Source organism: Crassostrea angulata, chromosome 3 (genome assembly GCF_025612915.1).
Source record: "Crassostrea angulata isolate pt1a10 chromosome 3, ASM2561291v2, whole genome shotgun sequence".
Lineage (NCBI taxonomy): Eukaryota > Metazoa > Mollusca > Bivalvia > Ostreida > Ostreidae > Magallana > Magallana angulata.
Genome location: NC_069113.1, coordinates 35,189,351 through 35,309,915, shown reverse-complemented (window position 1 = coordinate 35,309,915; position 120,565 = coordinate 35,189,351). Strand labels below are relative to the sequence as shown.

The 120,565-nt window shown below is 34.2% G+C and overlaps 6 protein-coding genes and 1 pseudogene across 13 annotated transcripts; 3 read left to right on the top strand and 4 right to left on the bottom strand.

Annotated features, from left to right (window-relative positions):
- The first annotated feature begins 959 nt into the window (after positions 1-959).
- LOC128178505 (complement C1q tumor necrosis factor-related protein 6-like) lies at positions 960-13,092 on the top strand. Of its 2 annotated transcripts, none has more exons than XM_052845709.1 (3): positions 960-1,088; positions 9,946-11,209; positions 11,484-13,092. In XM_052845709.1, the coding sequence occupies exons 2-3, from the start codon at positions 11,044-11,046 to the stop codon at positions 11,873-11,875; spliced, it is 558 nt and encodes a 185-aa protein (XP_052701669.1). In that variant the 5' UTR covers positions 960-1,088; positions 9,946-11,043; the 3' UTR covers positions 11,876-13,092. The 2 variants fall into 2 exon arrangements, with proteins under 2 accessions (XP_052701669.1, XP_052701670.1); XM_052845710.1 differs by having other exon boundaries at positions 1,052-1,083; positions 11,037-11,209.
- LOC128178504 (cytoplasmic dynein 1 heavy chain 1-like) lies at positions 11,956-53,539 on the bottom strand. Of its 7 annotated transcripts, none has more exons than XM_052845701.1 (90): positions 53,195-53,539; positions 52,578-52,671; positions 52,102-52,275; positions 51,741-51,996; positions 51,210-51,396; positions 50,745-50,965; positions 50,321-50,541; positions 49,990-50,149; positions 49,791-49,882; positions 49,417-49,633; positions 49,199-49,285; positions 48,946-49,101; positions 48,569-48,703; positions 48,341-48,475; positions 48,168-48,239; positions 47,864-47,947; positions 47,469-47,648; positions 47,137-47,289; positions 46,881-47,027; positions 46,613-46,750; positions 46,417-46,520; positions 46,262-46,334; positions 46,020-46,130; positions 45,707-45,826; positions 45,233-45,472; positions 44,388-44,511; positions 43,855-44,000; positions 43,532-43,642; positions 43,202-43,411; positions 42,748-42,894; positions 42,362-42,528; positions 42,077-42,250; positions 41,786-41,951; positions 41,385-41,570; positions 40,878-41,081; positions 40,445-40,727; positions 39,727-39,827; positions 39,459-39,615; positions 38,951-39,188; positions 38,450-38,633; positions 38,097-38,309; positions 37,762-37,914; positions 37,452-37,537; positions 36,932-37,088; positions 36,587-36,805; positions 36,059-36,262; positions 31,307-31,474; positions 30,632-30,865; positions 30,228-30,402; positions 29,983-30,136; positions 29,580-29,745; positions 29,178-29,341; positions 28,699-28,885; positions 28,140-28,403; positions 27,610-27,914; positions 27,182-27,464; positions 26,753-26,932; positions 26,400-26,553; positions 25,573-25,768; positions 24,792-24,909; positions 24,367-24,582; positions 22,943-23,081; positions 22,696-22,796; positions 22,383-22,567; positions 21,783-21,852; positions 21,524-21,670; positions 21,306-21,395; positions 21,136-21,196; positions 20,783-21,036; positions 20,426-20,557; positions 20,208-20,302; positions 19,905-20,085; positions 19,730-19,805; positions 19,436-19,596; positions 19,126-19,237; positions 18,670-18,854; positions 18,388-18,501; positions 18,101-18,271; positions 17,874-17,975; positions 17,635-17,753; positions 17,311-17,417; positions 16,950-17,119; positions 16,810-16,833; positions 15,615-15,807; positions 15,212-15,354; positions 14,804-14,914; positions 14,478-14,535; positions 14,006-14,102; positions 13,853-13,864; positions 11,956-13,435 (listed from the first exon to the last, which is right to left on the bottom strand). In XM_052845701.1, the coding sequence occupies exons 1-90, from the start codon at positions 53,430-53,432 to the stop codon at positions 13,264-13,266; spliced, it is 13,971 nt and encodes a 4,656-aa protein (XP_052701661.1). In that variant the 5' UTR covers positions 53,433-53,539; the 3' UTR covers positions 11,956-13,263. The 7 variants fall into 7 exon arrangements, with proteins under 7 accessions (XP_052701661.1, XP_052701664.1, XP_052701662.1 ...); XM_052845704.1 differs by lacking the exon at positions 16,810-16,833 and adding an exon at positions 16,327-16,341; XM_052845702.1 differs by lacking the exon at positions 25,573-25,768 and adding an exon at positions 25,165-25,360.
- A 2,109-nt stretch (positions 53,540-55,648) lies between these two features.
- LOC128177263 (uncharacterized) lies at positions 55,649-58,582 on the bottom strand. Its single transcript, XM_052843917.1, has one exon. It carries the CDS (start codon positions 58,399-58,401, stop codon positions 56,392-56,394), a length of 2,010 nt encoding a protein of 669 aa, XP_052699877.1. The 5' UTR covers positions 58,402-58,582; the 3' UTR covers positions 55,649-56,391.
- A 1,852-nt stretch (positions 58,583-60,434) lies between these two features.
- Positions 60,435-61,951, bottom strand: LOC128175801 (uncharacterized; annotated as a pseudogene).
- Positions 61,952-67,078: 5,127 nt separating this feature from the next.
- On the bottom strand, positions 67,079-69,093 carry LOC128177534 (uncharacterized). Its single transcript, XM_052844265.1, has 2 exons — positions 68,776-69,093; positions 67,079-68,681 (listed from the first exon to the last, which is right to left on the bottom strand). Exons 1-2 carry the CDS (start codon positions 69,044-69,046, stop codon positions 68,257-68,259), a joined length of 696 nt encoding a protein of 231 aa, XP_052700225.1. The 5' UTR covers positions 69,047-69,093; the 3' UTR covers positions 67,079-68,256.
- A 4,674-nt stretch (positions 69,094-73,767) lies between these two features.
- Positions 73,768-77,528, top strand: LOC128175946 (prothrombin-like). The gene is made up of 5 exons (XM_052841870.1): positions 73,768-74,137; positions 75,060-75,159; positions 75,425-75,628; positions 75,838-75,965; positions 76,675-77,528. Exons 1-5 carry the CDS (start codon positions 73,859-73,861, stop codon positions 76,774-76,776), a joined length of 813 nt encoding a protein of 270 aa, XP_052697830.1. The 5' UTR covers positions 73,768-73,858; the 3' UTR covers positions 76,777-77,528.
- Positions 77,529-84,207: 6,679 nt separating this feature from the next.
- LOC128176853 (hyaluronan-binding protein 2-like) lies at positions 84,208-104,978 on the top strand. Its single transcript, XM_052843397.1, has 7 exons — positions 84,208-84,453; positions 85,567-85,666; positions 100,556-100,695; positions 101,252-101,351; positions 102,297-102,500; positions 103,750-103,877; positions 104,880-104,978. The coding sequence occupies exons 1-7, from the start codon at positions 84,208-84,210 to the stop codon at positions 104,976-104,978; spliced, it is 1,017 nt and encodes a 338-aa protein (XP_052699357.1).
- The last annotated feature ends 15,587 nt before the right edge of the window (positions 104,979-120,565 follow it).

Here is a 120,565-nt window from a genome sequence, read left to right as displayed (position 1 = left end):
CAGGTTTCAACAAAAATATATTATGTTGAGAGTCGAAGTACATGGCTATTCCGGTTATTAAAAAACTCACAAAGCTTTCAAAAATGGCAATGAGAGGTAAACCGATAACTAGTTGGAAATGTTAATGAAAACATATTTTAATGAAGTTATATTGTGTATATCCTAAAAAACTAGTAATAAGAAAAGAATTTTTTTATAGTGTTCATACAGCAGATCTAGAAATCAATAAAAACAAATTAAAATATACCGGTATATCATAATTCAACATCATGTTATAATAACAAACATTGAAAACAAAAAAGTTTATTTTTTTTAAAAAAGAACACCAGTTGGATTTGAACCCAAAACGCTGAATGTATGTATTCACTAAATCCATGACGAAACCACTGAGCCACGGAGACTTGTCAATTTATGCTCTATAAAGTACTGTTTGAAACAACACTGTCATATCAATGTACTTTGTTTTTTATCCTTCAAAAAATAATTTGAAAAAGTACATAATTAGTCATCTCTGGGTCATTTCTCCATCTTTTTTTAAAAAGCGACCTTTTAAATGTTGAAATATGTTACCTTTACACGTTTCAAATTTGTGGAGAGAAGACCCAGAGACAACAAAATCATTTAAAAACAGTTGTAAATAAGTAGGGTTTTGCATGAATTGCATCGTGTTGCTATATTTAGACCCATATTATAATAAAACCTTTTGCATTTCAAATATTTTTCCACTCATTCCACATTCAACAGAAACCAAATAACGGTTATAATTCGAAAAATATTCAAAATTAATTGATGAAATGTTCACTCTCCTTGTGCGCCCAGATTCCTGCCGAATCTACATCTTAAGCGCCCACATTCTTTTGTATTGTACTTCATAAAGCTGTTTTACCATAGCTATGATCATTATTGCTCATGTAAGTGATGTGGACCATGGGCCTTTTCTTTACATAGCAGTTCTAGTATTAAATTTCAGTTTAATATCCAGGCTGTTACATAATGTAACATTATATTTTCATTTAAAAGACCTATATATACGTTGGTTTATCAAATTAATTGAACATTAAAAAAATTCAGTTAGAAAGGTGAGTAATGTAAGCCTTCTGTCTTACAGGATCCTATTGAGGGTCAGCTCAAGCTTATGGATGACAAGTCCAGTATTTCTTTCTCAAGCGGTTTTATTAAGCGTGATCGTATAGTTACAATAACATCAGCTAATAGCAGCCCAAATCAGGAGTCTCAGCATCTCTATAAGCGGTATCTATCTAAATCTATCTGTTCAACATCATTTTACATGGGTATATATAACATTTTACTTATGATGGACAGTTCTGACTAGTTCGGCCCATTTACGACGATCATGAGTGAACATTTATTGTTCAAAATTAAGATTAATAGTTTATTCCTAAATAAAGTAACAAAACCGTCAAAACTGCCAATCAAAGAGTCTGGATGCAGGATTTGAGTCTCCGAGTCCTGGGTCTCGGAGTCCCCCACCTAGTATGAGGCATCACTTACTCACAATACGTTCATTCATACACGGCATAAAAGGTTACAAAGGTTAATATATAGAATACACAATACATGACTCAATATAGAGTACTAGAGCTATCGTTGCAGACACAGAATCGCCAAATATGTCACATGTTGTTAAACTCTCAATTTGGATATTATTATGCCCGTATTATGCACCTGGTTTCATAACATCATTTAGGAATACTACGCACTGCTACAAGAGTCACAGAGTTCATTCTGTCAATTATCATTAACAGCATTCAGTGCGCAGCATCTAGGTACACATAAATATCATAGTGACCATTATGTAATACTAGCAATTCAAGGTCATAGCATGGCTATCTGTTTACATACGTCCCCCAAACAAAAGAAATATCCCGAAGGGAGATTTCTCATGCCTGGCGCCCGGAATAGGAAAGCGTCCTTGATCTACCCTTGATCAGACGAACTTCCTAGTGACATACCAGTCAGAACATCTATGTTAAGAGATAGTAACAAGTGACATGTTTCCACCTCCGGCTTGGAACATCATTCATCTACAAAAACAAATCTATAACCAGGATGTATACATAAAATCATATATAGTTGTTTGATTATATCGCATTACGACCATGAAAACAATAATGAATAAAGTATGACAATAGTGATCAAGATGAAAATAATCGTAATTCATCATCAAAGTAATACTAAGTATGGTTAAGCTTGATGTCACATATATATACAAAGTGCATGCTTGTAAGTTCACAAAATATCTCTTCCTTCTTAGGGGTGAGGTTTGCGTCATAGGTTCGGAGTCCATCGGTTTCTTCCTGAAGTTCTCCAGAGTGAATCAACAAATACAAGATTTACATTAGCACAAGATAACGCACATTTCTACTTTAACACATTTCACATTTTTTTAATTTTCGCTAAATTTCACAATCCTTTCATAAGGAATACACAACTTCTTCGCGGCTGTAGCTTAATTATTCATCCATCATCGGCACCCGTGGATAGAGGGTCGGCGCGGATGGCGAGGCGACTTCTCGCGGAGCGTCTCCTGCGTTCCTCTGTTGCGTAGACATCGCGGCCTTCTCTTCCAGGTATTTACGTGCCAGCTCTGGGTCCGGTCGATAGTATTTGGTCCATGGATATTCTTCATTTTTCTCCTCTCCAAGAAATTGTTGTGCTAGTTTAGTCGAAATTGTCCCCGTGTTACTGGTCAATTTGTGAGTTGCGATTCTTCCGCCTCGTCGGGGTTTCTCTTGGATCCTAGTGACTTTCGGGATTGGTTCAAGTTCAATAATGTCACTAGAGGTCCATTTCTCTGGATTCACACAACAAAATACAGTGTCTTTGGAAGAACCTTTCTTATCTCCGTCACTACCCCTTTTTCGACAACCTGTCCAGCAACCACCACAACATACACCACCCCACTTTTTAATAGTTTTGCGTTTCTTAATACAAAGTCCTATCGTTATTGTTACTGCCAAAGTTAAACACACATAAAACCAGGAGCTTCCCACCCAAGACGAGGATTTCATGGGTTGCAAATTAATAACTGGCAATTCCGCCATAAGTGTATTCATAGGGAAAACTTTTAAATTAATATCTTTTGTCTTAAGACATTAAACCATGAAAACCTGATCAACCTTGTCCCATACTCAAGATGTTGATCGCCAATTTGATTGTTTTAACCAATATCTTAAATTACTTTAAAAAATTAGTCATACAGTTTCTTTACTTAGTCGCTGTTTCATGTATTTCGAGTATATGTTAAATCTCTTTAACTCCGCATATACATACAAATAACCGAGGTGCTGAGTCTGCGTTTGCTAGTCAACGTATCTCGTCATCTGTTTTTATGTCACAGGGGGTCATCCTGTCATATCTTTTTAAAAGCGTGCTATATATACAAAGCTAAGCTTATTCAAGATTATTTACATCTACATTCGGTTTCGAGTGACGCCCTCCCTCCTAACGCTCGCGGAGGTGATTTCTCCTCTAATGATTAGCATAACCATATCAGAGTATGGCTCTGTATCACTCAAATAATGGCTGTATATGTTCAAGGTTGCTGTCAATGTGACTCTTCCAAACTTGATTTTGATATAAAGTTCACTAGGGGGCGTCAATCTCAGTTCCAATAACTCAGATTCTGACATCTGAAAATAAAGGATACTTTATCTACCCTATTACTAACTGTTTTAAGACAACTAAACAATCCTCTTTAAATTTTTGTTTATTAGATTTACGGGGTTTAGGGATTTGTTTGAAGCCTAGACCTACTTTAGGGGCTATTTCATCTATTTCCATATTTTCGTCTAAGGGTACATTTGGGTTATCTAAGGGTATTTCATAGTCTTGACCACTATTTTCACCACATTGATTTGACTCATGGGTCTCATCCGATTCTGAATCTACGGTCTGATCGTTCTCGTGTTTATACTGCTGATCATCCATGATCTTCTTAGCTCTTATACGTCTTTGAAGTTCTGCTAGGGGAATATCCTCTTCGTCTGAAGATCCTTCTCTTTCCCATTGTTTGGACTGTATAGCTCTTTCCAATGGCTCTGGTTGTATGTCTTCATTTTCTGACGACGATTCATCTTCTGGTGGCACCACATAGTTAGTTTTTCTTAGAGTTCTTCCACCATCTTCAGTAGTTTGTGAAAGGGGCCAGTGCGAAATATCTGCCAGTCTTAATTGTCGTGCATGGCATTTGGTGGTTAATCCAGTCAATTGATCTCTCACCACGAAACTAACTGGTCCTTTCTGCTCTATGATTCGATAATACGGTAGCCACTTTTTATCTAACTTATTTTGTCTTCTGTTGTTCTTAAGGTAGACAGGGTCACCTACCTGAAAATTTTCGTCTTTGCTTTTCTTATCGGCCTGCGCTTTCTGTTTCTTCTTGGCTTCCTTCATATTACGATGTACTAGCAGGAAAGCTTTATGTTGTTCTTGAAGGGCGATCTTGTGTTGATCTTCTCCCGCATATCTCCTTCGAGGTTTCATTAACGTATCAAGAGGTAATACGACATCTCTGTTGTACATAAGGTAATATGGGGAAAACTTTGACGAATCGTTAGGATGGAAACGAATGGCTGCCAACGTCTGATTAAGATGAATATCCCATGTTTGAGCGTTGTCTGTTGTTTTCTTAGCCATCACGTCATGTAGAGTTCTATGAAATCGTTCTACTTTACCATTACCTTGAGGGCTGTAATAAGATGTTTTGATATGGTTGATATTCAATTCTTTTAAAGTTTCTTCCACTTTCTTATTCACATTTTCTGTTCCGTTGTCTGTGAGGATTTGAAGAGGACAGCCATATCTTGGATATATTTCTTCTAAGATAAGATGTACTATGTTGTCAGCTGACTTATCAGGAACGGGAAAAGCCTCTGGCCAACCAGAGTAGATGTCAATAAAAGAAACTATGTACTTGTTTCCCGACAAGGATGTTGGATATGGTCCTGATAGATCAAGTCCTACTTTAGCCATTGGAAAAGGTGGTATATCTGTCTCTTGAAGTGGAGGTTGATTTTTCTTATTGCTCCTCGTTTGGCATACTACACATCCTTCTATATAAGAGTATAACCTTTTGTACAAATTTGGTATGTAGTACTTTTGTCTGATTACGTCATATGTTTTGTCCACTCCCATATGTCCAAGTCCGTCATGATATTGCTGCACTACTAAAAGTTCTAACTCACGTGGTACATACAGGCGAAGTTTTGGGCCTTCTGAGTCCCCATCTGAAAGATAGTACATTAAACCATCAATTTCCAAAAACTTCTTTTCTTCGGTTGCCGTTGCTGTTCCTTTACTTAACCGATTCTTCAGTTTCTTGATCTGCTCGTCGTGTTGTTGACTTTCTTTGATGTTGATATCCTCTGGTAGATCAATAAAGGGTTTGACCAATTCGTCGTTTTGTTTAACTTCACATCTGGCTAATCTCTTAGGCGAAAAGGCATTGGAGTTAAGTACGTTCACTTCAAAGAAATTGTCCTTAACATCTGGTTCATCATGCTCTGATTGTTCTTCCTCTTCACACTCCAGGTTGATTGTCGGTAATCTGGATAAGAGATCTGCACAGCAGTTAAATCTTCCTTCTATGTACTCTACCTTACAGTTATATCCTGCAATACTTAATGCCCATAGTTGAATTTTCTTATTTTGCATTGGAGATTCTAAGATATACTTGAGCGGCTTATGGTCTGTTCTTATAGTAAACTGAGCACCGTGTAAATAATGGTCTAACTTCTGAAGGGCGTAATGGATTGCAAATGCCTCCTTTTCTATGGTTGACCACTTTTCTTGAGTTTTACTCAGCTTGTGGGATAAGTAATATATTGGCTTATCTTCTCCCTCATCTGTCTTTTGAGTAAGGCACGCTCCAATACAATTGTCGCTGGCATCGGTGTACAGGATGTAAGGCTTATTAGTATCTGGATATGCTAGTAAAGGCACTACCGTTAAACTTTCTTTAATAAAGTCAAACGCTTTTTGGCAACATGGCGTCCATTTGAACCTTGCATATTTTCTGGTTAAGTCAATCAATGGTTCCGCAATCTTAGAGAAGTTCGGTATAAATCTCCTGTAATAACTACACATACCTATAAAGCCACGAACTTCTCGGACTGTAGTGGGCGCTGGTAACTTTCTTATAGCTTCGACTTTCTTTGGATCAGGTGTAACGCCATGTTCATCAATGATGAAACCAAGATATTCTGTCTGTTCCTTGAAGAAACTACATTTCTTTAGCTTCATTTTAAGTCCATGCTTCCTTAGGCGGTTGAAAACGTCTTGAATATGCCGAAGATGATCTTCTGGTGTCTCTGAGAATATAAGAATGTCATCCAGGTATGCGATGGCAAACTCCTCTTGTCCTTGAAGAACTATGTTCATCAGCTCTTGAAAAACTGCCGGTGCATTACTCAACCCAAATGGCATCCGGTTGAATTGGAATAGTCCTTTGTGACATGCAAAGGCCGTTTTTTCTTTACTTGAATCTTCTAATTTCACTTGCCAATATCCACTCTTTAAGTCTAGTGCAGTGAAATATTTTGCCTTACCTAGTAAACATAGGATGTCATCAATCAACGGTAGCGGGAATGATACGGGTTTCACTATCTTATTCAAGCTTCTAAAGTCAACGCACATCCGGTCTGATCCGTCCTTTTTCTTCACCACTACTAAGGGAAATGACCAAGGTGATTGTGATCTCTCAATAATCTTTGCGTCCATCATTTCCAGTATGGCCTTGTCAATTATCTGTCTTTTATTTAAGGGTACACGGTAGGGTCTGTTCTTTATTGGGTGGTGATCTCCAGTTTCTATCTTCATTTTAACAGTATCAGTCACTCCAAGGTCACTGTTTTTCTTTGCAAATAAATCATTGTTTTTGCTCACAAGTCTTTTGATTGAGTGTTCAAATCTTTTAGGTACATCAATTTCTTCTTTTGTGTCTTGAGTAGTCTGTATTTCTGAGATTTCCTTCTGTTTTAATGCGGTAATTCGTCCTACTATGTAGCCTCTTGGAATTTTATAATTTTTGTTAGTTTGGTTAACGAAGATCATTGGAACTTTCTTATCCTTCCGAACTATACAAACGGCGTCTTTTAAATATAGTCCTGGGTCTTCCATAATGCAGTTATTGTCTATGCTGTTCACTTCAACCAAGTCATTTTTTTCCAGAGGAAAATTGTTATTTATTTTTCCATAGAATACAGTCACCGTGTTTGGTCTCATAATAAGTTTCTTAGGAGTTCTTACAATAGTTGAGATGTGTAAATCTTCTTTAAGTTCCGCGTATACTTTGCCATCAATACGCATGAGTCCAAGATCAAAGTATAAACGAACATTGTTTTTCTTGAGCCAATCCCGACCGAGAATCATGTTTCGGTTGAGTCCCTTAGTCACATAAAGTTTGTGGTCTAAAGTTAACCCTGAAATCTTAAAGGAAATATTTACATACCCTATCGCAATTAAAGAATTGCCATTTGCTGCTTGCAAAGAGGGGATGTCATTATTAAACAACCTGGGGCGGGGAAATAGATTATCATACATTTTCTTACTAATTAGAGATACGGCTGCACCTGTATCTACCAAAGCTCTAAATTTATTTTTTCCTACTTTTAATAAACAGCTACTGGGGTTGTTCGTAAAATTAATTTCATATGTAGGTCTTTGTTTAAAGTTCTTTCTTCGGGCTTCAACGAAGGAAGAACGTCTTAGTTTTCCTGTTTTTGTTTGTCAAAATAAGAGCGCGATTTGAAATTTTGAGACGATCCCCTATTTACTTGGTCGCTAGATTTATATGTTCGGCCTTGGCGATTTGATGGTCTGCCCCGATTTTGCTGCGCTCTTTGATACATATGCGAGCCCCAACAATCTGCACGCACATGACCTACTTTACCACAATTCCAACATTCCACAGGCGAACGGGGTTTCTGCTCTATATTATGGACGGGTTTGTTTTGACTGGGTCGTTTATTTATTTGTGGACTGGACCTGACTTGGGGTTTATTTTGAGTACAAAATCGAGCCCTATGACCCGTCTGTTTGCATTTAAAACACCTACTATTACGCGCATGGTCAATTTCCATTGGTTCTACATGCCTTGTTTCTACTGAGGTAAGATTATCTGCTCTATCCTTTAATAAGGGAAGAGTAGTATCAACATTTGAAAGAGTTCGTCTGTTGTCATTACTTTGTACAATTTCTGTCATATTTGACCCTCTTATCGCTAGCCTCTGTCTCAGATTTTGTTCTCGCATTGCTATTTGAATTGCGGATTCTAAATCTTTAGGGTTTTCTCGCAAAATTTTCATTCTGAGGTAGTCGAATGTCAACCCGTCACAAAAGATATCTACTAACTGTTGTTGTATCAAAGGGTCTTTTAGTCTGTCATTACTGTAGGCGTCTTCCGCGATTTGCAATAGTCTCTCGGCGAACAACTGAACACTTTCATTTGAATTTTGTCGAGTCTTACGCATTACTGCTAACGCGTGTTGGGGATCTGTTATTTCTGCAAATCTATTTTTAAGGGATTCCTTAAGATCGTCCCAAGATGGGATTTCTTCAGACGCATATGTTTCATCTAAATACCTTTTAATATAATCCCCAACTGAACCCTTACTCGTTATGTATGCAAGCATGGGGATCTCATGACCTTGTTTCCCAGACATAACACTGTACTTTTCAACTTCCTTTATCCACTGTTTAAATTTTTGAGCATCTCCCTCAAAAGGAGTTATCACAGAAGATAGGGGCACTGAGAGTGCGGCTGTGATAGCTTTAACTTGAGCAATAAAAAAATCTTTTTCATCATCCTGATCTGGGACTCGGTGTCGAGGTTCACGAGTTTCATACGGCCTAGCATCATGATATGTTTCAAAAGTATTTTGTTTAATCTGTTCTTTTTCTGAGGACTTTTGACCTGTTTCTTGCCCTTTATTTTCATTGTTCTGACCCAACCCCGCGAATTGTTTTTCTAATTGCTCCATTTGATTTTTAAATTCTTTTTTATCAAACCCATCACCTGTCGCCATATTGGTTGCTTAGACAAAGTTGTTTACTTCGAGATAGCTATAAGAGACATATAGAAATGGTTCTTACCTTACTCTGTATTGAACTTCGCTCAATCCTGGTCACGGCACCAAGAAAGTTCATGTAAGCCTTCTGTCTTACAGGATCCTATTGAGGGTCAGCTCAAGCTTATGGATGACAAGTCCAGTATTTCTTTCTCAAGCGGTTTTATTAAGCGTGATCGTATAGTTACAATAACATCAGCTAATAGCAGCCCAAATCAGGAGTCTCAGCATCTCTATAAGCGGTATCTATCTAAATCTATCTGTTCAACATCATTTTACATGGGTATATATAACATTTTACTTATGATGGACAGTTCTGACTAGTTCGGCCCATTTACGACGATCATGAGTGAACATTTATTGTTCAAAATTAAGATTAATAGTTTATTCCTAAATAAAGTAACAAAACCGTCAAAACTGCCAATCAAAGAGTCTGGATGCAGGATTTGAGTCTCCGAGTCCTGGGTCTCGGAGTCCCCCACCTAGTATGAGGCATCACTTACTCACAATACGTTCATTCATACACGGCATAAAAGGTTACAAAGGTTAATATATAGAATACACAATACATGACTCAATATAGAGTACTAGAGCTATCGTTGCAGACACAGAATCGCCAAATATGTCACATGTTGTTAAACTCTCAATTTGGATATTATTATGCCCGTATTATGCACCTGGTTTCATAACATCATTTAGGAATACTACGCACTGCTACAAGAGTCACAGAGTTCATTCTGTCAATTATCATTAACAGCATTCAGTGCGCAGCATCTAGGTACACATAAATATCATAGTGACCATTATGTAATACTAGCAATTCAAGGTCATAGCATGGCTATCTGTTTACAGTAAGTACTTATTAAATTATCATTTTTGTTTGAAGTTCAAGTAGTGAAATGGTTTGTTGTAAAACTAAAATACAGTAAATCATAAAAATAATTTGTTCTTGGGATATACCGTAATTTGTCATTGCTTTCAATTTGATCTGATCATAAATTATTTTAAATGTCTCAATTTATACACAGAGACCAAACGACGTATAATTGCATAAATATTTGCATTTAACCCAATAAATACACAGTAAGATATTATTAACATCTAAAATCATAACGTACAGCTTTCTGTTCAACAGGTGAAAGGTCGACTCTCTTTATTCTAAATTCTATTTACTAAAAATAAATGATACATACTTCTAACTAGTATTCAACAACGGTGGCAGATACATGTACTTGGCAAAACTCAGATTTTTAACCCTATAAGAACCATATACATGTAGTCGGGTCCATTCCATGACAGTCTGCGTTTTCGTGCTTATGTCTTGTCAATAAGAAGTATTTTCTAAAATGGTTGAATAAATAGCTGGAAATATTGCTTTCGGTTGATTTGAGAATTAAATGTTGTGAATAATGGGAATATGTGTTTTTCCTCATTATAATATCTTTCTTTTTTAAAAGGGACCTAGACACAATTTGAGCGCAAAATTTCTAATATTAATTTTCTGATTTTTACTGTCTAGAATGGTAAATATTGGTATTTTTAATGCTTCGTTTACATTTGAAGGCGAAATATCGAGCAACAAGCAAGGTATAGGTTGAAATTCTTTGTTTTGTAACAAAGCTTGATATTGTTTATTTATGTGTTGTATTGATTAGAACATTAAATCAGTTTATCTTGTTTGTCAAAAGTCATTTCAAAAATAGGATTTCTTTTTTTTCTTGGCATTATTTTTAAACAAAAATATTAAGACTCGAGCTTTGTTTACATAACAATGATCGATTTCTTACATGTACATACATGTATGTATCTTGCTTGTAACTTGTTTTCTACATTCAAATTTTGGTCAATCACTCAAAATGCACATTTTAAAAGTTTTATAAATAAAAAATAAAATTTTGATTTCAAATCATGCCTATGTCTCTTTAATTTGTGATCATATTTGATAAGTTTCAGAATGTTGTTGACATTTATCATACTGATGGTTACTACACAATGGGGATTGTGTGAGAAAGTGTCACCAAAACCATGTCTGAAATTATTTAGAGAGGATTACAAAAGCGTGGAAGAAACTTGTTTAGCTGTTGGATTTGTCAGAAACAACTGCAGAAATGATACCAATAGTATCTAAATACATTAATTTTTCTTTAAATGCGTGCATGCTTTGATAATGCCTTGTAATGCAACACATTTATTGCTGAATGAACACAATCACAAAAAAATGGATAATGGGAATTTGTCAAAGATTTATACATATATATCGTTAACTTTAAAAAACAAAATATTTGTTGTAATGTTTTGGAAAATAAAATTTTAAATTACTTTTCTAGCACATAAAACTGACCTACTTTCTTTGTTAGATATTGTTTTTATACATATATTCAACGTTACTTTCAGATCATCGAGTGGTTGCTTTTGATGTTTGGTTAAAATATCATAAAAGAAACCTTGCCAAAAATGCAAAAATCGTATTTGAAGAAGTTGGTCTGAACGAAGGACTGGGTTATGATGCCTCTACCGGAATCTTCACGGCCCCTAGCGGTGGGATCTACGTGTTCGACTGGACAATTCTTGCATGGGGAGGTCAATATGCCTACACCTCACTATTTGTTAATGACAAGTTTAAATCATGGAGCCACTGTCATGAGCTGAATTCTAAAACATTCCTTCCCTGTAGCAAAATGACGGTAGTGAAGTTAAACTGTGGAGATAGAGCTTGGATAGGAGTTTACAGTGGAACAGCTAATATAATGAATCAGTATACGTCATTCTCTGGTTATAAACTGTAATCAATAATACAGAATCGCAAGTCTTTTCTTGTTTACAGTTCTTACAAAGCAATGCTTCAAGTGTATGGAAAAACAAAAAACAAGCTAGATATATTTAATAAGCAAAAGATAGTCCTTACCAAAATTAATAAATTCTAATACATCAGATATAAAAAAAAATTCCAAAATTATAAGGGACTTGGACACGATTTGACTTAAAATTTTCAAATTTTATTTTTCCATTTTTAATGTTTATAATGATAAATATAGAAGTTCATAATGCTACGTCAAAATTGGTCAAATATCAAGTTATAAGCAAGATACAGAGTTCATAATTCTTTGTTTTGTAAACAGAGCTCGAATATTGTCTTCTTTTTTTTACATAATTATGTGTTGTATTGGTGTAAGTTTCAATCAAATGTTACTTTCTTTTGTTGATAATAGTATTTATGAAGATATTGAATTAGTTTAAATTGTTTTTTACATGTCATTTTGTCTAAAAATGGCAATTCTCTACTTTACATTTTTGTAAACAACTATAAGATTCGAGCTTCGTTTACACAACAATCAATTCTTACCTCTGTATCTCGCTTGTAACTTGACAGACTTTAACTTTCAATATTTTGGTCAATCATTTAAAATGCACCAGTAAACAATTTTATACATAATAAAAATAAAGAGGAACTTATAAGTTTTAGAACTTTTTTCTGATCCTTTTGTTTAGTCAATAAAATATATTCAAAACAAAACAAAAAAATAAAATATTTGATCTCAAATCGTGTCCAAGTCCCTTTAAGGTACATGTAGTATAGGACACCTCCATATTGTGACATTGTACTTCATATTGAAATGAACAATTAAATCAAATATAATTCTATAAATGTTTTCTTTCCCAGAGTGTTATCTAACAATCTGTAAGAGGCAAGTCTGAAGCTTTTATAATTCTAACCGTTCCAACAATTTTAAAAAAATACATGTATATTCTTTGGCCAAATATTTTAAAATTTGAAAAAACTAAACTGGTTAAAGTATTTTGCTTATGTACTATTACTAACAATAATATCGACAGGTGTCCTATACCACCTTGAGAAACACAAATCTGAACACTTGATCAAAATAAAATATATTTCAAGTTCAAAACCCACTGCCACAAAACTTAATATTTAAATTTATGATATTAATATCAAATCTAGCAACTAAAATAATGTACACTTTACATTTTCCTGTGCAAATGCAAATGCAAAAAATAGACAATAAATAATATTTTCATAAAGATCTTTCACAGTTATCAAAAATCCTTTTTTCAAATGCTATTTTACCATTAAATGTCTTAATATGCACATTCTCATATGCTAGACAAAACATTAGGTTACTGTCAGTCAGACAACACTAAAGTTTATTAGTCACATTTATCCCAGATCTGAGGAGATGATGGCCACTCCCCTCTCGTAGAAGCTGTGGTCCTTGCCCGACCCTTCTCCCTCCGTGTCAAAGTCCAGCGTGAACAGTAGGTGGGAGCGGGTGGCGTTCAGATAGACTGGGAGGGTCACCTTACCCGCCACCACTTTGTCTGCATCGGTCCTGGAAAACAACATAAGCTCCGTCAGAACCACAAACGATAAAATATAGATTTTTGCAAAAGCTTCATCACAAATCCTTGAAAAAGCACTAAATTTTTTTCTTGTGGTTTTAATGTAATTTTTTTTTTTTTTTGGCTCTGAAGCAACACAGCAAACAATTGAAGCTACACATAGAAACACGAAATCATTATAATAATTCTAAAATAATTTTATTTGTCAAAAAAATAATAATTTCAGGCTTGCTTAGCACAGTATTTATGCGGTTTTTTTTGTTCTGTACAAACATGGAAATTCCGTCCCACTTTCTCTTGATTATATAATAACAGAACAGGGACAAATTTGAAGGACACAATAGACAAACTGAGGCAGTATAGGGCAAGTGAACAACGAAACTACAAGGAAACTACAGTCACATTACCTGGTATAGACACTGAGAGAATGAAAGAAGAAAAAACACTACTGTACACATTGATAAACTTCATCATGTATCACTAAAAGGTGCACAATATAAAACAAATATGTATCTACAGAGATCAGAATCGGAGGAGTTTGGCAGAAATCTTGTACACACCTGATCCAGCGGAGCAGGGTGACTGGCAGCTCAGTGGAGATTGTGGTGCTGAGCTGTAGCTTGTTCTTCTTACAGGTAGCTCCCTGGAGCTTTAGACCTACAATATTAATAAACATTTCATCAAGAGTTTTGATATACTTAAGGATTTATAATGACAGCAACAGTTAATGTTTCCCTATTTTAGCTAAAGAGGTTCATATACACCTCCAACATGTTAATATCATTGATAGGTACAGTACATTAACATCAACCTGAATATTTCTTGCATGCATTTACATGTAATAATTGCGACTGGTTTTCTTTTTGGTTTTTTTCCTGCTTTGTTATTCTGCCCCAACTCACACATAAACAAAAAGTATGGTCATATACAATGGAATCAATTAAACATTGTAAACAGCTATTATAATGGCAGTAAGATTAAAAATTCTTCTAGGTAGAAAACATGATTCTGGTCATGAAAACCTATTCCTACCTTTAACACTGAAGCTGCAGGCATCCATCGACTCCCCAGCATTATCCAAGACTCTCACCTGTAAACAAAGGTACAAGCCACTGAATTCTCATTCAATGAATATGTACATGTATATCACAAAATACACCTTGCAGGATACATTTTTTAAAACTACGAATTCCTACTGCTTCAATCACTATGCATTGACATTTAAAGTACAAGTTGAATTAAAACTTAATTGCTCATTGACATTCATAAGTATGCCAGGTAAGAAGTTTGGTAACAATCATCCTTTCAAAACATTATATTTATTAATTAAGATACATTTAGTAAGTAGTATGACTTACATCCAGGTAGAGCTCCTCCAGAGACCAGCTGTTGGCCTGGGCCACGTATTGTCTGGTGGCGGTGATGTACGCCTCAGGAATAAACAGGCCTCCCAACCAGACATTGAAATTCTACAAACAGAAAACAAGATATACATGTAATTGCATTATCCTTAAAACAATGTACAAAAGCACTATTTGGTATGATGCGTTATAAATTTATCAAAACCTTATTACACTACAAAATGAGAATCCAACATTTCAGATAATAACATATGATCGACAGACTTGATTTTGCCCAGCTGTAATTACCATATGGATCACCTGATGCTGACCACATCTAATGACCCTATATGACCTGATGCTGACCCCTGTAATGAACCCCTATATGACCTGATGTTGACCCCCATTATGTACAGGGACCTGTACCTTGAGTTCCTTGGTGCCTCCCTGCTGGGTGGTCTGGACAATGGCCTGGAGCTGTTTGACTCTGAGGGAGAAGTCGGTGATCCACTGGATCACAGTGATACCCTGAGGTACTGTGTATCTTCTCCACGACTGAGGGATAATACCTACAAACAACATTGACATTATTTTGACACATTAGTTTTGTCAATCACTTCCAACAAGAGGGCAAGACCACCGATTTTATAAGGCACACTTGATTTTTGTAAGTTGTGTAAATTTTGATACAAATTAACTAACAAAATTATTTCCATTCATTCGACAGGAACATGTACTTTGTCCAACAGTTTAAGCTACAGCAAAACAGTTCAGTTTATGTTACTATTGAGCAAGATCAGACAACGAATAGAACAGACTGGGCCTGTACCTCTGGACAGGTCAGCCATCATGGAGCGGTGGTGGTTGGTGGGCTTCTTGTCAGCCTGACAGATCAACATCACGTCCTGTAGGTCCTGGCGTATGTCCTGTAACAGCCGTGCCCCAAGGTTGACCTCTCTCTCAAAGAAGCGGAACAGGGGGTCTTTGATGTTGTCAGCTGTCCTCTTCAGGGCTCCAACTGCCTGTAAAAATTTTTAAATTACAATGACATAGGAAAAATAACCCAGTATTATATGCATACTGGCTTTAATTTTATACTCAGGTTATGTATTAATTCAGTTATTATTAAAGTTAGTATTATTGCATCAACAGATGGAGAAATTTATCCCAGTCCACCAGAATTTATAATAAATAAATCAAAATTTATAATAAAAATTGAACAAAAAATCACCTCCAACAGAAATACCCTTTCTCTAATAAAGCCCATTGTCTTTGTAATAATGTGCAATGAATTTAATGCAAAGTGCTGAATGAATTGTAGAATTTGTAGAACATGTTTACATGTAATTATATGGTCTGAAGGATCAAATCTATATTTTCATTTTGTGGAATGGTTAAAAATTTGGTTCCTCTTTTATTATCATCTTAATTGAAAGCAGGTGCAGTACGTAGAATACTTGGGACTACAGGGGTATTTTCATGAGACATGTGGGGAAAATTCTTACATCAGGGTCCTTTGAAAGTAAATTTTACAAACTTACCAAATCCAATGAATCCTGTAGTGATATTAGTTGTTACAGTAGAAAGTTAATAAAGGAATCTATGAGCATGTACATGTACTTGTACTTGAATGGATAGAGAAATAGCGATGATTAACGTGATAAAAATCAAGTTCATCATGTAATGAAAATCATACAATGTAATTGATATTGAAAACTATAATGCATATTAAGATGATAGACGAAACATTCCAATTGCAGTAATATGTATAAATATGATACAGGGAACAAAAAATGAAAAAAAGAAAGATTGTAACTGATTTACAGCAAAGATTGCTATAATACTTTGCACTTGCTGCTGTTCAATCCAATGCAATATATGTAAGGCTGTTTGCAATATAAAGCTTCCAGAGACTGAATTAAAACTTATAAAAAAAAAGATAATACATGTATGAACAAGTGGAGTCCAATTTGCATAGTACATCATATAATTAAAAGGAAAAAAATTCAAGCCTGGAGTCTAACCTGTCCTTCTTTAAAAACAGAAATCTGCAAGATTGTTAAGATGCACATAAACACGTAAATTCTTACTTATCAACAACTATATATCTTAAATTTCTACAAGTGAACATGTAAGCAGTACTGAATGGCAGACAATCCTTTACCTTGGGGATCAGGGACATCCAGGTGGACACGGAGGTGTGGAGGGTCCTCATCCAGGCGGGCCGACCGTCGGCCATCACCTTGTCCTCGTCGTCGGGGGAAGCCCCATAGGCCAGGTCATCATCCTCCTCCATCAGCTGCATCTTCATCAACTTCGCTATCAGGTTGGATCCTGTAAGGGAATAACACATGTACATGTGCTATATCTCCTTTTGTTTTTTCTGTGATTATCTCATCAGCATACAATAGTTATTTATATTACGTTTTGTACATTGTAAATCAATTCTAGGACGAACCAAAGATTTTTTTTTTTCAATTACATCAGAATAAAAGCATGCTGTAGTCTACTTGGACCTAGCCTACCTAGGTTGGTTCTCAGCACCTTCTCGGCATTGTTGGGCAGACCCAGCCAGGCCGGAGTCTGACTGTCATTCTCCAGGATGTCGGCAAACTGTACAAACTGCTCTCTCCTGAAATTCAACACCCACCCATAAATAAGACCTCAAGGCAGCAATAATGACAGGACATAATGTGTATCAAAAATAGTGCAATGTCTAGCAATTTCAGCCAATCCAAATTTTGGATCAGATTTTCTTCTAAGTTAGCTCAAAAAAAAATTGATATGCCATTTTTAAAGATTACTTTTGTTCTAATACATGCAAGTTTTGATTATAAAAGTGGTCTTACTGGACTCCATCAGGCATGATGATCTTCTTTCCATGTCCATCTACATTACCCACCAGAGTGAATTCACCCTCAAAGCTCTTGGGTGTGAACAACTTCTCAATGAAAGTGGTCAACAGTCTCTGTAAAATATCAAATGCAATATTAATACTGTATAAGAAAAGCTTCAAAACTTAAACTTTGGGAAAGTACATTTATTTAATGGATCAAATATTCTGCAATACAGATACATGATTGCATACCTGATCAAACTCATTGTCGATTTTGCCTCCATAAATACACTGCGAAAGCAGAGTTTTAATGGCATCCCATGGAACTTTTTCTGGAGGAAGATTGGTTCGTCCCTGAAAATAATTGCAAATACATGTACTATATCTATGTATGATAATAAAACAACGATTAATTATAATATGTCATAGTTTATCTGTCGAAAAGCAGAATTGTTATTTCCCCCCCAAAAATAAATTACCATAGCAACAGAGTCAATCCAGGTATCAAGCATGTCACAGGCCACTTTCAGGTCAGACTCGGTAAACTCGTATTTCTTGGCCCATCCAAGGGGCGTGTATCTCATCCTCTCCTGTACAATAGCATGGAGCCAGGCCAACAGGAAGTAGAGACGGGATCTCTCATTGGGAGTCTGTCATAAGACACGGAACTAGCCAGTTACATTTGGCACAGAAACATATGATTGTAAATAATTCTATTTTACATGTACCGGTACTCTTTTATGGAATTATTAAGTTAGATTCCTACCCTGCACATGCGCGATGCTGGAACGGTGTTGAAAGTCCTGGACAAGTTAGCAGATACTCCTGGTGGGGGCTCAAACACAAAGATACGTCCAGCTCGCAATAGGTTGGAGGGAAGCTACAATCATATTTTCAAATCAACTCATAAACTGCTCTACATTCTGTTTTCAAAACATCAGAGAAAAACTGAAACCTACAAAACTTCTCTCCTTACAAAAACAACAATGTTGTTCACTATGTTTCATAAAATTTCATAAAACTCAGATCTATAAGCAATAGTGTTTACCCTGGGGTTGATCTCCATGGTCAGGAACAGCCTGAAGTTGGGGTGGGGGGTCAGGCTGTGGAGCTTCTTCTCCAGGGACACCAGCCAGTTGGGGGCCAGGTGGACATTCTTCAGCATGACCCAGCGACCTGATTTGCTGGAGGCATTGATGGCTTTGTCAGCCTGGGTAAATCCCTCAGCGGAACCTAACAATGGATCAAACATCAATTCTCATCAGTAATGAAACCTCAACTTTGAAACTTCTGCATCATCATTTAACCATATGTGTACATGTATTTCTATGTTGAAGTTCATTGTCTATGCATGTTAAAGTTCATGGCCTAATGCAGGTTTGTGTTGTTTTAAGTACCCAATGCACATCTAATTTGCATTAGATGTATTGTTTTTTCTTAAATTCAAAATTATGCACAAGAACATATGGATTGCATGTATTGACAGAGACAATAGGCATCATACCAATTGCGATAGACGTCAGCTGTTTTCCCAACTCTGCAGCCAGGTCATCGACCCATCCACTGGCATCGTATCCTGGCACGGAACACATCAAGACAGGGGTGTTGGCTTTTATCTGGTGAAATATTAACATTATTAGAAATTCTATTGCATAGGATGTAACCTTTATATGTTCATGAACTGGTGGTACACGTGTAATTATTTTAAAATATAAGAAAAACAATCTACTTTGAATTACTCGATATTTAAACAGATATTTTTGGTCTTTGGTTTTATTCTTCACAAATTAAAGCTAAAAATCATGATAAATCACCTCATTCTCAACAATGGAGGACAGCTGAAGCTCCTTTTCTGCAGTGTGTAAGAAGGTGTTTCCGAGGACCTTCTCCACGAACACACGAGCCATGGATGTGGTTCTGTCAGGTCTAAAGGCCTGGATGGTCAACAGTCCATGCACAGCCTTACAGACCGGGCCTACAAACAAATCAACACAGCAATGTAACTACGGTTTGTATCATCTTTTGGGCAAGGCTTGATTGAAAATGTACAAAACACTGACAAAGTGCAAAATTTCTCTTTCCTAAATAAATAGGTCTTGTTTTCTTACTGAATGATTTATCTTCATTCCATACTGGTACAACATCCAGTTCAGGAGTAGCACTATCCAACCATGACTGGAATTCCTGAAATACCAAATTCAGTGGGTAATGCAAAACTACATGCAATAAGAAATCAACATCAATAAAACCTAAGGTGGGAAAATCTTTAAACTTGGAACCTACTGGACTATCCTTGACCTTCTGTACAAGGTCTTTGAAAGCTCGATGTTTGGTGAGCCTCATCATGGCCGATTGTTGCTGTGGCGATAACCCCTTAATTTGGGGCGCAGATTTCTCCCCGAGTCCAAGCAGGGCCTCTTGACTCCTCATGAACATGATGAACTCGTCCTCATAGGTTGACTCACTGAAATTCATGGCAACACATTTATTTTTACAGTCGATTTTGTTTAGTAAATTCAATTCAAACGGTCCCTAACTAATCAAACTCTCTAAAATCTTTTTATTTCTGTGCAACATTTTTTGTACCTTGGCATTCCCTTCAGATAGATTCTAGCCAGCTGGATGGCAAAAGTGACTCTGTCTTCATACAACATGCCTCTTCCAACCCTGTTATATGTTTCCTGTAAATCACATCCAAATACAAAATGTCTAATATAGGATATACATCATGCACATGTACAGGTATGCACACTAAGGATTTAATCTCATTGTACATGATTGTATGTATAAAAACACGGACTGACCTGGAACAGTTCATTGGTGATGATGGAGAGACGGGCGGCATACTCCTTGACCCCGGTCAGTTTGTTACTCTGCAGCACTGAGTGGAAAATCTCCAGGAACAGTTGTAGCGAGTACTGGTACAGGAAGTGAACCTAGAAACAACAAAATCAACAAAATGATTGCATACTTAAGTCACAGTGAAAACTGTAAGCACATTTATAAGCATATCTTGCAAATATTTTATGGTAAATGAAAAGAAGTAACTGAACTTGGCGATTTTACTAACATTTTATTTAGTGGTCTTCATACAAAATAATTCACTGTAAAATAAATTGACATAAATGCCTTATAAAAGAGAGTGGACACTTTCTTGTTACCTGTTGGAGAGCCTCCATGGAGAAGTAGATGCTGCTACAGGAAGTGGCCAGGGAAACGTACTGCTGGGACGTGGTCTCTACCTCTGCCATTATCACATCCGTCTCCTCCACCTTACGGGCCACCTCTGACGCTTCCTTCTTCAGGGTCTCAAGGTGACTGATGATGCTGTCATCGTCCAGGATCTTACCCTTAGACGCGTTCAGGGCTTGGAGCAGGGACTTCTCCAAATGGCGGAGTTTCAACTGGAATTCACCTGAAAAACACAAATACAGTGTACATATACATGCACGTAATCATAAAATCATAATCAACACTGTTTTAATATAAATGCATAGAACAGATCACTGCCTACCTTGTAATTTCAAAAGGTCTGATCTCTTGGCATCAACATCTGGTCTCTCAGACTTCAACACCTTTTGAGGGAAAAACAATATACATGATTGTATACATATGTTCTCTTATAAAAAATGTTTAAAACCAACTGCATATGTCCTTCAGTGTGTGTGAGTTGATATAACATACCTGGTTCAAGCACTGGTCTTGTAAACTTCCTCTGGTTACTGTGAAGTTGACAAAAGTCACCCTAGAGCACAAATCTGGAGGGAAGTCAGCCTATTAACAAAACAAAATTAAAACTATTTCAAAATGGTCATGGTCCATAACATACAGCATACCAATTAAAAACAGAATATGTTTTCTAATGCTTACAGAATACAGACACTACATTGAAATTATCTTACATTAGGGTTCCTGGTTGAGAGGAAGATGGTGAATTTTGGGAAGAAATCAATCTCTTGATCTCCCAGGGTAATCAATATACGTCCTCCAGTCTTCCTCAACTCACGGTTCAACACAGGGTTCAGGATAGGGTCATAGCTCTCCACATCCTGTGATTCAAAGATTAAATGTACCAATGCATGAAAACTCTATTCAGTTAATGTTTCATAACATAATTGTTACAATATAAAAGCATATGAAAATGCTCTGGATTTTACAAACCTGCACAAGTAGAGGGTTTCCAAATCTGATTGCACTCTCAAGATTCTTTCTAAATGCATCATCCAGGAAACTGAATTCAAAGATACAAAGATATCATATTTATTTAGTGACATATACATACAGTTATATACATGTAAATTGCTAATATCTCTCTAATCAATACTGTTGATGCACATATTTTCATTGGGTCAAAATGTCATTATTTTTAAACCAAATAAAATTTCGTTGGCATTTAATATCGTCATATCGTAATCTCTGTAGAAGCAAAAATGTTCGTCATGGATTTAATTTCATTTATTTATACTGCCAACGAAAATAATGTAATTAAATCCTCAACGAACATTTTTGCTTCTACAGTATATATTTAATGTCCTTTCTACACAATATATACTTGGCAAGGTCATATATCTTAATTGTAGGTACAGTACTACATGACCGTACATTAATATATTTGGCTGAAAAACTAGATTTTACTATGTAGCGCATCATAATGCTATTTTTATGATTTCCCCATCTACTGCCAAAATAAACAGACTTAAATATCCTTATTAACAATATTAATTACATGTACACCAAACTAAGGGCTTTAAAGATTCTGACCTTGTCTTTTTGATGCTCTTCTCCTTGTACTCATTCATGAGGAACTCTGTGGCCTGTCCCGAAGGGTCGATGACCAGGGGGTACCTGTTGAACCTCTTCAACATGATGGCATTCTCTGTACACAAGTCATCAGCCGGCAAAGTATTGGCGGTCCATCTGGCCCTCTCATCTGCATTGGACAGGTACTAAAACACACACAGAGACCAATCAAAATGACAACATTCTCACAATGATACATGTACAAATGATGTAAATACAAACAATGCATAAGAAATGCTAAAGACTACTTTAATACTATTTTTCGTGTACATACTTCAACTCTGGCTAGGTCACTCCTGAACTGTAAACTGGCAGTCTGCAGATGTGATGTCCAAGATGTAAATAGGTTCCTCCTCATCTGCTGATCAAAGTACCCTAAAAAGTACAACACAAAACACTAAAATGACAGTTCTTACAATGATGGAATCTTACAACTAATAACTTCTGGTCAGGATGCATTTCCTTTTGCAATGTCATCAACATAGCGGTGTTATATACAGTCTATCAATACATAGACTTACCTGCATATGCCATGAATGCTGAGGAGAGGAGCACATCTCCCACAATGGTGGACATCTGGCTCTTGAATGTCTCGCTGCTGGACTCCCATCTCTGTTTCTCATCATCCAAACTCTTCAACAAGGCAATACTTCTCTCCACCTAAAAAGAAGCAAATCAATGTTACAGATACTTTTTTTCTACAAAATATAACGAATTCATCACTCACAACTTTATTATTTTTTTCGTATCCTTTTTGTGTAAGATATGCTGCCTTTACAAGCTTTTCAGATTATTTTATACCAAAACTACATACAAATATTTTGGCTACAATTTCATCAATTTCTTCATCAGGAACTTTCCTGTTTTTTCTATTTACCTTATTTTTGGGGAATTAGGTCGATACTTTTTTCCCCTGACATGTGGACCTCGCCCTATTCATCGCTTCGCCCAATTTATTATTTTTTTTTGGGGTTGGAAAATTTGATATGAAATTTATGCAACCCTCCAATAAAATCATGAGTGTTTACTATAATACTACTTGAATTTCTGTGTAAAAATCGTATGGATTTTAATCAATATACTGTAGAAATTTATCATTTAAACAAAATTAAATGTAAATAGATTTATCTTACTTAGATCACTGACTGAATCATTAAATGCTGTCATGCATTTTGATCGTGTGCTTACGATAAACAGGAAATTGATTTTGCGCGGTAAAAGTAAAATGAGAACCGTACAAAGGGTAATTACGGGGGGAAATATCGTCGGGTAGAAATAAAAAAAAAACAATTTGTTTTCATAATAGAATACATGAACAAGTTTTTTTCTGTATCTTCAACATAAAACTTTCGATGAAATTTTAGCCAGGTGTCTCTGAAATCAGTCCGAGTAGCGCTTACTTTGTTTATACACAGTTGAACTCTCGGCACGTGCTACTCATGCCTGCAGGCTTCAATAAGATCAGAGGTTGACTCGTGTGTATATACACAGTAAAAAGTCACACAGAGACACAGGGTAGCATGTGCTACCGTAGTCATGCCTCCAGGCTAGATAACTATCCCCCGGTTTACACCAGTTTGTACACATGGCAGGGAAGTAATAAAAAACGATCTTAAATTAAAACCGGCCGTACTGAATTATTTGGTTTGAAAATTTTGACGCAATTTCAGACATTTTCTTACGATGTTTTCAAGAAATACATTTTATTTCCCTTTTGTTTAAAACTGTGAAATAAGATTAAAGGCTATTATATGATAACGTTATTGGTTTAAACCATTTATTCATTAGAACTAGCGGTAATTTTTCGACCAATTCTTCGAAGTCGACCTCTTTATATTTTTTTTTATTTTATGGCTAAAAACGGCCTCCTTCGCCCAATAAACCGTATCGACCTAATTTCCCAAAAATACGGTATGTCTGTACATGTATTCAGATATAGCCCCACCTTTGCCTCCACGTTGGACAGGTCTGTCTTGATGGCCTGGGCCTGACTGATCAGCAAGGCGTACTCCTCCTTGTAGCGGGCTATGCTCTTCTCCAGGCCGGCTATGGTCTTGTTTACCTCCTCTGCCTTCTGCTGGTTCTCCTGGGCCTGTGTCTCTAGGTCCTTTAGTTCGTTCCTCAGTGGATCGATCCTCTTCAGCATGTCAGCGTAATTAATCTGTATGGGCAAAGTAACAAGTTATATTAAAACAATCTCCTACAAATCATTAAAAAAAGTAGAGATGTATATCACCCTGATCATTAAATTTTCACGCAAATTTTTTTTTTTTTTCAACTTATGTATTTTACAAGCATCTTATTCTCATGAAATAGAAATATTTTTCCATCATCTCATAGAGAATTATTTTAAACCTCCTCCTTACACACCTGTGCAATGGCCCATTTAACCATAGGACCACAGGCCAAGCTGGCTCTGTTCACCTTCTCGTAGTTGTAGTCTGGGTTAGAAAGGTACTTGTTCTTCATCTTTGAACGAATTTCATCCCTGAAAAAATTCAAAGAGCATGAACACTGTACCAAAATAATATTGATGGACATGGGTAGTGCATGATCCTCAAATCAACAAAATTACACGTCTCATGAAGAGAAATACAAATCATCCTTTCTTAATAGTCTTAGTAGTCAAGCATTGTAACAATCTTGCATTTACAGTGTATTTATGAAACATAAACAATTTCATAAACTCATTTGTTTAATTCTTCAATAAAAAATACACTTCATGTACTTCCATTACACTTACGTTATGTCTTGCGTTTGCATTTTTACAATGTTAGGAACAAAACTATCCTTCATTATGTTAGTTCGAATAGCTCTCCAGTCTTGTGCATTCTCCCCCAACAGCAAACAGATGGCCTCCACAGCCATCTTAACTGCTGGAGGCGGGTTGCTCATGGTACGAATCTCGACCAAGTCTTTTTTCTTTATACCCTTAACCGCTAGCATTAAGAGATGAAAAAAGAGAATAGTGCAATAACTTGCTTTAAAATTGGCAATAGTTTCCCTGCACATGAATTTCTACCTGTTAGCACACTACACAATGGTAGATTATGGTTAAACCTTTCCTTCTTGAATTGAACTCTCACTTGTTAGCTCTAGAATTCATGTGGAAGGAAAAGGTTGCCGTCAGGAGGATATAAACAGAACTTACGAGATGTCGTCGGTTGTGAAATGGACAATTGTGGAGATAAAGTTCTCACGCATGATGATACCGCGGAGTGACTTCCACTCTAAGTCGGTTTCTCCCAACAGGGTACATATAGATTCAATGGCAATTTTCACAACTGGTGGGGGGTTGGGCAAAGACTTGACCTCAACTAAGTGTTGTTTCTTGATGGACTTAACAGCTAGGTTAAAACAAGGACAAAATAAGATTGAAAACTTCATGCACAAAGTAAAAGATAATTACAATAAAAATAACTAAATGATAGTAAGCATATATGGAGGACAGTCATATGCAGGTTACATGTACAGGATATATTCACTGCATGCTGATCACTATAAAGTTATATTTCTAATATTAACAAAAAAATTTATGGAATATTTACATCGAGATATTTTTTGTGCATATACATGTATATTAATGTCGATATTGATAACACAATTTTTACTTTTCAATTGTATTACATGCAAAGCTAATGAAATACATGATTTACAAGAATAATTGAAATCATAAAAACAATATGCACGTTGTTTTTTTTGCTTTCTACGATTTATTAAAAAGTATTTTTCTTTTTCTGACAACAAGCAAGTCTAAAAGAACCAACACTTTTTAAATGGGCATCATGGTATTTATTAAATTAAGACAACAAAATGATGAAATTTTTCATAGAGAATACATCAGTTATGGTACTCAACATGTATGTTAACATTATCAGTGTATTCAATAATTCACAGACTACCTATATTTCATAAATAATTACAATATTATCACAATTGACCATTGCTCCCCTCCCTGGTTTCCCCACTGTAACTGACCTTGCTGGGCTTCAATGACAGCTGGCTCGACCTGCGCCAGGTCCGCCTTGACATCGTGTTGTTTCACATCTATGACCTTGGTCTGCTCCATCAGGGCCGTCTGGATGTCCTGGGACATTACTTTCTTGGCTTCAGCTTCTTGTTGGTCTTTGACCTACAATGAGACGCATAATATTATAAATTCATCTTCTCAGAGTCTACAATTGAAAACAAATTTCTATGCCAATGTCTGCTGTATGTTTCAAATTCCTAAAGTGAAAACAACTTTTAACTCTCTGCATTTACCAAATTCTTCCATTGTACATGCATATGTAATACACTAACTAGTTTATGGGGATAGCTGATGGACCTACCATTTGCTTGAGCTTGGCGTTTGCGGCCGAGTTCTTTTCCTCCAGCTCCAGCCGTTTTACAGAGAGCGACTTCTGTAGCTCCTCCACCTGTTCCACTGTCTCCTTGATCTTCTGAAGACCAATGTTCAGGTGAAGCTGTTGCTCCTCCAAGTCTGAGCGCTTCTCATTGTACAACTTGGCCTGTTGTGGTCAAATTCGAATATACAGTCATGTTTTATTTTACATATTAAGTGCTGCAGAATTAATCATATATATATATATATATATATATATATATGTGTGTGTGTTATACAGTTTTGCAAATGATGCAAAATACTTTTTTCGACTCCTCCGATTATGTATAAGAAAAGAAGAATTTTATTCATTTTAATTATCTACAAGTGTATTGTCCATGTAAATCTACAACCGTGTTTGAATTTACAAACTTACAAAGTGGTTGATGAAGTCCAGGTAGTGTCGGGGAGTTACTGAGGTGATTCTGCCTCCTCTCTTTAGGACCCTGGAGTTGGCCTGATGCAGGGAGAGATGGACAAAGACAAAGGCATTGATGACCACTTCTCTGTGTGAGGGGTTGACTGGCAGGTTATACATGACTGGGATGTTTTGGGGAGCCATATAGTTGCCTTTCTCCAGGTCAATCTTGTTGGTGAATTCTCTTCCAACTTGGTACAAGGCGCCATTAGACCAGTCACCAAACCAGTTCAAAACACATCTGTACATAGGGGAAAAGCATTTGATTAGTATACAAGTATTCAAAATATTATTGTGATTTCAACGTCAAGAACAAAATTCAGACATTTCTGAGGATGCAGGATATTTACAGGTGTATATACAATTAAAAAAAAATACCCTCTTACCTGTTGAACAAGGCAGGTGAGGTGGAGGCCCGGTCCTTCAGTCCCTCTGAGGAGGGGTTCATGGTGAACACAACATGCAGGTTCTTGATGACCTGTCCTGTGAACCACTTGTATAGCTCTTCCCCAGAGTCCAGCATCAGTCCCTCCCTCTGGGCTCCCTCCTTACATTGGGTCATCAGTGTGGTGTACTCGTCTCCCTCAAACAGGCCGGGCACCTCTCCGTTAGCCAGCAGGGTGTTCATTCTCTCCAGGAAGCCCGAGTCTAGGACGTTGGATTCATCCATGATGAAAGCTATTTTCTCATCCTGTTTCAATTAATAAATAATAATTTCAAACAAGTGTTCCACTGAATAAAATTAGAACGTCCTATTTAGGTCAGATTTGATTGGCCTACCAGTGTTAATGCCCTTTTCTGCTAATAGGTGTACAAATACCTAAAAATCTACTTTTCATACCATTGACAGATATATCAATTCCTTTGTCTCAATGTCATTTACCCCTAATGCAAAAACTGAAATTAAAATGTTCACCTTGCATCCTGATCTTCTCAGAACATTTCTCAAATCTTCATCAAAGTCGGCAGCTGAGTACTTGTTGTGGACCTTGATCTGATAAGTGCTCAGTCCGTTCATCCAGGCCACGAACCTGGACAGGGTGGTCTTCCCTGATCCGCTGACCCCTATCAACAGCACATGACCCTGGGGCTGTCGGAATATTCTGTCAATTCTCAACACATGGTCAAGGACCTCGTCAAACAACACTAAGGGTACATCCAGCTCCTCCTCATAGAAAACCTAGAAGTATAGGTACATGTAAAATAAGAAATCTTCTGCAAGTGATACTTAAATAAAAAAAAAATAAAATGTACCATTTAGGTGAAACTGGGTTTTTAATCAAAATTACCATCATGAAAAATTTTCTAATGGGAATACATGTATTTGTATTGACATTTGCATGACATTTCAGAATATAATTGATTTTGCAGAAGCTGTGTTCTGTTTAAAATGCAAAATGGGATACACATCCAGATTTAATAATAAGTGTACATAAATATCTAAATAAGTGGATTGACTTAAGAAAATATCCCACCTTTAGTCTGGCCTTGACGTATTCCCTCAGCCTCTCTCTCTCCACTGGGATGTAGTCCTTGGACAGCCAGTTACTGAATAGGATGGGTCGACACAGGGCGGCCTCCCGGTTAATGTTGGGGAAGTTCTTCTGCGCCACAGCATCCACATTCTCATCTGTCCACCGCCTCTCCTCGTCTTCAATCAGCCTTAAATTTTCCAAATCAAGAATAGAATTTAAGCACACTTTTTGTAATAATATGAGTTTATCATTATGTTGATTGATACATGTACGTAAAAGACAGATGAAACTTAAAATTACAATGAACAGAAATTCAAGCATCTTTCACAATTAAAATAAATGCATTGTCCAAGAAAATTGTTCAGGCAAATACATGTAAATCATTGGCACGGATACTTTTGCTAAATCATCCACTTACTTCAATCAAAAAAACATTGAAATTTGCAAACAGTGTCAATGAAGGGAATTTGAATTTTTACCTGTCTTGGAAAAGCCTTAGAGCTTCGTGAGCCCAGATTCTGACCAGCCCGTCAACATCTAGGTTGTCCAAGGGCCTGAGGGCCTCACAGATTCCGCGGACCCACCGTGTCATCTCACGGGGACTGTATACATAGTGGGGCTGCATGTCCTGGGTGAACCGCTCCTGCAAAACAAAGAATTCAGAATGTTAGTAGCACTGACAAGATAATTCATGCATTTTGAAATGTATTTATGTTGGATAAAAATCATCTGTTATCATAGAGTGCCCTACAGTACATACATTATCTGGATCACAGTGTATACACAAATATATATCATTTTGCATACCATAAGTACTTTGCTTGGTAATCAGCCATTTAAAGTTTAGCCAAGGATCTAATTGTTCCTTTATTAATTGTTACCTGTGACATCAGGTAGAACTCCACCATTGCATTGGTCAGGGGTTCAGCGTAGGGTTTCAGACTGGGCACCAGCCTGAGCATGGCCCTGTTGAATGTTCCGTAAATCTGGGTCAGTGAAATCTGTCCGGGATAATCCACATACACCACGGGGACGTGTCTCAGGAATCTACAACATCACAGCAGGACAGTTAGAAAGACAAGTAAATGTTGGAAGGAATGCATCCACAAGTGCATGTAACTCTCGTATGCATGTTATACCTGTAAAATGGTCCAGTGCCTATATAGGAAAACCCATATTCAGTTCTCCTTCATACAAATATTCCTCCCAAATACAAATACATGAATTTGATGCTCAACAACTATCAGTATCTTTATTATAAAATGTATGACAACTTCCTATTACCTGTGGGACAGGGGCTTCCTACCAGGGTCAGTGGGTGGGTTACAGGCCCCCACAAACTGCATGCGCTCAAACTTGACCCATGTGTGATCGGACGTCCTGTAGAACCCGCCATGCTCAAGCATCTGTCTCAGGAAAGAAATGACACGCTGGGTGTCTGGAAAAAAAAATATTTTAAAATCAAGCAATACTGTCACCCCTCTCAGACACCCTCAATTACACAGGACATTGTGGCTGCATTCACTTACTGTATTTATCCATGTTGGGCAGATTGATTTCATCACAGAACAGAACCAGCCACTTGTTCATCTGTATGGGAGACAGCACCACTCCATTTGGAGTACGTTTGTACTCACAGTACTGGTCAAATGTCTTCAGCAGCAGTTCTGGGGTGGTAGCACTGGAGAAGTTCAGGCCAACCACCTGTCAAGGAGAGAAAATAATCATTCAGAACATCCAACTCACTGTAGAAAGTTAAAACATGAAGATTAATGGCAATATTCATTCTTATACCTCATCACCAAAATGCACAATTATACAAGTAGAAAATCAAAATTCCTCTCTATACATTTTCAACAGCCTGTATCAAAACATTTCTCATAGCAAGTAGATTTTAATAAAATGTTCAAGTAATCTCTGCAAAGATATTCACCTCCATATCAGGCAGGGACCTAAGAGCACTGAACAAGGTCATAGTTTTGCCTGACCCTGGGGGACCACACAAGACTAGGGGCTTGTGTTCGGCCAGCCAGGTGTACAGCAGGGCCTCGTGCCTGACTGTGTCCACAGTGGGTATCACCACGTCAGGGGCAGCCACCTTGTGGGTCTCCACCTCCACCACTGGCACCTTGGAAGTCCATGGGATCCACTCCCCAGAAATTGACACCTGTTGACAGAAATATATTTCAAATTGTTTCAAATTTAATATTTACCAGTACCAAAATTTTAATAAGTTTCCTTAACAAAAAGCTTTGTAGAAGTATAGTTCACTTAAAACCAATTGTATACTGTATATCATTCCCTTTGTTTCTAATGGATAAAATTGGCATTTCTGGATTTTTTAGGACTGTTAATGTAGTTATTTACAATGGTTGTAAAGTTCACATTTTCTGGAGTTTAATAATAAGCATGGGTATGAAATACCAGCTATGTGATTTACCACAGGCAAGTTCTAATTTTTTTACAAAGTGTGCAGGGGTATTTTCAGCCGTTTTAAGCTTACTGCATAACTAATGTAAATTTCCCACATGCACAAAAAGCCAATTTTACAGAATACTGGTTTGTTGCATGTCTGCCTACTTGAAGAGTATATTCAAGAGCCAATTACCTCATAGTCAATGATGAGCATGTTAGCTGTAGGGGGTAGAGGGACATCTGTGATTCCCTTGATGAAGTCGCCGAGCTCCTGCCGACTCTTCAGACGTCCGTCCCCTGCCATCGACCACAGGATGGAGTAGATCAGGTACTTGGTCATGTACTTCTCCACCTGGTCTTGCTGCATATTGAAATTTAAATACTAAATCAAAGGCCGGAACGGCCACAAAGGCGTCAAACTGACATTTTGCTTTTATATAGAATGATATCAATAATTTGAATTTCTGTTAATTTAATAGTCGTATATATCAAATAATTTTAGACATAGAATAGAGAAGTATATGAATTATGTTTTGTGCTGCTTTAAAAACAAAAATAAGTTTAATTTCTTATAAAATAGGTATTGGTGATTTTACAATTCAATAACTCATTATGGTTACAAAATTCCAAGAAATTTCAAAGTTCAAAAATAAATTATTTTCTTTAAACAATTTTCACAGGTTCATGATTTGAATACATTAACAGTATGTCCCTAATTAGCCTATAATAATAAAACATACTTTTATTTATTTCAATTCCCGTTTGAAACAAGATCCCCTATAATACGGTTATTTACAAACAAATCCACAACACGTGCTATCTAAAATGCTCGACCACACCAACTGTATTATTGTGTTTATTTTTTGCAACAAAATCACTAGATACGTTTATCGCTTACATTTATTTTGGAGACCGTGCCTGATAACAAATAAATTTAGATCGCAAATTTTATTTCTATCGGGCACGCTCTCCAATTAAAATGTAAGCAATTAACTAAAATAACATTTAGTGAATTTTTACACCTGATTATATTCATCCGCCATTTCTTGATTTAGCAAATTTATACTTATGCAATGAGTTGTCAATAACCAGGTAGGCAAAGTTGGGTTTTTTGTACACAATTTAGTTTAATAAACAGAATAAAAATCTTGTAATACGTTTAATACAGACCCTGAAACGTGCTACTACACCTCTAAAACGAACCGTACCGTTCCGTGCAAGAAACGAACCGTACCGTTCACAAAACGAAACGTACTGTTCACAAAGCGTACCGTACCGTTCACAAAACGAACCGTACCGTTCACAAAGCGAACCGTACCGTTCACAAAGCGAACCGTACCGTGCAAAAAGCGTGCAACATAATTTATGCAAGACCCGCCTCCAGACGGACAAAAAAGCGTACCGTACCGTGCAATAAGCGTGCAACTTCCATATATGGCTTATTGACCTAATGTCTTTCGATGAATACGGACGGAGATTATCGCTGACCAGATAAGTTCAATATTTTGCTAGATTTATTATACGGGGTTAGATCACACATACTAAGATTTAAAACTGTTATTCTTATTAAAACAGTCACAAACATATTTCCTTTCTTAGACCGTAACCATTTTTTTGTTTTTCGACAAAACTTGCATCGCTGATTTCTTAAACATTGTAAACTATTAACGTTCACACAATCCGTGGTTATACTATTTTGATTATTTTTATGAAATGTTTGAAACATTGGGTACATACTGGACTTTACATAGCTTTAAGTGATTCTCGGGAGAGAGAGAGAGAGAGAGAGAGAGAGAGAGAGAGAGAGAGAGAGAGAGAGAGATCGTTACCCGAAACGTTAGAAAAGTAGCGTTTGTTTAGAAATATGTATATACACTATGGCTAAACAAGGTTGAAATATATCTAAATATAATTTGATATCCTTTTTAAATTAAAAAAAATGTCGACTTAAGTTACGCAGACCCAGAAAATGTAAATGACAACCACATATTACCGGTGACTCGAGTGATTTGTTCTTGAGCTATTTATGTACCAATAAATAAACAAAAAAATCACTCACACATGTATGATGAATTGTAAATAAATACATGTACAAAATCTTAATGCATTAAATGCAAGCATTGAACGGAAAAAAAGTACACGCATTCCATAAAATAACTTTCAACTTTATTTCCCGCATAGCTGGTAATGGCGTCGTGATTTCACATGAACAAAAATCACTCGTGCGAAACACGTGTACAGAAGCTGATCTTTGGTTCTATACACAACAGGTGTTATTGTCTTTCTTTGGTTTTTAGCAGTTATTGTACTTTACAACTAACTCTGTATATTTGGACGCTTAAATAGGTGTACACGAGATGCCGGTATTCACACCTTTCCACGGGCACCTGTCAGGTTACTCATCACAATCTGTCGTGTGTATAGTCTGAATATATCTTACTTCTACTTTGTTAGTTTCATGGCTTTTCTTAATCTCTAAAGAACAAAAGAACCGTCTGTAGAAATGGACACAAACAACTACACGAAAGACTATCGGCGCGTGGACCCGTGGAACAATTCAGCGACTCTATACATGCGGGATTTTCACATATTAACTTGCGATAAAAATATCATTTACCGGGTACATTAATGTACCAAAAAAAATGATTAATTAAATCATAAATAGTTGAATGAGATAACAAGTACATGTAAGCACAAACACAGCTCTTTTAAAAATTATTTTCAATCTTATATGTGTGATGTGAAATAGCGTCGAAATTTTAACCGTCGAGATCAATCTATATGTACATCGTCCGCTGTACAAACTTTTAGTCATTGTGTTGAAATCGTTATGAAAACCATGAGTCTTAAATAAATGAATTCAATTCATACAAATAAAAATCTAATAATTCCAAATGGTTTGCACACAATCACATACACCCTCAGAGAGAGAGAGAGAGAGAGAGAGAGAGAGAGAGAGAGAGAGAAACTTGTGTGTTGAATATAATACTTAAATTAAAATTTTATCACTGAACTTTATTATTTAAAATTTCGCTTTAGGTTTCTATAATTGGTCATTTGAGCGGGATTTTCTCTCAGGACTCCACGTGCTTCGCCTGTCAATCAGTTTAAGTATAACAGTACAGATCACGCCACGCGCCGCGTGCTACTTGGCTCCTCCTATATGGCTAGAAGAAAATTATCGAATGAAACGTTTTTGTTTTATGTTTTCTTATATCCCTATTGAAAAGAGTGTTTCTATTTTAAATTATTCAACAATAATTTCTCTCCGATTTCATGATTATAATTCATGTACTGGCGATCAGAGTCGTTTTCCCTCGCTGTTGTATTATTTTTGTTACTAGATAAATTCTTATATATTTATAACTTTTAACATTCATTTGTTGATTACCGGGTAATTTTTCGTGTCCTGTTTACAACAAGTATGTGTGTAAAAAGGTAAATAAAATATAAACAGGTTAGTCAGCATTTGTAAAACGTCAGCTAAATCGCATGCATACAGTGAAGAGCGGACACTTGTTCAACAGAATGATAAATATCGCTATTATATAAATAAAAGTTATTGACTTAATGTGTATATCCAGTTGTGTACATATCGTATGAAATATGTTACATGAACATGTATATAGTTTAACGGAAAAACAAAAACTAATAGTCATATTTTGACTATACACGCGATCTTAGTTCAGATAAGAGAGGCGATGACGGGTTAGATGTAGGTATGATCTATGTATACAAACAAGTGCAGAAAATCATAGAATTAATATTTAAATGAATAAAAATTCGTGTCAAAAAACTACATAACACTTGATTTCAAGATTTCTTATCTATCCAATAATTTTACATCGTCTATTCACTAAGGCAATCGGCGATCGGCAATAGTACTACAGTAGTACGCAATAAAGAATGATCATACGAATTATGAATAATAAAAACTAGCCGAAAATCAAGACAACGATAAAGGAAACTAAACTAACAAAATATCGGAATAAAGTCGGGGCAATTTGTTAGAGCAATTTTAAATGGATTAGAAGTATTTAATGACTTCGACTCAAGTACATGTATAGAAATAAAAACTCAAGATGCTTTGTAAAATTATCGAAGGCTCGCTAAATTAACAAATATATTGGATTAAAGTCAAACAGTTCTTTTAATCTATCTGAATGATTACATTAATCTAAATTAAATACTAATAATAACAGACTGATCAAAATTAAAATTACCCCCGCTTCCCAGTTGTCACTGAGTACACGGTTCACGCAACGTATCAAAAACGGGGGAACGGATGGACGCTCTGATTTTAAATAGATCGATTGAAATTCTTTTGTAATATATCATATAAAAAAAAGAAAAATTCTTGTCATAATTACCACCCTGCTGAAGTAGATCGGGCAAAAACTAAACAAAATTATATGGAGAAAAATCAAAGCGTTCAGGCCACGCCTACCTCATTAATAAAGCGCGCAAACCGTTCACAAAGCGTGCAGCTATTTTTAGCAAAGCGTACCGTGCAAGAAGCGAACCGTTCCGTTCACAAAGCGTACCGTACCGTTCACAAAGCGAACCGTACCGTTCACAAAACGAACCGTACCGTTCACAAAGCGAACCGTACCGTTCATAAAGCGTAACGAACCGAACCGTGCAACTGGTGTAGTAGCACGTTTCAGGGTCTGTACTTTAAGGAACTTATTTCTTATGCGCATTTAAAAGGCGGTGCAGAGCATGAATTTGGATGATTGCCAGTCCAGACGATCGCTAGAGGGCTGTTGAGCATTAGCTCGACGCCTTAAAAAGTTTAAAAAATTCATATCAGAAAGCTGGAAACTCACAATTAGTGACACTAGTACATTGAAGCTACATCTTCAGTTGGAAAAGAGAGTCATTATTTCAGGAGTTTTCAATACACGTATGAATAAGTTGATTCAATATTCTGTAATTTTGTTACCTGCATCGGGAAGTCGGAATGGGAGTTGTTGTAGGACAAGATGTTCCTGACTCCTTGGTTGATCATTGAGAACAGCGAGCTGAGGGCTCGAAGGCGAGTGAAGTCCATGATGTGGTCCAGGCTGACGGCGTACTCTAAAGCACGGTTCACCAGACCGTCCGAACTGAAGAACGCGGAAAGGATGGTGGCACAGTCTCTCTGAACCTGGACAAATGCAAAAACAAGGTTCAATTGTATGCAGAATGATAATTCCAACTTGATATACAAGTACATTGCATCTTTAACTCAAGTTATTCTACACTGTCAGTAGCTTTCTATAATTCTATGATTACACTGTTCCAAAAAAACACCTTCCAGTGGTGTGGGGTTTTTTTCATCTACATCATACATGTATATTTATGCACATAACAAAACCTATAAATTCAAATGTGCAGTAGAAGTTATAAACTTGTAAACAGAACTGCAATAGAAAAGTTCCTACATGTATCTATATTCTGCACATTAAGTAACAATGATATACTTGTATACCTGAATGGTTTTGGACAGAGTTTCCTCGTTCTCTCCCCCAAGTGTCTTGGGTGTCTCTTCCTCTCCCTCCTCCAATGATACATTCTTCAGTGTCTGGAGATAATTTTCGTAGATCATTTCGGGCGACAGGACGTCCTCACTGAACCAAACCATACCACATCTACTGACCGTGGCCAGGGTGGCAAACTTCAAATCCTGCACCTCAAACATGATTCTGACCTACAAAGCAAAATGAAAAAATACTAGTATTTCAAAAACTAACATTCACTTTTTTTCTAAAGCGTGAAAATGAACATATTGGGGTTGTTTTCATTAACATCAACTTCATCTCTATTAATTACTTACATTTGGAGGGATGCCCAGACGTTCTCCATTAGGCAAGGTCAGAAGTTTGTTTTCATCCAGCACAGAGTTCAGATTTTCTACCCACTCTGGATCTACATCACCGTCAAATATAATCCACTGCCTCTTCTGAAGTTCTCCTCTCACATTGTCAATGATCCTACATAACATTACAGGTATTTAGAATCATTTAACTATAAACACATCAACACAATCAATAATTAATTCACAATGAAAATTTAGCAGCAGTTATTCATACATCCTAGTACTGTAGATTCGTAATTAAACATGAGGAATTAATATCCGCGTAAAATCGCGAGAAGCATCTTTCGCTGATTTTAAAATCTCGCCATTATTTTCTGAGAGCTGAAAACTATAAGAAAAGAAGATAAAAGTTCCGCATTAGTGATTTTATATTCTTGTGATTTGACTCAAAACAGCGGAATCGCAGAAATAAGTGCTCACATAATATAAGAAATTAACAGTATTATAACATGATAGTAGTAGAACTTTGCAGACTTACTTTCTTAGTATATGTGTAAACAGACCATCAGTCCATTCTCTTGTATTTGGATCCAATGTTCCATAGAGAGCCTCTTTTGAAATTGACTGCAAATAGAAACATTACACATTTTAGCTAAATTTTATCATATACAAAATTATTACACAGTATGGTACAAAATACCATCTTGGAAATTTTAAAATGCTAAGTACCATACTTATAAAAAACACTCCTTTAGCTTCCTAAAAAATTAACAAACCCCCAGAAAGAGAGAGGAAAATGACTGAGGAAAATGACTTATTGTCAAATCATTTCTCATTAAATCTGTTACCTTTGGGTCGATGACATGAGCCACGCCCTCTGTTCCCTCCAATCTCTCCAGAGCTTTTAACAACACCTGCCATGCCTTGGATTTCCCACTACCACTAGGGCCCACCATCATCAGGCCATGGTGGAGATTTGTGATCTGGAATAGCTGCAGGACCTACAAGAGGAAAGATACAGGCTTTATGTTAAAATTAAGAAAATTAGAAATGCAAGAATGCATTTCCATAATACATGTTACAAATTACAATTAAATACCAAATTTACTTGCAATTCTTTTGATTTTTTTTTTAATACTTAATTTTTACAGTGAAGGTGGGAAAATTTAAAACAATGTGTTACCTTGGAAACCCACTGAGATCCTTGCTCCTCTTGTTCACCATAGGTGAGGTACCTCTCTTTACATACTTTCTTGATCTCCCGTCGGAGGGCAGTCATCTCTGCTGGTTGATACTCAATGCCAGGGAACACATCAGACAATAAACTGTACAGCAGTGGGATGTCTTCAGCCACCAGCTTTGGTACAACAGTCTCCATAACACTCTGTATTAGAATCTACAAAAAAAAGGGGGTTTTTTCTTCAAATTTTATCCCCATCATTTTTTAAAAGATTATTTTGGGAATCATTGAAACTAGGTTGACATGTAAAACAACCTGTTTGTATCGTCACTTATCAACTTAATTTGATAATTTACCTCTTGCTCAGGAAGATTTTCAGCGATGGATCTCTCGTCCACGTTTTCGCCTCTCTCCAGCATTCCCTCTCGAATCCTCTGTATCTTGTCTCTCTTCAGATTACCGGCACTGACCAGCACACTCTTTAGAGCTCTTAATCCAAAGTCATAGTGAGACTGAGGGGACAGCTGCTCATCACACAGTCTATAAAAGACAAAAAGAAGGAAAGAGTTACAATCTTTGAACTTTATCAAAATTTAATCTACAGTAGGAAAAGCGTACAATTAAGCGTGTTTCATCAAAATTTCATGTGAAAAGACTATTCACTGCTTCTCACAATTAAGTTCACAGAGTAATGTACATGTATTTCTTATGCAATAAAAATAAAACTGGCTTTAAAGTGAACTTCATGAATTTATTTTTTTCTCTTGTGATTCATGTAAGAGTTTAAATACCATGAATTTCAAATGAAATTCATGAAAGGTATATACATGCACATGTACAATTGTTGGAATCCTTACTTGAAGAAAGGAACAATTTTCTTGGCCAGTTTTTCAGCCATTCTGAATCCTTGAGAGTACAGCATGACTTCAGCAATGAGCTGTCTGTCGGGTTTGGTCATGGCCAAACTTCTGAACAACTTCTTCAGGTTATCTGGTAGATTGGATCGCCCAGCGTATCCAGGATTCATGGTGATGAATACGGCCATGTCTGGATTCACCCTCACCTGTTTTCCAATCAGTTCAACTGACATGGAACCTTTCAATCAAAAGTCAAAACGGTGAACATCTCTATTTCATACATATCTTTTGACTGGATTTTTCAGTGAAAGTAATTTTTGGGAAAATTGTGTGGTTTCATCTTTAAAAGCAAAACTTTGAGTGGCAAAAAGCTGTGTTTCCTTTGTTTTAATAACCATCAATTACTTAATAACTAAACCTGTTTTGGATATGCAAACATTCTTACTGTACTTGAAAGAAAACTACATATGAAAGCAAATATATGTACAAATCAAAGATTGAGTCATACTCTTTTCCTTTTTGCCAGCCATGTCTTTCAGGGCTTCCTGTATGGTCTGGATCTGCTGGGACACAGCGGACAGCATTCTCTCCTCCAACCTGTTGAACTCATCGAAGCAGCCCCAGGCTCCCACCTGACACAGCCCCACAAAGATACGACCCATGGCCTGGAAGAAAAATACAAAATCTAGTTGATAATGGAAATACAATGTACATGTAAGGACGCTGTTTAGTTAGAGTTTTGTATAACATACTTCATGTCATTTATAAAATGATACCTGGAAATCAAAGTTTTCATCACAGTTGAAGACCAACACAAATCTTCCGAGCTGATTTCCCAAAGCTTTCACAGACTCAGTTTTACCAGTACCAGCAGGACCTTGAAGGAAACAATCAGATTAAAGTACAAACCTACAATCATAATAGCTTACCATCCTTAATTAAACTTTTCAAAGTTGTTAACATTCATGACATTGTATACTTTTTGTTTAAATTGTAGGCAGGCCATACTCCCCTCTGTACATACTTGTTACAGAAAGACCTTTTCCTGCCTTTTTTTTACGTTAATCTTGCATACCGAGCAACACTGTAGCCTACGCCATGAGGCAACAATGAACCAATGGAACATCCCTGCTGGGAGCATGCAAAAGTGCTTAATAGTAACTCTTACACTGTATTTCTTTATTATTATATTGAAGTAAACAAAAATTGGATTTCTACTAAAAAATTGCATTAATACTTGATCTTCAACAAGCATGTATATTTATAAAGAAAAAAATTTGCAAGCAAGCTTGTATTTAAGAAAGAAACTTGAAGCTTTATAAACTTAATTAGCCTTATTTTAAATTTGTTCACTTTTAATGAAGGCAAATGTGACAAAATAAAATGAGAGTAAAAATTTTCCCTTTATACACAAATAAGTACATATATATGCACTTAAAGTACAATGTAGTTGTAGTTATGACAATTCCCCTTGGCAGAGCTACCCCGTCTTACCAAATGGAGATCCTCCCAGTCTGGCCTCTAGTGCCTGGGTCATGGTCAGATAACATCGGTCAGTGAGGGGGGTCTGGACCAGTTTGTCCTGTACTCCCAAGTACTCAAAGCCGTAGTTGAACTTAGCATTGGCCATCTGAATGGACAACTGCTGCAACACATCCGAATTCTTGGGGTCAAAGTAGAACCTCATCTGACACAACCAGTCAAAACACTTGGGATTGTTCACTTTGTTTTTCACTAGAGTTCTTGTCACATCTCTCTGATGTACCAGCTCTGTAATCTGTAATCAATGAATGGTGATGCATTTATACCTGTGCATAAGCAATCATTATGATATTGTTTCAAAGAACTCTAATATCTAAATCATCATGAATCATCATGGCAAGGTGTAAATATATGCTCAAATTCCAATTTCCATTAATTGCCATACCAGGTGCTCCATCTTCTTCCTCCTGACTGGGGGCTGGTCCAGTAGAACAGAGTCAGCCAGCACATTCAGTGTATTGTCCACCACCTGTAGGACATCGTTCAGAGCAGTCAGGTCCGAGGGGTTCTTGGACGAGGCGATACTGGTCAGGGCATTCTCCACACTCTCAGACCACGACACCTGAGATGCCAACACCACCAGCTGGGCCTACATAAATATATATCAAATGGTTAGATGCTTGTAAATGACAATCAGTGTTAAATGCATGGGAAAAAATTACATACCATAGATTTCATTTACAAGGATTTATTATCCGCCCAAAAATGCAAAAAATTATGGAATTATTACAAAACTCTGCCAATGCAAATTCATGTTCTTGTGCACACAGTAAATCTGGGAACTAAGAACTTGAATTAATAAAGGCATCTACAATTAGTTTTGACTCCTTGTGGCTTCTTACAAAACATTTACTGTTTGAACATACATGTTGGTTCAAATAGTGCCATTTACCTGAAACTTGTCTATCCATTGTAGGTATAGGTTGGCATCAATCTGGCCCGACTTGAAGACTGCAATGTCCTTGACTGCCTCCTGTAGAAGCTTGGCCAGAGTGACCCTCATCTCCTTCTCTGTCAGGGTCAGCCACTCGTTGATCTTAGGGTTGGCAGCAATGGACACGGGGGTAGCAAACACCACCTGAATGAGAAATAGAAAGAAGGTTAGCTATCAACCATTACTGGAACAACACTGAACATAAACACATTTTTGAAAACCTACATGTATATAATCTGTCATTTCGTATTCCTGCGATGTCCACCATTATGCTTTATTATTCATAACTCATGATAGATATTTCACATAAATTTATTTTCATTTATGCCAGGAAAAAGAATATAAGCAATCAACAAGACCTCTTCCCCTTCTTTGGATAAAAGTCCAGTCACTTGTGAGTTGTCCTCGTTCAGTGTGATGGTGGCAACACCAGCAAACATTTTCTTGAAGTGTTTTTGAAGCCTGGCAACATTTTTACTGTTTCCAATGATCTCCAGTAAATCTTCATCTCCGACAAAGTAGAATCTAGAAATTTAAAATAGCATAAAATTAATAAAAAGTTTTAAATTCATGCAACCTCCATGCAATTTTTATTTCAATGCATATACATGTTTGCAAAAACTACTTGATAAAGCACAATGTTCCTGTACCTTGGGAACGAGGCTCTTTCTCTCTCCAAATACTCTCCAAGAGCTTTCTGGATTTTCCCCAGGAGGTCAGACAAGCGCTCCAGCTGCTTCTGGACGTTAGCGATGTTGACCACGTCCATCACCAAAGGAGACCGTGTCACCTTCTTCATCAGAGCCAAGAACTCAGTGCTCACTCTAAATTCAAACAAGACTTCATTAATTCAAAACTAATTCAGAATAAAGGTTCTGCAATTGGAATCTGCAAAATAAGATCATAAATGAATCATTTTATCGACAATAATTTACCCCTGGAAGCGAGAAGTCTCGACAGGAAGCAGAGCCTTGATGTCGGCGCTCCCGGTGAATATGCCCTCCAGGTAGACCCATCTCCTCTGTACATCAATCCAGACATCAAACAAGGCGTTGATGCGATTCAGTTTGTCTTCCCAAGCCAAAGCATCCTCTTCAAATTGCTGCAGAACACATAACAGATACATGTACTTGCACTCCCACAGCTTCGATGCAAAAATCATGTTAGCATAATCAAATACTCAACATAAAATATAACATCATTTTTTTCAAATTAAATATTCAATTTTTTTTCATTTAAAATTTGGATAACTTGCATGAACATGTGAAATACAAATGAAAAATAAACTTTTCAACTGTCAGGGGACCACCATTTGGCTTACCTTGTAGTAAGGGGAGAGTTTCATGGCCGTCACGCTGTTGATGTGCTCCTTGACCTTGGTGAACAGATCGTCCCAGCCTCTGATCAGGCGACACTTGTTCTGGTAGTTGACCAGCTCCAGCTCATAGCTCCTCCATACCTCACTGACCTATCAAATCATTAAATAGATAGTATCAGCACCAAGCCCATCTTTACCTCAATGAATTTGTCGCTATAACCACTGTCACTTTATCACAAAATTTTATTTATTCACCAGACAAAATGTACTAATTTATAATAAATTAACTCTTGAAACGTGTAGGTAGCACTAAGAATGGGAGCAATCTTTATTAACAATTTGAATTTGTTTGCATGTAAGAATAACTTTAATTTTTGCTACGTGCAAATTCTGACTTGCATATGTAAATCAACGACAGCTTCAAAGGGGTCTGAAATCAGGAATGACAGTTACACACCTGTTTCAAGAATTCCTCGAGAGCCATTTCTCCCTGGGCAATGAGGATGATGTCTCTGACAATTGGCTCATGTCTAATTAGGTCAACATCCCACACGTGACCCAGGGTGAGGTCTGACAGCACCCATCGAACGTTCAGCTTCTTTGTCAGCTGTTTCCAGTGTCTCTCCTTCAGCGCCTCAGACTTCAACTCCACAACCAGCACATTGACCTGAAAAAAGTCCATTATGTATAATACTCTAATACCATATGAAAAAAAATAACAGTGGGTTTCGAGACAATTGGAAAACATGTTAATCAAGATTTTTTCTAATGAGTTAAGGTAAATTACCTTAGCAAATCCTTGCAAGGTTCTTTTGACATAGTCATATGAAGCATAACTTCGGAGTCGGGATGGCAGTTCCTTCAGTTGGTTCAGCAAGGCATCTATAGACTGCCTTATCTACAACAACATAAAATTCATTTCATACACTATATAAAACAATGCAAAAAAAAATATAGATTATACAATTCACGCAATTTTGAAAAAAATTTAGTTTCATAAAAATAAAGACTCAAATACACAGTGAGGCTTAACTTGATAGCACATGACTTTTTCAAGAACATGTTGAGGTTAAGCTGAGAAATTCTACACATGTGTCAGGTTGTACCCACCTTCCTTGGCTGTACAGACAGCCATGGTTTCTCCTTGAGTTCATCAATCTGCTCCCAGATTTTGGACAGCTCTGCCCACACTCCCTTCAGGTCCTGCAGTTCCTCATGGGCGACCTGCATTCTCTCCTCACTGGCACTCAACTGACCTAATAAATCAAGGAAAGGTGAATGGGAATGTTTATAGTCAGTGCATGAGGTACAGTATTTGTTTATGTACTCTTACAAATCTCTAGTACAGTATATAGAAAGTTAAATGCCCTCCATCCCCCTTATATGTATTGAGTATATGAACATGTACATGTATGTTCACAATTACAATGACCAACAATTTGAGTCCTTATAATTGTATTAAAGTTTCTAACTTTAATTACTGGGATAGAACTCATTATTTGAAGGTATTATTTTGCTTCTACTGATAAAACATTGTCCACTATTAATTCCTGACCCATCAAGGGCCAATGTAAGAAAAATAATCTTGCATACATCATATAACAACATCTTCAAACACCTTTTATTTTTTTTGACAAAATTACCTGGTTCAGAAAGTTCCAGAGCCTCCTTAGCTTTAGCCACATTTTCTCTCTCTTCCTTTAGTCGGCTGAACTTTCCCTCAAATATGGTCAAGGCCTTCATTGCCTCGTCTGGTTTCAGTTCACCCTTAATGTCAAAGGACAACTCAAAACTTACTAAGAATGCAAAACAAAGAGACAACCATCCACACTTGTATATATGATCATGTTCATGCAACAGGAAAAGAGAGTCAAAAGCCAACCCTAACCAAGAACAAAATTAAATTTACCATAGCCAGCTTAAAACAATTGGAGAAATAATAATAATCTTCCATAAACTGCATGGTAAATAGCAATTGGAATGTCAAAAAAGGATGATAAAACTTTGTTATAGAAAACCCCACTTAAATTAAAAGCAGATATTCTGAAATCAAAAATGGAATTGACATTCAAATTCAAATCAATAATCAATAATTACTCCTCAGCACTTCTCAAAAAGAAGCAAACTAAACAGGGTATGGTTATGTTGAGTAAAGCAAGTTCAGCAAGAGATTTACTTACATCTATTAACTGTTTGGTTTCCAATCAAGAAAATAATACACACTTATATGGTTATACTTTATAAGTTACAGGAAGTAAATTGGAATGATTGAAAAGAAAGGTTCAACATTCAGTATAGTTGTACATGTAAAAATATTTCACATTCAAGGTGAATGTTTTTCTGAGAATTCAAGTCAACAAATAACTTTGAAATATCAATAGTATAACAAGTATATATAAATGCCAAATGGAAGGTAAGATGACCAATACTTACAAGCTAACATAAGTGTTAGATTAACTAATACAGTCCCTCCTATAGATATACTTACAGCCACAGGCTTGTCTTTGTCCCAGTCGGCCAGAAGGTCGCCGGTCTTGCTTTCCACCACTTTATCCTCGGACACGATCTTCATCTGCAGGCTGGCCACCTGGGTTTGAATGGAAGAGTCCTTCCTCTTCATGATGTCATTGAATGCCCCCCACTCACCCTCGATGTTGTCACTGTACAACCAGTTGGTCGGGAACTGGAACCTCTGTCGCTCTAGGATACGCTGGCCTTCTTTGTACATCTGTAATCAGTGCTCGGAATGAGAATTTGTATCTTGTTCATTTCAAATAAGGTCAGGCATGCTGACCTATGACTCAGATTTACAAATTTTGCTTTATAGTGATAGAGTTGCTTGTCTCAGTAATCTTGCAGTTTTACAGGCAGCCTCTAAATAACTTTAAGATCAAAAAATGCTAATGCTTGAACAGTATGTAAAACCTTATTTTCAACAAAAAATCGTAATAAAATTCCTTACATTGACTTGCTTCTCCCAGTTCTTCATCCTACGTTTCAGAGCCTGGACTTGAGTGATCAGACCTACAGCTTCTGATGTGTTTGCTGTGTCAATGGACTGCTGCTCCAACTCGGACCGGGACTAAATGGCACAGAGACACAATTATAGTACATACAGTATAAATAAATGTAAGATCTTTTTCTTTATGACATACACGTAAAATGTTTATGGTTCTGTTATTGTAAACATATACATGTATATCCAGTTAATTATTTTTACATAAATGTAAATAATAAAAAGTAGTAAGGTGTAAAGAAAACTTGAATTGATTTACCTTGGAAATAGCAGAATGGAAGTCCACCATTTCGTTTCCAAGGAGACTACCAAACTTGCTGAGGACTTCCTTGTGCCATGAGTCATATTTCAAGCTCACTTTAGATTGTACCTGAAAAAGGAAACTATTTGTGAATACAAATTCTTTTGTTGATATTGCATGCGCAATATCCAGATCATAAAACTACATTAAAGTCCTAAGCACAATGAACATGTAGAAGTATAAACAAGCTTGAAGGATACCTTGCCAAACTGTACAATAATAGGTCCAATTTCTTTCTGGGTTTCTGATGTATCAAATGTCTTCCTTGAAGATCTACGATAACAAACAAAACAAAATTTACAAATGACTGCAGAAAAACAGGTATCTAATCTTCTAACTTCAGAAAAGTACCTACTTTATTTCTTCAAGGGTATTCATCCACAATTTGATTCTGAGTCCCAACCGACTGTATAAGACATCTGGGTTCAAATCCCACAGGGACTGGTATCTAAGCCAAACCTACAAGCATTAATAATAAGATGTCACATTGAATAATTGATACATATACTAAAACATTGTGTTTTGCCCAATCAGTATTGACCATTACCTACCTTGACGTAATTGTCAAACTCCTTCATCACTGACTGAATGGCAGAGTAGGCATCCTCTAGTATTAACTGACCACTAGGAAGTTTAGTCAGTACATTTCTATAGGTGCTCTCTGATTCTGACTCTACATCCAATCCAACCTACAAATCACCATTGTTATATGAAAACTCAAATACAATCATATGAAAATGTGCATATGTACAGTAGATACAAACAGAAAGTCGACATTTCATAAGGTGAAACACAGGATGCAATAGGAGTTCCGTCTACCTGATATCTGGAGTGTCGGATACGAGGCAGGCTCGTGATGACTGCTTCCCAACCAAACAGCTCCTGCATGATGTTAACTCGGGACTCCTCCACTGGTGGATTCACGTAGATCAACTGGTTGGTGATTCTTAGCTCATGCACCATTGGCTGGAATTGAGTGAAAGATTCTAATAAATTTCCTTAACACTAAAATTTAATGGAAAAGAAAAAGTACTGTTCATAAACCCTTAAACTTTGTGAAGTTTTTATGCAGTACCTTGATGTGTGGATCCCCACCAGGTTTGTGAGCTTGTTTTTGGGGTTCATCAGTGTCCATAGTATTGTCTGACCCAGACTGTCCCTGACCCAGTAAGGTCTGGGTCCAGGCCTTTAACCCAGCCTCTAATCGTCCTGCAAGAGCAGCCTCAACCTGAAATGTACATGCATAACCTTAAATACCATGCATTAACTGTTTTAAATTGTGGAGTTTACAACAAAATTTTTACATTTACCGTACGTGTAAATTCTGAAAGTTTTGCAGTTGAACATATTTGTAACAATAAATGAGAAAATTGTTTGTGGGTTTCACTAATGGATTTTGAGACGTACCCTCTGGTCGAGTTTGGCCACCCACTGGGGTAGATTGGAGTAGGAATGCAGACTCAGGTTGTCCACAGCCTTCTGGATTTTCCCCAGGATCTCTGTAAACACAGCATTACTGTAAGCACAGGTCTCCAGGGCCTTCACTTCTAACTCTATCTCCTCCTCAATGGCCACCAAATCATCTACCTGAAAGTTTAAAAGTATAAAAATGTCACTCCAATAACAGGTGCTGTAATGCTGTAAATTTAAACAAATATTTAGTTAAAGGTTACATTACTAAATTACACTTTCTTTTCTTACAATTGGGACAATATGTAAATAAAATCAAAATGAATTTATACTTCTTTGCAAAAACATTTACAAATTCATTTCAAAAATGTAATAATTGTCTTTTATTGTACCTTTTCTTGGAAGTTGTTTTCTGTATCAGCCAATCTCAGTACATATGGTTCTAGCTTGTAGGATTCCCATACCAGACCAACTCCCTACAACACAACAAATGATTTATCTTGATGGAAAAATATAGGATTAACTTCTCACTTACATGTACATGTAACAAGGATACATGACCAAGTATATTCCTATATCAAGCATCAGTTTATAAAAAGTTTTGTTGGGAAAAAACCCAGCCCTGAATAAACATGATTAGGTATTGAATGTATTTCATTTCAGAATTTAGAATAAAGTGAATATGTGTCTTCTTACCTCACCAATAAGATTTTGAACTTCCTTTCTCAGTCCAGCTACCAGCAAAACAATGGTTATTCTTGCTTCGATCTGAAATTTTAAGACAGCGTTCGAGAAAAATTCTTTAATCTTCAATTTTTTTAAAAAGCATTAAAATACCACTTTGTAAATACTGTGACTTTCATCCTTACCTTTTCTAAAGTTCTTTGGTAGGTCTTCACACTTTCTATCAAAGATATAGCAAATGGATAGAGCTGGTTAGCCTGGTGAGCTTTGTTGACAATGGCAAGGGGAACTCGGAATCCGAGCCATCGTAGATTCCTCACCTACAACAAATTGTGTGAAGTCTCAATAAAATACACTTCCATGTAACTACTTGTTTTACATAAAACCTGCCCAAACAGAACACATATACCTACCTCTTTAGATAAGGCGATGACTTCTGGCTGGAAATTCACACACAGCTTGAGGACATTTCCTTTCCCCATCACTTTGGATTTGAAGCTCTGGACACTGAAGATTCTTCCAGTTACAACTAACTGTCTGCCTTGGACCTGGAATCATACAATCAAAATCGGAATCGATAATCGGAAGTGTAATACTATGGTTTCATTAACATTCCTTCGCATCAATTTCTGTTGATTTAGTGAATATCACTGTTTGAATGATATCTAAATTCATGACCAATGACCTTATCAATACAATATGTTATAAGATATCCGATGAACATTTAATTTCGTGAATCAACTTAACAACAGAATCCATCAACCCTAAGCCATTTAAAGTGTTTTCCTACCCTTCTTTGCCAATCTTCAAACAGTTCCTGGGTATTAAGCTTCAGTCTGAAGCTTTCCCCATCATTCTTCAGTTGTTGACCTTCCACATGGTTTTCCCAGCCTTTTCCAAGGACCACTTCCACATGACTCAACAATGCATTAAGCTGGTGCTCAATCTAGAATACACAATTGAACAAACATTATTTTCTATATTTCTAAAACAGCAGAGTTTTTTCACTCTGCATGATGTGCAATATCATTGGTTAAACTCACCTGTCTTGACCAAACTATTCTCCCAGAGACAGTAGGCAAATCTCTGACTTTACTCATCTTGCAGGCAGTGCTGTGAATGTATTGAACCTACAAACAGACAGTAACATATCCCTGTTAAATGCATTTTTCAAATAACAATGCCACATCTACCAACTGCAATGTACAAGTAAGTGCTCACATTTTTCTTCATAAATATTCTGAACATTCAATAGGCTCACCTTGAATTTCTCATGTAGAGCTTCAATATCGTCCTTGACTCTCTGGATGAGCTGAGTTTGGTACTCTCGGATTGCTCCCCGAATGTGGGGTCTGACAAACAGTGCATTGAAGCGGGAAAAGATACGGAACATTTCATTGGCATTCTTTGCAGTTCCCAGCTGGTCCCTCAGCTTGGCCGTGATTCTGGTCTCCACACGATCAATTCTCTCATCATATCTATTAGGAAAAGATTGATTCTCCAAGTTTTGGAATACAAACTATTTTCATTGCTTAATATCCGAATCTTTCTAATTTCATACAAGTTTTTTTTTTAAGATTTAGGGATATGCACACTACAAGTGAACATGGACAGGCACAAGTATATAGTACATACCTTTTAATGGCTGCTTCCCAAGAATCGGAGCCTTCTTTGGACACATCTAGTCCATCCACTTCCTTTACATTCTCATATGCCAGATTGACCTCCTAAACAATGAAAATACATCATCAGTACTTTAAGTACAACTTGTGCAACTTTAACTTTAATAAATTCTTTCCTGACTTAAATTTCCCCATTGTGTGTATATACATACCTCAATGGCATTAGCATCAGCCACCTCGTCAACCAGGGGTTTGACGACCTTGACATCCGCCTCCTCCTGTCCCGGGGTTCCTGCCTGGGTAGGTTTAGTGGTGGTTGGCCTCAGCACTCGAACAATCACCTGTCTCAACTGCTCATGCTGACGCCGGAATCTGCAATAGCACCATACATATACATATGTATATACATTTACAATATCCAAATTTTAAAAACATTGCACACCTGTGCCCTTTATTTGAACAGTTCTTGTTAAAAAAGACAGGAATATTCTTGAGAAATTATTTTTTAAGCAATGAACTAGCAATGTTTATGTTTACACATACTTTTTCATTTGATCCAGGCGTCCTTGCAGGCGTTTGTGGGCGGGGTTAACTCTCCACACCATGCGTAGATGTTCCTCCCTCTTCTTTTTGACCAGGTCTCTCAGCAGACCCTGAAGCTTTTCATACTCATCATCCCAAGTCCCAAACACTTCAAAACATGCTGTCATCACCTTCTCAAACTCATCATATGGGATGTGCATCAAACGACGTGTTCCAAGCACCTACAAAAAAAGTAGAAAAATCCTTTATTAATTCAATGAAAAATTTGCTAAAAGATGAGAAAGATTAATGTACATGTACTCTCAAATGAGAGACAAACTCGAAACATATACACTTTATTTCATTAAATATGTATTTCTATTCAATAATGTTCAAAAGGAAAATATGTACACCAGTCATGCAAAAAATAAAACACATTTCACACCTTGAGTAATTGTGAGCTAAGATCCCTTGATATGGCCTCCACAAGCCTCAGACACCTCTGAATAGGGTACTTTGTCGGCCGAATTTTACGGAGGTGGATGAATATGGCAGACAGAGCTACACGAATTCTGTCCAGTTCTGTTGCAGACAGAAGATCATTCAGGGGAAAGTCCTTCATCAGCTGGTTATAATCATTTACCGTGGCCATTGCTTGCTTCAAGCCTAGTCAAAGAATGAAACAATTTATTACTTAATTATTTCAATCTCATTTTAATTTGAAAAATACACTGTGTAATAAAACTGTTTATATTGCTCTCTTTTTTATCATTGCCTGAATATCATTGTATCACTTTAATGGATGTATTCTCAACAAATTGAAAAATAAACTTGCTAACTGCTTTCCAGTACTTTCAGTACTTTGATTTTATCACTGCCTGAATGTCATAAGCATTTTGTTGTGTTGTACCTGTATCTGTGTCAAAACTGACAGTGGCATGGAAACGTTTGCCATGTTTCAGAATCTCCAATGTCAGGACTATCTCTGGACTTTCTCTTTTCTCCTGGATTCTCAGCAGGGCTCTTTCCAGGTTCAGCCAGAAACTGATTTCCTGTAAGGCTGTACCAGAGGCTGGGTCCCTGTCCAGTTTTGTAACCTTGAAAACATGATTTTCAAATTATTCACGTTTTTTATAAAATTGGTACATGAAAATATATTTATTTCAATGGACACACAAAGCAAAAGTCTACAATTTAAGATGCATGACAACTTTAAAGTTCTCCATTATTTTATATATTTCATCATGTTCATTTCAAAAAAAGGATGAATGCCCTCTCCTTTCTTCCCCAAACAAAGATTATCTTATGGTCAGTTCACTTTTACAATTATAGATTCATTGACTCAGTGTATTAACCATTTCTACTGTTAATAGAGACGATGCATAAGTTCTCGTATGCAACAATACATAAAAGGATTTTGTCAGCACTGTAGTACATGTACCTTCTGAATTTCCCTGATCCATCTGTTCACTCCACTCTGTAAAGCATTTAGAAACTGTGCATCTTCCACTTTGTCACCAAAATCCTCCACCTTGGGTTTCCTTCCCTCCTCTGAACATTTCTTGATGACAGCAGACACCACAGGATGGATGGGCAGGTTAATTTCTGGGATGTCAATGTTCTGCTGTAAATGCAACAGCCCCATTTCCAGCTCCGATATCTTTTTCTCCACTGTTGGTGCCATCTTGTCTCCATCTCTGCAAAAAAAATAGGACAAATTACAAATCCATAGACATCACAAAAAAAGAAGTATCAAAACTACACCCCCACCCCTTAAAAAAAAAAGTGGGACAAAAATTAACCTTTCGGCTTTCCCTGTTTCCTTGATGTAAGATTTGAAGAAGGGAGAAACTGCATTACTGACATAGGCATGTAGGGTTTCGTATGGTGACCCCTCACTGAAGTTCATGACCCTGATCTGTGATGGAAAACTTTTCTCTGCCTCCACAATTGCACCCCGCTTGATAAGCACCATGCTACAGTATACAGAAAAAAAAATTAAGTAATTCTTGTTAAAGTATATCCTGTTTCATACATAAAGAAAAAGATTGTAAAAATATTTGAATGTTTTGGGGATTTTATTCAAGTATTACTTAAACAACAATGGTTATACCAAACAAGGGCAATGCTCATTTTGCTGAATGCTAGATGAAAATCAATGAAAATTTTGTGGAACTATTAACTCTAAATTAATTCTTAGTTTTCAATATTCTAGATCTCAAAGAAAATCTTAGTAATTCATGCTCTTTGTTATGGTGTTGATCTTGAGGTTACGAACCTGGACACTTTCGAACTGGTGTAGTGAACATCCACAGAGAAAGTGTATACAGCAGGGGCCTCTCCATCGCCTTCACCAACCTCTTCTGACTCATCTGTTTACAAAAATTGTTTAAGTTTTAATAACTAAATAGCATGCGTGAAATAAAGCAGCAATTGTTTTACACTCCGGCGTATTTAATTAAATGAAGATAGGTAAAAGCAGACACAGAAAATGAAATAGAGATCAATACATCTGAATATATTATTTCAGATCCTTTGCAGTGAAATAAGATACATTTTAGCCATCAACACGTTTCTTTCAATCTCTGCACAACCGCCCCTCCTAATAAAATTACCAGACTACCAGTAGCTGGATCTGCTCGTTTGCCCCGTAGACTGCATTCCTTATTTATTTCATGCATATAATCAATGAATGCCAACAACAATAAAATATATATCTTGATAAGCTATCATAATATCTTCTGTATGAGCAGTCTATTTTCACTTATTTTTCAACCTAATCATATCTACCTCAGGTGATGTGGTCTGATATTGATTATGATAATAAGTCGTCGGCCAAAGTATGAGTCATTAAAAAAAAATAAGGAAAATTTAAGAAATAAAACACATATTTACCCTTCGTTGAAGATCTCTGAATCAACAGAACAGGAATCTGTGGATCCCCAAGGAATTTTTTGATGTTTTCAGATGTACTCTTCTCAAATATGGTTGTCTTTAGCTGAGGAGGAGATGAATCCTTGTCCTCCATCAAAGCTGGGACAATTCTTAGCAAATACTCAGCAAAGTCCGACAGTTCGGCTGTCGCCTGCACGGGCGCAGCCCGGACCTCTGGGTCCGCTGTCGTCTCCGCCATCTCTCTACCTTTAGGTTTACTGTCAACGCCCTTCTTCGAAATGAGCTACTCGCAATGTGAACAACTCAGTCGATAGTGTTCTTCCCCGAACTTTAATCCGGGCAACTGCGCTTGCAGAAGTTGAAGAGTTCCGTAAAGGGAGATAATTATGGCGGGAAGTTTGCTTTAATTTGTTGGAAAATCTTCATAAATTAATTTTTATTTGTTTGAAGTGTGTTTTGATTGGTACTTGGTCGATTGATGGTAGCAAGTAAATAGGTAAATCTACCATAGTATCATATGCACACAAAGCTTCGCGTGTCACTCCGAGAACAAACGAAATGCAAGCAAAAAAACAAAACAAAACGACCACCGTCGAAATTCGGACCCTGTTGATTTTAAAACCTCCCCTCCATACATTGCAACAAACAAACAAACGAAAATTTGTTTTAGTTTGATAAAAAATAAATATTTCACAGTCTTTCAAGACTTTTTTTAAATGTGATAATTTTTGCCAGACTTTCCTTTGATAAATTCTATATATTTTAATTACTCTGAGTGACTTTATAAACGTGCTGAGATTATTCTATACAATATGTCGGGCTAGGATTTTTATAGCCTAATTGTTGTTGTTTTTATTCGTTGTTTTTTAGGGGTCGGGCGGGGAAGAATTTTTGTTGATCGAATTATTTTTCAAGAAGTTTTTATTTATTTTTAATTATCTATTGGTTTTATTGAAGTCTTTGATTCTTTTGAAACCCTTTTTCATTATTTACACGTAGAACAAAACTTGCCTCCGACATTTCTGTAATTAATTTTTTTTTTTACAATTGCTAGTATGAGCAAATAAAATGTGCATGCTTATTTCATAGTTTGGTTGTTTTTAATTCCATGTATCATTTTTTCTCCAAAATGCATTTGATCTTTTTTTCCTATTTTGATTGCACATAATTTTGTTCGACGCAGCCCTACTGTCTCCGTTCAATCTAAACCGATATATGCACCCCACCAACAGTTAATACCAAAAATTGTGGTATATTTAATTTAGCAAATAACTTTATATTTTTCCATTCGTAATTCAAATTTTCACGATTTTTTTTAATGATTGAAATTTTTTAAGTTTTTTTTTTTTGGGGGGGGGGGGTATATATATGGGCTGCATCATGAATTTCAAGCTAAAATGCGCGGATAATAAAAAATCCAGCGTAACAATAGAATTTCTGATTCAATTCAGTTTTTATTAATTAACAGGGGCATTATACAATGTAGTTGATCGCCTGCTACATTTTCATTCCTATTACCAGATTCACATACGTACCTGCGTGGATGTCAGACACAGCGTCCGAACGAAAACCACACGCAATGATTGCTACCTTCATAGCCCAATCAAGAAAATTATCATTTAATTGTATATATTTGATTTATCTTTAAAAAAAGATATTGAATTAATCCAAAAAATATACGAGTACAAAGCAAACGTATCTGATTTTATTAAGTGTTTATTTATGTTCATCAGTATACTGATGAACATAAATAAAGTATAATTTTTAATATAGTACATTACGTTAGATAGAAAAAAATAGCCAATTACATAGGAATTTGAGTCTGACATCATCATGATTATTTCGCGCAGTCCGTGATTTTGTTAGGTTGCTCAAGCTTTCGACCGATCGATAAACTGGTTAGAACTGGATCGTGTAGATTTCAGCCTTGTCATGCAAAACTAAGCGATATTTTGTATGCATCATCCCGAATCATCATGTAACTATTACACAACTCCTCCTAAATTTTAGTTAAAAGAGTGATATCTCATGCTCTAAAAAACTAACTATCTAACTATCGAATATGTGACATTTGAACTATATCCGACAAACGGGATGACAAGTGTCGTTTTATGATTACGGACGAGTTACATTATGAAATATTAAGCGAACACACCAGGTTAACAACATTGACTTATAATGAGGGAAGCCAACTAAACTCTACCATTTTTTAGATTTTTTTTTTAAAGTTACATATGAGCACAACGATGTATGTACTTACTCCCTTCACATATAGATATATATTGACAAAATACATTGACCAGCTGAATGAGAAAAGTATATATAGAAGATTTAATTCATTGCAAAGTAAAACAAATTCTAAAATTTATATTTGGCAAAAAACTGTAAACCAACCTTTATTCACGACAACTTTATTTCGCGAATTACCTGAAATGAACTGGTTTATGGCGACAAACTTTCGCGACAAGGCCTTAACAACACAAGTGCTGTAATTAAAACAATTTACAATGACTGGTTTGTGGTGAGGACTCTTTGCAAAAAAGAGGCTTTCGCGAAATATTTCTCGCATGCGAATAAGAGTGGGTTAACAGTATTTTAGATTTTACTTTAGTATTTGTAACTTTGCAATAAACTGCAATATAGAATGCTTATGCCAGAATCAACAACATACTGCTAAAACTGATAATATACAACATATATAGCTGATGTCAGTTTATTCATCCTTTAGTCACATCGTTTCATTGCCAGTATTCACACTCTTAATATGTCTTGATTTTACTTTATTTTACAGCTGTACTTGGATTGTAGAGATGTAGTAAACAAGGGAGACACAACAACACTAGCCACGTTTTTACAAAGGTAAGTTAAACAATATCAAGGTTATCCTCAAAATAAAACAAAAATATGTGCATAATTAATCCATTGGTGTAATGTTCTCACCATCAACAGTGCACATATCATGTAAATTAACAACTGTGCAATATTTTACAGCTATTGTGCAGAAATGTTTAAGCTTAAAAGAACATGTATTATTTTGCAAAAATGTATTGCTATAAGAATTAAGGCAATTTGCATGCTAAGTAAATATAGAAGAATACATTAATTATATTTCAATTATTAAAACTGATAATATTCTAACAGTATTGTAACTTGCATTACATACTTCATCTAATACAGTATTTAAACTGAAATTGAATTTAGAATTGTAGATCATGGATTCTCTGTCTGGTGGCAGTTTGTATTTTATTTTGGGGTAATTGTTTGAGTGACTGTTGGTATGAGTACAAGGCAGACTGGAGGTTCCCTGCTATATGTTGACAGATCCCCAGGATCTCCCAGGAGATATCTCTAAGACAAATAGGTACATAGACTCCCTGATCATGGTGGACTAGGACCTGTAGATCATCTAAGGCTGCTTGTGCTCTCATTGCGTCAACATGTCTAAAGCTTATAAACTCTAGCATGTGTAACAGTACAGAGGGTGGTATATACAAATTAAGTTCACTCATTTGTTTACTAGACTGTTGTTCTGGTATCAGTTCATGAATATAACACTTTTTATTGTCAAGTATAACATTCTTTGCTACAGCCTGTCTCATCTTTGTAGACCAGGACTGTCCCCCTACAGCCTCAGTATACCTCTCTCTGTCTACCTGCCTCTCATACATCAGATATGGCTGTGCTAACTTGACCTTTGTAATCTCTATAACAGATAAAGCTTCCCTGTATCTGTGTGTCTTGTAATAATACATTGCAATGTAAAACATGTCAGAAACATACCCAAACTTAGCTGTTAATTTTAGCAAATGACAGGATATTTTGTCTGCAATATACATTTGTTTGTTGACATTCGTGTTTATGTACATGTTGTATTCGGATAATGTAAAAGCAATGTACTGAAAGAGGGTGGCTGTATATTTTTGTAAACTTACAACTTGATACTGTGTCAAGGGAGAACCTATCAGCTGTTCTACTGTTTGTAGGTACTGTATACAGTGCTGTAGGTCTGATGTATGTAATGAATCAGTAGTATTTATGTCATAAAATAATTCTATATCAAACTTGGCCTCAGAGACCAGAGTGTGTTCATCAGTACACACTGTGAGTCTGGGATTACAGAGGACACCGATGATACAGGACCTGATGGAGGGACTGTGTAGCAGCATTGTTATACCCTTCTCATACAACTCATACAGTCGCCTGAAAAAACTTCTTTGTGAGTGGCCATGGATTTTGCTTAGAAACATGTTGTTTTCTGGAATAAAAAAGTTTGGACAGATCCCGTTATAAACCCATTTAAGAAGAAGTTTAAAGCAGACCCAGAAACCGGCCAGGAGATTTCGTGGATACCATTGAGGTAGTGTGTTTTGCTGAATGGCCCAAAAAACAGCTGTTTTCATGTGATAAGAACACAGTAGTTTATCTTCATCTCTTAATTCATTGTTAATTATTTCCTTTAAAAACAATTTCAGCATTCCATAAGTTAAGAATTGTGTGTGATTCATTGAGTACACAAGTTTGTATTCAGCCTGAGAGAAAGAAATTCTCCATTCGATTTCTTCATGGTTTCCTAGTTTGTGTCCAATTGCTACAACGTGACATCCATTTTTCACAATGTCATTGACAACATGAGGTGAAGGCCATGAGTGACATCTGTCTATCCATGAGGAGGCGGAGGGGGGCCAAAAATCACTGATAAAACAATGAGCATTGTCATTTTCTAATTGACCATTTGTGTTACTAATACATGGACCATGTATAGTAGAACCAGGTGTACATGAGGAATAATTTATCTCCCTGTACATGGAACTTGATATATAGAGTCCCCCATTCATCTTCACACAAGACAACCACACTTTCCTTTCAGCTTGTAATTCCAATGGTAACCAAAGTAATGTAAATCCTGGTGGACTCTCAGAACTGTCACAGAGAATCAGTGTCTGTCTGTGTATGTTGTAAAACTCAGACTGAGAAAAGTCCCAGATCACTCGGTGGTTAGTTGGCCACAACATATAATCTACGTCTGATCCACGCAATCTGAATCCTTCTTTCATACTTCCACTCAAACTTAATATCACTAGCTCATATCGATTATCCAAAAACTCGATCATGTCCTTTATATCTCTCCTAGAGGTCACCTGTCGAGGAGTCCCTATCTTGTTACACATCCCCACATACACTGACTCGGACATATTCTGGACTGACATACCGCTTAAAAAATGTCTGAAGTCTGTGAATATATCAGTATTATAGATTTGTACAACATCTACAAGGCTGTATTTGACTCCATTTTATGAAGAACATTTTTAAGGTGCTAAAAAAAGAACATTGAATTCCCAAATTTTTTGTTTCATTTTAAAACACTGTGGAATTTAAATCCTATTGTAATCGATTTTATCAACCGCCAAGATAGCTACGTTGAGATCACTCATGTATTCAGGGGTCTTTGATAAAAATCCAGGTCTAAGTAGAGGACATCACTGACCCCCGTGTTTTATTATGTCAAAATGATACTGCATAATATCTCAGCAAACTGGATTAATCTCATAAAATTCTTGGTATTCAAATTGTTTTTATTCCAAATCCAATCGTAACTATTATAGAAATTGTCTATTTTAAATGCAAAAAGGTCACAATAAGTTAAAGCAGCTTCGTTCACAATATTTTTGTAATCCCTCTAGTATTCAGTGTGACCACTGTGCATAATTAAAAACAATTTTTGAAGAAATAGGTTTGCTTCATCAAAAATACTGACAACAAATCCTAATCAGGTTGAAATTGCATTTTAGATGCCAAAAGGTCAAATTAAATGGGCCATAATTCAGAGGAATGAATACAGACCCCCCCCCCCCCCCATTATCTTTGTATAATTTTTGTATGTTTTGTCTACAGAATCCAATGATACACTTGAAGTGTCTTCTCAAGAAATTCTTGATACAATGTACAACAACATTGAGGAATGGAATACCTTAACGACACCCTCCATTTTTACTTATTTAGATAATATTTATTTGAATCAAAAATATTTCGATATTTGATATCTGATACTGAATGCATTTTTTTATAAAAACGTTTTAATCTGGTATATATCTATATTATTCTTTTTATTTGTTTCACTCAAACTATTGAGTAGGATGTGAGCCCTCTGAAAGTGCAGTTTCAATTACTGTGATTCAATATAGCAATAATATATTTCCTTCAAAACCACATCTTTCACATCTACAAAATAAAATTACAAATTTTAGACAGTGCATACATCTATATATTATATAATACGATCGAATCAATGGGCGGGTGGGTTGGACTTATATGACTGCACGAAAAAGAGCCTCGAATGGTTTTACTAGTACACAATAACTTTCACGGTCATTCATAGCTCGGGCTATGAATATCAATGTCACCTGAGTAGGTGACAATAATAACAACCAATAGATGTAAAGAATAAACAAACACTACCACGTGTTTAAGTAACATTAATAAATACATTTATGTTCTTATTCGTTTCACTCAAGCGAACATTAAATATTTATAAAATAAACACAAACTCGTGATTAGGATATGAAGCGCTCTGAAAGTGCAGTTTTAATTAATTCGGAGATAAAGAAGATTAAAAAAAACTCGCTAAATGCCAAGATTTTTTTGTGACTGACAGTTTCTAAGATAAATTCTCTTTGACATGCATAAAGCCATCTTTTGCCCTATCCGACCGCCATCGCCCATGCTTTTTAAAGAGTCTATCACAAACCCCTGCAGATGCTGCAGAAGTAGCACCGCCCGATCTTAAACTATGTACACCAAAGTTGGACTTGTCTAAACCAATCTTTTATATTTTTTGAATTTTCAAAAATATTATATGTTATAACTTGTAAATGGTGCTTCATGCTACCAGAATGTACTATTTTCTCACAAACTTTGGTTATCAGTAAACCACTCCACTGTCGTTTCTTGTGATTCATTCTTAAAAGATGCCATGACTCTCTCCATGTCGAACTCATATTTTTCTCATCATCTTTCCACATCAGATGGAACACCTTATAATTAACTTTGACTGTATATGCACTTGATGCTGAAGTGCTTGCATCTGAATAAATGATAACATTTGTTTTTCTTAACAAACAGAACGTAGAAATCTTGTATTATTACAAGGAATACATTTTACCCAGAAATTCAATTCTTCAAAAATAACAATTTTGAATCCCATAATTCTTTTGTAGCTATTTCCATAGAAGAAAATCGTGTCATTATATTACACCCATTACTGGTGTCATGGAAATGATTTTTCCAACTACTTGTGCCAATTCTCTCGCTGTTATATCTGGGAAACGATCAATTACTTTCTTCAAACAACAAACATCGTCTTCTATTCGTCTCACCGGAACTGAAATGAAAATGAATTTGAATTCCATGTTAAATCTAACCATTCAATAATTTGCGTTGGAATAAACTGTGATATGTCTATATTGACCACCTGTCCAGTTTCTGACAATGTTCTCTGAATGAAATTAGAATCTAACATACATTGACCCTCAGTTGAAGCAAATGCTAACCCATCATCTAGACAAAATACAATCATTATACCACTTTTTCTCAAAAACTTCACCAGATGTCTTAAACAATTAGTAAAAATAAATGGAGCTGATGACAGACCAAATGGCAGAACTGTATATTAAGCAGTGATATTTATTATCCCACTGAAACCCTAGATAAGTCTGATATTCTTCATCTACTGTAGAAGCAGAAATATTCGTTGAGGATTTAATTTCGTTATTTTCGTTGATAGTATAAATCAGCGAAATTAAATCCATGACGAATTTTAAACCCAGGTATTAATGATAACAAAGAGATTACGATATGACGAAATTAAATGCTAACGAAATTGCATTTGGTTTAAAAACAACGAAATTTTGGCCCAACGAACATATGTGCTTTTACAGTATATCTATATGATGGTTTCCTGATTTCAGATCAAATTTAATGCAATAAAAACCCTCTTCGAAATAATCTAATGCCGTCTTACAGTCCTCAAACTTTATTTTTTCGTAATTTACGTCCTTCTTTAACATACTGAGATCAAGAATCAACCTCTTTTTTTTTGGGGGGGGGGTTCTGCGACACTCGGGGGACTGCACACAAATGGCTGAAAAGCAACTTCTAAAATACGTTTATTTTTCAGCAAGTCTGAAATTTCTGAAGAAACAAATTCAACATTGTGAATGGCAGATTTGTTTTTACGAAAAAACATTGTAGGTGGATTTGAAACAAAAGGAATTTCATAGCCAGATTCAATAACTTTCAAAATAAATGGATTTGTACCAATTTCTCTCCATTTACCAATTATATTTCTTTTCAAACATTACTGTGTTTTTTATAAACGAACTTTGCTTTAAATTATTTTTCTGAAAGCATTTGATCTGGCCAGCAATAGTAGAATTGCCATTATAACCTTTATACTTATCATTGACATAGTTGCTGGTTTTTGGGACAGTTGGTTTTCGAGTGTCCTGTGAAAAACAGCTGAAGCACACGTCTCTGGGCTGTGGTTGACGCGGTGCAGATTTGCCACGAAAGGGCCGTTGCTGGCATGTGAATGGCGGAAACGAAGTAGTAGAAGGCACAGAAGAACTAAGCTGGGCTGCCGAGCCTGTCGCTGCCGCTGGGGAGTCTTGCAGGTGCCATGTGGGTGAAAACGCCTGTTCTGCCATTGTTTTTGTTGTCGGAGGATGCGATTTTCCGCACTTCGAATTTTCTTCTCGTCATCTAGTGTAGCGGATAGTGGATGAAATATTTCACTTGTGGAGACAAGCACCAAATTTTGCATGAAGGTTCCTTGAACATTACTTGATCAAAAAATATCGTTGGCCATTCAAATTTTGGTCATTTTCAAGATGGCCGCCTCTTATTTTAAAATGGCGTTCTTTTTTCATAATGTTTTCAAGATATTTTAAATATTTCTGGGTAATGTTTCTATTTTCTGTGAAATTATGAAGAAGAATTTGTGGTATGATATAATGTGATGTTCATTTTATATATTAACACTCTGCGCATGCGTTAAAAAACATGCTGTAGCTCATTTTTGAATGTACATGATCTAATCGTCTAAGCAGTTGCACTGCAAAGAGCAGTGCAAAATAATTCGGATTTGAAAAATTTGCATTCCCCAGAACAACTTATATTACATCAACATTTCAGTAGTTCTTAACATGAAACCGCCATTGGTGGTAAAGATGTCCAGTGTGAAATCCGAAAACCGTAATCTTTATCCCATCCCCAGCTGGAAGGGGATGGCGAGTTTTGTCACTTGTATTAGTGACTGACCCAATGTATGTTTAGCTTGCAATACAGATCTCTTAATATGCTCTACAAGAGCAGCTCCTGAGGGATCAAGGGATGCCATTGTACGGACGCTTCTTACGAGCAAAGAGGTCAAGGTGCGTGTCATTACTCTATTGGCAGTCTGGACCGAACGTACATTATGTGTACAAATTGATTATATGTTCTGACACACTGTCACAAGGAGAACTTAAGAATCCGAATACCCCTCTGCAACGCTCTTAAACACATTTCAGCCTGCCTTGCTGTCATTTTACATGTCCCATCAAATACGGACTCTGTATCACAATCCGTGAATGCATGAAAGAATTAAAGTGCTTTTCATCTTGTACCCACTGATCAAACATCATGATCATGAACAACAATCTGTATCCGAACTTGAATTGATACTACCCAAGGCTGCATGTTTTGTATGTAGGAACATACAAGTGTCAGCTTCTTCATGGTTTCAAGATGATACAAAGTCTGTATCTATAGCTCTGTTACAGAGAACATTTTTTCCTTTGTTACAACTATAGTAGTTTCTGTCATTATAGTTGCAGATACGATTTTGTTTGCTAAATACCCAATAGTTCAGTTTTTTCTCGATACACCGAAGAGAAGAGTTCCAAGTCTAGTGTTTCCAGTTACCTACCCTCTAGATTCTTTGACAGTTAGCAATATCGCACCATAATCACCTTTAACAATGGCACTGTTCTGGTCATGGGCTTGTGCAATGGCTATGCTTGAAAAATTCAGTGATTCAGTTTTTCTAATGGTAAAGTTTCTAAACAAAAAGCTGATTCTTCAAAGACATAGTTAGCAAATTTAGAAGTCATTATAGCCTGTTATCTAGACTTTTATTTCCTGTCAGAGCAATGTGATGAACAAGAATTTTTGGAATATGAAAATCAGAAATCCCCCCCCCCCCCTCGCTTTCTCAAAATATTTTTTTTGAATACTGGTGTGAAATCTCAGTCGATGCCTATGTTGGAAGCTAGTCAAGTATTGCCAAACAGTGTACCGACTGTTCCCTCACTTGTTATTGATGGCCCATCATTAGTCAATTCAAAACAACAGAACAATGTCAAACCTTTGATAACTATGCCAATGACATTATCCTAACGCACATCACTTCACTTGCGCAAGGCCATTGGAGAGTAGATATTGTATTCGATGTTTACAAAGATGAAAGTCATAAAGGTGAAACTAGAAGGAAACGAGGCATACGATCTAGACGGAAGATTACTAGAAACACTAGACCGCCAAACTCTTGGAACACTTTTCTTCGGTGTAACGAGAACAAAACAAGACCATCTGGATATAAGCAGACCAAATCGTCTAGACCACGTGTTTAAGTAACATTAATAAATACATGAACAATTCTAGTTCAGACATATACAACTATAAGTTAATGCCCAGTTTGCATGAGATGTACTCTTAATGTATACTGTTATATTTACAAAAAAAATTAGCTAAAACAAAGAAGTTGGAAATTCCAATTTTGAAGTTGCTTAAAAGTCGGAAAAATCAACTCAACTCAACAACTTTAAAGTTGAAAAATCAACTCAGCTCAACAACTTTATAGTTGAAAAAAAAAACAACTTTAAAGTATGAAATTCCAAGATTAAAGTTGTAAATTCCAACTTTAAAGATAGAAAGAGAGAGTGGGACCAGAGAGTAAGAGTGGGACGAGATAGAGAGTGAAGTGGGCAAGAGAGAGAGTGAGAGTAGGACGAGACAGAGAGAGAGGAGGGTGAGAGTGGGGCGAAAGAGAGGGTTAGAGTTGGGCAAGAGAGAGTGAAAATGGGACATGAGAGTGGGGAGAGAGATAGAGAGAGAGTGGGGCGAGAGAGAGAGAGAGAGTGCACTGCGGCGAAAGAGAGAGTGTGTTGCAAGGGAACAGGGAGAGTGGGACGAGAGAGAAAGAGAGAGAGTGGGGAATATGTGAGAAGAGTAAGTGAGAGAGTTTGTTTAGAGATGCATCTTAGGGATAGAGAGAGAGAGTGGGGGGGGGGGGGGTAAAGGATAAAAAAAGGTTAAGTGAGAGAAGAAAAGTGAAACACAGAAATGGCGGGAGGAAAAAGAAAAAGAGAGGATTGAAAGGGGATAATGAAAGTGAAGCAAAAGGAAGAGATTGCGGTGAGTCTGTTTCCCCAAGCTGTCGACATCCTTAAGCACGTAAATCCTATGAAGGCCTAGACCAACCAAACAATTTCCAAGCGTCTAGACCGAAGTCAAATGCATGGTCGTTCCATCCAAAATCAGACAAAAAATCGTAAGCTTTTCCCGTGTGCTAACAGAATTATTAATAAGACCCTGTTTTACACATGTCTCTTGTTTTTATCAGAATCAAACTGTAAACCATTGATGTCTACGCCTTTCCTTTAATCAAACAGCGGGGCCAGAAAGTCGTACGAATGGATTTGGGGGTATGACTTATTCGAGATATGGCCGTCAATCAACACGATAATTTTTTTCATTGAATTTATTATACACTGTACACGTACGATTATGCATTCATGTACATAATTTATCTTTGCATGACACTAGTATCGTGTACCAAATTACTCAGATGTGTCGGTCAGTTTTTGGGATTTAATTTTTATCAACTCTCCTATGCGGTTACTCTTGCAAAACGGAAGTGGAAAAATGTTTGGACCTAAGCACAAATCATGGGTGGAAAACTATTAGCACTGACCAAAATTATTACTTGAAAATAATCGATAAATTTAATGTAATGTATTTAGATACATAGTTTTTCAAGGAAACTTATTTATGAATTCCTTGAAAATGCTAATTGTCAGATTTTTACAGTAAGAATAATTTAGAAATTTTCCTACGCCAGAGTTCAATAAGACTAGTTCGCTGTCATTGAATACCATAAAAATATTTATGATAACCGCCTTTCCTTTGTTCCAAATTAATATATCAAAAACGTGTTTGAGTTTGAAGCATTTGCAATCGACAGTTTTGAAATCAATACTTTCTACATGAACAAATAAATGTAAATGCATATTTCTTTGTTTTGATATACCGGTATTTGATCATACCTTAAATTGTTTCACATACATTTTATGTTTTACCTTAGCAAATAGACCAACTTTAATGCCGTAAAAAACGAATTTTTTTTTTTTTTTTTTTTTTTTTGGGGGGGGGGGGGGGGGGGGTATAGCATCGAATCGAATAGCAGATAGGGCGAGAAACAGCTTTATGTTTAAATTCATTATTTAACGATGCTTATGTTTACAATTATTCAACCTTCATATGAAAATTGGAAAAGTCAGTTTTTTATGAAACAATATTTCATTTTGGCTTTGATAGAGCCACATGAATGTTGGTTTTATAAATTTGGAATCATGCATTAATAAATGAGTACTAGATTATGTTGCAAGTCACGATGTTGCTTTCCAAACAGTTTATGCGCATCGATTATGTGGGTTTCATTTAATCTAAAAAGTTTGAAATCGCGATCGTGTCATTACAGTGAATAAATAACAAGCATCTATTATAGCAATGCCTCTCAGAGATCGATTTTAAAATAAAGAGAAACAATGTTCCGTTTGTATGAATCGTTTATTTATTAATAGGTAAGCAATTGGTTCCAAAACTTTGTGCATTATACATAGTGGCTGTATTAAACATATATTAGTTTAGATGATTGATGGGAGTATTCGTCATTTTCGACCCAGTTTACGTTAAATGGGGGAGAGATTGAATTTTATGTTTGTGGTCAGCTGAATTTATAGTTGGGGAGGGGGGGTCTTCGGAAATACGGAAACTTACGGTAATGCTTTACGCCCTTTCGTGCATGTAATATTCGCCACTCTAATTCACATTTTGCTGTTTCAAACGTACAATCATGCACACTGTAGATCTACCTTAATTTGTACGACACCAATCATTTGGGATTAATACCAAAAAAATTCACAGTGGGTTTGAAACAAAAATTTTGAGAATTCATTATGTTCTAAGCGCATTAGTGTCACATTGAGACTTTTTTTTGTATTTCACATTCTCATGTGCAGAATTTACATTATTCAATCGATCTATATTTTACACACTTATCTGTAAAATATACCCGTAATTTTGTAAGTTTTGCAAGCATGCATGCTTCAACGCAATTACAGTGTTAAAATATTATCCTGTTTAATTGTCCTGTTGTATCAATACTTTTGTCCGAACCATTGAGGTAAGAGATTTCTTTAAATTTATGTTTATTGTTTTATTTACATCTTCTCAATCCAAGACTTTTCTGTTTATGAGGAGCAAGCGAGATGTGAAAACGATGGTGTGAAAAAGTCTCAATGTTGCAATAATCACTACACTTCCGTAGTCCTCATTCAATAATATTGTTACCAATTTTAAACCGGATCTATTCAGTAAAACAGTTTAAACTCAACTATGAACAATAGAATTTTTTTTGAGAAATATTAAAGAATGCATAATAATATATATTAATCCATGGTTTGGAATTCATATGAATGGATTCCCCAGTCGCTCCCCTTTCTGCGTCTCTTCCCCTTCTCACCACCCCCCCCCCCCCCCAACAAAAAAATACTCAAATTCTCCCCCTCCCCCAAACACACATAACCACTCAATTTCTTTCAATATTGATTTTTGCCTTTTGTTAATATTATTATTCATTTCCCTTAGACGATACTCAAGATTATAAGAAATTCGCTAAATGCTATAGATATATGGTATGGTAACCAAGCCTCAAAGAATCAAACTTACTTAAGATATTTTGTGTCTCTGCTGTTGTTTGATAAATAAATTCAAGGCAGGATAATAATATTTTTTCGCTTTCCTAAAAAAATTAAATCATCAATTCAAGGAAGGAGAGTAATTGAGATATATGAATAAGAGATTTTCTGCCTGTAGAAAAAGCATCCAAGCGATTTAATTGAAGAGAACTCCAGATCAAAATATATGTTGTCTGAAGTCAACACAATGGTAGACCCTCTGCTGAAGACTGTCCATGATGCATCGTGAATTTATTTTTAAAAAAAGGTTAAATTAAAATTTTAGAATAACGGATTGGCAAGACAAGGCATATGCAACATTAGATCCCTTTCTGTTAAATTCAATATGAATGTTCATTTTAAGATTATCCAAATTCTTTTTTGTACCTTTTCTCTTCCTGTATTTCTTATTAAACATGTTGTGTTACACGTATACTCTTATTTATGATTATCCGAAATAGTTCATTCTTTAATATTATTAAGATGCAATCCTTTCCATACTATTACTTTAGCAAGACTATCGTTTTCTCCGAGAAATAAAATTGCTTGCTTGCAGAAAATTATCAATTCTGTGTATTTGATAACAGCAGTGTTCATTGTGCGCTTAAAACACAACGTCGGGTTGCTTCGACTACTAATTCTATGACGTTTTTTTTGTTTGGTTGTGGTCTCGTTTTACTTTTGTAGTCACGATCAAACTGCTTAAAAATGCAACAAAACGAGTGAATGACAAATCTGAAAAAAAAAACTCGTAAAGAGATGAACATAGAATTTCAAAGGGTGTTTCAATTGGTTTTGTAAACCCCCTTAGATTGCGAATGCATTGGATATTGGAATAAAAATCAATGCGAAACAGAGAAAATGTATCAAAACATCACATGCTTAATGGCCCGTTTCGTTTAGTTATTTTTCTGGAAATTTAATAATTAATAATTCTGAAAATTCAGAACAAAATTATTTTTTAGGAAAGTTACAAAAATAGATATCCCACATATAATGTACACCTAGCTATCCCACACATGCTATACACCATCCAGCAAAACTTGTCTTGCGGAATACGTCGCTAACTATTTCACCCAATGGCTGGCTAACATTGCAAACACTCATGTATACGTCGTCACCAGAATTAACCTCTACGACCGAAAATCCCGTTGATACTGCGTCACTTCCGTTGTTCCACAAGTACGTTTGTCCAACCACAACGTCATTGACAAAAAGAGAGAAACAAGCGTGGTTGTCAATGTTATTCATGGCTATAGTCCACGTAAAAGCGTATGCTCCTTTTAGCGGAACCTTGAAGACACCAGAATATATATCATATGCTTTGAACGCATTGGTAATCGCCGTTTCAAACATGATTCTCTCGCCTTTTGCAAGATCTCGCTGATCTCGAGATTTAACTGCGTAGAAAGATGGAATGGTTGTTTGTGGCCCTTAAAGGAAGAAAATTAAAATTGATAATAATTAAAATGATATTGCCTCAATATAACGATTAAATTGATTTTTGTTTAAAATGCATTTATTGACCTGATATTAAACTCTGCGTATTGTGGCCACCCTTTGTTGTTGTTCCAGACTCCGTTTGATTTTGACCCGTGTTATCCTTCGTACAAGACATGGTTGACAGTTGTTTCTCTAGTGCAGCAATCTGTCTGGACTGTTGGTCCATTATGCCTTGCTGTTTGGAGACGATATGCAACACATGATCCAACTTGCAATCCATAGTGTCGCATGATTCTGGAATAAGAAAACTTAGCACGGGACCAAAACAGAGAAGCAGACATAACAACACTACCATTGTTATTGTGTTCGTAATAGCGAAGATAAGAGAAAAATTGACTTAATCAGTCCTAACCTTGGCACGAAACTTTGGATATAAGATTCTACGTGTTTAAGATGATTATAGATAAGAAGCACTACAGTAACTATGTATGTTTTCTTCTATGAAATAAATCAGGAAAAAAAGAAGAAAAACCATCAATGAATATTATAATATCAATAGTACTTTGTATTTTGTTTGCTAACACTCGTTAAGACTTGCAATAATTCATTATATCAGTAAGAATTTTTCAATGGATGGACGAGTGCATTCACAATTTAGAAGGACATTCAAGAAAACACACTATGCTCTCCATTCTCCAGGTCATAAAAAGACGATGATAATGAAATACAATATTGATATAGAAACTACATGTTTTCAATTCGAATACCATTACAAGTATGTTCAGTCATGCGGTTCAATAGAACCTGTTTCTTATATTGTACTAGTAGTATGTTAAAGCCAGTTTAGGACGACACGCAGAGCTGGAAACACGTATAAAATTTGAATAATTTTCAGATTGATGAGTCCAACTTATAACTTCACATTTATATCTAATAGTGCATGTATCTGTTTATACATAAAAGCTGCCGCATGTCGTTGCTAGTCCCAAAATGAGTTTTAAAGGAGAAATACGTGTTTTCTTTCTAAAGTTCACTTCAATTAAGTGTTTTTAGAACACTGTAGAAAGTAACTTTCAACAACTGCGCCCTTAAACACTTACCAAGTTAAGCAAAAAAAAAAAAAAAAACCCCAAAAAACCAAAAAACGCATGCACTCTTCACAAGCAAGAAACATGGATTACTCATCCTTTTATTGTGTAAGATAAAAGAAAAACGATCACAGAAGACCCACAAGAAACAATTGTTGTTCTTGATGTATCTTAGATAAATTATGGATCATGATTCACTATTTTATTATTTGCTATATAGAGCTTAGTTTGACGCACACAAAGGAAATTAAAAATGTTTAAAAATGGCATGAAAGATAAACTTCTGTCAATCGCATATTTTTCTAGGAACATTTTTAAAGAATCCGATTGAAGAGTCTTGTAAAAAAAGTTTAACTTCCTTTAAATTGCCGTATATATTTTACTGTGTAGAAAAATAAATCCATGAATCGCATTTTATGATAAAAAAATATTTCATAAAGATTACATAAACATGAACGTGCAGAGAAATCTCAGTGTTTTTACGAAAAAGAATATAACTTTACTTACATCGCTTTCACAAACCAGAAAATTGATCTTTTGAAATATATATAAAAATACATCTACTCATATAGATTTAAAGGCTTTTATGTTTGAAAAAAAAGCTTTGTATAATCAATAATTCAGATGGAATTGACAAGGTTTGAAGAGTCCTCTTTTGCATTGATCGGACATTTCCTGCTGCTAAAAGATTAAATACCAAGCAAATCCCAATTAAAACAAACTTTCAATATGTATCTCGGGTTTCTTCAACTAGACCAGCATCAGTTATATTACCGCAAGTGTAATTAAAAAATAATCAATACATTTCAAATCTCTTTAATAAGTTCTAAAAAAATTTATTATATTGAAAATCAGTGAGATCTTTTAAAAAGTAGTTTTAAAAAAGCCTTCTAAACAAAAATTAGCATCACCAGACGAGGGAAATCGCGAAGAATTTTTATTGATCCAGAATTCATTTTTTTTTTCAGACATCAGGGAATATAACGAGATTCCCATTCAACATACAATGATATTGCATACACGTTAAAGGGGCATGATTACGATTTTAAACAAGGCTCGTGCCCTGCTTTTGTTTACATTAGTTTAATATACCGGAAAAAGTACTTTTTCAAGCTGATTTTTCCATCTTCTTATTCAATTCAAGCACGAACAAGAAATAATATTGATGCAAGCGTCAAATGGGCCGCAAAAGTATACTTGTTGTATCATTATTTGATTACATGAAAAATACACCACAAACAATAATGAGTTGGTTGTACTAATTTTAATGGTACATTTTAATATATTTTCAGCTACACGTTTTGAAGTTTAACCTTTTACTATTACAAAATGTATTATTAAGAAACGAGCTCGTTATTGTAAGCATTTCTAATGTTAATTGTATGATAATTGCTATAGTATGAAGTAAAGGAGAACACATTGATTTGTCCATTATTCTAATACAAATACAAAGTTCAAAATTCTCTTGGATATTATGTATTTCAAACCATTTTGATTTCTTTTGTTGCATTGTATTGAATTAAAACTTAATGCATTAGTTTATATGATTTCAAAGGACCACATAATAAAATAGAAAGGGGTTATTTTAAAAGTTCATGTAAGATCATCTCATCCGGAAGAATCTGCACAATTTAAGAATTATACTCCTATTTTATTAGACGTAGCACATAGAAATTCAAATATATCATCTATATAAAAGTTCGTGACATTCAGGTCTTTAGTATTTAAGGTCTTTAGTATGTCCCTTATACCGATACGTTGTTTTGAAACGAAAAAAAAAAATCCAAAATTTTCCGAATCGATTATAGTCTCGAAAAAAAAAACCGTACCAAACATTACAGTCTATCACCTACTTTACATTTACGAGTAAAACAAAAAAATGTGTATTATTTCTTAAAAGGCATCAGACATTTTTCTACATGCAAATTTCCTTTTAGTTCATAAAAAAGGCATACTATTAATTCTATTTTGAAAAAAAACTATCTCGCAGAAACGCAGTGACAATATCTAACTGTATATCAAACAAGTTTAGCTTTTTAAAAAAGCTTACCGTCTTTAGAGCAAACTCTTAACAGCAATAAGATATCAAAGATGATTTAATTTTTTTTTATATGAATGTTGTCTTCTTCTCCATGCAATAGGGTGCCGAACTTTTTTAAAAAAAATTTGTGCCTTTTAAGCGTACGTGCTTAGAATTGAAAATTATTTACAGCGTGTTATTTATTTGAAATCGACTGTAGCAGGTAAAAAGGGATCTTAGGAAGGGTTGTATCACTGTAGTAAAATCAAAGTTAATACAACTGCATTCAGTATCATTCAGTTTTACTGATATTAGTTTCACCGTTTCTAATATACAAACTTGTTCACTGATATTAGCCATACCTTATGAAATTGCTTTGGTATTTGTATAATCAAAACAAAGAGAATAGAACAAATTATTTCAAGAAATTTTACAGAATATTGCTTTTAACTAATTAACAGAAAAATGAATGCCTGAATTTCACTAAGAGCCATTTTTATTGTTTTTTCGTTTTCTCACTTTTTAAGATTTGAAATCTACAAAAATTGTTAAGTCGTACGTAAAAACGATCATCAGAAAATTATCTCCCTTGTGCCGAACAGTATATCAACCAATGAAATAATTGTAAATTTTCACATCATGTATTTTCTACCAATCAGAAAGGAGAGGAAGTGCATAATCCGGAGACTGTAAATTATTTCAACTCTTTATACCGTCTTCCAAGGAAGACGGTAATAACGGACCGTTATAAACAGATCTTAACGTTTACCACATTCATTATCGGTCTAAAACTGAAGTTTTCACTTAAACATTCAAAATGTAAACAAACGCTTTGTTAACATAGCAAACAATTGTAAGCTCCGTAGATTGCTTTTAACTCTACGCATGACACTTAAACTTATATTTTGGTTGCCTATTAAAATGGCCTCACTGAAGAATTGTAAACATTAAAATCGGGAAAATAATTATTGATCAAAATCGTGACCATGCCCCTTTAAACTTAATGACACCTGGGAATACATGTATAACGATTTCCCATTCAACATGCAATGATAGTGCATGCACGTTAAACTTAGTGCAATTCATTCCAAACAGAGTCTCTGCACGTTTTTTTTCTTCCAGTCCCTGGTATTCATCACACTTTATATGCACTGTTCGCTTATTTACTGTTATGTTAATTTTTCATCTTAAAGAACTTAGTTTCATATTGAATTGTGATCGTATCCCTTAGCTAGTTTTGGTAATTGAATTATAGTTCAAGTACCAGCTAGGACCTTGTTTGTCGATTTATTCAAAAGTTACATTATTTTAAAACTACCACCGGGGATTAAGTAGTAATAGATCTTTGATTTAATTATTCACAAGAGTATTATACACTAATTAACTATTGCGCTTACACGAGATTTTTATTTAGGCCTTTTCAAAAATGTAGTTTAATATGCATACGCATTGACAAAAACATTAAAAAACGTTAAAAGAAAAATAGACAAATATATTTTCCCAAGTTGGACATTTTGAAATTGGCATTGCTCAAGATGACTCAAGAAGGCTGAATGCCATTGATCTTATATGAACTCATGCACCACAGGACCACATTTGTGTACGTTAAAAATAATTACTTTAATTAACAAAATAAACCATTTTCCGGATCTGCATCAATTATTCATCATTTTTTTTACGATGTTCTTATCTTTGTTATCCATATTGTATAATCATAAAATGTCCATCTTCGGAATGTTCAAAATAAAGTGTTTTTATGTTTTCCTATCACTGCGGTCTATTTTTAACAATTTTATCAAAAATATAGCTAATACATAAAACTAACTACTGCACAATCCATTAATCTTTTTGTCAGTTCAAGAACATAAGGATCACCACAGAGAATTGTGAAAAAAGTGAAATAACAAAGAAATTAAATCGATTTCATTGCGCTTGCGCAAACCTTGATCAAGTAGTTTTGATGATAGATAGTTAAATAAGTCCCAAGTTAGAGTACATTAAATATCTATCTTCTAATTTTATTAAGATACAGTGTAACATTGAAGTAAACTTGCTTGAGATGATCAATTTTACAATGCTCTTACTTTTATTCGTGATTAATAACGTTGAGTCAGGAAGAAGACTCATTGGTTTTAATTTCAAATCTTTGAGTCCAACAGGACACAAGCAGTGCTTGAAAATGTGTATTGCTTATGCTGAATGTCTCTCGGTCAATTTCAGCAGAAATCGACTGTTGTGTGAGCTGAATTCTCAACATGAAACCGAAACTGATCAAGTCACGGTAAATACCAGCGAAACGGAGGATTTTATTTATATTCCTAGAATATCTTTCTCAAAGGTACGTTCCAAATGTTTTTAATTGCCTTGAATGAAATATATCTTAGACATGACTATATGTATAACTTTAAATTTCCCTTAAAAGATAACACGCTGTACAACAAACACAATGTTCCTGATGTTTTACAATTGAATTTTTCATTGTCAAGCATAAAAATTGATATGAAGCTATATTGAAAAGTTTTAGATACTACTCTGCCTTGTTCTTAAATGAAACTTTGATATTAAACTCTACCACACAGATTAACTTAGATAAAATATGTGCATTGTAAAACACTTTTGAGAAAAACGTTGCAAAGTTAGCTTATCAAAAAAGCACCCTGTTTAAAAATAAAGGTAGTTCTCAACTTATCAAAAAAATCATTTATATTGTAGATAAAATTACATGTATTTGTTCGTATTGGAAAATATAGACTAAACAAATCTTTTATCTATTGTGTATGTTATATGATGACTTTTGAAAGCATTGTATCCATGAATATTTGGTATTTCTTGTGTTTAATGAATTTAAATACACATTCCAAATCTTAAAGGGACATGATCACGATTAAAGATGAATTCTAAAAAAATTATTTATAAAATGGTTTACTTGTGATTTTGAATGTTGTTATGTAGACAAAGGTCAAGTCTTATATTTATTAAAATAATGTAAAATTCAGAAACTACCATTTCTTTGACAAAATAAACTAGTTAAATGTGTTCATTATTAATTTGATCAGCAACAGAAGGCAGGAATAGATTTAAACCTTCAGCAGTACAACAAATATATTAACAAAACAAGACTCAATTTTTGTTTAAGATACAAAGAACTCTTACCTTTGTAAAAAACCTCCAAATTGACCATTCTAGATACTTAAAATGACAAATAAATTTTGAAAAATTTGAGCTGAAATCGTGTCTAGGTCCCTTTCAAACATTTCTAGCATATCGATGTACAAGCAGAAATGTGTAACAACGTGACATGTCCAATAGGAAAGATGTGTGTACGACATTCACCGAACAAGACCTCTTGTGTGATTGCACGTGAGCTTGCAGACTTTTTATTTATTGTTACATAGCTCTCTCTCTCTCTCTCTCTCTCTCTCTCTCTCTCTCTCTCTCTCTAAATGCTGAATTATGAAATAAATAATAAATGAATAATGAAAAAAACTGTATATGAAGACAGGTCCTCGAAAGACACTGCATTTGCAGGAAAGAATTATTCGGCTTGGGACATTATTGTTTTTTAGAGTTACTGTTCTTATTCAACGGAAGTTCTAAATATAACTATTGATATCCCCAATAACAGGCTGTATCCAACCAATGCCACAACCGTACATCGGATCCAGCGCCGAGTTACAAGTAGATCTGTCCGCCTTTACTGGCAATAGAAAAGGGGGTAACGTTGGAGAAAACGTATACTTCACCTGTCCCCCAAGGACGGTTGTAATGGGTTCTCCCACTATAAAGTGTCTAGCAAATGGTCAGTGGGAAACCCGACCAAGATGCCAAGGTTCAAATAACTATACATGATATCACTGAAAAGTCTACCTTGTCAATTTAAAATTACCTAAAATGTAAATCAAACCTTTAGTTTATCTAATGAGTACAAAAATCAATAATTTTTAAAGGTGTGTTTTATTTTTTTTCCCATTGCTGTTGCATTTATGTAAAAGATGTTTGAGAATTAAACTGTCTTAATCGGAGCATATCAAATTGTAGTATGCCTCGAGGCGTCAGATCCTAGCGGGGCACGTTACTGGGGAACCAAAAGCGTGACCAGTACCGGGAAAACTTGTCAGAGCTGGAGCTCGCAGTCTCCGCACGGTCACAGCTACTCAGAATACACAGTAAGTTTGACTTGTAGATACACGTTTTCATGATACTTAGAATTAAGATATACCCATGTATAAAGGTAAGAGAAATTCTTTTAAAAGTAAGTTTTAAAAAACACTAGAAACTCTCAAATAAAACAAGATAAAATAAACACAGACAAGTTACATTAGTATAATGCCAAATCGTGTGATCAATGTGCAGAGAGACGACCAAATTTTAATGCTTTATTTAGACAGAATAATTAAGAAAATTCAAGTAAAAACATGCCTTGATTAAAAAACGGTCTCATTAACTTACTTCACTTTTTTTTCTTGGTGAGGGGAGGGGGTACACAAAAAAGTTAGTGCGGAATTTTCAAAAAAGCACACTTTAAAGTTTCCACCAAGCAAACACTCTTCAGTATTCTAGAAAAGAACCACTCTTTATCCATAAAAAGAAAAAAAGGATAAAAACAAAAAAAACCAAAAGAAGCAACTGAGTATCAGCCATCTGCCACAATTCAAAATAAAAAAAACTTTTAAAATTTCCATCTTTAATATTTCATCTTGTTATTTGGCAACAAAAATAAAAGATCAATGGTATTCATAATAACCGCTTTAATAATCGTGCGTGTATAATGTGGAGACAATTCTTATCATTTTCTTTTATAATATTTCCCAATCGATTTGTTAATTTTTGACGTTTTCATCGATTTGGACTGTAAATTTATTTCTTTATTTTCAGGGGAACTACTGTAGAAATAATAGAAACGACAACCCTAAGCCATGGTGTTACACGACCAACCCCAGCGTAAGATGGGAAAGCTGTGACATTCCGAATTGTTAATCAATCATCAGACAAAATCACAGAACATCGTACTAGTATCTTAATTCTCGCCATCCACTGAATCTTATCTGTTGAAGTATCATAAAGACACTTTACAGTGAATTTGAATAAAAAAAATTTAATATTAATTAAATATTGCTATTTTTAATGCCTCCTCAGAATTGAAATTCAAATACTGAGTTGCAAGCAAGATACATAGTTTAACATTATTAATTGGTAAACATAGAATGAGTTTTGTCATTATTTATATGTGTGTTTTAATGGTACATGTATAAGTTTCAACCAAATGTTTTTTGCTAGTTGATAATATTATTTTTGAACGCATTGAATCGGTTGATATAATAGAGAACACAATCCTGTTTCCTGTTATTCTAAGTTGATATATCAGTCATATTTTCATAAAAAGTATAAGTCATACAGCAAATTGTCTTCCCACAGATGTTTATCCAAAAATATAATTTTATTTTTAGATAAACATTTGTGGGAAGACAAAATGGTTTGTTGGTCTTCTTGACAAGTATGTGCATTATCTTAAAAACAGTCAAAAATGGGGGAGGGGAGGGGGAACAAGAACTTGAAACAACCTATGAACTGAAGAGGGCTGGATGGTCTTGGTCATGTTGAGGCTAATTTCTCCTCCTTTAGATAAAATCTTTGTATTTAAAATACAGGAAAAATATTCAAATTTTAAAATATGATAGTTTATGGCCAAAGATATTGTGTCAAAGCTTAAAGCGGTTCTGAAAGGTAAGTTGTTGACCTTAAGTTCCTTAAATACCATTAAACATATTTGCAGTTTTGTAATATAGGTTTAAAAATAAATCAAAATATTATATAATTTGAGTTTGTCTGGTGATGCTTTTTTTTTTAGCTGTGTGACATTACATCATATGAGTCTGGGTATTGGTGTACTTTATGTACTTTTTTGAGGACTTTGCAATTGATTATTATAACCTACTTATTTTGGGGTTTTTTTAACGAGTAACGCTACGTGTATCAACAGAATTGTCTTCATGTATAGGATTTGAGTCTGGCATCTATACTTTTCGCCAATAAACTACAAAACGCCTGCACCAGAGTAACTGCTTATACTCTTGGTAATTCAACACGTGAAAGATGATGGCCGTAAGTTATAATTAAATTTCATCTGATTAATAATTTTTGAAAAATAAATTAAAAACTTACTTCTATTTTCGATAAACAAGCCCGAAATAGCAAAAATCAGAGGGTGGTGGTGGACACGCTTTGGCGGATCCAAGTCAGGGATAGTCTCGATCAAAATATACTTGTAATGAAATAATAATTAATACTTACTTAAAGAATGAATATATTTACTAAGAACTTATTTAAGGTCTAAATAGAGATTTGACAAATGTTGGATAATGAGCTATTTTAGTTTTGATGGATAGACGCTTGCAAATCACGACCTCTGGTGAGAAACTTTCCAGACCGAGGTAACCAAGGACGCGGGTTGACAGGAGAAGTTAGTCTTGTATCACAGGCTGATAAATTGTAACGGCAATCTATAGTTTAAAAAAATTAATAAATAAAATGGATTAATTTGATACGACTTTAGTTGTGACGGAAATAGTTTTTCAGAACGCGTGCCGAGGAACGCGGTTAGACGTGAGCGTCATAGCAGACAAGGAGGGGCGAGTTGACTATTGGGCAGATACTTTATTTATATTTGACAACCCTGGTTTAGAATATGCAAATAAATATGCATACACTAGCGGTTTTTATTTTATTTCATACATTTTATAACACAACAGATTGGTAGTGACCCTTAAACATTAATTTGTAAACCATGAACATAGTTTATGTTGTCCGTCTGTATTTATAAATAATGTATGCATAAAACGGGGAATTTGAATGGGGAAGGCCATTTTTTTTCAGTATTTTATCTGAAATTATTTTAATTGTTATTAAGAACAAAATTTAGGAATAAGTCGCACTAAATACCGAATCACTGGTTTGAAATCAAATTAAAAAGTTTGCTATATTTTCCAGTTAGCCGCAACACATACATGGATAGATTATCTATTTTAGGTTCAATTTTTCATCCCTGACCGCTCCTCTAAATATCAAGGAATGCAGTTTTTTATTTTAATTTTAAAGAATATGTTAAAAGGAATTAAGAATAAATTTGGACACAGTATATACAAAAATGAACAAAAAATATAGTTTTCGTACCGTCCGTGATTTTTCTCAGAGTAGAAATTCTGATGAGCATCGAGGGACATTATTTTATACGGAAGACCCTAGCACAAGATTAGATGACTGCTAAAATCCAAGTCATTCTAAGACAAAGTACGGGGAATTCCTGTCGTTATATCTGTCTATTTTCGGTGAGGAAGTTCAGTTACGTCCTTTGGATTATCATAGTGGTTTATCATGCTTTTACAGAAGGTAGATAAATGGTTACATTCGATGTGTTATGCTTTTAAATTAATGTAACGCAATCGCATCTTCTTTTATTGATGAATATTAACATGGCTATCAGAATTTAATTTTTAAATTTATTCTTGCATGTAAACGTTGGCTCTTGAATTAGCATGTTATAGATAAATTAGATTTATCATTGGTAGAATTACATTTAATTTAATTGAACTGTAATCAATTAAGTTGATGCATTTGTAAGTATATTTTTTAAAAAGTGTCACCTTTAGATATCGTTTTGCTGTTGATGATAAATATTCATCAGTATTAATTAAACACTTTTTAATAAAACTAAAAGGGGGTATTATAAATTGCAAATATTGTCATTGATACGTAGTGTTTATATGACTTGTTACTTATTTGCAATTTCCCGAGTTCGGTGCTATATAAAAATTACAGAGAGAGAAACTCATATGAGTGATGGATGTGGCCTCCGAGCATCGCACTGGTGGATCAAAAGAATGAAGAGAAGAGGACCTGCCTTTCCCGGAAATTCTTTGAATTCTTCCACCTCTCCAATTGTTATTTTTTTTTCCAAAACATTCCTTTATCTGAAATTCTTATTTGGAAGAGTGATAAAAACACAGTAATCTTTGACCTAAAGAACAAACATATACAACGCATGCACTAAATGCCCATTCACTGGTTTGAAATAAAACAAACAAGTTTATTGGGATTTTCTTCCAGTCTATGCAACAAAACGACTTAAGGCCTCTTACATATATATGTCACCCATTTCAGTTTTGATTTTTTCAACTCTACCCGCTCCTCTATATACGAAAGACGAATAGGGCCACTTAAAAAAATATTTTTCTCTCGTAATTACGAGAAAAGATATCGTTATTACGAGTTAATTATCTCGTTATTACGAGTTAATTATCTCGTTATTACGAGTTAATTATCTCGTTATTACGAGAAAGATCTCGTAATTACGAGAATAGATCTCGTTATTATAAGTTAATTATCTCGTAATTACGAGAAAAGATCTCGTAATTACGAGAAAAGATCTCGTAATAACGAGAAAAGATCTCGTTATTACGAAAAAAGATCTCGTTATTACGAGTTAATTATCTCGTTATTACGAGTTAATTATCTCGTAATTACGAGAAAAGATCTATTTTTGAAATGGCGCGTTTCATTATTACATTCTTTTTATATAAAGTGTATGAACTACTGCAATGTCAATTAATATACACTTACTTAGCATGATCATCGTTTAAAACGCATATTTTGATATAAAATCGGACCAAGCAGTTTTAAAGAAATTTCAGAAGAATTAGCAAAGGAAATTGATTAATAAATTCATTGAACTATATGTCAATAATTAAGAAGGATATGTGTAATTTGTTTTCAGACTCCAAAATGTTTATATACTAAATCAATTATTTTCAATATACATGTAAGTTGTGTATGAACATATAAAACACAAATTCGAGTAAATCCTGTATATCCATATCCATGACTGAAACAATATAGTCATTAAAGTTATCTGTAACTATTAAAATTGTGTTTTTACGACTATAGGACTACCTGGTATTTACTTCGGAGTGGGATTATAATATATATAAATTGAATAGAAAAATTACATGAAGTTCTTTCCTTTTATTCATATCAAATAAAATGTCAAATCCAATCATTTTGATATGTAGAAATTAATGAATAATGATCGTTGTTATTTTTAAATATTGATCAAAATTGAATCAACGTTTCTGGAATGAAAAAGATAGACGTGGTCCAGTCGAATTCTTTTCAGAAACGCACAATTTTATATAGATCTTTTCTCGTAATAACGAGATCTTTTCTCGTAATAACTAGAAAATTAACTCGTAATAACGAGAGCTTTTCTCGTAATTACGAGATCTTTTCTCGTAATAACGAGATAATTAACTCGTAATAACGAGATCTTTTCTCGTAATAACGATATAATTAACTCGTAATAACGAGATCTTTTCTCGTAATTACGAGATAAAAATATTTTTTTATGTGGCCTTATTCGGCTTTCGTATCTATAGATGTACATGTATATATATAATTTTAGAATAATTACTTTTCAGCTGAAATTCAATTATATCGGACATTATATCACACGTTTTGAAATACCAAAGGTGTAAGCAGTTACTCTGATTCAGGTATTTTTTTTTGTAGTTTATAGGCAAAAAGGTATAGCGCCTTTTCCCATTATTTCGCCTTAACCTGTGTTTGAACGTAAAGTACCTGTTACTAAAAATAGCTTATGGTACCTAGCTGTCGCAATATGATTTTTGAAACCTGGATACACTGTACTGATTTTATAATGGTGTCTGTAACAACTGATTTGTCATAAATTCGGGAAACTCAGTGTATAACAGTAGTTGATATTCTGAACCGTGATAAGTTCAAGCAAAGTGCAATGGATAGAGTGCATGTACAGTGTTAATGCAGAGAACTGTTTTTATTTGGTGTACTCATACTCAGACTGAATTAAGCAAGATAATTTAAAAAAAAAAAACCCAGAAGATTAGATACGTATTACTCAATCTCTCTATTCTGTTCATGTTTCAATTTAAGTGAGAAAAAAATTACTTCTTATTGGATTCGATCCAGCGACCACAAAATCAAAACGACCTCCGCGTTACCACTAGGCCACGCATCTAACATATTCAGACGATGCATTTTCAATATATATGGCTATAAAAATGATTGTATTAGAAAAGACAGTAATTGAAATATTTGTCCAATTTTCAGTACGAAGACCACGTTCTACCAAAACTAATTCAATGTAAACGTGTACTACAAAACCTGTAGAACATAATTTTAATCGGATGTCTTTGGTTTAGAATGGTTCAAATAGTCAAATATCCAAAAATTTTTCGTATACTAACTACTTTCCTATATATCCCTATCAAAACCTGAATATTTTAATGATGACGTGTAAGTTAATAAAAACTCTTAGCGCATGGTGATTGTGTAATTTGCGTTTCTTTGAATATATTTAAACTTAATATTGTATAATATTGAAAATGTCTGATGTTTGCAAAATGCTATATTTGAGGCCAAATTATTAATTCACAATTAGGTATACTAGGTAAAATATGTCAATCCATGGAAATAGGCCAAACAATTAAATTTGACAATTGATAACCTCTCTACTTGAACAGTCATGTAGATTAGTAAATTATTTAAATACCTTTTGTTTTGTCATAAAACAATATATATACAGATAAAATACCACAGTGAGACAAAGGTATTCTTGCTATTCACATGTAACTTTCATATTTACTGCCTCACTTTCACTTTACATCTATTCTAAGAAAAGTATATGCTATGGAAATTATCTAATGCATAGGAAATGTCAGTCTTAGATATGTAAGATATTGTCAGGTCTGCAAACATGTAAACAACTGCCAAAATCAAGATCATAAGAAAGTGGCCGCAAAGAAATATGATGAGGAGGTGTTTATTAAAAAGGCAAAAAAAAACTTGCTTGACAAATAACTCTAAACTGCAACCTCCTGATTCCCCTAAATTGGTCCTACATTAGCAAGAACGAGTAAAAAAGACAATATCCTTGCATAAAACGTTTATAAATAAAATAGAAGATTTTTGCCTTAAAAAAGAAAGAACAACAATTTTGTAATTTTTAGATGTAAGTTTATGTTTATGTACATGTAGAAATAGTTAACCTGCGTTGCAATGTCTTTGAAACATCAGGGCCCCATCACATTTAAACGTGGGTTTCTTAGTTCTTTTGTTATTTATCACCCTAATTTTTTTCTATGCTATACTTTACATATAGATCTCCGCTACATGCTCTGGCATGCTCGCCAAGTAATGTTTGAAGGGAGTATTTATTTCTCATAAATCTCATTGATTGATGGAGAATTAGAGGTCCTAATGTTAGTCACAGATTTTGTTCTTGGTTTTAATAATCCATTGTTTTAAATTATATTTTTGAAATCAATAGATGTGCAGATGTGTTTTGTTATCTTGTGATAGCTGCAAACTTAAGATCATTGAGGGTATGATGATTTATTGGTTATGCTAGCGTTTGAAATAGAAGAAAATTCACGATAATGATATAGTCGCTGTCTTAAAGTCTTTAAATCGTGAAAGCAGATAAATTATAAATAAGAGGAATTATGCAACAAACTAATTAAAAGAAATTATACATGACACAGACTTGAAATAAAGATGTTTACTTTCGTCATCAGTAGAAACAACAATAATGATGAATTTTTCAAAAGCGATTTGTTTTCAGTTAATCACAGTAACGAAAAAAAAAATCTGTGCCTACAATCATAACAATTTTGGAAAATATGTATATGTCAGATAAAGAAAATTTTCAATGTTAGATATATCAACAATAAAAGATATTATCATTTAGTGTATCATCAAACTGGGAAAACTGCATTCTATGATAGCTCTTGCGTAAATCGAGGGCATAATGATCCATGTATGGAAATCACATAATTTTTACACTTTAATAATTGTCATACTATTCATTGGCATATCTTGCAATTGCAATTGTTTCATACTTGTCTGTTCTGGACTTTAAATTATGAATGAATGTTCTGTTCTGTTCTAAAACCATAGAGATTGATGTGGTCAAAACTATAGATATGGGGAAAAGATTAAAAAAAAAATGAAAAATAAGAAAATAAATTCTTTTGAACTTTATAACTTTAAAAAAATGAAATAGCTTTTGTAAATTGAATGTTTTTGTAAACGATAAAATGCATTAGGTGGACATTGAAATCTTTTATAACCAATGAGGGCTTAAAAAGATTTTTTTTTTTAAAAATTCAGATTACTATTCAAACACGCCCACTTTTAAGAACTGTGCAATCAGGATAAGAACAACTAATCAAAATCACATCTAAAATCTCTAACATGCGCATGCGCACGACTTTATAAAGTATATAATAAAGAAAGAAACTAAATGTGAGTGCATTCTTACTTTCATTGATTAAGATGTATGGAATTAGTTTTCAAATTATGTATTTACTATATGCGATGATTAATTCAGTGGAATCAGGAAGAAAGCTTATTGGTTTTAATTTCAAAGATGTGAGTCCAACAGGATACAAGCAATGTTTGAAGTTGTGTATCGGTCATGGAGATTGTCTCTCGGTCAATTTCAGCAGAAATCGACTGTTGTGTGAGCTGAACTCACAACAGGAGACGGAAACTGTCAAAGTCACGGAAAATACCGAAGAGACGGAAGATTTCATCTTTATCTCCAGAGCATCTTTCCTAAACGTGAGCTTTAAAGAAAGATTTCTCCTACCTGTTTAAATGATTAATAAAGAAAAATCTGAAATAGTCTAAATGTAGTTAGCTATTAGCAATTTATACAAATATTTATTAATATATTATTATATCTTGAATTTTATGAGGAAAATTGCATGTTTTTGTTGTTGTTGCCAGAAATGTTGAAGCAAATAAAATTTTCTTTAGTATATTATTAATGTGTTATTATAATTGTGATTAGCCCAGTCTATAGTAATAGCCTTGGTCGTAGAGATCTGGCTTTATCTGTTAATTCGTCACATTTTACAATTTTATCAGAAAATATTACAATATCTGAAGTCAAATTTGAACAAAATGTCTAATTGCAATTAACATCTTCAGAGGTAATGAAATATGGTTTATTAACTTCTGTTATTCTTTATGCATAGGAAAAGCTAATAAGAGGCTTTGAGATTGAAACTGAATTAATGTGTCAAAAAATAATTTCCTTTTGTTTTGCAATAGCTCTTACTCCATTATTTTAATTTAAAAAATGTACGAAAAATCTCTCTGCCAAATGTTTAAGTCATGTGAAAGTTATAGGCAGAACTGTTGCTATATCACGTTTTTGTTTTTGAAAATAAAGTTTTTCTTAAACGAAAGTAAAAGAATATTTAGGAAATGGTTGGGGTTTTTTTAATAGTACACAAGATAAAAGTATCTTTGGTAAACGTAATTTAAAACTCGTGTTATTCTCAATGAAATGATATAAAAATTTCTAAGTATACCTGAACACAATTATTATTATCATTAATAATGATAATTAATAATGTAATAATTCCCCAAGTATTTGTATTATAAGTTTCCACCTCTGTGTGACAGAAAGTACACGCATTTTTAAATTACTTTTTTTTAGTTTAAAAAAACGAACTCGTAGTTAATATCTATTTTAAATGGGAACCTCTTGTTGTTTAAAGTTTTAGTTATTTCGATGGGCAGTATGTGGATTATACTCTAGCTCATATTAGCTGTAACTGATATTTCACTCTATGTTGTTTAATAGTTGTCCAAGAAAATGTCATCATATCTTATACTAGCAAATGCAAATTTCTCCTTTTCAAAATTTTTTGTGTCTCATTATAGGATATCGCCCAACCCCAAGGAGAACTGAAGAATTTGGCGTGCCCCAAAGGTCAAATGCGTGTCTCACGTTCAGCTCAAGAGGGTACTTGCGTCATATCACGTGAGATGAATAACTGTTCTCGTATGGTTTTTACTGAGTATCTATTGTAATACATGTAGTATCCATGCATGTAATTTTTTGCTATCAGGTACATAATATCGCAATGGATTCTTTTAAATTACCACACGGTGTCTTATTTGTTACAGACTATCTATTTTCAAACAAAAACACATGATGTTATACCTCATTCTTATTCAATCCAAAATTTGTACTATCTAGAGCTGTATTTTTATTCTCCAAAGGATTTCTTTAATCTGTTCTATTACCCTCAGCGTTAGCAACACACTTAGCAACGGGTAACACAACGAATTGTTACATGCGCGTAAATTAAGCGCGTACGGTACGCCGTTAAATTCACGTCATTTCTATAACAAATCAGTAAAAAATCTCTAAATTTAAAACATTCAGTATAATGAAATAAATAGTGCCTGTTTGGGAGGATAACAGTTGAAATTGACACCCCTCGAAGACCATTGTCAACCTCCGCTGCGCGTCGGTTGACAATGGTTTCCTCGGGCTGTCAATTTCGACTGTAAACCTCCTAAACAGGCACTATTAATATAAAATCACACATTAACTGAATTAAAAATCACGCATTGTTGGTGTTAACTGCTAAAAAAAATGTCGCAATGTAGTGGAACAACGAATAATAAACTTGCAAGTTTATATGAATATCAACAGGATGTGTTGGGAAGGTACCTCCACCTTACATCGAATACAGTGCCGATATCATATATCCAACTGTTTCCATGGACACCGCAGACGAAACACACGGTAACGTTGGAGAAAGCAGGGACTTCACCTGTCCCCAAGGAACAGTTGCAGTGGGCAAAAAGAATGTAACGTGCCTTGCGAACGGACAGTGGGAAACTCCGAGATGCGAAGGTTTATCTATTTTTTGATTTTGTCTTGGGTGTAAACTTAGACAGATTAATCACCAATTACATATCTTCTTTTCTAGATACAGGTAGATTTGGTTACATTGCGTGTGTCTTTGTGCATTCTTGTAAAATACCGTGTATTTACATATTTCTTTTATCCTATTAATAAAACTGAACACAATGAATAAACTAGCATTAGAATTTTTTGGGATCTTCATTATAATTTTATGTTTTCGACGATTTTCCCGTTGTTCCAGAGGTAACGCCGCCATTTAGATTGATGACATAAAATAAAATATACTAGTATTTAAAAATTTGATTATCGAGTGCAAAAAATTTAACGACGTGACAAATATGGGCACGTTTTGTGAATTATGAGTGTCCGTTGGAACTGTTCTATATAAAATTTATAACATGTATTCAGTTATAAAGTCACGAGGAATGAAAATCACTTTACCATAAGCGTAAATTCAAAATAAGCATAATCGTTAAAAAACAAAAATTTTATGTTTTAGCGTAAAAAATATTTTTTATTGATTTTTTTTCATAGCAGGTACAAATATTGATTATTTTCATGAATTTATTCCAAATCATCTCTTCTCTTATTGTGTTGAGAAAAATTAAATTCGTTTGTTTCTTTGAAAAGATAGCAGCATAGTTTTGAAATGCGTAAACCGACAAAGACTTGCATGTTACCATAGATTTTATTGAAATGGCGATGCTTGATTTCATCAGGGATACTGTGGTTAATTTGAAACATGATAACATCTTAACCATGCAGTCGAATTTTGAAATAAAACTTTGAAACCAATGGATCAAGCAGACAAATTCTATTATTATACTATTATATATATGTTAAATACTGAAATCTGATTGGTTTAGACGCAGTTGATAATCCGTTCTATTACCCTCTGCGTTAGCAACACACTTAGCAACGGGTAACACAACGAATTGTTACATGCGCGTAAATTATGCGCATACGGTTCGTGCGTACGAATTCACGTCATTTCTATATAAAAGCAGTAAAAATATTCTCTGAAATTAAGACATTCAGTATAATAAAATAAATAGTGCCTGTTTGGGAGGATAACAGTTGAAATTGACAACCCTCGAAAACCATTGTCAACCTTCGCTTCGCGTCTGTTGACAATGGTTTCCTCGGGGTGTCAATTTCAACAGTTACCCTCCCAAACAGGCACTATTTATATAATATAGGTATTCTCACATGCAGTAATCCCGCGATCGAGCAACCTAAGAATTTATCCTGCTACAAGTTTATCGTATAGTAACTTTTAATCTGCTTCAAAGTGAGAAATAAAATGCACGTTCCTTGCTTGTAGCGAGTGCACGGCTTTTATGTGCACTTACTACTTTATAAGTCAGGTTGTGATTTTCAAGAATTTCGTTACGCTAGAGTTTGTAAATGTTAAAAATGGTTTTAATAAATAAAGCGTTTTCTGTCGAAGTATTAACGCAAAAAAAGTTAAAGAGAAGTAATTATGTGTTTTTGTACACATATCTCATTGTAGTATGCATTGAGTCGACCGATCCCAATGGATTGAATTACTTGGGAAGCAAAAACGTGACAATTTCTGGTAAAACGTGTCAGCGCTGGGACTCACAGACACCGCATAGCCACTCCTACCCAAACAATCCGGTATGGTCTACATGCTGCTCTAAAACACTGCATTACTTATACATGGATGAAATACCTGTTAAATGCTCTAATTTGTTTTTTTATGAACCAATTACTGGTATTGTTAATGAATAAATGATTCGATCCTTGCATCAAGGTCCGTTAATACATTTCTACCAGAAAGTTTTCATAATTAGATATCCCTTCTTTTAAACAAATTCTAATTGAAATATGTTTATCTTTATATTGTTCTATAAGATAGCATATTCTACTGAGATCTTTTAATCATACGCCGATCCGTAGTTTCAGACTGTAGTGTATCAGCTCATGGGCTTTCATTGTATATCAGTAACTTCTGGTTAAAAGTATTTGGAAAAGTGTTTATATTTTTATTCTAGGCTCACTGATTTACGTTGATTTCTCTATACGTAGGTGTTCATGATCATGAGGTTTGATATTGAACTTGTAAAAGAAAACAAAAAGTGTTTCAATTGGTAAGCACTGTATGGTAATTGCAGGCTTAATGTTTACATTTTGAAAATCAATCATGATAATAGAGTATTAAATATTGTTCAAAGGAAAGTACCAATGGCTTGATTGAGTCGATTGACAAGTGATCTGGTTGATCTGGCACTAATAAAAAGTCCCTGTTCAATTTAAATTCATGGAGTGTGTAGAAACTATGGATATCATCTACATCTACAAATATATCAGTTGTTCAATAATTCAAGTCAATCGGTTTATTACCATTGTTTATTACAATCTTGAGTTTGGCTCTAGGTAGGCTGGATGGCCAACAAGTTAACAACCCTTGTTAGATTTACCTCGAAAATTATATAAGATTTTGTATGGTTTCAGTAATATTTATGGGAATCAATTATGTGAGTATATTGAAAATCACAATTTTTAGTTTACACGGTAATTTGTGGTCAATGATCCTATCAATACAATGTATATTGGGTGCTGCACTTAAATGAACATTTTTGAAATTCGTTGATCAACTGAAAAACGAAATGCGAAGTTTGAGATTATATCAAAACGTCATCTTTAAAAAAAAAAATAATACATTGACTGCAGGTTTATCACGAACGAATTGCTAGTTTGATTTCCACAATTTAATTTATTTACACATGCATGTCTTTATTTTTTTTATGTCCAGGAAAACTACTGTAGAAATCCTAGCGGGAATATTTTGCCGTGGTGCTATACAACAGACCCGAACCAACGATGGCAATACTGTCTTATTCCGTACTGTGAATTCATTTATAAATAAAATTAGAAAAAATGTCCTATTATACATGATACCAATTGGTGTCTTACGTCCATTTGTTCGCTAAATAACTTCAAATCTCTCTCTCTCTCTCTCTCTCTCTCTCTCTCTCTCTCTCTCTCTCTCTCTCTCTCTCTCTCTCTCTCTCTCATATATATATAGCATATCATAGTTGTTGCTGTTGCTCTTGTACAGATGGTAGAACAATGACTTCGTCAGGTTCGTACTATTTCTAAGATAACGGAACACGAACTTCTCAATAATTGTATATGTACATTGAAATGTAGATTATAATCTTTTTCAATGATTCATTTCTAATTTTAAGCAAGTAAAATATTTTTTTGTGAACTGCCTGTCAATTATTATAATCATGATGTGCTACAAAGCACCCAGATAAAGTATATGAAATAAACATATGAATGTTGATTTTAGTTGGTTTAATAATTAATCTTTGGTGTGTGTACCTTTATAAGGCACTCTTGAATAAAACAAGAGGGTGGATAAGGCGTGTAAATGCTTATACAAGGAGGCATAAGATACTGAAAAATTAAAATATCAACAAAACTAATTAATATTTTGTAAAGAAACATTCAAAACGATGTATATTTTAAATAACATCGATTTGTAACCCTTAAATGTGTTAAATGTTGGAATTTGTCGATTTAAACTGACGTATGCATATGAAAAAATCCAAATAGTGTCATTTTTTGGAGCTTGAACGCCTTTTCTCTTATGGGTTGGGATTATGTTCCATATTTTCGTCATACTCTAAGGTTCAATGGAAAACAAACCGATTTCAATCAACAATGTGTAGAGATACATGTACGACCCACTATACATTAATTCTATTTATTTTGTATCCACCAGTAAAACGTTTCATAAAAATAATACAAGTCCGTAAATTCGTAGCCAAAGTCACATGTTAGGTCATGGGTACCATCAAAACCCAATGCAACATTTTTTTCTTATCGTTTGACGCATGACGATCGCATGAATCATCAAACAAAGTATTTTATTGTTTGCAACTACTTTTTCTTTAAACAAATTAATGAATTGGTCTAAAAAGTAAGTAAAAGTAACTAAGTTATTCCTATGTACATTAGTGCGTTAGATAACAGAGCTAGAATATACTTGTCCGGTTGTAAATTTTGAATTTACCGGGTGGCAGAAAATACAAAAATGTTGTTGTCATGTTGTAAATTTTGAATTTACTGCCACCCGGTAAATTCAAAATTTACAACATGACATACTCTTTATATAATAGTGTTGTGCATGTACTATGCTTAAATAGTAGTCAGGGTTTGATACATGGTGCACGAGCCGGACACAACACGCTGACTGTTTTATACGAATGTGTACTGATGTGCCTCGCAATAAGTAGCTGTAACATTAAAGTGTTGTGTAGTCCCTAAAAATAATCATCGGAAAAACAAACGTTTGCTTTTTAATATTAATTAATTGATTTGATTGATTATTTTATTAACAAGTTGCTGTACACTAACAAAAAAATTCAACGAACGTTTGTTATTTCTTTGAAATGAGACACAATTGACCTAACCAAGAAAACCATTGAATTTATTTTCTTGTACATTCTTTATCATGAGTCATTTAAAAAAGCGTTTTCGTGATTCTCATGTACAATTTCTTTGCAAAATGGTTAATCAATTTGTTAAAAAAATTACGAGAAATTTTATCTCTAAAAATCCCGTCATAATTAGGAAATTTTGGAAAAAATAATCAATTTAATTGCTTGATATCAATTGTATGTATCTACGTTTTATATTGATGAGGCGTAACGGTATAGTAGCGCGTTAGTATAATAGACATTATGATTTTGGAATCGTGAGTTCGGAACCTGCAGTCGGCGCTTGTAAGGTTTTCGTTGAAAACATTTGGCGTGTTGTATTTCGGCATAGTATGTTTACGCTATATAAATCCTTTGTATACTATGCGAAAATAGATGAATAGTGACAATAGAGAGACAATCTCACAGGAGGCATTATAAGTAGTGGATATGAATGCATTTTTATGTCATGTATATTCGAACCGTACCTACGACCCAAATTCCAACATAGGAATATGTATCCTGTCTAACTCTCGGGTGATGTACATATATTTGTACATTGTTGGCATAATTCGATCAAGCACAATTCGGGGGAGGGGGGGGGGTGGTGGAGAAGGCCGGGGACCCACCCTGGAAAATTAAAACTCCAGTATGTCCCAAATTTTTGCTTCCATTACTTTTTAATTATTTTTAATAAAAATACACATACCTGTGAAAGAAGTACAGTTGAAATCGATGAAATGGAAAATATCCAAGATATCTTCATTGAAAAATTATCCCTTTTCAATCATTAATGTTTACAGGAACGAAAACAAATTTCTTACGGAGATCTATAATGGTAAATGTTTACATCTTTTCTCCATTCGGAAGTACTCGGGACACCTCGCGCAATTTTCAACGTTATCATCGGGGCTTATTAATGGCTGATGTAATGCAAAATCCCCGTAGACTTTCTATTTTGGTATGTGTATTGAAACCTGAAGCGGTAAAGGAGGTGTTTCAAAACAGATGATCTGGACAGTTTTCATATTAGTGGATGAACGTAGTTTGAGTACAAAGGTATTTGTTATTATCGAAATATCAAGCGAAAAGTGATGGAAGCAAAAACTCGGGACAGGGTATAATTAAATACACATAAAATAACCAATGATAGGCCTCGGATCCTCCGGCAAACCAAAGTATCGATATCACTCCGACGTAATTTTCTTTTCTAGCTGGATCCACGTACTGTTACTATGTACAAGCAAGTTAATCTAACGTAGGTTTATAATTTTAAAAAGTTCAAGGGAAGGATGAAAGGCCAATTACATAGGAATAAAACTTACAATACATGTGATGTTAGAATGACATTGATTAAAAGATTTTTTTAAACTGTAACCCCCCTCACCGTGTCAGCGACCCAGAAAAGGTGCATATGTATACAGCAATTGATAAGCTCTTAGTTTTTTTTTATTTATATGCATGCAGTGATGTACTAAACTTTTTCTTTATGTAAATAAAAAATCATATGTGGGTAGTTTCAATCTTGTAATAAATATTAACACGTCTTTAACTTGTTCATATTTTAAAAAAAGAACAACTTCAAATTATTACAAAAATCCAGTCTATACTTAGAATTCATGTGTGTATGGAGGCACATTGACGTTAAATTTTCATAGAAAAGATTATATGTCAAGTCACAACACTCTGTGGGGAATGTGACATACATCTCTATAGCAGCTTCATTGTACACGTATACAGTGTATCTCTTGCCGACTGATACACATAGAATATCACGCAGTTGTTTTGATCTTGGTCCTGGTATCAGACCGAGCGGTTGGTATCGGCCATTTTAAGAATAGGGTTCCCTGTTTTGAGACAAAGCTACAACAGTACAACTTAAATTTGCAAGGTTCAACATTGTGCAACGAATGGTTGTAAAATTGACACTAATGTTATGTCCTTTTATATTTTAAATATTTTTTTAAAGATTTTATTTTAAATCTGCAGCGGCGCAGTTCTAAATTATCTGTACCTGTATGCGCAATTGCAATATGCATTTACAGTACCGATCAGACCTAACCTAACAGAAAGTAAAACCAAACTAAACCCAGGGTTTACTTTCTGGGTTTACTCTGGGTTTACTCCAAGTTTACTAGAGTGGACCCAGAGTAAATCCAGAGTAAACCCAAAATAAACCCAGAGTGGACACAGAGAGTATACCCGGATCATATGCATATAAATTTTATTGAAAAAAAAACAAGATACATTTATTGCTTTTGTATCTTTTGACAACTGTTTTGATCAGTTTATGGCATGAATATTATTATTATTATTTTTTTTTACATTTTTGGCCCACATATGTGACTTGATTGGTGAATAAAGATTGTGTATAAGACTCCCTCAACAAGTGGAGTCAGACATATATACAAGCTTTAGCAAAGTAAGAGTTTAGTAAACACCCCCTTACTGGAGTGAACAAACGGGAAATAAAAATGAAAGAGTGCCTTAGAAAATAGCTACAGTAGTAAAATGTGTCATTGTACCTAACATGAAGAATATCAAAGCTCTTTCACAAATAGCATAAATAGCACGTCTTGCGAGAAGTGACAGAGTTACTGCCCTTTGAAAATTCTTTTTGATTGAAAAGCACTTGTTGACTTTTGTTGACGACGAGAAAACTTTCTCAGGTTCATAACAATTTTGTGTTCTTTTAAAGGAAGAAACGTGACAAATACGTGCAATTTTTTTAGATTTAGGGTAATGTCTGCTCATGTAGAAAATACCGGCGTTAAGCACGCCGTGGAAAGACTTTCGGTGGGTTTTTTTTCTTTTCAGGTCCAGCACAATCATTAGATTTAGCTATGCATGTATTTTGGTTTACTTACATAGCTTCATTAACCTACCTGAAGCTTTTCAAATATAATTTTGTCCTAAACAGGTGCAGCAACAATATTCAATTTTGAAGTGAATCGTAGAACAATTCATGCAAAAATCACACTTGAAAATGTTGCTCTGCTTGCTCAAATTCAGTAAATTCTAGAAGTTTTGGGGCTCTGTAAAACTGTTTATATGTTACAAAACAGCTACTTCCAATATGGAATAATGATGATAAACAGTTCTGGTTAACATGATCATTGAATGGTGATAATTCAGCACAATGTAAAGTAATCTATGACACGCCAAATTCACAAAAATGAGTGAATAATAGTTTCACAGTCGATAAACTAGGTTAAACTATTGTAAACTATAGTTACGGACGGACAAAAAAACTGTAGCTAACGATGATAATCTATATTTTACATCTGTGAACCATAGTTAACGCTATCATCTATGTGTCGGAGGTGTAAAACACTAAAAACACTGAAAATAGCCTTTGCGATTGCAAAACATAGTTTTTTCTGATAAATATTGTTTCACGAGGATGAAACTATGATTAACAACTCTTAACTATAGTTAACGAATGCAAATTATAGTTTACAGCTGTGAATCTATATTTATCGGTATAATAGATCGTTAACGTTATTTGCAGACAGATAAACTTTTGATTAACATTCGTAAACTATAGTTTACAGCCGTTAAATAATATGGTATTGAAGATGAAAATTACAGCTAACGGATCGTAAATTATAAATTAAAGTCGACAAACCTAGTTTATCATCAGTGAAACCCTATTTGACGCCATCTATAATCTATATTTCACATCTGTGAACCATAGTTCATGCGACCATCTATGCACCAGAAGTGTAAAACTATAATTATCACTGAAAACTACTATTTACAATTGCAAAACATAATTTATCTGATTAATATATTTTCACGATTGTGCAAGTATGATTAACAACTCTTAACTATAGTTATTTGATGTTGAACCGCATGTCTTTGACTTTTAATATTTTTTTAATGATTTAATAATACAATGTCATTATTTTCTTTTTCATTTTAAAAAAAGTTCTCTTACAACCTGTGTATTTTTTTTCAATTTACATAATACACTGTATTAAAGGGGCATGGTCACGATTTTGGTCAAAAATTATATTTCCAGATTTAAATATTTACAATGTTTCAGAAAGTCATTTTTAATAGGCAACCTAATTTTGGGTGTCATTTGTTGAGTTATAATGGAGTTACAGAGCTTGAAATTCTTCGCTATGGAAACAAAGCGTTTGTTTACATTTTGAACGTTGAAGTAAAAATTTCAGTTTAAAATCTAAATCGAATGTGTTTAACGTTAGGAACTGTTTATATATGCTTAAGATAAATTAAAAAAAAATGACAACTAAGCCGGGAAAAGATTTTTTACTGGTATATTGAACCTATGTAAACAAAAATCAGGACACGAGCCTTGTTTACATGATAAAGAATTGTGAGCTCTGTATCTTGCTTATAATTCTACGAATGACTCTCAAATTCTATTTGATCATTAGAAATGCATTTCTAAAGCGTTGTAAATGATAAAAACATAAAAATAGAATTTGACCAAAATCGTGACCGTGCCCCTTTACTGGAATGCAGTTGTGTAGATTTTTACATGTACCTACAAACAATGTGGATTTTATATTCACCAGATACATGTGGCAGCCTACTTTTGATTATGTGCTTCTTTTATGCATTTTCATGCCTTTTACTCATTGTTATATATATTATGTATAATTAAAATAATTCCAAAACATTTCTCAATCTATTTATCTTTATTAATAAGACTAAGAAACGAACTATAATCAATTCACGTTTTTAAGAATTGCCCTCTTGCGGACAAAAATGAATGCTCCCCAGGGTTCATGAACCTAAATATCGAGTGGGCTGTGAGGTGTGCATGAAAAAACGGTCCTTATGACTTTTTTTAGCACGTTTTGATATTCTTACAGAATTGATTAAAAGACGTAAAAGTTGTCAAATCTGAAATTGTATGGTTATTAACCAGCTCTAAGTTGAGTTTTTCTCCATTTTTAGTCAAGCTATTTCAAAATTTATTGTACAATGATGTCCATAATAGTTGTATTATTTAATCATCCGATTTGACAGCCATATTTAAAATTACTAGTAAACGTAGTACATTACCTATTCTCAGACATTCAGATTCCCTGAGCTCTTTGTGTAATTATTCAATGCAGAATAATTGTTTTATGTAAGTTAGTAAAGTACTAATGTGTTTTAATAGAACATATAGTGCAGAGCTTAAGTAACTTTATCAATGCTGTAACAATAGCTGACTCATACAGTACTGTATAGAGTATGTTAATAAATTATATAATATTTATTAACTAAAGATACATATACAATGTATGATAAAATGTCAGTTTCACTTATAAAGCTTATAAATGGTCACCGAGTATCTGTTTACGCACTTTGAAAAAATGTTTAAAGTGCTTTAATTTTGGGACCAAGTCACCGCACTTTGATTGTTTTTTCAAAGTGCGTTGATATCGTCGATATTTACACACTTTAACAAAAATTCTTCAGGTTTGAGTCAAAATAATACATAACTTTAGATACAATTAATACTTGTTTTAACCTTGTGTCGCTTAATGGGATATACTTTAGAAAGAACCACTGCCTTCTCAGCTAACTTGATAAACAGTTTCTCGATAAAAAAAAATTTTCCTTTTCCTTTTCTAATACGCTTACGAAGTAATTTACATAAAAAACAACTCGGGAGATTTGAATTACCTAAATATGACATAAACTGCATCGCTTAGCAGCTGCACTTTCCTTTTTTTGTATGCAGCAAACTTACTAGTACATTGTGCTGTGTGCCAGAAACGAAAATTATTTAATTCATTTATTGATAATGGAGATAATGCATAACATATCTCAACTGTCTTCAATTGCATGTGCTTATAAACAATCATGATGTGAAAAAAAGGATACGTTAGTTATGGTTATCAAAAACAATATGATCTTTTAAAGGAACAGTGCGGGGAAAAAACTCACACCCTAATGCTTATTTTTAAGTTTATAATAATTTAATGTTTGTCAATGTACATGTAATCATTTTTAAAATGAAGTGATTAATTTGATGAGAATTTGAAATGAGGGACTATGTTGAAACAATTATAGATTTTTTAACATACCATTGGAGAAATTATTGATTGACCAGCTCGTTTTTTTTTCTCAATATCTCTGTACTTAATTTACAACAAAGCGTATTTTCCCCGATTTTATACATTTACTCTAAGTTGCTGAATATCATATATGTTTTGGAAGGATATAAGAGGGGTAGGGGACCTTCTTCTTGTAATCAATGAAATGAAGTACATTGTAATGGTAATTGACCTGTATCTTTGGTTAACCCCCACCCTATCCCCGTTTTTAAAGACGGTAAATTAGATTCATAAGTGTTAGTGTTAACAAAACACCAAACTATCAACAAATTAGGAATTTAATTCCAGAATTTGTGATTTATCATATTTTTTTTCAAAGTGCGTTAAGTGTCACAATACTAAAAAATGTTGATGTACTATCATAACGCACTCTGAAAAAAAATTTCAAAGTGGGTTAACTTGGTAGAAAATTTAACGCACTTTGAAAAAAAAAATCAAAGTGCGTTGATTTTGTCCAACATTCAATGCACTTTGAAAAACATTTAAAAAAAGCGTAATTTTTTTTCAAAGTGCGTTGCCACAATAGTGCTAGAAAAAGTACAAAATCCTCCATGATTAGTAAAATATTATAACTCGATAGAAAGAGGTGATATAAGGAAGCAAACATTAAAAATGGGTCTAATTTTGGTATCCATCATAAAATATACTGGTACGGTCCCAGTATCGGTAAGGTCTTGATTACTTGTGAATTACTCATTGTTATCATGATACAATTTGGCAGGTGTTTAGCAATCATCAGGAATGATTATATTCTGTGTTATCATATTTATTTTAACAACGCAAAATGTAACATTGCAAAATGAATGTACATGTATTCGTTCTTCGTGGAATTTAAAGCACATACATTTGCAATATTAAAATTTCAAAACGAAATTTTTTTATCCAAAATTATCGTCATTCCTTTTTTTTCGGTTCATTCTTTTCCGGTTCGTTTTGGTTAATGTGATTATGCTAATTATAAATGTTACTAAAATTCAAGCCATGATGACAAGATGAGCCTATGAAATCCATCCAACTGAATGATAACTGAAATAATGTTAGGGGTGACTAATTTGCACAGCTACGTTTGATTGAACGCATAAATTACCTAACAGCATGTATGTAAAACATTAGTTTGAAAATCTACCAGTTCGTGAAAATTAGTCAAAATAAACCATAATTGATGAAAGACAATTTCAACGAAAGAAGCCGTTTAAAATATTCATACCTTAATGTACCATTCCGTTTTCATCAATCAAATTAAAATCAATTTCAAATTATGTTTTCTTTATAAGATAATTATTTCATACGGCACCGGCGTACCATTCCATGTAAATCAAAAAGATGCAAAGAATTGCAATGAGTATTTTTTTTCAAAACTTTTACCTTTGTGTCTTTCCATGAAACCATCACAGTAAAATAAAATAAGATTTTTGTATAAAATATTAATTTCAAAGGTACCAGTCCGTGTAAATCAATCAAAATTAATCCCAAATGATGTAGATGACTGTGATGAAAAATTCTCGGAATTTTAGATATCAGAGAGTTTTCTAAATTTTTAGTAAAAATAGATATATTTTTTGTATAAAATATTAATTTCAAATGTATCAGTCCGTGTAAATCAATCAAAATAAATCCCAAATGATGTAGATGACTGTAATGAAAAATTCTCGGAATTTTAGATAAAACAGCAATCTTTTCCTGCATATTGGAAACAGCATGATTTAGATTAAAAAGATTTCCAGAAGTTGACCATTTGACATGTTTTCTTTAGATTTTGTCATTTCCTACTTAAAATGAAAGCTTGATAATAAAGCAATATAAAAGCAGTGATTACTGCTGCATTTTAATACAGCATAGACTTTACAGTTAGAACAAAGTCAAATTCAGTTGTCAAATTTGTACGTACAAAATACCAACGACTAATAACGTTTCGCTAAGGACAGTAAAGATATGATTGAAAATATTGAAATTGTACCAATTACGATACATTTCATATGATTGAGATATTTCAATTACTTCTTTACTCAAGTGAATTTGTACGTGACATCATGCAGCATAACATAATCTTAAAAGGTCTTTCAGCTAAAAGTTCATTGCTAGGCCAAGAAGTTAATTTGTTCTCACTTAATATGGACAGAATCATCATCGTTTCGTTAGCAGGGGTTAAATTATCCTAAAACATAGCAAGCCACGGAAATTTGCCCGCACAGAACTAAATATAGTACTGTATAGTTACGTATAATGATACTTTTTAGTCAGTATATTTTTGTGTTGTTCAAAATTTCAGGAATTTACAATATTTGGATTTTCTGACTACTGAACCTTTTGAATTTATTTAATTAATAATAACAGATTCAAACTATCAACCGAGGAACTTTTGAACCTTCGGATAACTGGACCATCAGGATAATAAACCTTCAGACGTAAGCTACGTTTTATGGACCATGATCGCTTCAATGACCACAAGTACGCGAGAACATTGAAGCTCAGATTAATTACACCGTGTACACCCTCTGCCAAAAAAGAGATTGTTGCACTTTTTTCAGAATAAAAACAAATTTTAAACATTGTATTTCTAAACATACAATGTAAGTCGTTCTAATCAACACTTAGATTTTATCCAAGATTCTCTTTTATTTTTATAAAGAGATAAATATGAGTGAAGACTGTGTGCTTCTGAGCTCGTTCAATCGGGTATTTTTCATATAAATATGAAACAAAACAGAAAAATCTTCAATGCAAGACATATCAACAATGAAAGAGATTATCAATTTTTCACGTAATTGTCTATCATCAACTGTGAAAATTACATTTATGACAGCATAAATACTAGGCATATTGTTCCGTGTACAAATGTATGTAGCTCACATATGAATCTAATGATTGTTGTGGTAAAAACAGTTGATATATCTATTTAGACACGAATCAGGCATAGGTCTTTGAAAACAGGAATAAACAAAAATTAAATTCTTTGGTCTCTTTAACTTTTAAAAATAAAAGTAACGACATAAATGTCTTCTATCCTTTGAACTTCTCTGTAAACTAAAATGCTACTTTAAACTACTATAAAATGCATCGGGTGAACATTTGCACATTTTCGTAGCAATGAGGTCTTGAATTGCGCGTTTTTCTTCCAAATGTTCTATATTCATATTACTAATAAAACACAACCCACTTTTTAGAATCATGCAATCAGGATATGAATGACTTATCAAAATCACATCATTTTCCCTTGTAACATGCGCATGCGCATGCCTTTATTTAGTATTGATGATAAGGAAAGAAACTCAAAATCTAAGTGCATTTCTTACTTTCACTGATCAAGATGTTTGGAATAAGTTTACATGATATGTTTTTACTATACGCGATGATTAATTCGGTGAAATCAGGAAGAAAGCTCTTTGGTTTTAATTTTAAAGATGTCAGTCCAACAGGATACAAGCAATGTTTGAAGTTGTGTATCGGTTATGCAGATTGTCTCTCGGTCAATTTTAGCAGAAATCGACTGTTGTGTGAGCTGAACTCACAACAGGAGACAGAAACTGTCCAAGTCACGGAAAATACCAAAGAGACGGAAGATTTCATCTATATCTCCAGAACATTTTTCCCAAACGTGAGTTTTAAAGAAAATTTTCTTGTACCTTCATAAATGATTTCTATAGAGATATTTAAATGTAGTTAGCTATTACAAATTGATATAAATACACTAGTATATAAATTATCATAAGACGAAAAAGACGTCAGTGTTTTGTTGTTGTTGCTAGAAATGTTTAGGGGAATAAAAACTACTATAGTATACTTTTTAAAACGTGTTATTATATTTATAATTGGACCAGTCTTTTGTTATAGCATTGCACGTTTAAGATCTGCATCTATTTGTTATTTCGTTACAATTTAAATTTAACCCCAAAACAATATTCTTATATCTGATGTCGAATTTTGACAAAACGTTTATAGTCAAGATGCAGTTTACAACTTCAGAGGTAGAAGAATATGATTGTTTACAGTTTTTAGTTATTGTGATGGGTAGTCTGTGGATTATAAATATATTCTAATCCATATCACCTGTATCTGATAAATCACTTCAACTTGTTTCAGTCAAAATTATTGCATCTTTTACTAGCAAATACAAATTTCTCCTTCTGAAAATTTGTCGTTCCTCATTTTAGGATTTAGCCCCACACCAAGGAGAACTCATGAATTCGGCGTGCCCCAAAGGACAAATGCACGTCTCACGTTCAACAAATGAGGCTACCTGTGTCATATCACGTAAGATAAAAAAACTGTCCTTATATGCTTTTTACTAAGTATCTCTTGTAATAGTATCCATACATGATATAATATACACAATATTGCGATGGATACTTTAAATAACTACACAGTATATTTTTTCTGGTTATTTATTTTTAAGCAAAAATACTATATTATACGATATAATTTGTTAAATCTAAAATTGAAGTATATAGAGCTGATGTAGAATTATCAAAAGAATTTCTTTAGTAGTATTGTATGGTATAAAGTTAAGTCGGATTAAAAATATCGACATAATTATAAAAATGTCGTTATGACGAGATAAAACTGGTTTTTACGACATATAGAAGTCGTTGTTCTCAGATTTTAAAAAAATCGAAATTACAAAAATTGAAATACGAAAGCTGTTTTTGTTATATCACACATTAACTGAATTGTTTGTAGTGGAATTGTATTTTTTGTTAAGAGTTATCTCTCTTGGTTCTTGGACGAAGTGCACGGTTATCATTTTTGACAATCGGTGCTATCGTATTGGAACCGGGCGTTTCCTCTCCGCTCCCAGGAGCATTCGGTTGTTTGTCTTCTTTCTTAAAACAGACGTCTTTAGGAGTTTGTCTCTTTTTTATTTATTCATATTCTCCCAGAGATCCTAATTATAAAGTCAGCATCGTCGAATCTGTCCTAGGTAAATATATTTATAATCCACTACATTTCCCTTGCATTTTGTTGCTTATTTAAATTATTTCTGTTATTTGTTTTAATTCACTAAATATAATAAGATTAATCCAAGTCATTTTAACATCTGATATAGTTGCTGTTCATTAATAATAATGATCTCTAGTATCTCGTGATAATCCGGGATAATTAGTGTGCCGAAATAACGACCACTGTTACATTAAAATCACGCATTGTTGAAGTGGAACAATGAGTCGTAAGTTTGCAATTTTATATGAATATCAACAGGATGTGTTGGGGAGGTACCTCCACCTTACATCGAATACAGTATCGGTATCATATATCCAACTGTTTCCATGGACACCGCAGACGAAACACACGGTAACGTTGGAGAGAGCAGGAACTTCACCTGCCCCCCAGGAACAGTTGCAGTGGGCAAAAAGAATGTAACGTGCCTTGCAAACGGACAGTGGGAAACTCCGAGATGCGAAGGTTAATCTATTCTTAATATTTTTCTTGGGTCAAGGAGTAAACTTAGACAGATCTATCACCAATTATATTTCTTCTTTTCTAGATACATGTAGATTTGGTTACATTGCGCGTGTTTTTGTGCATTCTTGTAAGACACCGTGCATTTACAGATTTTTTATGCTATTCATGAAATTGAACACAATTAACAAACTAGTATTAGAATTTTTTTTTGGATCTTCATTATAATTTTATGTTTTCGACAATATTCCTGTTGTTCGAGAGGTAACGTCGCATTTTGATTTATATAATAAAATAATATATTTCGAAAAGCCTACTAGTATATAAAAATTTGATTATCGAGTGCTAAAAATTTTACGACGTGACAAATATGGACACGTTTTGTGAATTATGAGTGTCCGTTGGAACTGTTCTATTCAAAATTTATATCATTTATTCACTAATAAAGTCACGAAGAATTAAAATAACTTCACCATAAGCGGAAATTCATAAGCGTATTCGTTATAACCGTGTTTTGCTCTATGTCATTATTTTATCAAAAACATTTCTTTAAATTATGGCGTTGCGCTTACGTATCATGTAACGTCATAACAAAAAATTTAATGTTTTAGCGTAAAAAATATTTTTTATTGATTCTTTTCAATACCAGGTACAAATATTGATTATTTTTATGATTTTATTCTAAATTATCTCTTCTCTTATTGTGTTGATAAAAATTGAGTTCGTTTGTTTCGTTGAAAAGATAGCAGCATAGTTTTGAAATGCGTAAACCGACAAAGATGTACATGTCACCATAGATTTTATTGAAATGGCGATGCTTGATTTCATCAGGGATACTGTGTTTAATTTGAAACATGATAACATCTTAACCATGCAGTCGAATTTCGAAATAAAACTTTGAAACCAATGGATCAAGCAGAATAAATTTCAATATAGGTTTTCTTACATGCAGTAATCCCGCGATCGGGCAACCTAAGGATTTATCCTGCTACAAGTTTATCGTATAGTAACTTTTAATCTGCTTCAAAGTGAGATGTATGCACGTTCCTTGCTTGTAGCGAGTGCACGGCTATTATGTTCATGTGCACTTACTACTTTTTAAGTCAGATTGTAGATTTTCAAGAATTTCGTTACGCTAGAGTTTGTAAATGTTAAAAATGGTTTAAATAAATAAAGCGTTTTCTGTCGAAATTTAACGCAAAAAAGTTAAAGAGAAGTAATTATGTGTTTTTGTTCACATATCTCATTGTAGTATGCATTGAGTCAACCGAATCCAAAGGATTGAATTACTTGGGAAGCAAAAACGTGACATTTTCCGGTAAAACGTGTCAGCGCTGGGACTCACAGACACCGCATAGCCACGACTACCCAAACAATCCGGTATGGTCTACATGTTGCTTTAAAACACTGTATTACTAATAAATGGATGAAATACCTGTTAAATGCTCGAATTTGGGAATTTTTCTGAACCAATGACTGGTATTGTTAATGAATGAATGATTCAGACTGTACTGTATCAGCTCATGTTTTTCAGTAACTTCTGGTTATAAGTCTTTAGAAAATTGTTTAGATTTTTATTCTGGGCTCAGTGATTTACGTTGATTTCTCTATACGTAGGTATTCATGTGGTCATATATTAAACTTGTCAAAGAAATTGAAAAGTGTTTTACAAACGATTCAGTTGGTAATCACTGTCTGGAAATTGCTTAATGTTTACATTTTGAAAATCAATCATGATGATAGATTAATTGATATTGTTCAAAGGAAAGTGCCAATGGCTAGATTGAGTCGATTGACAAGTGATCTGGTTGATCTGGCCCTAATAAATAGTCTCTGTCTTGTTTAAATTCATGGAGTCTGGCTGAAATATGAATATCATCTATGATTTTATATATCAGGTGTTCAATAATTCAATTTATGTCAATCGGTTTTTTCCCGTTGTTTTTTAAACTTGATTTTGGCATTTAAAAGGAGGCTGGATGGTCACAAGTTACCCATGTTAGATTCACCTTAAGGTGGTATGGGACACCTCCATGTTGTGACGTATTATTAATCGGAATAAGCATTGAAATCAAGTGTGATTTTATAAACAGCCCCCCCCCCCCAAAAATTGACTTCTAACAACGTAGCGCATTGAGTTATAGGGTTCTCTACGGATCTATACGTTATGAGTTACAATGTCATAGCATATGTTGCACCTAAATGAACATTTTTAAAATTTATTTATCTTAGATCTGAGTTTTAGAATTATATCAAAAAATCATCTTTTCTTTTTCAAAAAAAGAATTATACATTGATCGCAGATTTATCACGACCGAATCGCTAGTTTAATTTCTACAATGTAATTTATTTACACATGCATAGCTTTTGTTTTATCTCCAGGAAAACTACTGTAGAAATGCTGACGAGGTTTATTGGCCGTGGTGCCATACAACAGACCCGAAACATCTATGGGATTACTGTCTGATTCCGACCTGTTGATTCATTTCAATATAGAATTAGAAAAAAATGTCCTATTATGCATGATACCAATTGGTGTATATATACGTTGATTTGTTGGCTGAATAACTTCAAGTCTCTCTCTCTCTCTCTCTCTCTCTCTCTCTCTCTCTCTCTCTCTCTCTCTCTCTCTCTCTCTGATATGGCAATATCATAGTTGTAGCTACTCTTGTGTCATGTGCGTACTAATTCTAAGATAATGGAACACGAACTACTCAATTGTTATATACAATGTATATGTATATTAAGTATAGATTATAATCTTTATCAAAGATTTATTTCTAACATTAAGCAAGTAAAATATTTTTCATAAACTGCCTGTCAATTTTTTTAATCATGATGCACTACACAGCACCCAGAGAAAGTATATGAAATAAACATATGAATGTTGATTTTGGTTTGGTTAATCTTTGGTGGGTGCACCTTTATAAGACACTTCTTTTATTAAAGAAGAGGGTGGATAAGGTGTGTAAATTGCTTTGATAAGGACGAATAAAATACGAAAAACTCAAAATATAAACAAATTTGATAATTTTGCAAAAACCATTCGAAACAAGGTATATTTTATATAACATCGATTTTTAACCCTTAAATATGTTTAATGTTTGAATATGTCAATGCATCAAATATGTGGAAAGATAACCCACCATACATTATTTTTTTTAAATTTCATAAAAATAATACAAGTCCGTAAATTCGTGGCCAAAGTCTAAGTCGTGGGTACCATCAAAATTTTTGTTCTTATCGTTAAAGCCCGACATATGTTGCGGTCGATAAAATCCTTTTACATGTAATATAAGAAAATGTCGTTTCGATCAGAGGTCAGCCATTTTATAACGATGTGCTATTCAACCTTAAAAATAAGTGTTTACATAATGAGTACCAGCAAACATTGTATTGAGTGGACTTGTTTTGTATTTTACCCATCCATCTAACATATGTTTATGCTTCTTTATGCCCTCTTCGAAGAAGGAAGGGCATACTGCTTTGCTTCTGTCTGTCTCTCGGTGGGTCGGTAGGTCGGTCCAGCAATAGTTTTCGTTCATTTTCTTCGCAGAGGTTGCACGTATTGAAGTGGGATTTAGGATACTGATTAATCATAATAATATCTAGCTCAAATTAGATTTTGATTACAATCGAGCAATTTCGAGTTATGCCCCTTGGACTATTCTAATTATTTTCCGTTCATTATCTTCCTGGATGTTTCCAAGGGAGAGGGGCATAAATGTTTCACAAACATCTCTTGTTTCATATAACATATCTATATACATGTAACATTTTTTGAAACAGTTATCTTAATTTAATTGAAATTTAGCACTACTATTTTATACAAGTTTTAAATATACTCTTGTATACAAACAAAACAAAAATACTCAGTTACAATGGGAAACTGTTCATACGAAGAGCATGCCCAATGGCTAGAGCATATCGAATCAACTGAGACTAAAACACCATATGTAGCTGATGAAGGTATATTGCTATATAAGTAAGGAAAGTTGACCATAGAAAAATTGATGTCATAGCGTTTATTATAAAGTTTTGTTGTTAGGTTACCATCAATGTCCATTTCCAGTAAAATATCCAAATATGAGACAGATGACGCAGACTCTGTGGTATCCACTGGGATATATCGAGTCGACGTAAGTATGGAAATAACACTTGTTAACTGATAATACGTCGTCGATATACCTTAATGTTGAGTTGAAGGCCACAGCTAGTGATTTTTTTTTCACGTTCAAGTTTTTGAATAAATTCTGCTTCATAAGAATACAAAAATAAATCTGTTAACAATGGGGCACCATTGGTACCCATGGGAATGCCAACAGATTGTTGGAAGACTTGATTTCCAAAAACTACATAGATGTTGTCTATCAGAAACTTAACATCTTTTTAATGTCAACTTCAGAGTACTTGTGTGTGCAATCAGAATGGTTTTTTACAAAATAAAGTTTTAGATTTCCAATCCATTGAATTTTTTTAACGTTTATACATGTATCTAAAACTGTTATACAGTATAATGATCCTATCGATCCCTGTTATATATCACTTTAATTTTCTTGAACAGCATGTCTGTTTGTTTTTTTTCTCAGAATGATGTATGTAGGGTCATTAATTTATTTTCATTATATTAAACTAGATACAAAGAGGCCATCTGCAACCTTTTCATTGTTTAAATGGTATGGAGTTTTTGAAACGTGTGTAGTGATCTTTATTTAATTACCTTTCATATGAAAAATGACATTCATTTATATCCTAAATTGCTGTGCAGTATATTCCATCCCTTTAATATATTAATTGATGTTGAACTGCATGATTATAACTTTTAATACTTTTTAATGATATATGCAATGTCATTATTTTCTTTTTCATTTAAAAAAAAAGATCTCTTAAAACCTGTGTATTTTTTTTAAATTTACATAATACAATGTATTAATGGTATGTAGATGTGTAGATTTTTACATGTACCTACAAACAATATGCATGTAATACTCACCAGATACATGTACTAGACTTCTAAATGATTATGTACTTCTTTCATGCATTTTCATGCCTTTTACTCATTGTAATATATATATTATGTATAATTAAACTAATTTCAAAACTTTTCTCAATATATTCATCTTTATTACGAACAAACTAATAACGAACTATAATCAATGCACGTTTTCAAGAGTCGTCTCTCTTGCGGACAAAAATGAATGTTCCCTATGGTTCATGAACCTAAATATTGAGTAGACTGTGAGGTGTGCATGAAAAAACGGTCCTTATGGCATTTTTTTGCACATTTTGATATCTTTACTTAATTAAATAAATCACATTTAAAAGTTGTCAAATCTGAAATTTTATGGTTATTAACCAGCTCTAAGTTGATTTTTTCTCTATTTTTAGTCAAGCTATTTCAAAAGAAAAAAAATTGTGACGTCGTGTTATGCACATGCAACGTCAAAACAATTTTTATGTAAAAAGAGACCGTGTCTTTGAACCGTAAAAAATGTAAACCACAGCACTCTGTAATTTCATTCATTTATGAACTTCTTTGTATGTTGACATGTGGTTATAAAGACCCATATGAAGTAAAAATGGCTAAAGCGATATAGACTTAGCTTGCGAGGTCAAAATCACTTTCCTGTGCCTTCGGTCGATATCACTTGACATGGGTCCTTATAACCACACATTTATTGTACAATGATGTCCATAATATTTATATTATATAATCATCCGATTTGACAGTCATATTTAAATTTACTAGCAAATGTAGTACATTGGCTATTCTCAGACATTCAGATTTCCTGAGCTCTTTGTGTAATTATTCAAGGCAGAATAATTGTTTTATATAAGTTAGTAACGTACTAATGTGTTTTAATAGTACATACAGTGCAGAGCTTAAGTAACTTGATCAATGCTGTAACAATAGCTGACTCATACAGTACTGTATAGAGTACGTTAATAAATTATATAATGTTTATTAATTAAAAATGTACCTTTCCATGAACTCATCACAGTTGTTGCAGGAGATTGCAATTAAGAATCATCGAAATTTTAAGCAAAACACAATGTTTTTCTCTATAAAATATTCATTCCATAATGTACATGTACCATTCCGTGTCAATTAATCTAAATTGGTGCAGAGAGTAGGAATATAAGAATTGTCTGAATTTTTAGTGAAATAAAATAAGATTCTGTATAAAATATTAATTTCAAATGTACCAGTCCGTGTAAATCAATCAAAATTAATCACAAATGATGTAGATGACTGTAATGAAAAATTCTCGGAATTTTAGATATCAAAGAGTTTTCTAAATTTTTAGTATAATAAAATATGTTTTCTGTATAAAATATTAATATCAAATGTGTCAGTCCGTGTAAATCAATCAAAATAAATCCCAAATGATGTAGATCACTGTAATGAAAACTTCTCGGAATTTTAGATAAAACAGCAATTTTTTCCTGCATATTGGAAACAGCATGATTTAGATTAAAAAGATTTCCAGAAGTTGACCATTTTACATGTTTTCTTTAGATTTTGTCATTTCCTACTTAAAACGAAAGCTTGATAATAAAGCAATATAAAAGCAGTGATCACTGCTGCATTTTAACAGCATAGACTTTACAGTTAGAACAAAGTCAAATTCAATTGTCAAATTTGTACGTACAAAATACCAACGACTAATAACGTTTTTGCTGAGGAAAGTAAAGATATGACACCAATCACGATACATTTCATATGATTGAGATATTTCAATTACTTCTTTACTCAAATGAATTTGTACGTGACATCATGCAGCATAACATAATCTTAAAAGGTCTATCAACTTAAAGTTCATTGCTAGGCCAAGAAGTTAATATGTTCTCACTTAATATGGGCAGAATCATCATCGTTTCCTTAGCAGGGGTTAAATTATCCTAAAACTTAGCAAGCCACGGAAATTTGCCTGCACAGAACTAAATATAGTACTGTATAGTTACGTAGAATGATACTTTGTAGTCAGTATATTTTTGTGTGGTTCAAAATGTCAGGAATTTACACTATTTGGATTTTCTGACTACCGAACCTTTTGAATTTATCTAATTAATAATAATAGATTCAAACTATGAATCGGGGTACTTTTGAACCTTCGGATAACTTGGCCATCAGGATAATCAACCTTCAGACTTTAGCTACGTTTAATAGAGCATGAACGTTTCGATACCATAAGTACGCGAGAACATTAAAGGTCAGATTAATTACACTGTGTACACACTCTGCCAAAAAAAAGATTGTTGCACTTTTTCAGGATAAAAACAAATCTTAAACATTGTATTTCTAAACATACATCGTTCTAATCAACTCTTAGATTGTATCCAATGTTCTCTTTTATTTTCATAAAGAGGGAAATATGAGTGAAGACTGTGTGCTTCTGAGCTTGATCAATCAGGTATTTTTCAGGTACCTTCTATTGTTCAGTAATCCATCAAATACTGATTCAAAACATTAGTGAATTTATAATGTGTGCAACATACCTTTGAGTTTATGCATAGTTGAAAACAGTAACATCCACAGTCGTTGCTAAAGAATGATAATATTTGTTAGGTCCCGCATTTCCTTTTTTCTTGAATCAGGCAATATCAGATGCTCTGAATAATTTAGCCATATGCATTGCTGTTTATGAATATCGATATGATGTAACTTAAAGAATCACTTATACATGTACACGTACACCAAAATTAATAACAATACATTTCCACAACTATTACTCATAGCCAATATTTGAACCAGCACATTTAGATAAATCTAACATAAAATGAGAGAAAAATAAAGAGTAAACCCCAAATAACGTCTGGAATTAATAAAATTCAAGTCAAATATACTACACTTCATAAAAGTAACGCACTTTATATATGCTTTCCGATTTTCAGACAACGTTATGAAATATCATTAGACTATATCAATTTTTACAATTATAGAAAATAAATATGAAACAAAACAGAAAAATCTTCAATGCAAGACATATCAACAATGAAAGAGATTATAAATTTTTCACGTAATTGTCTATCATCAACTTAGAAAATTACATTCATGATAGCATATATACTAGGCATATTGTTCCGTGTATGTAGATCACATATAGACCTAATGATTGTTGTGGTAAAAACTGTTGATATATCTATTTAGACACGTTTCAGGCATCTTTGAAAACAGGAATTAACAAAAATTAAATTCTTTGGTCTCTTTAACAATATAATGATATAACAATGTCTTTAACGACATAAATGTCTTCTATCCTCTGTAAACTAAAATGTTACTTTAAACCACTATAAAATGCATCGGGTGAACATTTGCACATTTTCGTAGCAATGAGGTCTTGAATTGCATGTTTTTCTTCGAAATGTTCTATATTCATATTCCTTATCAAACGCAACCCACTGTTTAGAATCATGCAATCAGGATATGAATAACTTATTAAAATAACATCATTTTCCCTTGTAACATGCGCATGCGCATGCCTTTATTTAGTATTGATGATAAGGAAAGAAACTCAAAATCTGAGTGCATTTCTTACTTTCACTGATCAAGATGTTTGGAATAAGTTTACATAATATGTTTTTACTATACGCGGTGATTAATTCAGTAAAAGCAGGAAGAAAGCTCATTGGTTTTAATTTTAAAGATGTCAGTCCAACAGGATACAAGCAATGTTTAAAGTTGTGTATTGGTTATGCAGATTGTCTCTCGGTCAATTTTAGCAGAAATCGACTGTTGTGTGAGCTGAACTCACAACAGGAGACCGAAACTGTCCCAGTCACGGAAAATACCGAAGAGACAGAAGATTTCAGCTATATCTCCAGAACATATTTCCCAAACGTGAGTTTTTTAAAAGAAAATTTTCTTGTACCTTCATAAATGATTTCTATAGGTATATATAAATGAAGTTAGCTATTACAAACTGATATAAATGAACTAGTAGATAAATTATCATAAGACAAAAATATGTCAGTGTTTTGCTGTTGTTGCTAGAAATGTTTAAGGGAATAAAAACTACTATAGTATACTATTTAAAACGTGTTATTAAGGTCTTCCGTTTGCAACGGAAGACCTTATTGTTATTGCTTTGTTTCTTTTTAGGGTCTTCCGTTTCCAACGGAAGACCCTTTTGTTTTTCTTCGGTTTCTTTTTTTTCTTATTCTTATTAGGGTCTTCCATTTTCAACGGAAGACCCTCTTGTTATTCTATTGTTTTTTTTTTATTATTAGGGTCTTCCGTTTTCAACGGAAGACCCTCTTGTTATTCTATTGTTTCTTTTTCATTAGGGTCTTCCGTTTTCAACGGAAGACCCTCTTGTTATTCTATTGTTTCTTTTTCATTATTATTATTTTTCTTTTTCTTTATTTTTCTGACTTTTTCAAAGCTTAATATCTCAAAAAGTTTTCAACAGATTTACATGAAACTTTCAGGGATTATGTAGCATTATTGTGCCTCAAAGATCTTAAATTTTCAACTACAACGTCACTTCTGTTTTTACGTTACGTCAATTTTTAAATTTTAAAAAAGTGATTTTGTCCAGGGCGTTTTTCAAAAACGATTCAAGATAAAGACTTGGAATTTTCTGTGTTGAAGCAATGATCGTTTTTATTTGGACATAAGACTGGAAATTAGTTTCCGTCACTTCCGGTCTAAACCGGAAGTGTTTTAAAATTTTCGAATTTTCGAATTTTTCGTTTTAATTTAAAATGTTTACGAGGTTTGTAGAGTTTGTTATGCTGAACACGAATCTGAAATCCGTTTGAAAATCGGACGATGCATTACAGAGATAATGGGGGTTAAAAATTGATTTTTCCGGAAATTTTGATTCCGCGTCCTTGGTTTAAAAAATAGCGTAATGTTCAAAGTAAAATTAACTCGTACCAAAAATAATCGCTAAGTCGTACTTGAACACATTCGGATTTTTTTGTTAAGTCGTTCTTGAAATCAGAAAGGTTTTTGTTAAGTCGTACTTAAAATCATTCGTATTTTGTTAAGTCGTACCAGGAATAATTCGATTTTTTCATCTTTTTATTTTTGTTACTCTTGTTATTGGTTTAAGGGCTCTGCTTCATACAGGAACTTCCAGCTTTACTTCCGATATTAACGGAAGACCCACTCGTTGCTTTGCAACGAGCTTTGCTCTAGTTATTATTATTTTTCTTTTTCTTTATTTTTCTGACTTTTTCAAAGCTTAATATCTCAAAAAGTTTTCAACAGATTTACATGAAACTTTCAGGGATTATGAAGCATTATTGTGCCTCAAAGTTTTAAAATTTTCAACTACAACGTCACTTTCGTTTTTACGTTACGTCAATTTTTAAATTTTAAAAAAGTAATTTTGTCCAGGGCGTTTTTCAAAAACGGTTCAAGATAAAGACTTGGAATTTTCTGTGTTGAAGCAATGATCGTTTTTATTTGGACATAAGACTGGAAATTAGTTTCCGTCACTTCCGGTCTAAACCGGAAGTGTTTTAAAATTTTCGAATTTTCGAATTTTTCGTTTTAATTTAAAATGTTTACGACGTTTGTAGAGTTTGTTATGCTGAACACGAATCTGAAATCCGTTTGAAAATCGGACGATGCATTACAGAGATATCGGGGGTTAAAAATTGATTTTTCCGGAAATTTTGATTCCGCGTCCTTGGTTTAAAAAATAGCGTAATGTTCAAAGTAAAATTAACTCGTACCAAAAATAATCGCTAAGTCGTACTTGAACACATTCGGATTTTTTTGTTAAGTCGTTCTTGAAATCAGAAAGGTTTTTGTTAAGTCGTACGTAAAATCATTCGTATTTTGTTAAGTCGTACCAGGAATAATTCGATTTTTTTCATCTTTTTATTTTAGTTACTCTTGTTATTGGTTTAAGGGCTCTGCTTCATACAGGAACTTCCAGCTTTACTTCCAATATTAACGGAAGACCCACTCGTTGCTTTGCAACGAGCTTTGCTCTAGTTATTATTCTTCTTGTTTTTCCTTCTGACTTCTTTTTTGCTTTATATCTCAAAAACTATTCAACCGATTTGCGAGAAATTTTCAGGGATAATGTTAAATACTTGTCCCTTGAAGCTTTTAAATTTTCAGTCATTAAGTCACTTCCGTTTTCTAGTCATTTTAAAAATTTTCAAAAAGTGATTTTGTCCAGGACTTTTCTCGTAAACGGTTGTTTATAAAGACTTGAAATTTTCTGTGATTGTAAATCTGCGGATTTACTTACGGCATTTTTACAAAAAAAATTATTTTGTCACTTCCGGTAGAAACCGGAAGTGATTTTAATTTTTCGAAAAAATGAATTTTTTGATCAAATCAAAAACGAATATGTGTTTTGTAGAGCTTTTTAAGCTGAATCTAACACTGAAAACCGTTTAAAAATCAGACGATGCATTACAGAGATAATTGGCTTTAAAAATTGATTTTTCCGGAAATTTTGATTCCGCGTTTTTGGTTAAGAAAGTAGTATCAAGTTCTTGGTTAAATTAACTTGTACCTAAAATTATTTGCTAAGTCGTACTTGAACACATTCGGATTTTTTTTGTTAAGTCGTTCTTGAAATCGAGTAGGTTATTGTTAATTCGTACGTAAAATCATTCGGATTTTGTTAAGTCGTACCAGGATTAATTCGATTTTTTTCATCTTTTTATTTTAGTTACTATTGTTATTGGTTTAAGAGCTCTGCTTCTTACAGGAACTTCCAGCTTTACTTCCAACGTTAACGGAAGACCCACTCGTTGCTTTGCAACGAGCTTTGCTCTAGTTATTATTATTCTTTTTATTTTTTTTCCAACTCAAATATTTCAAAAACGCTTGCATCGATTGTTTTGAAATTTACAGATTTAATGTGTATCTAAAAGATCTCTATGATGTGAAAAAATTAATTGATGACGTCATCAATTTCGTCAGATATCGACGTTTTTCACGTTTTAAAAAGTGATTTTGTGTGTGTTTTTACGCATTATTGTAAAATACCGTGTATTTTAAAATTAAAAAAAAAATAATGTTTTTGCGTAAAAAAAAAAGTTTTTTTAATAGCAGGTACAAATATTTATTATTTTTATGAATTTATTCTAAATTATCTCTTCTTGTGTTGATAAAAATTAAATTCGTTTGTTTCGTTGAAAAGATAGCAGGCTGGCATAGTTTTAAAATGCGTAAACCGACAAAGATGTACATGTCACCATAGATTTCATTGAAATGGCGTTGCTTTATTTAATCAGGGATACTGTGTTTAATTTGAAACATGATAACATCTTAACCACGCAGTCGAGTTTCAATCAAATTTCTGAAATAAAACTTTGAAACCAATGGATCAAGCAGACAAATTTTAATATAGGCTTTCTCACATGCAGTAATCCCGCGATCGAGCAACCAAAGAATTTATCATGCTACAAGTTTATCGTATAGTAACTTTCAATCTGCTTCAAAAAGAGAAATTAAATTGCACGTTCCTTGCTTGTAGCGAGTGCACGGTTATAATGGTCATGTGCACTTACTATTTAATAAGTCAGATTGTAGATTTTCAAGAATTTCGTTACGCTTGAGTTTGTGAATGTTAAAAATGGTTTAAATAAATAAAGCGTTCTCTGTCGAAGTTTTAACGCAAAAAAGTTAAAGAAAAGTAATTATGTGTTTTTGTTCACATATCGCATTGTAGTATGCATTGAGTCAACCGATCCCAAAGGATTGAATTACTTGGGAAGCAAAAACGTGACAAGATCCGGTAAAACGTGTCAGCGCTGGGACTCACAGACACCGCATAGCCACGGCTTCCAAAACAATCCGGTATGGTCTACATGATGCTCTAAAACACTGTATTACTAATAAATGGATGAAATGCCTGTTAAATGCTCGAATTGGGAAGTTTTCTGAACCAATGACTGGTATTGTTAATGAATGAATGATTCAGACTGTAGTGTTACAGTTCATGTTTTTAAGTCTTTAGAAAATTGTTTAGATTTTCATTCTGGGCTCAGTGATTTACGTTGATTTCTCTATACGTATGCAGGCACGTAGCATCGTTTTTGAAAGTGGGGGGGGGGGGGGGGCAGACTCATCCAAAAAAACTTGACCAGCAAAAAAAAAAGAAAAAGGAAAAATTGGACTTTTCTAAAATCTTCGAAATCCTAATCCGTGAGAGGGGTGGGGGCTGGCGTAGTCTATAACTTCAATTTCAACCCTAACTTCTGTTTTTTCATACAAATGTTTTACCTGCTCACAAAAAAGTGGGGGGGGGGGAGGGCAACTCCATGATAATTCAATTTTTTACATGTAAATTTTTAAAAATCAGATGGCACGTGCCTGGTATGTATTCATGTGGTCATATATTGAACTTGTCAAAAAAATTGAAAAGTGTTTTACAAACAATTCAGTTGGTAAGCACTGTCTGGAAATTGCTTAATGTTTACATTTTGAAAATCAATCATGATGATAGATTAATAGATATTGTTCAAAGGAAAGTATCAATGGCTTGATTGAGTCGATTGACAAGTGATCTGGCACTAATAAAAAGTCTCTGTCTTATTTAAATTCATGGAGTCTAGCGGAAATTTGAATATCATCTATGAAATATATCAGGTGTTCAATAATTCAATTTATGTCAATCGGTTTATTCCCGTTGTTTTTTTTAACCTTGATTTTGGCATTTAAAAGGAGGCTGGATGGTCACAAGTTACATATGTTAGATTCACCTAAGGTGGTATGGGACACCTCCATGTTGTGACGTATTATTAATCGGAATAAGCATTGAAATCAAGTGTGATTTTATTTACAGCCCATGAGTTTGAACCCCGCCGGAGATTTGAAACTTTTTACATTTCAAAAAAAGATTAAAACGTATCTTTGGTTAAATTCTGTAAATATTGAAAATTCTAAACCGTTAAGTATTTTAATTATGATTGTACTTTAATCCATAATGATTAATATCGACAGATGTTTCATACCACCTTAAAATCAAGTAAGATTTTTCTACGGTTTCATTAATATTTGTTGGAATCATATTTCATGAATATGGTGAAAATCCCAATTTTGAGTATACATGTGAATTCGTGGTCAATGATCCTTTTGATACAATGTCCTAGCATATGTTGCACTTAAAATTCATTGATCTTAGATCTGAGTTTTAGAATTATATCAAAAAATCATCTCTTCTTTTTCAAAAGAATTATACATTGATCGCAGGTTTGTCACGGCTGAAATGCTAGTTTAATTTCCATAATGTAATTTATTTACACATACATGGCTTTTGTTTTATCTCCAGGAAAACTACTGTAGAAATCCTGACGAGGTTTATTGGCCGTGGTGCTATACAACAGACCCGAACCAACGATGGGATTACTGTCTGATTCCGACCTGTTAATTCATTTCAATATAGAATTAGAAAAAATGTCCTATTATGCATGATACCAATTGGTGTATATATACGTTCATTTGTTGGCTGAATAACTTCAAGTCTCTCTCTCTCTCTCTCTCTCTCTCTCTCTCTCTCTCTCTCTCTCTCTCTCTCTGATATGGGAATATCATAGTTGTCGCTACTCTTGTGTCATGTTCGTACTATTTCTAAGATAATGGAATACGAACTTCTCAATTGTTAGATACAATGTATGTATATTAAGTATAGATTATAATCTTTATCAATGATTCATTTCTAACATTAAGCAAGTGAACTGCCTGTCAATCCTTTTAATCATGAAGTGCTACACAGCACCCAGAGAAAGTATATGAAATAAACATATGAATGTTAATTTTGGTTTGGTTAATCTTTGGTGGGTGTACGTTATAAGACACTTCTTTTATAAAAGAAGAGAGTGGATAAGGTGTGTAAATTGCTTTGATAAGGACGAATAAAATACGAAAAAATCAAAATATTATCAAATCTGATAATTTTTCAAAAACCATTCAAAATAAGGTATATTTTATATAACATCGATTTGTAACCCTTAAATATGTTCAATGTTGGAATATGTCATTGCAACAAATATGTGGAGAGATGACCCACCATACATTAATTTTTTTGTTTTATTTTGTATTCAACAGTTGAACGTTTCCTAAAAATGATGTAAGTCCGTAAATTCGTGGCCAAAGTCACATTTCTAGGTCGTGGGTATCATCAAAACTCAGTGCAACATTTATGCTCTTATCGTTTGTCAAAATCTTCAAAACTGAATAAACAGCTGTAGTTAAAAATTGTGCTTTTGCAAAACTGTATTATACATGATAAGTTCTCAGTTTTTTTTTATTCATATGCATGCAGAGATGTACTTAACTTTTTCTTTAGGTTAATAAAAAACATAAATGGATAGTTTCAATCTTGTAATCAATTTTATCCCGTCTTTAACTTGTTCATATTAAAAAAAATAACAATTTGAAATTATTAGAAAAAATCTGTCTATACTTATATAGACCTCCTGTGTGTATGGAGGTACATTGAGGTTAAATTTCCATAGAAAAAATATATGTCAAGTCACAACAATCTGTGGGGAATGTGACAGACATCTCTACAGACTTTAGCTACATTGTACATGTATACAGTGTATCTCTTGCCGACTGATACACATAGAATATCACGCAGTTGTTTTGATCTTGGTCCTGGTATCAGACCGAGCGGTTGGTATCGGCCATTTTAAGAATAGGGTACCCTGTTTTGAGACAAAGCTACAACAGTACAACTTAAATTTGCAAGGTTCAACCTTGTGCAACGAATGGTTGTAAAATTGACACTTATGTCATGTCCTTTTATATTTTAAATATTATTTTTAAAGATTTTTTTTTAAATCTGCAGCGGTGCAGTTCTAAATGTTCTGTACTTGTATGCGCAATATGCATATACAGTACCGATCAGACCCAACCTAACAGAAAGTAAACCCAAACTAAACACTGGGTTTACTTTCTGGGTTTACGCTGGGCTTACGCTTGGTTTACTCAGGGTTTACTCCAAGTTTACTATAGTGGACCCAGAGTAAATCCAGAGTAAACCCAACATAAACCCAGAATAGACACAGACAGTATACCTCGATTAATTTAGTTAAGTAAACACCCCCTTACTGGAGTGAACTAACGAAGAAATAAAAATGATAGAGTTGACTTATAAAATAACTACAGTAGTAAGATGTGTCATTGTACCTAACATGAACAATGTCTAAGCTCTTCCACAAATAGCATAAATAGCGCGCTCTTGCGAGTAGTGACAGAGTTACTGCCCTTTGAAAACTCTTTTTGATTGAAAAGCACTTGTTGACTTTTGTCGACCTTACCCATAGGCAACGAGAAAGCTTTCTCGGGTTCAAAACAATTTTGTGTTCTTTTAAAGGATAGAAATGTGACAAATACGTGCAATTTATTTATATTTTAGGGTAATGTCGGCTCAGAAAGAAAATACCAGCGTTAAGCAAGCCGTGGAAAGACTTTTGGTGAATTTCTTCAGGTCCAGTACAATCACTATAATTAGCTATGCATGCATGTTGGTTTACTTACATAGCTTTATTAACCTACCTGAAGCTTCACAAACATAGTTTTGTCCTAAACAGGTGCAGCAATTATATTCAGCTTAAAACTAATCGGAAAACAATTCATGAAAAATCACACTTGAAAATGTTACTCTGCTTGCGCAAATGCATTAAATTTTATAGAAGTTTTGGGGCTATATAAAACTGTTTATGGGTTACCAAACAGCTACTTTTTGAATGGAATAACAATGAAGAACAGTTCTGGTTAATATGATAATTGATTGGTAATAATTCAGCACAATGTAATCTATGGCAGGACAATTTCACAAAAATGAGCGAATCATAGTTTTACAGTCGATAAACTAGGTTTAACGGTTGTAAACTATAGTTTACGGGCGGAAAACTATAGTCAACGACGATAATCTATATTTTACATCTGTAAACCATCGTTTACGCAACCATCTATGTTTCAGAAGTATAAAACTAGAATCAACACTGAAAACAACCATTTGCGATTGTAAAACACAGTTTATCTGATAAATATAGTGTGAAACTATGATTAACAACTCTTAATCATAGTGAACGAATGCAAATTATAGTTTACAGATGTGAATCTATATTTATCAGCAAAATCGATCGTAAACGCTATTTGCAGACGGATACATTTAGATTATCGTTCGTAAACTATAGTTAACAGCAGTTCAATATGGTTTTGCAGATGAAAAGTATAGCAAACGGATCGTTAATTATAGTTAACGAATAATTAATTATAGTTTACGGTTCATAAACTATAGTTAACAATAAACTTTTGTTTACTATAGTTTAGCGTCTTTAAACTATAATTTGCAGTTGATAAACCTAGTTTATCATCTGTAAAACTCTATTCAATGCCGTTAATCTATATTTCACATCCGTGAACCATAGATAACGCGATCATTTATGTGTTGGAAGTGTAAAACTATAATAGTTAACAGTCGATAAACCTAATTTATCAAATGTGAAACTATGTTTAGCTCATTTTTGTGAATTTTGCGTGCCACAGTAATCACACATACCCATGTTCAGGTAGGTAAATAAAGCTTGAGCAATGTAGGTAAATCAAGCTACGTAGCTAACTATAGTGATTGTACTAGACCTGTTCACATCTGTACCAAAAAAAAAATTCATCCCTTGCCTTTAGGCCTAATGCATCATGCATACATAAAACTGCTATTTCTCAAATTTGCATAAATTAAAATTGATAACAACTTCTAAGTTACTACTGGTCCTAACTTCACCAAACTTGCATGGGTGGTGCGTTTTATGATACTGATGCACTTGACAGGCTTGAATGCGGAATCTATAGATTTCGGATGCTGGGTGAGGTTAACATTTTTAGAGCTGGTAAATTTTTTGGAGCAGATGACCTCTGATGTTTATATCTTAGTTATTCCTGTTCCTAATTTCACGAAATTTGCATCCAGGATGCGCCTTATGATACGATGCACCTGACATGCATATATGTTGAATCTGACCCACAGATGTCGGATGCAGCGGAGGTTAAGGTTTGGAGAGCGGGTTAAAGTTTTTGGAGCAGGTGCTCTCCGATGATTTTATCTTAGTTATCATGGTTATTGCTGTTCTTTACTTCA

Bases quoted from the DNA above. Each gene is read 5' to 3' on its own strand.
- LOC128178504 (XM_052845701.1), bottom strand. From the start codon at position 53,432: ATGGCGGAGACGACAGCGGACCCAGAGGTCCGGGCTGCGCCCGTGCAG. The intron at 48,240-48,340 runs GTAAGGATGAAA...TTAAAATTTCAG, and splicing joins ACCAAAGAACTTTAGAAAAG to ATCGAAGCAAGAATAACCAT. The intron at 29,342-29,579 runs GTAACAATTAAT...TTTGTTTTGCAG, and splicing joins AGTTCTACCTGATGTCACAG to GAGCGGTTCACCCAGGACAT.
- LOC128177263 (XM_052843917.1), bottom strand. From the start codon at position 58,401: ATGTCAGTCCAGAATATGTCCGAGTCAGTGTATGTGGGGATGTGTAAC.
- LOC128176853 (XM_052843397.1), top strand. From the start codon at position 84,208: ATGATTAATTCAGTGGAATCAGGAAGAAAGCTTATTGGTTTTAATTTC. The intron at 100,696-101,251 runs GTGAGTTTTAAA...TCCTCATTTTAG, and splicing joins CCAGAACATTTTTCCCAAAC to GATTTAGCCCCACACCAAGG. The intron at 103,878-104,879 runs GTATGGTCTACA...TTTTATCTCCAG, and splicing joins ACGACTACCCAAACAATCCG to GAAAACTACTGTAGAAATGC.
- LOC128178505 (XM_052845709.1), top strand. From the start codon at position 11,044: ATGTTGTTGACATTTATCATACTGATGGTTACTACACAATGGGGATTG. The intron at 11,210-11,483 runs GTATCTAAATAC...CGTTACTTTCAG, and splicing joins CTGCAGAAATGATACCAATA to ATCATCGAGTGGTTGCTTTT.
- LOC128177534 (XM_052844265.1), bottom strand. From the start codon at position 69,046: ATGGTAGTGTTGTTATGTCTGCTTCTCTGTTTTGGTCCCGTGCTAAGT. The intron at 68,682-68,775 runs GTCAATAAATGC...TCTTCCTTTAAG, and splicing joins TACGCAGAGTTTAATATCAG to GGCCACAAACAACCATTCCA.
- LOC128175946 (XM_052841870.1), top strand. From the start codon at position 73,859: ATGATCAATTTTACAATGCTCTTACTTTTATTCGTGATTAATAACGTT. The intron at 75,629-75,837 runs GTTCAAATAACT...ATCAAATTGTAG, and splicing joins AACCCGACCAAGATGCCAAG to TATGCCTCGAGGCGTCAGAT. The intron at 75,966-76,674 runs GTAAGTTTGACT...CTTTATTTTCAG, and splicing joins ACAGCTACTCAGAATACACA to GGGAACTACTGTAGAAATAA.